This window comes from Carcharhinus amblyrhynchos, chromosome 9, assembly GCF_965287045.1.
Source record: "Carcharhinus amblyrhynchos chromosome 9, sCarAmb.v2.hapA, whole genome shotgun sequence".
Classification (NCBI taxonomy): Eukaryota; Metazoa; Chordata; class Chondrichthyes; order Carcharhiniformes; family Carcharhinidae; genus Carcharhinus; species Carcharhinus amblyrhynchos.
The window spans coordinates 93,205,055-93,349,233 of record NC_137332.1 but is presented as its reverse complement, the minus strand read 5'-3'; the positions used below and the strand labels follow the sequence as shown (position 1 = coordinate 93,349,233).

The 144,179-nt window shown below is 43.9% G+C and overlaps 3 protein-coding genes across 3 annotated transcripts; 1 reads left to right on the top strand and 2 right to left on the bottom strand.

Annotated features, from left to right (window-relative positions):
- Positions 1–35,478: 35,478 nt before the first annotated feature.
- Positions 35,479–100,447, bottom strand: LOC145348080 (uncharacterized). The gene is made up of 6 exons (XM_080196221.1): positions 100,353–100,447; positions 93,616–93,658; positions 87,549–87,600; positions 71,240–71,282; positions 63,535–65,358; positions 35,479–37,107 (listed from the first exon to the last, which is right to left on the bottom strand). Exons 5-6 carry the CDS (start codon positions 64,869–64,871, stop codon positions 36,207–36,209), a joined length of 2,238 nt encoding a protein of 745 aa, XP_080052347.1. The 5' UTR covers positions 64,872–65,358; positions 71,240–71,282; positions 87,549–87,600; positions 93,616–93,658; positions 100,353–100,447; the 3' UTR covers positions 35,479–36,206.
- On the bottom strand, positions 84,625–100,447 carry LOC145348017 (uncharacterized). Its single transcript, XM_080196124.1, is given in 4 exon segments — positions 84,625–85,299; positions 85,301–87,279; positions 93,616–93,658; positions 100,353–100,447. Coding segments are annotated over 2 exon segments (1,452 nt in total). The 5' UTR covers positions 86,672–87,279; positions 93,616–93,658; positions 100,353–100,447; the 3' UTR covers positions 84,625–85,218.
- A 16,947-nt stretch (positions 100,448–117,394) lies between these two features.
- LOC145348061 (uncharacterized) lies at positions 117,395–121,743 on the top strand. The gene has a single exon (XM_080196198.1). It carries the CDS (start codon positions 117,570–117,572, stop codon positions 118,371–118,373), a length of 804 nt encoding a protein of 267 aa, XP_080052324.1. The 5' UTR covers positions 117,395–117,569; the 3' UTR covers positions 118,374–121,743.
- The last annotated feature ends 22,436 nt before the right edge of the window (positions 121,744–144,179 follow it).

Below are 144,179 nucleotides of genomic sequence, written 5' to 3'. Positions count from 1 at the left end.
TAGGGAAGGGTGTTTTCCTGGGATGAAGACAGGTCCATGGATCCATGTGACCACTTCTTCTCTGAAACTACTGGTGGGTTTATATGATGGAAACCAACTCTAAAATGAGGTTCATTGTCTTTTCTGAATTTAGGGATTTGGGCCACACTAAAGCACAGGGAATTTAAAGAAACTCCTGCCTGTCATATTCTGAGTTTCCCCTGATGTGAGTGCGTTTGTTAGTGAAGTGAGCCAACTTGTGAGTATATGGTCAGAATCAGACCCTGTTTTATTTGGTGATGTGAATTATAGACAGATCCTCTCCTGAACTCTCCAGTCTAGGAGGATGACTAACCTTTATATGGTGAGGGAGTGGAAGTGAGTCTCTACAAACCTGAGTTCCCTCAGCCCATCATAATTTGATGTAATAGCAGTGTGATATGTTCATCCTAACACTCTTCCAGGATTAATTACATTTTCTGAGAAAGATTGTGAGTCATTTTCAAAATTCATTGTTGTTTTGGTTGATTCATATTTGGAGTAAGTTGCATATTGTGTTGTTTGTCTTCTGTTTTATCAATCTTCAGTCTAGATTTATAACTCATATATTCATATTTTTAAACTTAACCCAAACTACCTAATTCATCAGCATGGTGTGTTTCTATTCACTGAAACACTCAGGAGCCTACAGTAAGAGTCCTGTACACAATATATTGTTCAATATCACTATATAATGGATTTATAATTTCCAGTTTACAGGACGCATAACATTTCCCTCAGAAAGAAAGCTTCGCACTTGCATGTTAACTTTCACAAACTCAGGGCATCTCAGAACACTTCTTAGTCAATGACATGCGTTTTGAAGTGTAGACACAGTACTAATATCAGAAATATAGCTGTCAATTTGTTCACAGCAAGCCTTCTCAAACCTTAAGGTAATAATGACCAGATAATCTTTTTCTGTGACATTGATTGTCATATGGACTCCTCTTCGACAATGTAATGTCATGGGATCTTTGACATTCACCTGAGATGACAGACAGGGCCTTAGTTTAACTCATCTGAAAGATGGTACCTTAAGACTGCACTGGAGTGTCATCCTTGGTTCTCAAATCTTTGGAGTGAGACTTCAACCTCCAACTATCTGTTCCATGCCGGGTGAAAAGAAGAAAGACAGCCTACAATCAAGACCCAAGACCTGACTGTCAAGCCTTGAGATTCAGGATCAAGATTGATATGGGAGCGTGGAATTGTAAATGAACTTCAATCTTTTTGATACTGACCAGTCATTGGGAGATACAAAATAAGAATATTAAATCATCAGTTAAGAGTTATCAGAATTTTTGTAAACTTTCCTGCTTTCTTATTGTTGAGTTTACAATGTTTGATACAGACAGTCATCGAGAACTGCATACTAATACTTATCTATACATGGCATAAATGTATGCAAAAACTGCTGATATACCTAAATGTTGGGTATGTTCATATATTCCGATTCATGTTGAGGGAGGGATACCCTACACCCAGTGCCTTTGTCATGGGCAGATTTAATTGTATAGGATCAGCTTAGTCAGTCTTTTAGAGATCATGAGGCAATAGTGTTAGGTTTTCCTAGAACTTGTGATAGAGTAGACTTTTATAGAAATATATCTAATACAGGTGAGCCAGGCCACATGAACAAGTATTACCTGTCTTTAACACATCCAGTCCAGTACCCAGCCTTATTTTAATTGAAGCAGAATCAAAGCAGAACAAAAAACAAAGAACAAAATCAGCCTGGGAAACAGGCCCTTCGGCCCAACGAGCCCACGCCTCCATCTCAACACCACCAGTCCACGACCCCTGTCTAATGTTTAATGGCCATCCAGATTGAGGGAAACTGATTTAAGGACAATTTATTCCTGCCAATCAGCCTAACAGCACATCTTTGGGGTGTGGGAGGAAACCGGAGCACCCGGAGAAAACCCACGCAAGCATGGGGAGAATGCGCAAACTCCCACAGACACCGGCCCAAATCCATGTGTCTGCACAGCAATCAGCGATAGTCACTGAGCTGTCGTCTTGCCCAGTATCTTGTCCAGTTTAGGCACACACTAACGACATGAAGCACTAGGCCAATCTCGAACAACCAAGAGCAGCCCCAGTACGACCCATCGCGTGTATGCCCCTCGTTGGACACGAGGTGGACTGACTTAAAACCTGTGAATGAAAAGAGAAAAAACATTATCATACTATACCCATTTACATTACCAGGGATGCCCCAATGCTAATGACCCTTATTTAAAAGGATCTCCTATATCCACCCATCTCCAACTCAGTCATGTGCCTGTCTAAGTTACTCTTAAGGGACTCTAGCGTGTTTGCCTCCACCACCTTACTTGGCAGAGCATTCCATACCCCCACTACCCTCTGTGTGAAAAACCTCCCTCTAATATCTGTGTTGTACCTCTCCCCCCTCACCTTAAGTCCATGGCCCCTTGTCCTACGTGTCTCTATTATAGGAAATAGCTTACCTCTGTTTACTCTATCTATACCCTTCATAATCTTATATATCTCTATTAGATCCCCCCTCAGTCGGCGTCTTTCAAGGGAAAAGAGCCCCAATTTCTTCAATCTTTCCTCATACCCCAGTCCTTCCACACCAGGCAACATCCTGGTAAACCTCCTCTGCACTCTCTCTCCAGAGTCTCCACGTCCTTCGGGTAGTAAGGCGACCAGAACTGGACGCAGTACTCCAAATGCGGCCTAACCAATGTTCTGTACAACTGCAAGGCGTATTGTGTGTTGAGAATGAAAGAGGCCCCAGAACGAATTTAGACGCAAGTGTGAACACTCAGTAGATGTAACCAAACAAATTTGTCTGAACCCACCTAGCAATGGTTGATCTTGCAATATTCCATATTGCTTCAGTGGGGAACACACGTGTCCAACCTTCAATAGTATGTATGGGATTTGTGGAAATAAGGCATATTGTGGTTTCCTTTGAATGGAAGGGGTCATGTTACCTTGGATATGTAGTCCCATATATTTATCATTCTTATCAGCTTCCGACTGGGAGAAAGCAACATGCCCTTGTGGGATCAGACAATTTCCTTGGTAGAATGATGCCTCTGTATGCATAAGACTACCAATCAAGATTGAAGCCATTACTTCAATTTTAGAACAAGTTGCTAAAGGTACTGATACAGCCCTTATGGAGATCAGTGGTGAGATGGTTGCAATGTGCAGTGTTGTGTTACAGAATCAGATGGCATTGGACTTCATTTTGGCAGCTAGGGGTGGAGCATGTGTTTAATTTGATCAAGGTATAGTACATACATTCCAGACACTTTGGAGAATATAACTAATTTGGTTACACACATTCAGAAGGCAGTCGAGAAATTTAAGCACTGGCTGAATGGGTTCACTGCGGACAAATAAAGGGAAAGTGATTTTTATGGTAGTCATCTTGATTTTTTTTCTGGTTGTATGTGCAATCAGATGTTGCTGTTCATTAGCAACCAAGTACGTGGGAGGCTCGTAACAGTTGCATTTCTTCTAGTGGAGGCAGAGTTAACCAGAATCACAAGTGCCCCTCCAGCATATGAAAATATGTACTGGCAATCATCCATTTGAGGGATAACATGGCATGAGATACAGTAGTGTCAATGACCATCAAGAATAGAATAGTTCTTCAGTATGGGCGTGTATGGGGTGTCAGGGAGGGGTAATACCTTTGGTGGGGGAACATGTTGCGTCCTTTCAGGGTGGTTTGTCCATCTTTTGTCCACACCTGGCACTCAGCTGTCACCTGTGGCTCCCCGTAGCTGTTTGCATGTGACAGTGGTCACACCCTGGACGATGGCCTCAACAAGCCAGTTAAACCTGGTGAGGGTAGCCGACGGGTCTCAACCCTCGGTGAGATAGGGAGCTGTCTACCCCAGCATGTGAAGACAGAGTCCAGCTGATTGAGCAGACGAGACCAATGGAAGGTCCAACGGTCAAGAAGGCGGTCTCTGCAAGCGTCGCGGAACACAAAGAGCAGGACAAGACACAGAAGACGTCCTGGTCATCCACTGCGCCTAGTCCCACCTCCAGCCCTCTTGACTCTTGTCTTGCCACTGGATCTAGATGGGAATTGGGAAGAGAGAGTGAGGCTGATGCTGCGCAACTCTCCCTCACTTCAATCCAAATCGAGCGCTAGTTTCGACATCAACATCGTCATCATCAGTGTCCTGCTCAACTGTTGAAGTTCTGTGGCGATGGATGGGTGACGAAGTAGCAGGTGTCGATACACTGAGAGCTGTAGTCACGGACCTGCACGCAGGTGGCTCAGGTCTAATGGTCGTTTTTTTGCTGACTGAAACGGCAGTGGAACTCAGCGTCTACCTGGGTGACTGAGCAGTCCTCTTCAGGAACGCACTGCTCACCTCCATAGAATGAGGAAGGGGCTAGAAAAGGTGCCCTAAACATTGCCTGCTTCACTACACCCTGGCCAGTTTACTGCGGCTGGCGGGAATCCCATCTTGTGGTCGAACAAACAAAATAAAACACAAGGTGACACAACTCATCATTGGCACTTGGAATGTGTGCACGCTTTTGGACAACCCTACAGCAGACAGACCAGAGAGAAGAACAGCCTTAGTTGCCAGAGAGCTTGCAAGATACAACATTGACATTACAGCCCTGAGCAAAACTCATCTTGCCAATGTAGGTCAGTTGACTGAAACTGGAGGTGGATACACTTTTTCTGGAGTGGTCGTGGTAGCGATGAGCGTCGTGATGCTGGAGTTGGATTCGCCATCAGGAGTCACCTTGTTCAGAAACTTGATAGTCTGTCCAAGGGTGTGAACAACCGGCTTATGACATTACAGTTTCCACTACAGAAGTCAAGCCACTCTGATCAGCGCCTATGCCCCCACAATGAACAACCCAGACGAAATGAAAGACAAGTTCTACGAAGAACTAGACGCCCTACTATCAGCAGCGAGCAGTACCGACAAGCTGATCTTGCTTGGTGATTTCAATGCAAGAGTAAGGTGTGACGCTGTAATCTGGCAGGGAGTCATTGGGGGGCATGGAGTGGGCAAGTGTAACAGTAACAGCCTACTCTTACTGAAGACCGGTGCAGCACACAACCTCCTCACCACCAACACAACCTTCCGTTTGCCTACCTGTAACAAGACCTCCTAGATGCACCCCTGCTCTATGCATTCGCATCTTATCGACTATGTCATTGTCAGGAGAAAAAACAGGCAGGATGTCAGAGTAACCAAGACCATGTGTGGTGCTGACTGCTGGACAGATCACAGGCCCACTGTCTCCAAAATGAGGTTCCGCATCAGACCCAAGAGGTGACCACAAGGAAGCAAGGTTATGAAACAATCAAAACGGCCAAGCTAAAAAACCCCAGTATAGCTTCAGCACTGGCTGAAGACTTAGAAATCAAGCTTGCTGACCTACACCTTGCAAGCACTGCTCAGGACGACTGGAAACGCATCAGGGATGCTGTCCATATATCTGCGCTGAAGATGCTCGGGCCCTCTACCTGCAAGCAGAATGATTGGTTCAATGAGAATGATGAGGAGATACAGGCTCTACTTCTTGAAAAGCACCATCTTCATCGGGCCTGTCAGAACGACCCACCTTCAGCTGCCAAGAAAAATGCTTCTACCATTGCTCACAGGACAGTCCAGAATAAACTGCATAAAATGCAGGATGCCTGGCTGAGCACCAAGGCAGATGAAATACAGGGATACGCTGACAGAAACGACTTGAAACAGTTCTATGAAGCCCTCAAACTCTCTATGGACCTCAATCTCTCAGGAGTTCCCCCCTCCTGAGTACAGATGGTACAACTCTCATTACAGAGAAGGCTCAGATCCTGCAGAGATGGGCTGAATGCTTTGAAGGCGTCCTCAACCTACTGTCATCTATTAACTATGAGGCAATAGACAGGATTCCCCAGGTTGATATTAACAGCTCCATGGATGATCCACCGGTAGTAGCCAAAGTCACGAAGGCTGTGAGCCAGCTATCCAGTGGCAAAGCCCTAGGGGCAGATGCCATACCCACAGAGATCTATAAAGCTGCTGGTCCTGCACTTATCGAGAAGCTCACCAAGTTGTTCCAGTCCTTTTGAAAGCAAGGATCCATTCCTCAGGAACTTAAAGATGCTTCCATCGTACACCTCTACAAGAGGAAGGGCAATAGGCAAGTATGCAACAACCACCGAGGAATCTCGCTGCTCTCCATCACAGGAAAAATCCTTGCAAAGTCCTGCTAAATCGTCTCGTCACTCATCTGGAGCTGGGCCAGCTTCCAGAGTCACAGTGTGGCTTCCGCAAAGGTCGTGGAACTACTGACATGATTTTTGCTGTGCGCCAACTTCAGGAGAAGTGTCAGGAGCAGAATCGTGAGATCTACACAACCTTTGTTGACCTCGCGAAATCCTTCGACACTGTAAGCCGACAAGGCCTGTGGAGGATCATATCAAAGTTTGGCTGCCCTCCCAAATTCATTCAGATGGTATGCCAGTTCCATGATGGCATGATGGCCAGAGTACTGGATGGCAGAGAAGCCTCTGAGGCATTCCCAGTCACCAATGGCATTAAACAGGGCTGTGTGGTCACACCCACACTGTTCAGCATGATGTTTACTGCCATGCTGAATGATGCCTTCCAGGACAGTGTTGCTGGAATCAGCCTCAAGTACAGAGTGGTTGGGAAGCTCTTCAACCTGAGGAGACTTCAAGCTATTACCAAAGTGAAAGAGACTGTTCTGAGAGATTTCCTCTTTGCTGAACCCTGTATGCTGGCTCAGAGCCAGGGACGCAAGTCAGTATGGACAAATTTTCCACAGCTTGTAACAACTTTGGACTCACCATCAACATTAAAAAGACCAAAGTCACGCACCAACCTGCTCCTCATGCACCATACACAGAACCCATAATCACAATCAGAGGGCAGAAACTATAGGCAGTGGACTAGTTCAGCACCCTCTCCCCAGCAGTGACTATTGATACAGAAGTTAACTGCAGAATAGCAAACGCAAGTTCTGCTTTCGGTAGACTGCACTCCACTGTATGGGAACGTCGGGGAATCAGCCCAGCAACATAACTGAAGGTCTACAGCGCCGTGGTACTCACTACCCTCCTGTATGCCTGTGAAACGTGGACTGTGTACCAAAGGAATGCAAAACGGCTCAATCATTTCCACATGACTTGTCTTCGCAGGATATTACGCATCCGTTGGCAAGACAAAGTACCAGACACTGAAGTTCTCTCTACAGCAAATCTATCATCAGTCCACACACTGCTGATGAGAGCGCAGACCCGGTGGGCAGGTCATGTCATCCGTATGTCAGATAAGCGCATACCCAATCAGCTCTTTTTTTGGGAACTCTCTGCTGGAAGATGCTCGCATGGAGGGCAGAAGAAATGTTTCAAAGACACTCTCAAGGCCTCTCTGAAGTCGCTTGACATTTTCATAACCACCTGGGAAACGCTGCCACAAAACCGTCCTATCTGGCGCTGCCTCATCCACAAAGGCTGTCAAGCTCACAAAGAAAGGTGTATTGCTGAAGCACAAATTAAGTGCAAGCTGTGCACGTCCAGATCCACCAGCACAACAACTACAGTGTCTACACAAGTCTGTCCAATATGTGCCAGGACATTCCGTGCCCGAATTGGCCTGATCAGTCATCTTCGGACACACCGCAACCAGCCTCAAAATGACTAATGGTGTCGAGATCCTCATCAATGACGATGGACGAACAACAACAAGTTCTTCAGAAGCATTTATAGCTGGCTTTGTATTGGGCTAGCCAAATGGCCAGAAGGGAGGATATGAAAGTGATTATTTTACATTTCTCTTAGGTTTTAGGCATATAGGCACTGGCAGGGCTAACAGGGATCATATTTTGCAACAGTAATGAATAGGTTCAGTCACAGAATAGATACGCCCTGGATGCAGGAAGACATGCCTATTCATCTTGGCAGTAAGCCAATAGGAACATCCACTTTGAACCTTATGGCAGCGTCCACGGTAACCAGGCAACAGGAAGGTAGCTTTAGCCAAGAAGGGAGTTAACATCCAGGTTTTATGGGTGAATGTAATACCATCATGCTGGCAGGTACAATACAGTTGGCTGAGCTACGTGACAGAGATTTGTACTGATGTGTATATATTAAATGAAATTAATTTTAAACTAAAGAAGGGTGGGGAATCTGATGAAGAAAATGTATAACTGTTCTGTTTTTACTGATAACTTCAAAACTTGTCCGAGAAGCCCAGGTATTCTGTATCTGGCATCATTGAGATAGCTTCTTCCATTGATCGCTGGTTTTTAATAAAAGTTTTACCTTTTGTACTGTGACACTGGTTTCTTGAGTCTAATTGCCACCTTGCTGAAAACATTGCTAACAGTTAGAATGGACATCTGAAGGGATTATCTTTAATCAGTGCTGCTAATAAACCATTCTGATTTCATTCACTAATGAAAGTTTGATTGTTTAGGCACAGTTCTAACAGTCATGTCAGGAATAAAACTCGAGGAATAACCCATTCTTCCCAGGAAAGGTCATATTAGTTTCAGTGAGATTTTTGAGTTTGTTTTCAAATCCTTCCATGGCCTGCCCCTACCTACCTCTGTAATCTCTTCCGCCCATTGGTACACACTGGAGAGTCAACCAGGACTTTTTTGTGTTCAAGTCCTGGAGTGGGACTTGAACTCACAACCCACATTTAGAGAGCAAGGCTGCGGGTTCAAGTCCAACTCCTGATAGATTATTCCATGACTGCCTAGTTATTCAAACCTAGTCAACATGGTATTATGAAAGGTAGTCTTATTTTATAAATTTCTTCAAATTCTTTGAGAATGTAACAAACAGAATAGATAGAGGAGAACCTGTAGATGTACTACATTTAGATTTCCAAAAGGCATTTGACAAGGTGCTACAAATGGTGAGTGACAATAAGGGAATAAAATGTGTTACAGCTAGAGAAGAAGAGCACAAATTGACATATTCTGATGACATCCTGCTAAACTTGTCAAATCCTACAATATCCATATTCTTTCTGAAAAGAGAATATTAAAATGTTTGGCTATTACTCAGGTTACAAAGTTAATGTTGATAAAACTGAAGTAATGGAAATAAGTGGACAGATTCCCAACCATATTTAGACACAAAGTGCCTTTTAATGTCCCAGTAGGGACCTGAAGTAAAAGTGAATTGGAGTAAGTGTGTTAACATGGATTGAAGACTGGCTGTCAGACAGAAAGTAGAGAGTTGGAATAAATGGGTCTTGTTCAGAGTGGAAATATGTAACTAGTGGAGTACTGCAAGGATCAGTTCTTGGCCAGCAATTGAACACTACTTAGATTAATGACCTGGAGGATGGAACAGAATGAAACAGAATTTGCCAGTGAAGGTAAGTGAAAGGACATGTTGAGATTCTGCAATGAAATAGATAGATTGGGTGACTGGCTGAAAACCTGACAAATGAAATTTAACATAGAGAAGGATACACTTTGGTACAAGGAATCAAAAGACAGATTATTATCCAAATGGAGAGAGACTGCAGGTGAGTGAAGTACAGAGGGATCTAGGTGTTTTAGTCCATGAATCACAAAAAGCTAGCAAGCAGGGCCAACAAGTAGTTAAGAAGGCAAATAGCATTTTGACCTTTATTGTAAAGAGATTGGGGTTTAAATAGGGCGTTAGAGAAACCTCACCTGAAATACTGTGTGACTTCAGTTGTAATTGTTACCGATGCAGACTCAACGGGTTGGAGGACCTTTCAATGCTGTGTGACTCTATGACTACTTGTGGAGGAGAAGCCAATTTTTACTCTAATATGTGGCATTTTGAAATGCCTAGGAATGAGCTTCCATTTATATTCTCTCCAGATAGTTGAACAGGTGACAAAATAGGACTCAGAACAAATGACATTCCAGTCTTCCTCCAATATTTCCCGTTGTAGTTCAACCTCCCATTTCCTTTTTAATATGTAAGGAATTGCTCGGAACCATAGAGAGCAATGTCTGATATATACAGGATATTACTTTTCCCACAGTGACACCTTATTGAATGTTTACAAAATATGACTCTCGTAGAGATGGACATCTTACTTACTTTGTTAATGTCTTCATGTTTTGGAAAAAATAGCTTATCTGTAAGTATCTAAAATAGTTAGTCTTCGGAAGGCCAAATTTCCCTCCAGTCTGCTCAAATGATTTTAGAGTATCCTGCTGAAATAACTGGAGGAGGAAGGTGAGACCAAATTCAGACCATTTCTCCAATCTTTATCAGGCATCGAGGATATGAAATTATTTATAGATCAGAGCTGAGATTTAACTGGGAAAATCAAATAATTTCTGAATTTCTTTCCAAATATTGATAGTCAATCTTGTCCATTCACTCATTCTGCAGTCCTTATTTTTCATAAATGGCAATGTTGGCTTACAAGTTTCTCCAGGTTCAGCCACCATGTTTCCATTATCTCTGTTAACCAAGCTGTCATAACTTTTAACTGAGCTGCCCAAAACAGAATTAAAAATTAGGAATTGCTGAATCTCCTTCCAATTTAGTAAGCTGTAATGTTTTAAATCACATTTGGCTCATGTCCTTACCATATAAAATAATCAGACGTTTCAGCATTTGATTTTGAAATCTGAATAGCTTCTGGAACAGGTACAACGTGTGAAGGACATTCATGCTAATAACTTCAGTCCTACCTAATAGAGAGAGGGGCAGGGTCTGCTACCGATCCAGATCACTCTTGACATGATTAACGATACTGGTGTAATTTGCTCCATTTCTTGTATCAGTTGATGGTGGGATAAAAATACTGAAATATTCATTGCCCCCTACTGGGACATTTAAAGGCTTCGTCTCTCACCATTTCTGCTAAGGCATCTACTCATATAGCAAACAGAAGTGTTTGGGGGGGGGGGGGGGGGGGGGGGGGGGGGGGGGGGTGGGCGGGGGTGGCGGTGTGCGGGGTAGGGGGACAGAGGACAATCCTGTGAGTTCTTGATAGTGTTGAAATTGAATAGTCCAGTGGCTGGGACCAGACACAAACCCCTCCGTCCATTCAAACTGGCCATTTTAGCTGCTTTGTGTCATCATTGCAGGCCGCTGTGTGATTGGCTGCTGGCTGCTTTGTGATGTCACCTGGAGACAGGTTTTCATCCCTGGTTACGGCCCATCAGTTTGGGGTCACTCTGGGAGGTTGGGTTTCAGTGCTGGTGAGATACCAGGCACAGAGGATGCTGCCATGTAAGGAATGGCACACAGCATTGAAAATATGGATCTTATTCAGGACGGACAATGGTCAGAGAAACTGTTAAAATATTAGGTTAGAAAGAAGGTCACTGCATTCACAAAATTGCCTCAGATCATCAGGTGACACTGCTGTGTGGATTCCAGAACCCAGTCAGGGAACTGACTCACTGCCTCACAAAGAGAAAGGATTGTGACTGTCGGTGACAGCGGCCTGAGTGAAGCAGCAGATTCTAGAGAAATCTGAGCACAACCACTGTTAGTTTGAGGTCAGTTATTGGTTTCAGTAAAAATAATTAAACTGTCATTCTGACTACAGCCAGGGAAGAGATCCAGACACGACAAGAAGGAGCCGCACATCCTGCCGACCACACCAGGAAAGACATTAAACTGCTTTTCTGACCAAAGCCTCTGGAGCGTCAGGACACGGCAAGAAGAAACCGTCCATTCTGGTGACAAACCAAGGAGCAGACAAATCTCTACCTGAACATCAACCACACATGAACTGACTGTTCATTGATTGAAGAAATGACCAGAAATCAACTTCATCCCTTCAAGAGGATCCCAACAAACATCTTCTACCCTGGCTGTCAAAATCCCTTCACTGATCCTTCACTAATGAAGATCTCTCATCAGGACTGCAACTTCAATCATCAGATTACATCAGGCAAGTGTTTTATGAACATTTCCTGTTTTATTCCTGCAACTTTTCTACAGTGAGTTAATGAGTGAATGGAAGACTGTGAATTAGCATCAGTTTTTTGGTTATTTATCTTTTTGTTAAATTTTTATTGTTTTTAATGCAACAATGGAAATAAATAAATATGATCTGAACCATTCGATGCTGCAGGATGACATAGATTGGGACCGAAATATTGAAGGGTACATGACGTTTGGGAAGGACAGGAAGTGAGGAGAAGGTGGAGGAGAACTGGCTCTATTAATTAATTATGACATTAACACTTAGGAGAGCTAGGAGAGGCAGCTCCCAATTTGCACAACACCACAGATTTTACTAAGTTGATGTCGCAGGGTTGACAGGGCTGTGTTTGCTGTCTCATTTCCAGTGCCTAGTTTGATACTAGGTGGTGGGGTCAATCCAGTTATTGTCTTCTTTGGGGGTTTGATACAAATTGCTTGGTTTTTTAAGAATCCACGACATTACTGTGGATTTGGAGTGACAGACAGGCCTGACCAGGTAAGGATGGCAGATGTGCAGATGTCATCAAAACATAGAAATTAGGAACAGGAGTAGGCCATTTGGCCCTTGGAACCTATTCCACCATTAATTGTGATTATGGCTGATCATCCAGCTCCTGTTCCTACTTTCTCTCCATAATCCTTTGATTCCTTTAGTTCCAAGAGCTGTATCCTTCCTATTTTTGTTATCAAAATGGATAACTTCACATTTATCCAAACTGGTGTGCATCTGCCATTCAATTGCCCACTCACTCAATTTGTGCAAATTGCACTGAAGCGTCTCTGCATCGTCTTCATAGCTCACCCTCAAACCCAGCTTTGTATCATCTGCAAATTTAGACATGTTAATTTAGTTCCCTCATCTAAATCATTAATATATACAATGTGAATTGGTGTCCTAGCACTGATTTCTGATGTACCTCACTTCTCATTGCCTGCTGTTCGGAAAATGTTTATTCCTGTTCTTTGTTTCATGTCTGCCAACCAGTTTTCTATCCTTCTCAGTACACTACCCCCAAGTTTTTTGAAAAGGTGACCAAAGAGGTGGATAAGGGTAAGGCAGTTGACCTGGTGTATATGGATTTTAGCAAAGCGTTTGATAAGGTTCCCCATGGTAGGCTACTGCAGAAAATGCAGTTGCATGGGATTGAGGGTGATTTAGCAGTTTGGATCAGGAATTGGCTAGCTGATAGAAGACAGAGGGTGGTGGGAAATATTCAACCTGGAGTTCAGTTACAAGTGGTGTACCTCAAGGATCTGTTTTGGGGCCACTGCTGTTTGTCATTTTTATAAATGACCTAGATGAGGGTGTAGAAGGATGGATTAGTAAATTTGCTGACGACACCAAAGTCAGAGGAGTTGTAGACAGTGAGGATGGATGTTACAGTTTGCAGAGGGACATAGATAAGCTGCAGAGCTGGGCTGAGAGGTGGCAAATGGAGTTTAATACGGAAAAGTGTGAGGTGATTCACTTTGATAAGAGTAACAGGAGTACAGAATATAGGGCTAATGGAAGGACTCTTTGTAGTGTTGACGAGCAGAGAGATCTCGGTGTACACGTACATAGCTTCCTGAAAGTTGGCACCCAGGTTGATAAGGTTGTTAAGAAGGCTTACGGTGTGTTAGCTTTTATTGGTAGAGGGATTGAATTTCGGAGCCGTGAGGTCATGTTGCAACTGTACAAAACTCTGGTGCAGCTGCACTTGGAGTATTGCGTACAGTTCTGATCGCCGCATTATAAGAAAGATGTGGAGGCATTGGAAAGGGTGCAGAGGAGGTTTACCAGGATGTTGCCTGGTATGGTGGGAAGGTCTTATGAGGAAAGGCTGAGGGACTTGAGGTTATTTTCATTAGAAGGTTACGCAGTGACCTAATTGAGGCATACAAGATGATCAGAGGGTTAGATAGGGTGGATAGTGAGAGCCTTTTTCCTCAGATGGTGATGGCTAACATGAGGAGACATAGCTTTAAATTAAGGGGTGGTAGTTATAGGACAGATATCAGAAGTAGGTTCTTTACTTAGAGGGTAGTAAGGGCGTGGAATGCCCTGCCTGCAGCAGTTGTGGACTCGCCAACTTTAAGGGCGTTCAAATGGTCAGTGGATAGGCATATGGATAACTTTGGAATAGTTTAGGTCAGAGGGTCATTCGATTGGTTCCACTGGTCGGTGCAACATCGAGGGCCGAAGGGCCTGTACTGCGCTGCAATGTTCTATATTCTATGTTCTAATCCCATGTGCTTTAATTTTACACTTGTGGGACTTTGTTAAAAGCCTTCTGAAAGTTCAAATAAATCACATCCCTGGCCCACCTCACCAACTATATGAGTGACATCCTCCAGCGGTGGCACGGTGGCACAGTAGTTAGCACTGCTGCCTCACAGCACCAGGGAACCGGGTTTGATTCCCAGCTTGGGTAACTGCCTATGCAGAGTCTGCACGTTCTCCCTGTGTCTGCGTGAGTTTCCTTCCACAACCTGAAAGATGTTCTGGTTAGGTGCATTCCCCATTCAAAATTTTTCTTCGTGTACACGTACAGGCGCTGGAGTTTGGGGACTAGGGAATTTTCATAGTAACTTCATTGCAGTGTTAATGTAAGCTTACTAGTGACGTTAATGTGTGTGAGATAGAGTAGAGCTGGTATCTTTATGTGTACTTGTGTGTGAGAGAGAGAAGAGAGAGATTGGAATCAGTGTTTCTCTCCCTCACGTGTGCTCATACAATCTGTGAGTGTATGTGTGTGTGGGTGATAGAGAGGTGAGTGTATTTATACATGTCAGAATGAGGGATGTGATTGAGAGAGATTCAGCATGTATGGGTGTGTGTGTGTGAAATAAAGAAAGAGGTGTATGTGTCTGTGTGAGAGAGAGAGATGACAGAATTTGGGTGGGCGAGGCGGGGGGTGAGGGGATGTCTGTGCTGCACGGTGGCACTGGGGATCAGCACGTTTGTGTGTCTGTTTGTGTGTGAGCAATGAGAAGAGTGAGTGAGGGAACATTCTGTGTGTGTGTGAAAGAGAGAAAGAGGAGTGTGTGATGTGTGAGAGAAAGAGTGGAGCGGTATGTTTGTGTGTGTGAGAAAGAAAGGAGTATAAGCATGTATGTGTGAGCAAAACAGAGGTGTGTATGTTTGTGTGAAAGAGAAAAAGAGGAATGTGTGTCTGTGAGATTGTGCGTCAATGTTTGTTGTATCTGTGTAAACGTAAGAGAGAAATAACTAAGTCTGTGTGTAAGAAAGATGTCTGTGTGAGAGAGATAAACAGGTTTGTGCGTATCTGTGTGTGTGTGTGTGAGAGAGAAAGAGAGAGAAGTGGGTAAATGAGAGAAGGAGAAGTGCGTTTGTGTGTTTGTGTAGATCGAAAGTGCATCTATGTGAGAGAGACAGGAATGAGTGTGTGTCTATACTGGAGAGATTTCAGAGTGTGTGTGTGAGAGAGAGAAAGAGGGAGAGAAAAAGGAGAGTGTATCTGTGTGAGATAGAACAAAGCTGGTATGTTTGTGTGTGTATGTTTGTGTGAGAGAGGAGAGAGATTGGAATCAGTCTGTGAGAGTGTGTGAGAGAGAAACAATGTTAGTGTAAGAGAAGAAGAGGCAAAGAGTGTGTGTGTGTGTGTGTGTGTGAAAGAAAGCGGCAGAATGTGTAGTGAGATAGAGGAGAACGTGTGTATTGTGTCTCTCAGTGAGAGTGGAGTCAGTGTGAATGTGCATGTGTGAGAGAGAAATAACAGGTGAATGAGTGTAAGTGTATGTGATAGAGAGGTGAGTGCATGTATGTGAAAGTCAGGGAAAGGGGATGTGAGTGAGGAGGGGAGAGATTCTGTGTATGTGTGTGTGAGAAATAGAGAAAGAGGTGTGTGTGAAAGACGGAGGGAAGACAGAGGGAGAGAGAAGCAGGTTAGGAGTGTGTGTGTGTGTGTGTGTGTGAGAGAGAGAGAGACAGAGTATTGTGTCAATGTTTGGTGTGTGTGTGTAAATGTAAGATAGAGAAGCAATCTCTCTCCTCTCTCACACAAACAAACACACACAAACATATCAGCTTTGTTCTATCTCACACAGATACACGCTCCTTTTTCTCTATCTTACAAACTCTCATGTTTATGAGAGAAAGGAGAGGGTATGTGTATGTGTCAGAGAGGAGAGGGACTGAAGTCAGTGTGAGTGCGTGTGTGAAAGAGAAATTGGTAGAGTGGCAGATTGTGTGTGTCCTTGAAATAGAGTGGAGTCAGTGTGAATGTGTGTTGTGAGAGAAATAAGAGTTGCAATGTGTGGGAGTGAGAGTGTGAATGTGTGAGATAGAATAGAGCTGGTATCTTTGTGTTTGTGTGTGTGTGGGAGAGAGGAGAGAGGTTGGAATCAGTGTGTGAGCATCCATGTGTGAGAGAAACAATGTGTATGTGTTAGAGAGAGAGATAGAGAGGTGAGTGCATGAATGTGAGAGTCAGAATGAGGGATGCGAGTGAGAGAGATGATGCTGTGTGTATGGGGGTGTGTGTAAAAGGAGGTGCGTCTGTGTGAGAAAGAGATGACAGAGTTTGGGTGGGTGGGGGGCAGTCCACGCTGTGCGCTGGGCTGGGTAGAGATACTGGGTATTAGCATGTTTGTGTGTGTCTGTTTGTGTGTGAGCAAGGAGCAATCTTTCTTTCTTTCACACACACATCCATGCACACAGAATCTCTCCCCCTCTCTCACTCGCATCCCTCATTCTGAGATATACATGCATTCAACTCTCTGTCACAACAAACATTGACAGATTATCTCAGACATATATATTCCTTTCTCTCTTTCTCAACACACACTTTGTTTCTCTCACACATGTATGCTCACGCAGATTCCAATCTCTCTTCTCTCACACAAACACGCAAAGAGATACCAGCTCTACTCTGTCTCACATACACACTTCTTTCACATTCTCGCTCAGACACATTACAACTCGTTTCTAACTCACACACACATTCATAGTTTGTGTGTGTGAAAAAGAGAGAAAAAGGAGGGTGTAGTGTGAGAGATAGAGTGGAGCAGTGTGTTTGTGTGCATGTGAGAGAGAGAGGAGTCTATGTGTAAGCATGTATGCGTGTGCGAAACAAAAGATGTCTGTGTGTGTGTATGTTGACAAAGAGGAATATATATGTCTGTGAGATAGTCTGTCAATATTTGTTGTATGTGTGGAAATCTAAGACAGAGATGAGTTAGTGTGTGTGCAAGAAAAATGTACATGTCTGCGTGAGAGAGATAATAAAACAGGAGTTTGTATATCAATGTGTGTGTGCATGAGAAAGAGGAGTAAGTGGGAGAAGGAGGAGTGTGTTTGTTTATGTCTATGAAATAGAGATTGCGTCTGTGTGCAAGAGAAACAGGATAGGGATGTGTGTGTCTATGTTGGAGGGATACAGACTGTGTGTGCGCGCACGCTTGTATGTAGAGGGAGAGAGTAGTGTGTCAATGTTTGGTGTGTGTGTGTGTGTGTGTGTGTGTGTGTGTGTGTGTGTGTGTGTGTGTGTGTAAGATAGGGAGGCAAGAGTGTGCGTGCATGTTTGTGTGATAGAGAAAGAGGAGGGTTTGTGTGTATGACAGAAGCTGGTATGTTGGCATGTGTGCGAGAGAGGAGAGACACTGGAGTCAGTGTGTGAGTGTGTGAAAGAGAGAAAGAGGCAAAGTGTGTGTGTCTGTGAGATAGAATGGCATCAGTGTGAATGTGTGTGTGTGTATGTGTGAGTGAAACAAGAGTTGCCATGTGTGTGAGTGAGAGTGTGAATGTGAGATAGAGTAGAGCTGGTATTTTTGTGTGTTTGTATGTGAGAGAGAGGAGAGAGAAACAATGTGTGTGTGTGTGTGTGTGAGAGATAGAGAGGTGAGTGCATGAATGTTTGATTCAGAATGAGGGATGTATGTGTGAAAGGTTCTGCGTGTATGGGTGCATGTGTGAAATAAAGGAAGAGGTGTGTCTGTGTGTAAGAGAGATGGCAGAACTTGGGTTTGGGGGTGGGGGAGGAGAATGTCGACGCTGCATGCAGGGCTGTGTGGGGGCACTGGGGATTAGCATGTTTGTGTGCATCTGTTCGTGTGTGAGGGAGGAGAAGAGCGAGTGAAGGAACAGTGTGTATCTGCGAAAGAGGAGTGTGTGGTGTGAGATAGAGTGGAGCTGTGTGTTTGTGTGTCAGAGTATGTGTGTGTGTTAAGCATGTATGTGTAAGTGAAACAAGAGTGTGTGTGCATGTGTGTGAACGATAGAGAGAGAGAAAGAGGAATGTGTATCTGTGAGATTGTGCGTCAATGTTGTATGTGTATAAATGTAAGACAGTGAGACGAGTTAGTGTGAGTGTGTATAAGAAAGATGTATATGTCTGTGTGAGGGAGATAAACAGGCATGTGTATATCTATGTGTGTGAGAGAGAGGGGAATAAGCGAGTGAGAGAACATGGAGTGTGTTTGAGTGTATGTCTGTGAGATACAGTGTGTGTCTGTGTCAAAGAGAAACAGGATAGGAATGTGTGCGCATCTATGTTAGAGGGATTAGAGTGTGTATGTGTGTGGAATGTCTATGTGTGTGTGTATGTGATAGTGTGGAGTGTGTGTGTGTGAGAGTGTTCTGTATCAATGTTTGTGTGTGTGTGTAAATGTAAGATAGAGAGGCGAGTGTGTCTGTGTGTGTAAGTGTGCGCGCATGTTTGTGTGAGAGAAAAGAAAGGGTGTATGGGTGTGAGAGAGCTGGTATGTTTGCATGTCTGAGAGACAGGAGAGAGACTGGAGTCAGTGTGTGAGTGTGTGAGAGAGAAATTGACAGAGTGTGTATGTCTCTGAGATAGAGTCAATGTTTCTGATAGACAGGGGAATTAAGGGTTATGGGGAGAAAGCGGGAAAGTGGAACTGATCCACTTCAGATCAGCCATGATCTTATTGAATGGTGGGGCAGGCTCGAAGGGCTAGATGGCCTACTCCTGCTCCTATTTCTTATGTTCTTATGAGTGTGTGTGTGTGTGTGTGAGAGAAACAAGTGTTGCAATGTCTGTGAGTGAAAGTGTGAAAAAGGAGTGTGTGTGTGTGTGAGATAAAGTAGAGCTGGTATCTTTATGTATGTTTGTGCATGGGGAAGAGGAGAGAGATTGGAATCAGTATGTGAGCATACGAGCATACATGTGAGAGAAACAATGTATGTGTGCACGTGTGATAAAGAGGTGAGTGTATATATGTGCGAGTCAGAATGAGGAATGTGAGAGAGAAAGGGGAAGAGATTCTGCGTGTATGGGGATGTGTGTGAAATAAAGAAGGAGGTGTGTCTGTGTGTGAGAGAGAGAGGGAGATGACATAGTTTGGGTTGGGTTGGGATGAGTGAGTGATAACATTTTGGATAACTCTCAATCTAAGCGTTCTCATCCACCCTCATCGCCACACACCAACATACACTCACAACCGCTGATACTGGGAGTGGTCATCATTACCTATTACTCGTGTTTAACATGATCAATTTATTGCTCCAAGATTGTTTGTTTATTGCTCAGCAAGATGTTTCTTTTCATATCTGAGCTTTATTTTTGAACTCATGTTTCATGTTGTGCCACTCTTTTTGTTTCCAATATCTGCTTATCGGCCCCTTGAGTGAGAAAATAACTGAACCTGGCTCTACACAAGAAGGTTGGATAAGCCGTTGTGGCCAAATGAGCCATCTAAAATGGCGATTTGTAAAGCACTCTGGGACAACTGGACAAGAAACTAAACCGACAGGCTGCAGTTTAAAGACAGAGACAAATAGGCTGCAACCCTGACGAGTGAATAAACAGGATATGGATCATCTCCAGGATGAAAGGGACTTTATAGTCACACTGGCTTGTTTTATCTCCAGGATGAAAGAAACTTTCCGGTCACACTGGGTTGTGTACCAGACATAAGGGCACCTTGACCCTTATTTAGGAGGGTAATATATGACCTATGTGCCTCCAGCACCCACAGACATTGCTGTTGGGGACACACCCAGCGATCAGTGTGGTAGCACCTGATTGGACTCTTATTGATCAGGGGGAATCAAGTCTTGAGCAATTGATTGGCAATGGCCAAAAGGGGGCGTGAAACCAAACAGGGTATAAAGGGTGCTGCGCAACCAGGAATCTCTCTCTCTCTCTGACCCTATGAACAAGCTACAATAATGGTGACCATCGCCAACACGAGGCGAGCCACCACATCCGGGAAGGAAGGGAGGAGGACCAGAGCCAGAGTGCCACACCGGACCAAAGGGCCAGATTATGCAGGCGACTACTGAGACCAGCGCACAGATAAAGGCCAATATCTGCTTGGGTACTTGCCAGTCATGCAAAGTTAAGTCAAGGTCTCGTATTGGGCTTGAACTTTAGTATTTTCCTGTAAGATAACTTATTGTTGGTTGGGTGGGTGATTATTGATTGTGTGGGTTTAAATAAATATTGGTTGTACTAATAAGACATCTACTCGTAATTATTTGTCCACCATGTAAGGGTCAAAACAGACTGTGCAGCAGGCAACACCGGTAACCACTGGACCAGAGGAGGAGAATGCAGATCTCTCGTTTCTTTTCTCAGATGAGTTGGAACACACAGTTAATGAAGGCCCAAAAACATACCATCCGCCAGAGGAGCTTCTAGACCTGGGCTGGCTCTTTGCTGAAGAAGTTGTTGACAAAGAAGTTGTTGCAGAAACAAGTGATCCATTAGAAGAGGAGCTCCTGGTTCTTTGTCTCCACTGTCAATGCAGACGAAATCTCTCTGGTTCTGAGGAGTTTGCTCTAATTGCTGAAGAAGTTACTGAAGAGATGAATTTGTTGACCACGGTGAGATATCCAGGGAGAAGGAGATGTTTGGATTTTGGTTAAACTACTGGATAAAATGCATAGCTTGTTAATTTGTACAAAAGTAAGCTGCAGTCCAACTGGAATCCCATCAGCAAGTCCTGCTTACATTCAAGTCATCCTTCAGTTCAGAGCAGAGACCAAAACTATCGAGTTTCTCCAGCTGGAGAGTCCCAAATGAGGAATTTCATCTGGATCCAGCTCTGGAGGTTTTATCCATTGTTGAAGATGGTGTAGTGCTACCTTCTTATGCTGATGCCGTCATCCCATTGCCTACAGTGGAGCTGCCTCACATTGAAACAAGCATGGAAATGACACCACTGCCTACAGAAGATGGAAGTAGCACCCAAAGAATCATAGAGAATTTCTCTTTTCTTCATATTCTGTAATGTCTCTAGTTCGTCATTCATCTTCAGATTGATGCCAATCTGAGGTATTGAGTACTTCTTTCATCGCCCATGCAGCAATGAATAATTCTTCATCAAATCAGAAAATATTTAATCTTCTCAGGTCTTTTCTCCAGTCTGCAAACAGGAAGTAGAACATCCCAGGCTGAATCAATCTTTCCTTAATCTCTTCTTGTTCCTGTTCGAGAGAGAGTGCAATTGTCCATGTCTGGAAGGTTTCTCTCCTGAATCAGTTTTTCAATTAATGAATTTCACTATCTTTGCAGTCAAGTCATGGTAAAGATCACATGCCAGATCGCAGCAGTGGTCAGAAGCTGCTGTCCCATTCCACCAACGTGTTTGTGTCCCAGGAAAAAAACAAGTGAAGGCAAATGTCCACAACGGGCGGCAAGAGAGCGAGAGCACTGTTGGGGATTGAAGAGTTGGGGGCCAGTGACCCAGGGGTGGTGATGGGGGTGAAGGGAAGGAGCTGGACAGAAACTGTACAAAATACTTGGGGGGGGGGGAGGAATGTAATGTCAATAGTTTAATAAAAGAATATAACAATTGAGATGATAATCAATAGAATCACAGAATCCCTACAATGCAGAAGAAGGCCTCTCGGCCCATCGAGCCTGCACCAACAACGATCCTTCCCACGCCCCATCCCTGTAACTCCACACATTTATCCTGCTAATCACCCAGCACTAATGGACAATTTAGCATGACCAATCCATATAACCCACACATCTTTGGACTGTGGGAGGAAACCTGAGCACCTGGGGGAAACCCTCGCTGACACAGGGAGAACATGCAAACTCTACACAGGCAGTGACCCGAGGCTGGAATTGAACCCAGGTCCCTGGAGATATGAAGAACCACTGTGCCATCGTGCTGCCCATAAATTCTGGAGAGATTAATGAATTAATGGGGATGTTAATGAGACCATGATGATATTAATGATGTAACTGTGACATTAATAGTCAGATGACCAAAAAACTCCAGGAGAGCTCGCTGCAGAGTAGTCTGTGTCCTAAACACACCAGGTGTTTACCTGTGAGGTCTATGTCACTAATACTTAATAAAAACTATACCGTTTCTCTGTCTGTCACAGGGAAGCAAATGCTCATCATGGCACAGTAAGACCAGAAAGTATGGTAATAATAAAACCTCACTAAAGTTCAGCAATTAAATCAAACCAACTCCCTTTCCTCCTTTGCTGAAGGGACTGATTCTTCAGTTACAGACTGTGAGCAACAGGTAAAGATGCTGTTAACACATATATCTGTACACCATAGAAAAATAGCCTAAAGTTAGGTAGACTGGATATAGTCAGGCACATTGATAACCCACATTATGGAAACAACTGTGATTTTAGTCACAAACATAGGGCATAAAATTCGCTGCTGCTAACAGAGCAATAGTCAGAGACAATAAAAGGGCTGCCTGTGGTGTAGGAATAACACCAGATGTGTGGTGTGCAGTGAAGCATACACCACATCCTGAAGGAATGTACGAGGTCCAAGTTATAAAAAGGTAAAAAGGTATACAAGATGTGTTGTTTCTACAACTAAGCATAAAAGGGGGAAAAAGGTCACTGAGATAGTCGGGACAGCAGTGATTAAGTTGGCAAAGGATTGATTACCGCCAATCTGAACTGGACATGTAACAGTGTTGGATAAGATGGATGAGTTTACTAATGCACTCTTGTGATAACAGGAGACATTGTTAGATGGGGAGTAGAGGGGATGGAAACTTGGGGCACCTCGAGCCAATAGGGGAATGACAACACATAGATGGGACAGGGACCACCAATTAGGGGAGAACAACACATTGCAAAGCCATTACAATGCTTGTAAAAAAAGTATAAAAATGTGCTGCAAATCTACGTAAGGTGTGCCTATGTTTTTGGACACCCGGTCTTGCAAGAACGTTAAATAAAATATCTTGCTCCTTCAGAACTTGACTTGACTAAATTGTTTGACTGTGAGCTGTGTTTCTCACACAGACTGTTCCACAATGAGTGCCAGTCTGCTATTCCCCTGTGTGCAGTTCAGATACAAGTTCTTTCTTTTTCCTCACTTGACTGTCACACACCCTCTGGTTCCAGCAGGGACACTGGATAGTGACCATGGCAGACAACATGGCTATTTTCTTTTCTCCGCCCAGACCCTATCTTCCCAAACACTGTGAGGGAAATGGAAAAGATAGTTGGGTGGAGTTAAAACCAGCTATCAATTCACTATGATCTTGTGTTATAAAGACCAGTTTATTCTAAAGAAAGCATGAAGAGATTTTTCCAAAAACGTGCTTCCAGGTATTACAGCTGAATTGCTATGGTGATGATCAGAGATCGAAAGTTCAAATTCAACCAAGAAAAGTTACATACATAGCATTACAAGGCAGAAAGAGGCTATGTGGCCCTATTGGTTCATGCTTCACACAAGTCTCCCCTCATCCCTCTTTTTCTCACTCTATTAGGATATCCTTTTGTTCCTTTTCCCCCTCATGGGCAGATCTCATTCCCCTGAAAAGCATTAATGTTTTTTGCCTCAATCATTCCATACTGTGAAACTGAATTTACTACACTTTGAACACTGCAATAGAATCAAAATAAAAACATGAACATTTTCAGATCATCCTCAAAACCCAAATAGCAAAAGGAACATGCTGCAACTTGTCCGGTCTATACGTGACTCCAATCCCACACAATATGGTTGACACTGAGCTGCTCGCTGAAGTGGTCCAGCAAACAATGAGAAACAATCACTACAAAGTCCAATAAGAGGAAAATCAAGAAGATCTGAACAATCCTGACATTGTGTCAGAGTAAGATTATGATCTCAGCCCAGTGAAATCTGTATATTCTCTCTTCCCAAGGTCTGGGGATAAATTCCCAAGTGAGGAGAGCTGCCCACAGACAGGTCAAGAGCAGTGATACTGAATTGTATCAATCTGGACATATTTCAGACTCCTCCCTCACCATCCCTGGGAATGTTGCATCCCATTCACACGTGAAGTCCTCAATACTGACTCCATGGAGTCTCGTGGCTTGAGGTCTAACAAATTCAAGGAAAACTACCATTCCCCTCCCAGCTGATGAGTGAGTACTTTAGACTAAGGACAGATCCCAAAACTGGGTATCCATGAGGTGCAGTGAGCCATCAGCAGCAGCAGGATTGTATTCACCACAATTTCACAGCCTGGCACAGCCCTAATTCCATGATTACCTTCAAAATAATGGATAGAGAGTCAGGAGCAGCATTGGGTATACCTAAGAGTCCTGATTTGAATCTGGTAAAGGTTATTGTTGAATCTGTCTCCACTGCCCTATCAGAGAGTGCATTCCAAATCCTAACCATGCATTGTGTAAAAATGTTATTCATCAAGTCAACTCTGATTCTTTTTTCAATCATCTTTTTTCTGTAACTTCTAGTTATTGATGTTGTGTCAATGGCAACAGTTTGCCTTTATTTACTCTGTCCAAACACTTCATGATTCTAAACATCTCTAACAAATCTCCTCTGAGCCTTCTCTCTCGGAAACAATTCCAGCTTCTCTGGTCTATCCACGTAACTGTAATCCCTCAATCCTGGAACTGTTCTAGTAAATCTCTTCTATACCTTTTCCAAAATTTAGAGATAGAGCAGAAGGACCTTGTTGAAAAGACGGAAAACATCACACAGCGAGAACTGACCATTCCCAGTCCACAGGATAATAACCAGCTCCCAACATACACACACACGCAAACACACAAAACTTAACAATTGCAAATCTATAAGAATCCTCACTCTGCACTTCCCAGATAATTACACCTCACCTTCTCATATTCAGCAATTGCCCATCAACAAAACTCAGCCTGTAAATCAGAAGGGAAACATGAAACACACTCAATATCCAACACACAGCTCCAATTAAACAGTTCAGCACAAAGCACCGAGTAAACAGGTCTCTCAGCTGGATCTTCTCACACAACATAAGGAGCATTTCCACTCCTGATTCCCCACAGGATAGTCAGACTGCCTGAACATTAGTGTGGATATGATGCAATGTAATTATTATAAATTCTGCTCCTTCACTCACCATCTCCTCACTTGGAGGGACATTGTTCCAAGAGAGACAGGGGTACGTACGGAGATTGGAACACTGCAGGGGGGGGGGTAAAAGTAAGAGGGATAGATACAAAGGGACACTTGGGAGGGAGAACTCAGACTGTCAAGAGTTTGGGGAGTCTAAATTGTCCCTGAAGAGTGTGATTTTCATGAGCCACTCACCGGGTTCAGGATCAAGACTCACCCTGCTTCAGTCATTCAGACACTTCTTTATTATTGAACTTAATATCATTGGATGCCATGTTTGGGAGCAAAGCCTGGTGAAATAGAAAGTGCTCCAGATACAGAAGATCTAATGGTTGGAGGAGAATGCATTGCTGCCAGTATCACTGAGGAATACCAGGGATTTTCAGACAATCGATGGTTGTTCTGGAGTGTGGCTCTGTTTGAGTCAGTGAAATTTAGGAAGTTTAGGCTTTTGCTCGATGAGGGGGATCCTCATCAACATCGAATCTGTAGGTTGCTCCTCACCCCTGGAGTCTATCCACTTTTCTCCATCAGTTTCATTTGTCCTGACCCCAGGGTCTTTACCACTTTCACAACTTCAGGAACCCAGGCACAAAGACAACACTGGCACCTGCAGCTCCAACTAATTGCCACTTTAAATAAAATCAAACTTCCAAGCTGCCAATTTACAACGGAAAGCATTCTGTACACAGCCTAGGGACTTAACCCGTTGGAAAATGAATCTAATAAACAGAAATATTATACATTATTGCCAGCCGTCATCTCCGGGTCAGAACGTTGTAGGTTCAAGTCTTGCTCCAGAGACTTGAGCAGTGAGGCTGACACCCCAGTGCAGTACTGAGGGAACGCTGCACTGACAGAGGCATCATCTTTCAGAAGAATTAAATCAACCCCTGTCTACCCTCGCGGGTTAATGTTAAAGATCCCATGACACTACATTGTAAAAGAACAGGGGCGTTATCACTGATGTCCCAATCAGTATGGATCTTGCAATCAACATCGCCAAAACAGATTATTTGGACATTATCAAACTGTTGTTTGTTGGAGCTTGCTGTGTACTAATTGGCTGCCATTTTTGCTAAATTAGAACAGTGACTACTCATCAATAAGCACTTCATTAGCTGTCATGCTTGCAGATGCTGAGTTTGTGAAAGGTGATAGATAAATGCAAGTGCTTCTTTCTTCAGGAAATATTATGCTTTCCATGAACTGGAAATTATAAACCCATTGATAGAGAAAACGTACCAGCCCTCAGTGACATTCACTAATATATATTGTGTAGATGGCTCCTGGTTGTTTCAGTGAATAGGAATATACCATGCTGACAAATTAGGTTAAGTGTCAAAATGAATTTATTGAGAGTTATAAATCTATACAGAAGAGTGATAAAACAACAGACAAATGACTGGAAATTCAGTTTTCACTAAACTTTCAATCAACCAAAGTAAGGATTTGATATTCATCTTCAAAAGCATGGCATGATTCTACCCCAACTGCTGCCAGCAGGCTCATTTTCATAGAATCCCTACAATGCAGAAGGAGGCCATTCAGCCCATCGAGTCTGCACTGACCACAATCCCACCCAGGCCCGATTCCCACAACCCCACATATTTATCCTGCTAACCCCCTTGACATTATGGTCAACTTAGCATGGCCAATCAACCTAACCCGTACATCTTTGGACTGTGGGAAGAAACTGGAACACCTGGAGGAAACCCATGCAGACATGCAAACATGTGCAAACTCCACACAGACAGTGACTCGAGGTTAGAATTGAAGCTGGGTCCCTGACGCTGTGAGACAGCAGTGCTAACCACTGTGCCACTATCTCACTATCTCTTTTAATACCCAATGATGTAGTCCATCGGGTCCTGGGAGCTGTCGGATCTGTTCCATATCTCTGCCATCACCTCATTTTCCATAAGTTTATCCTGTGTCTATCTATAGGGAACTAATGTTTACTTCAGCTACTCTCCTCCTTTCTGTATAGTAGTAAAAGCTCTCATCTGGATCATTTAGTCAGTTTATCTTTTCCCTTTTCATGAACAATTTGATGGCTCTTTTCTGGTTTCCAAAATGTTCTGATATTGTCCTTGACTTCCTTAGAAAGCCCTGTATAGATATTTCTGGCCTAATTCTTGTTTTCTAATAGAATGTATTATTGCTGAACAGATTAAATTGTTTCCTTAAACATTTTCCCATGGTTTAATTTATCACCATATCATTTAGTCTATTTAACTTGTCAACTACAGCCAGCTTTCCCTCAAACCTATATAATTGGCTTATTAAATTTAAGATTCTTATTTTGGAATAAAAAGTCACTTTCAAACTTATAGTTGAATTCCATTGTATTATAATCACTTTATCCCAATGGATCTTTTACTATGAGATTACCAATTAACCGTGCCCCATTGCACAATCCAAAATAACATCCATGACATACCACTTGTCCTGCCATGTCCATCTAACCTATTTATTTATTACTTAACTAAATTAGTAATGATAAATTCAAATATTAACACATCACACAGTTTAGAATACAGAATCCTACAATGCAGAAACAGGCCCTTCGGCCCATCAAGTCTGCACCGACCACAATCCCACCCAGGCCCTATCCCCATATCCCTACGCATTTACCCGCTAATTCCTCTAACCTGCACATCCCAGTTTCTTTGCTCGGAGACAAGAACACTTGCCAGCGACTGGAAGGAAAAAAAAAGCAAAACCTCTTACCGTCTGCACCAAATTCCCAATTTAGCACTCAGTTACCAGATCACTATGTGCTGATCGCTCTGTGCAGTAGGAAACACTACTTATATACAGCTTATGAAAACATCAAAATCAACACAAAAATGTTTACATTTGTATTTAAAAGCAAGTGATCAGAAATAATCTAGCCTTTTTGAAAATGTATAATGGTATTCTAAATGAAAATTTTTCACTCAGAGGGTGGTGGGTGAGTGGAATTGGCGGCCGTCGGTGATGTGAAGGCAAATTCATTAGGGTCTTTTAATAGACCTCTGGATGAGTAGATGGGACTTAATAGGATTGAGGGTTATAGGTAAGCCTAGTAGGTAGTGATATGATCGGCGCAACTTGTGGGCCGAAGAGCCTGTTTGTGCTGTAATTTTCCTATGATTCTATGAAAAGATAGATAATGGGCAGACATTTTAAATTGTTATTTTGCAACAAGAAAGCGGCACAGTGGTTATTGTTGCTTCACAGCACCAAGGACCCAAATTCAATTCCAGCCCTGGGTGACTGTATAGAGTTTGCATGTTCCCCCGTGTCTGCATGGGTTTCCTCCAGTACTCCAGTTTCCTCCCACAGACTAAAAATGTGCAGGTTAGGTGGATTGGTCACGCTAAATTGTTCCTTAATGTCCCAACATGTGTAGGTTAGAGGGATTACTGGGGTAAATATATGGGTTAAGGAGATAGGGCACGGGGTAGGCCAGGGTAAGATGTTCTGTCAGTGCATCCTCCTTCTGTGCTGTCGGGATTCTATGAACAATGGTCAGTACAGGTGACAGATTCTCCAAGGACGCTGATTTTGAATCAGAGATGGGGAATCAACAAATCAAGCTGAGTTTTTGGGGATTATGTCTGAAGTGACAGAAAGGCAGGTAGAGCAGGGGTCCCTGAGTATATCCCTCGCCCCAACCAGTATTCAGTTCTGAATACTGATTGAAGTGATAGTTGACTTGGGGAGTGCAGCCACAGTCAAATCCATGATAACAACTGCACAGAGGATACAAAGCAGGAATAGTGAAAGGAGATTCAATAGTTAGAGGTACAAATAGATCTTTCTGAGGCCGCAGACATGAATCTAGGATGGTATTTTAACTTTCTTTTAAAAAAGATTTCTTTTAAAAAAGATCTTTTAAAAAAGATTGAGTATGTGGAAAAGATTGAGTATGTGGATGTTAAGAAAGAGGATGTGTTGGAACTTTTAAATTCTATCAAGATAGATAAGTCGCCGGGACCGGATGGGATGTACCCCAGGTTACTGTGGGAGGTGAGGGAAGAGATTGCAGAGCCCCTGGCGATGATCTTTGCATCATCGATGGAGACGGGAGAGATTCCGGACGATTGCGGATGTGGTTCCTATTTTCAAGAAAGGAACAGGGATAGCCTGGGAAATTACTGACCGGTGAGTCTGACCTCAGTGGTTGGTAAGTTGATGGAGAGGATTCTGAGGGACAAGATTTATCAGCATTTAGAGAAGTTTAGAATGATCAGAAATAGTCAGCACGGCTTTGACAAGGGCAGGTCGTGCCTTACGAACCTAGTTGAGTTCTTTGAAAATGTGACTGAACACGTTGATGAAGGAAGACCAGTGGACGTGGTTTACATGGACTTCAGCAAGGCTTTTGATAAGGGCTCCCATGCAAGACTTCTTGAGAAGGTGAGAGGGCATGGGATCCAAGGGGCTTTGGCCTTGTGGATCCCGAACTGGCTTCTCTGCAGAAGGCAGAGAGTGGTTGTGGATGGGTCTTTTTCTGCATGGAGGTCGGTCACCAGTGGAGTGCCCCAGGGATTTGTTCTAAGACCCGTGCTGTTTGTCATTTTCATAAATGACCTGGATGAGGAAGTGGAGGGATGGGTTAGTAAGTTCGCCGATGATATGAAGGTTGGTGGTGTTGTGGATAGTCTGGAGGGATGTCAGAAATTGCAGCGTGACATAGATAGGATGCAAGACTGGACGGAGAAGTGGCAGATGGACTTCAACATGGATAAATGTGTAGTGGTCCATTTTGGCAGGACGAATGGGATGCAGGAGTACAATATCAAGGTCTTAGCTGTGTTGAAGAGCAGAAGGATCTTGGGGTCCGGGTCCATAGGACTCTTAAATCGGCCTCGCAGGTGGAGGATGTGGTCAAGAAGGTGTATGGTGTACTGGCCTTCATTAATCGAGGGATTGAGTTTAGGAGTCGGGAGGTAATGCTGCAACTTTATAAGACCCTTGTCAGACCCCACTTAGAGTACTGTGCGCAGTTCTAGTCGCCTCATTACAGGAAGCATGTGGAAGCTATTGAAAGGGTGCAGAGATCTACATAAGGATTGGGAGGCATGCCTTATGAAGATAGGTTAAGGGAGCTAGGTCTCTTCTCCCTGGAGAGACGAAGGTTGAGAGGCGACCTGATAGAGGTTTATAAAATGTTGAGAGGAATAGATAGGGTGGATTCTCGGAGGCTATTTCCCAGGGCTGAAATGATCGCTACGAGAGGACACAGGTTTAAGGTGCTGGGAAGCAAGTACAGAGGAGATGTTAGGGGAAAGTTTTTCACTCAGAGGGTGGTGAGTGAGTGGAATCGGCTGCGGTCAGTGGTCGTAGAGGCGAACTCGCTGGGGTCTTTTAAAAGACTTCTGGATGAGTATATGGGATCTAATGGGATTGGGAGTTACAGGTAGTTCTATGGCTTGGTAGGTATAGATGTGATCGGCACAACTTGTGGGCCGACAGGCCTGTTTGTGCTGTCGTGTTCTTTGTTCTATGTGTTCTGATGCCAGGGTCAACTATGTCACTGAAGAGCTGCAAAGCAGTCTGAGAGGGTGGAGGTGAACAGCCAGGGCCATGGTCCACATCAGTACCGATGGCACAGATAGACAGAAGGGTGTGCTCCTACTACCAGAATTTAGTGCGCTGGGTAGGAACTCAGCAGCAGGACCTCACAAATAGTAATCTCCAGATATCCCTGGTACCAAGCACGAGAGAAAATAGAAATAGGAGGGTTAAATGGATGAACGTGTGACTGGAGAAATAGAGAAGGATGCAGGGCTTTACATTCCTGGGACACTGGGTTCAGTTCTGGGAAAGACCTGTACAGGCCGGTGGATTACACCTAAAACAGAACCGGGATCAATTTTCTCGCAAGACAACTTGCTGATACTACTGGGGGGGTTTAAACTAACTTGGCAAGAGTTGGGAACCAGGAAGTCAGACTAGAGAAACAACAAGGAGAACAGAATTTTGGGAGAGACTGATAGTACTAGACTAGGAAATAGATTGTTGCGGGCTTTGATGTCAGCTGTTTAATTCATCACAACTTTACCTTTTGAGTAACCAGACAAGTAGCACTTTTCTAAAACAGCTGTTTTAATATAAGCTGTAGCAAGCATACCTTTCATGGAGCTACAGTTCACATCCCTGTAGCTACCCAGAGTGGCATATTCCCAGACACAAAAGCAGATAAAGTTTTCAAAATCGATTACAAGTAATTAGTATAGTGTCCCTGCCTCTTGCATTAGCAGCTCCGAGTTCAAATCTCACTCTGAGACTTGGTGGCCAAGGAAGGTGCATTCATAACTCGGTCACACATGTTGAGCGTTAACGTGAAAATTCTTGCAACACTGTTAGAATGTGACAAATGACAAATTTGTATTGGATGTAATGACCAATGGGAACAAAATCACTCTGTGATTGGTTTCATGTTTTACTATGTCAGCTGACTATTACCATAAATAAGGAACTATGTAGAATTGGCCCAGGGTGAGGCCCTAAATTTGGAGTAATGATATTTCTTTATTAAACTCTTTCTTTGATTTATAAGTTGGAGTAAGTTTTGATGTTGTTTCATTAGCTGCATTTTGAAGAGTTTCCTTTGAATAGTAGGAGGGATTACTATTTAAAGGGTGAAAAGCTGCAGCATGCTACGGTGCAAAGGGACCTGGATGTCCTTGTGCACGAGTCGCAAAAACCCAGTCTGCAGGTGCAGCAGGTGATCAAGAAGGCAAATGGGATGCTGGCCTTTATGGCGAGGGGGATAGAATATAAAAGCAGGGAAATCTTGCTGCAACTGTACAGGGCACTGGTGAGGCCGCAGCTGGAGTACTGTGTGCAGTTTTGGTCGCCACACTTGCGCAAGGATATTTTGGCCTTGGGGGGAGTGCAGAGGAGGTTCACTAGGCTGATAACGGAGATGAGGGGGTTGGACTATGAAGAGAGACTAAATAGACTGGGTCTGTACTCATTGGAGTTTAGAAGGATGAGGGGGGATCTTATAGAGACGTATAAGATAATGAAGGGGATGGATAGGGTAGAGGTAGAGAGATTCTTCCCGCTCAGAAAGGACAGTAGGATGAGATGGCACAGCCTCAAGATAAGGGGGGGGCGCAGTTTAGAACGGAGTTGAGGAGGAGCTTCTTCACTCAAAGGGTGGTGAATCTCTGGAATTCTCTGCCCGTTGATGTAGTGGAGGCTACCTCGCTAAATATACTTAACTCACAGGTAGATAGGTTTTTGGTAGGCAAAGGAATTAAGGGTTATGGGGAGAAAGCAGGAAAGTGGAACTGAGCCACTTCAGATCAGCCATGATCTTATTGAATGGCGGGGCAGGCTCGAAGGGCTAGATGGCTGACTCCTGCTCCTATTTCTTATGTTCTTATGTAGAAGGCATTGGTGAGACCATACCTGGAGTACTGCGCATAGTTTTGATCTCCTCTATTTGTGAAGGATACAGTGGCATTAGAGGGAGTTCAGAGGAGATTCACAAGATTGATTCCAGAGATGAGAGATTGAGCAGTTGAGGCATGGACTCTCTCGAGTTCAGAAGAATGAGAGGAGATTGAGGTACATAAGATGATAAAAGGCATTGACAAAGTAAACGTAGTCTGCATGCTTCTTCTTGTGGGGCAACTCAGAACAAGATGTCATAATTTTATGATTAAGGGGCAGAAGATTTAAAACAGAGGAGGAGAAATCACTTCTCTCAAAGGGTCATGAATTTGTGGAATTCACTATCCCAGACAGCGGTGGATGCTGCGCCATTGAGTAAGTGGCAGAGTAGGGTCAAAGAGCTGAATTGCCTATTCCTGCTCCTAGTTCTTCTCTTGTAGGTTCAGAGAGGAACTGGAAAACCAAATAAGAGAAGGAACGAGAGTACGAAAAGATTGTGGAAAGTAACATATAAAGGGAATCCATTTTACTACTCAAAAGAGAAATTGGGCTGGTTCGAGACCAAAAAAGGGATTTTTGTATGTGGTATGGCTGATGTGTTCTATTAGGGGAGGTGACGGCCTAGCGGTATTATCACTAGACCATTAATCCAGAAACTCAGCTAATGTTCTGGAGACCCGGATTCAAATCCCACTTCAGCAGATTTGAATTCAATAAAAAAATCTGTAATTAAGAATCTATTGATAACCCTGAAACCATTGCTGATTGTTGGAAAAACCCATCTGGTTATTCATGTTGTTTAGAGAAGGAAATCTGCAGTTCATATCGGGTCTGGCCAGTGTCTGTGGGAGTTTGCGCATTCTCCCTGTGGTTGCATGGGTTTCCTCTTGGTGCTCCGGTTTCCTCCCACACCCCAAAGATGTGCTCTTAGGCTGATTGGTGTAACAAATTGTCCCTAAATTATTCTCCCCTTAATCTGGTTTCCAATAGGGGTACCATAAGCATAGACATGGGTCAAGGGTGGAGGAGGAAAAGCACATTGTTAAGATGGCGGTGCGGGCTCATTGGGCCAAAGGGCCTGTTGCCCGTGCTGTGTTGTTCTTTGTACAGGTGACTCCAGAGTTAGAGCACTGTGGTTGACTCTCAACTGCTCTCTGAAATGGACTCTCAGCTACTCAGTTCAAGGGCAACTAGAGATGGGCAGTAAATGCTGGCCAGCCAACAATACCGTATCCCACGAATGAATTAAAAAAAAGGTGGCCATATTTCTGGTCATCCCTTCTTAAATATAAGCTTCTTTGTCTCGGTATTAATTTTTCTCTGATTACGTCTCTATGAAACACTTTGGGATTTTTGACTATATTAAAACACTCTATAAATACAAGCTGTTGTCCTCTCACATTCCCTCAATCCTCAAGGTACAGACCTGGTGTACAGATTGCGGACATCGATTGGCCCCTAGTGTTCTGTTCAAGCGGCCATGTGTAGACCCAGACAGTGTATGTTATGAGACAATGGAGACTGTCACAACCGAGACACATCCTGCCCTCCCCCTGACTTCCCAGCTGGACTCACTGATGAGGAACTGGATTCCAGGCTGATCTCCCCTCCAAAGACCAGGGATGCTGAGGCTAATTGAAGTCCCTCCATTACTACCCCAGGAATGGCCCCTCCCCCAAGTGTTTGTGCTGGTAGATTATAAACTGAAGCCTTTCTAACCACAGTGTATCTGATTGCCTTCTTGGTCAGAGAGACTTAGAGAGTGACTTGTACCTGACACTACACTGAAAGGATGCTGAGTTTATACAGCAGCATCTATACATAAGAACTTAAGAAATAGGAGCAGGAGTTGGCCATCTAGCCCTTCGAGCCTGCCCCGCCATTCAATAAAATCATGGCTGATCTGTCGTGGCTCAGTTCCACTTTCCCGCCCTCTCCCCATAACCCCGAATCCCCTCTCTTATCAAAAACCCATCAACCCGCGTCTTAAAAATATTTAGCGAGGCAGCCTCCACCACTTCAACGGGCAGAGAATTCCAGAGATTCACCACCCTTTGAGTGAAGAAGTTCCACCTCAACTCCGTTCTAAACCGTCCCCCCTTTATCTTGAGGCTGTGCCCTCTAGCCCTACTGTCTTTTTTGAGCGGGAAGAGTCTCTCCACCTCTATCCTATCCATCCCATTCATCATCTTATATGTCTCAATGAGATCTCCCCTCATTCTTCTAAACTCTAACGAGTACAAGCCTAGTTTATTCAGCCTCTCCTCATAGCTCAACCCCCTCAACTCTGGTATCAGCCTAGTAAACCTCCTCTGCACTCCCTCCAAGGCCAAAATATCTTTGCGCAGGTGCAGCGCCCAAAACTGCACACAGTACTCCAGCTGCGGCCTCACCAATGCCCTATACAGCTGCAGCAAGACCTCCCTACTTTTATATTCAATCCCCCTCGCTATGAAGGCCAGCATCCCATTCGCCTTCCTGACCACCTGCTGCACCTGCAAGCTGGGTTTTTGCGACTCATGCACAAGGACCCCGAGGTCCCTCTGCACCGTCGCCTGCTGCAGTTTTTCGCCACGTAAGTAATAGTCCTTCCTACCATTCTTCCTACCAAAGTGGACCACCTCACACTTGCCAACATTAAATTCCATTTGCCATTTCCTGGCCCATTCGCCCAGCCTATCTAGATCCTTCTGCAGACTCTCCACACCCTCCGCACAATTTGCCGTCCCCCCAATCTTGGTATCATCAGCAAATTTCGACACCCTACACTCAGTTCCCTCCTCCAGATCATCTATATAAATGGTAAAAAGCTGAGGCCCCAGCACCGACCCCTGGGGCACTCCACTAGTCACCATCCGCCAATCCGAATAGCACCCGTTGACCCCCACTCTCTGCCTCCTATTTGACAACCAATCCTCTATCCACGCTAACACCCTACCCCCAACTCCATACATATTGATGTCTATACAACTCTGTACATATTGATGTCTTCTTTTGGTGACTGAAGACGTGGTCTAACACTAAATTAGCCTTCTTGAAATGATTGGCCTGATGGTGGGAGAGGTTGGAGACAGACGCTGCTGAGACAGACAGTGCTTTGGAAGGACAGCTCCCCTATGTGAGCACTGGAGGGTAAATGACGCAGACAACTCTCAATGTAGGGGAAGCAGGTGATTCGGCTCCAAGTCCGTGTGGTGTTTGGTGAGAGTGAGGGAGTAGGTGAAACAATCCTGATACATGTCACACTGGAAGGGCTCATCTCTCGTGTGGGTTCACTGATGTTCCAGGAGGTCCAACAACTGTGTTAAAGGGTTTATTACAGAATTCACACTGATAGGACTTCTCCCCTGTCTTAGTGTGTTGAGATATGTGAATGTGTGTGACCAGGCTTTGCACATCACACCTGAACGGTTTCTCTCCTGTGTGAATCTGCTGGTACCTTACGAGCACTGGGTGAAAGCTCGCTCACCAACATTGTACTTGAATAGTTTTACCTCCTGTGTGAATCCTCTCGTGACCCAGAGGATCAATTACTTGAGAAAAACTTCTCCCTCTTACTCCCTTGTGTGGATCCTCTGATAGAACAGCAGATTTTATGAGTTAATGAAGCCTTTGTCAGACACTTCATATTTGAAAGGTTTCTCTCCTGTGTGAGTGCGTTGATGTATTCGGAGGTACCATGATTCTGAGAATGATTTGCTGCACACTTCACATGTGAATGGTTTCTCTCCGGTGTGGATCCTCTGGTGCTTCACAAGATCTGAGGAGCGGGTGAAAGCTTTGTCACAAATCTCACACTGGAATGGTTTCTCTCCTGTGTGAAAACGTTGGTGAGCACGCAAGTTTGATGAGTCTGAGAATGATTTGTCACACATGTTGCACTTGAATGGTTTCTCCCCTGTGTGAATGCGGTGATGTACACGCAGAGTTGATGAGTGTGAGAATGATTTACCACACACTTTGCACACAAACGGTTTCTCCCCAGTGTGAATGCGTCGGTGCTGCACCAGTGTTGATGACAGAGTGAAGGATTTTTTGCACACCTCACACTTGAATGGTTTGTCTCCTGTGTGAACCATCTGGTGTTTAAGGAGGTTCCAAGACGTCACAAAGGTTTTATTGCAAACCTCACACCTGAAAGATTTGTCCCCTGTGTGGACTGTCTGATGGCGGAGGAGGTTTGATGACACTGTGAAGGCTTTAGCACACACCTCACACTTGAACAGTTTCTTGCCTGTGTGAATGTGTTGATGTGAACGGAGGATCGAAGCCCGCGAGAATGATTTGTCACACACCTCGCACGTAAATGGTTTCTCCCCTGTGTGAATGCGTTGGTGTCTGCGGATTGTTGATAAGTCTGAGAATGATTTGTCACACACATTGCAAATGAATGGTTTCTCCCCAGTATGAATACGTTGGTGTACCTGAAAGTGAGATGAGCGCAAGAATGATTTCTTGCATACCTCACACCTGAATGGTTTCTCTTCCATGTGGCTGCTCTCCGGAAACGTGTTATGAGATCTTATAAGCCTGTGGAGACCGCCTCACATTTGAACAGTCTCTCACCAGTAGGAATGAGTCATGAGACTCCATGAATGATTGAAGCTCTCACCACACTTGGAGCCACTCACAGTTCTTCTCAGCCTCACCCTGACTGATCGCCTACAGCCGAACATTCAGAAACATTGGTTCTGTCGAAGGTTCCACACCACTGACCAGTTTCAGATCTGATTATATGTCAAAGATCCCCTGACCTGACCGATTTCCAGATGATAGTTTCACTGCCCAACCTTCTCTGTGTTGAGCAATGCTGAGAAGGCACTGTACGTCTTCCCACAGTTGTACAGTTGCTCCTTGGGTGCTGGTCAGGATCTACCTGCGGTGTCTATCCTCTGTGTTCTCTGGTGTAGTTAGGTGCAATCCTTCTGCAAAACAGGAAAAGAAAACATGATTTCCTCCAATTCCCTCTTCTTCTTTGCTGAAAGGGCTGACTCCTGAGTTAGAGATTGTTTCACAGTGAGTGCCAGTCTGCTATAAAGACCGGTTTATCCAAATGAAAGCATGAATAGACATTTCAATAGACGTGCTTCCAGGTATTACAGCTGAATTGTAATGGTGATGATCAGAGATTGAGAGTTCAAATCTAACCACGGAAAGTTACATACATAGTATTACAGTGCAGAAAGAGGCTATTGGGTAGCTAATATCATTCCAATATTCAAAAGGGAGGTAAAGAGAAACAAGGAATTATAGAACAGTAAGCTTAACATCAGTAATGGGGAAAACTCTTGAATCCATTATCAAGGTCTTTATCGCAGAACATTTAGAAAACAGTGGCAGGGTCAAACAGAGTCAGCATGAATTTATGAAGGGGAAATCATGCTTGACAAATCTGTTGGAATTCTTTGAAGATGTCGCTGGTAGAGTTGACAAGGGGGTTGCCAGTCAATGTGATATATTTGGACTTTCAGAAAGCGTTTGACAAAAGATTATTGTGCAAGATTAAAGTACATGGTATTGGGGGAAGTGCACTGAGATGGATAGAAAACTGGTTGGCAGAGAGGAAACAAAGAGTAGGAATTAATGGGTGCTTTACAAATTGACAGGCAGTAACTAGTGGGGTGACATAGGGATTGGTGCTGGGACCCCAGCTATTCACAGTATATATTAATGATTTGGATGAGGGAACATAACGTATCATCTCGAAGTTTGCAGATGATACCAAGTTGGGTGGGAGGGTGAATTGTGACAAAGATGCAGAGATCCTTCAGAATGATCTGGACAGGTTACTGAGCAGCAAATCAATGGCAGATGCAGTAAAACTTGGATAAATGTGAAGTTATTCACTTTGGAAGCAAAATTAAGAAGGCAGATTTCTACCTGAATGGTTGTAAATTGGGAGAGGGGAGTGCACAGCAGGACCTGGGTGTCCTTGTGCACCAGTCACTGAAGATAAGCATGAAAGTGCAGCAGGTGGTAAAGAAGGCAAATGGTATGTTGGCCTTCACTGCGAGAGGTTTCAAGTACAGGAGCAGGACTTGTGTCCTTGCAATTATACACAGCCTTTGTGAAGCACAATTAGAGTATTATTTCTGAGGAAGGCTGTTCTTGCTCTCAAGGGAATGCAGTGAAGGTTTACCAGGCTGATTTGAGGATGGCGGGACTGGTGTATGAGGAGAGATTGACCAAGTTAAGATTGTTTTCGCTGGAGTTCAGATGAATGAGGGGGTATGTCATAGAGACTTATAAAATTCTAATGGGATGAGACAACATAGATGCAGGGAAGATATTCCCAATGGTGGGGGAGTCCAGGATCAGGGATTACAATCTGAGGATTCAGAGTAGACCATTTAGGACAGAGGTGAGGAGACACTTCTCACCCAAACAGTGGTGAGACTATGGAATTCATTACCACAGGAAGCAGTTGATGCCAAAACACTGAATGTATTCAAGAGGCAGATGGATAGAGCACTTGGGGTGAAAGAGATCAAAGGATATGGGGAAAAAGCAGAATTAGGCTATTGAATTGGATGATCAGCCATGATCATAAAGAATGGCAGAGCAGGCTTGAAGGGCCAAATGGTCTCATCCTGCTTCCACTTTCTATGTTTCTATTCAGCCCAATTAATCCATGCTGGTGCTCAAGCTTCAACAAGCCTCCCCTCATCCCTGTTCAACTCACTCTATCAGCATATCCTTCTGTTCCTTTTCTTCCTCATGGTCAGATCTCATTTCCCTGAAAAGCGTCAATGCTTTTTGCCTCACTCTGAAACTGAATTTACTACACTTTGCACATTGCATTAGAATCAAAATAAAAACATGACATTTTCAGATTGTCCTAAAAACCTAAATATTGTTCTTCGGGAAAGTGAACCTGCTACAACAGATCTGGTCCATACGTGACATCAGTCCCACACAATATGGTTGACACTGATCTGCCCTCTGAAGTGGCCTGGCAAACAATGAGAAACGATCACTAGAAAATCCAATAAAAGGAAAATCAGGCAGATCTGGACAAGCCTGGCATTGTGTCAGAATAAGACTAAGATGATCTCAGCCCCGTGAAATCTGTAAAGTCTCTCTTACCAAAGTCTGAGGATAAATTTTGATTTATTATTGTCACATGTATTAACATACAGTAAAAAGTATTGTTTCTTGCACACTATACAGACAAAGTATACCATTCACAGAGAAGGAAACGAGAGAATGCAGAATGTAGTGTTACAGTCATAGCTAGGATGTAGAGAAAGGTCAACTTAATGCAAGATAAGTCCATTCAAAAGTCTGACAGCTGCAGGGAAGAAGTTGTTCATGAGTCGGTTGGTACATGACCTCAGACTTTTGTATCTTTTTCCCAATGGAAGAAGGTGCAAGACAGAATGTCCAGGGTGTTTCGGGTCCTTAATCATGCTTGCTGCCTTGCCGAGGCAGTGGGAAGTGGAGACAATTAATGGATGGGAGGCTGATTTGCGTGATGGTTTGGGCTACATTCATGATCTTTTGTCATTCCTTTTGATCTTGGACAGAGCAGGAGCCATACCAAGCTGTGATACATCGTAGAAAGCATTCTTTCTGTTTGTATCTGTAAAAGTTGGTGAGAGTCGTAACTCACATGCCAAATTTCCCAAGTCTCCAAGTGAGGAGGGCTGCCCCACAGGCTGTTCAAGTAGCAGTAATGCTCACTGAATCATATCAATCTGGAAACATTTCAGACTCCTCCCTCACCATCCCTGGGAATGTCTCATCCCACTTGCATGGGAAGTCCTGAATACTGACTCAATGGAGTCTCATGGCGTCGGGTCAAACAATTTCAAGGAAAACTACATCTCAGCTCCCAACTGATTAGTGAGTACTTCGCCATGTTAATCATCACTGGGGAAGGAGATTAAGGACAGATCCCAAAACTGGGTATCTGTGAGGTGTAGTGAGCCATCATCAGCAGCAGCAGTATTGTATTCACCACAATCTCACAGCCCAGTACAGCCCTCATTCCAATAATCATCAAACCAGTGGATAGAGATGTCAGGAGCAGCAACGGGTAGATCTTGGAGTCCAGGTTTGAATCTGGTGAAGGTTATTATTGAATATGCCTCCACCGCCCTATCATACAGGGCATTCCAAATCCTAACCACACATTGTGTTAAAAACGTTATTCATCGAGTCAACTCTGATTCTTTTTTCAATAAACTCTAGTTATTGATGCTCTGCCAATGGGAACAGTTTGTTTTTATTTACTTTGACCAAACACTTCATGATTTTAAATATCTCAAAACAAATCTCCTCTGAGCCTTCTCTGCTCTCAGGGAAACAATCCCAGCTTCTCCGGTCTATCCACATAACTATAATCCCTCAATCCTGGAACCAATCTAGTAAATATCTTCTGTGCCCTCTCCAAAATTCAGAGATAGACTGGTAGGAACTCTTTGAAAAGACGGAAAACATCACACAGCGAGAACTGACCATTCCCAGTCCACAAGATAATAACCAGCTCCCAACACACATACACACACAAAACTCAATAGGAAATCAGTAAAAATCCTCAGACACTCTGCCCCTCCCACATAATTACACCTCACCTTCTCATATTCAGCAATGACCCATCAACAAAACTCAGCCTGTAAATCAGAAGGGAAATGCTTCCAATAAACACACTCAATATCCAACACACAGCTCCAATCAAACAGCTCAGCACAAAGCACCGAGTAAACAGGTCTCTCAGCTGGATCTTCTCACACAGCATAAGGGGCATTTCCACACCTGATTCCCCACAGGATAGTCAGACTGCCTGAACATTAGTGTGGATATGATGCAATGTAATTATTATAAATTCTGCTCCTTCACTCACCATCTCCTGACTTGGTTTTCAGTCCCTACAGGAAGTGAAGCAGCTGTGAAAGAGGAAGAGGAGAGAATGGGCAGAGTGGGTGGGCTCTCTGATTGACGTCTCTCACAGCCAATCACAATATTTCTGGAGTAACAGGAGTTTCCTGAAGCTTGGGAAACTGACCAGGGAAACGGAGGCGACTTTGAGCAGCAGGTCAGGTGGGAATTTAAACTTGTCATTGTCCCATCGGAATAAAACCTCACTTATTTCAGCTGCTGTCTCAGTTCCCTGGTAAATGGTTGACAGAGATTTCTAGTGTGGGAATAACATTCTTCATCCTCAGAGGCTTTCAAACTGACAACATCAGTGTGGGATGTGTAACCTGGGATCTGTTTGACAGCGGATCAGAAAAGGAAGATTCACAGGTCCAAGGAAGTGATAATGTGCAGTGATGAGATCATCACCTAGACAGGAGAGAGTGACTGGAGAGTTTAAAGTTTATTAGTGTCAGAAGTAGGCTTATATTAACACTGATTTGAAGTTACAGTAAAAATCTTTTTTCATCCCATTCATCCATATTTATCATCCTTCTTTCCCTCTTCCATTTTCCCATTCCTCCATTCCCGCTTTCCTTCTTGCCCCCCAGTCCCACCTCCCCCCCCGCCCCCCCCCCCCCCCCCACCTCTTTTCAGGCTAACTGCCTTAACCATCTGGTCTGCCATTCACACATTCCGACCTCTTAATGGACACTTTTAGCACCCCTGTCAGCCGACTTTATCCTCATTTATGTTACCTTTGTCCTTTTACAGCCCAATACCCTTTGCCCAATCTTTTGCCATTTTCTTTGCCCTCAGCTCTGAGGGCATCCAGACTGAAAATGTTGGCTCTATTCTCTCTCCACAGATGCTGTCAGACCTGCTGACATTTTCCAGCATTTTCTGTTTCTGTTTCAGATTCTAGCATCCGCAGTATTTCGCTTTTATCTTAATGTGAAAATTCCCTAGTTGCCACACTCCGGCAATTGTTCGGGTATGCTGAGAGAGAATTTAGCATGGCCAGTATACCTCACCAGCATGTCTTCTGGCCTGTGGGAGGAAACCGGAGTACCCTGAGGAAACCCACGCACACACAAGGAGAACGTGCAAACTTCACACAGACAGTGATGCAAGCTGGGAATCAAACCCAGGTCCCTGGTGCTGTGAGGTAGCAGTGCCACCGTGCCTGGAAGGGAGAATGACAAGAGATAGGCATGGGGGGGACAGAACGGATTTTGGTAGGGATGATTGAACCAATGCTTGAGGTGTGAATCTGTCATTCAATAATGAATTCTGACCTTGGAAGTGACTCTCACTCAGGAACTGACAATCAGACTCAGGGTGTAACTTTGGAAGTGACTTTGTGCTCAGGACATAAGCTAGGTTTCTGTAGTCGCCCTGTGCTTAAAGAATGACTGTTCTTCAGAGATTTACTGGAGGGAGATAAGTTCTGAGGAAATGAAATATAGGGACACATTGGCCACGGGACTTGGTGTGAATGGTGCTTTATTACACCTTGTGGGTGAAGCAAAAATGTAATAAAGTCCTGCACTTGCTGCCTAAGGAATGGAATTTATACTTACAGCTGCAAGGAGAGAGAATGAAGGGAATGTCCAAATTGGAGGAGGAGTAAATAAATTGGACTGATTCCCAATTTATAGGACAGACCTGTGATATACCAGCCTGAGATCGAATTGATAATGTGGAATTGGATAGATAATGTGGAATTAGATAATGATAATATTAGACTTGGAACTGTACCCCAGCAAGCACATGGAGAAGTCAATCATTTGAGTTTAATTAAGCTCTAGCATGGAGGAGATTAGCTACAGATAACACAGCAGGCAGTGCAGGGCTGGTGGCGGGAGAGAACATAAGAACATAAGAAATAGGAGCAGGAGTAGGCCATCTGGCCCTTCGAGCCTGCCCCGCCATTCAATAAGATCATGGCTGATCTGTCGTGGCTCAGTTCCACTTCCCCGCCCTCTCCCCATAACCCTTAATCCCCTCTCTTATCAAAAACCCATCAACCCGCTTCTTAAAAATATTTAGCGAGGCAGCCTCCACCACTTCAACGGGCAGAGAATTCCAGATATTCACCACCCTTTGAGTGAAGAAGTTCCTCCTCAACTCCGTTCTAAACCGCCCCCCCTTTATCTTGAGGCTGTGCCCCCTAGTCCTACTGTCTTTTTTGAGCGGGAAGAGTCTCTCCACCTCTATCCTATCCATCCCATTCATCATCTTATACGTCTCAATGAGATCTCCCCTCATTCTTCTAAACTCTAACGAGTACAAGCCTAGTTTATTCAGCCTCTCCTCATAGCTCAACCCCCTCAACTCCGGTATCAGCCTAGTAAACCTCCTCTGCACTCCCTCCAAGGCCAAAATATCCTTGCGCAGGTGCGGTGCCCAAAACTGCACACAGTACTCCAGCTGCGGCCTCACCAATGCCCTATACAGCTGCAGCAAGACCTCCCTACTTTTATATTCAATCCCCCTCGCTATGAAGGCCAGCATCCCATTCGCCTTCCTGACCACCTGCTGCACCTGCAGGGGTGCGGTTTCAGCATGAGGCAAGGAAGAAGTGTGAGTGGGTTGCAAGTGTGGTGAGAGCTTCAATCATTCATCGAGCCTGGTGAAGCTCATTCCTGTAGATGAGAGGCTGTTCAGGTGTGAGGAAGACTCCACGGCTCATAACATCTCCTAACGCACGCAGAGTGACTTGCACTTCCTGTAACACAAGCAGCTTCATGGAAGCTGTCAGAAAATAATGTGGGCTCATGCAACACCAACACATTCACACATAGGAGAAACCATTTACATGCAGGAGAATGACAATTCTTGACTTGGTTATTGAACGCAAATGTATTCAGAAAAGTAAGAATATATTCACATGCAAGGTGTGCAGCAAATCACACAGTCGTGTTCTTTCATGTGCACCTGTGCATTCGCAGAGGGAGAAACCTTTCAGATGTGAGATGTGCAAGATATCAAACAGATAGTCATCGGACCTCCGTGATCACATTCATTCAGGGGAGAACCATTCACAAGCGAGGTGTGCTGCAAATCATTCTCGCTGTTAAGGAATGTTCATGTCCGTCAGTGCAATTACGTAGGAAACAAGTGTGAGCTGTGTGCCAAAACCTTTATAAAGTTAGGGAGCCTGCTGAGACATCAGGCAATCCACACCGGAGAGAAACATTTCAGTTGAGTTTTGTGATAAAGCTGTTGCAACATCTTCAATCCTCCTTATACACCAGAGGATTCACAAAAGGGGGGAAGCCATTTTAAACGTGAGAACTGCAGTTGAGTATTCACACAATCATTGACGCTTGTGAAACACTGTCGCAGTTACACAGGATAGAAGCTGGTTGTGTGTGAAAAAGCATTCTCAGAATCATCAGGTCACCACAGACATCAACATTTTCCCACTGGAGAGAAGCTGTTGATATGTGCAATGTGCAATAAATCATTCTCACTGTTCAGGAACCTCCATGCACACCAGCTCATTCACACTGGGGAGAAACAAAGTTTGTCAAGCAACAAAGTGTTCACAAACTTTCGAGTTATATCAAACAATGTTAAAGATTATTTCTTAGTGTCAAAGTAAGTTTACATTAACATTGCAATGACATTACTGTGAAAATCCCCTAGTCGCCACATTCCAGCATTTGTTTAGGGGCAGTGAGGAAGAATTTATCATGGCCAATGCTCCTAACCCTTTCTCTAACTCTTTCAGACTTTGGAACCTAAGTACCCGAAGGAAACCTATGCAGACACGGGGAGAACATGCAGACTCCATACAGACAGTAACCCAAGCTGGGAATCGAACCTGGGTCCCTGGTGCTGTGAGGTAGCAGTGCTAATCACTGTGCTACCATGCTGCCCACAATCCAATCCACAAGACAATACAACCAGGAGAGAAACAACTCAAGTCTGAGTTTTGTGATAAAGAATTTGTAATATTTTCGGCCCTCCTGATACACTGGAGGATTCACACGAAGGAGATATACATCAAGTTTGCTCCTTGTGAGGAGACTTTCTCCCAAACCTCAGACTGCCCAGGCACCAGAAGATTCATGGGGTGAGGTTGTCGGGGGTAGGGGGTGTGTGTGTCTGTGTGTGTGTGTGTGTGTGTGTGTGTGTGAGAGAGTTGGCCTTTAAATGTGGTGTTTGTGATGTGACTTACTCTCAACCTCAGATCTGCTCAGGCATTGGGGGGGTGGTGGGCTTCAAGTGTGATGTTTACGATAAAACTTTTGCAAGATCTTTGATCCTTCTGACCACAGCATTCACATGAAGGGGAAACTCTTCAAGTGTAAATTTTTTGGGATGACTTTTTTCCAAGCCCCTAATCTCTAGCATGGCCAATGCTATAAGGGAGCACCCGGAGGAAACCCAAGCAGACACGGGGAGAATGTGCAGACTTTGCACAGACAGTAACCCAAGCCTGGAATTGAACCTGGGACCTGGAGCTGTGAGGCAGCAGTGCTAACACTGTGCCACCGTGCTACCCATTTAATGTAATGAATGTAATGTCATGAAGTAAATGGGTTTTACAACCTTTCAGGCTTCACAGAATAGTTCCAAACTACAACCTAAATGTTATATTCTTGAAACTAAAAATTCTATTACAAAGCACATGAGCTAAGTGTTCACAACATCTCCCACCAGGAGTAAATGAAAGTATGTCACCAAGTGATGTGTTTTCATTTATACTGTGTAGGGGTGACACAGTGGTTAGTACTGCTGCCTCACAGCGCCAGGGACCCAGGTTCAATGCTATCCTTGGTTATCTATCTGTGTGGAATTTGCACATTCCACCCATGCCCAGGTTTCCTCTGGGTGCTCCAATTTCCTCCCACAGTCTAAAAATGTGCAGGTTAGGTGGATTAGCGATGATAAATGCACAGGGTTTACAGAGGTAGGTGAGAGGGGGTGGGCCTGGGTAGGATGCGATTTCTGAGAGTCGAGGAAGACTCAGTGGGTCTCCTTCTGCATTGCTGGGATACTAAATAAATCATGCTCTGGAAACTATTGAGGTCTTTCCTTCTTGTCCAGAGCAGGAAAAATCCTCACACACGTTCTCCTGAACTCAGTGTGTGTTGCAGCTAAGAAGCAACACATACTCACACACAGGCCTCTGTCCTTTGTAGAGAAAAACAAGATGTTCATGCAGTGAGCCTTTTTCAACTAAACAAAAGCTCAGAGGGCAGACATTTCCTGGTTCATTCTCCAGGGCCTTAATCAATCCAAATAATATTAAACTAAACTTGGCAATTAACTGTCCAATGTCAGTTAGTGGTGCATTCTCCATGGCACCATTTCTACCAATAAGAGTCCACTTACAACCAATGAGCACACTCTTCTCATGCAGTATGAATTGTTGTTTGCTTCACCATTTGGTATTCTTACGAATTGCCCTGATTGAGTGCAAGACAAAAGGTTTCAACAGTAAATCTAATATTTTCAGCAACACAATGAACGTGGTGAGACACTGGAGACTGTCACAACCGAGCCACATCCTGCCCTCCCCAAGTTCCCAGCCTGGCTCACTGATGTGGAACGGGATTCCTTACTGATTCTCCCCCTCAATGGATCAGAGCTGCTGAGGCTAATTGAACTTCAATTACCCTAGGAATGGCTCCCTCCCGGGAGCTTGTGCTGGTAGATCAGAAGCTGAAGCTTTTCTAATCAGAGTATCTGATTGTCTTCTTGGTCAGAGTGAGAGTCAGTGAGTGACTTGTATCTGACTGAAAGGATGCTGAGTTTACACAGCAGCTTCTAAACATATTGATGTCTTATTTTGGTGACATTTGACAGTCTAGCCAAAGGTTAAATTGGCCTTTGTGAAACAATTGGACTGATGGTGAGACAGGTTGCGGTAGAGTTTAGTGATAGGATGTAGAGGAAGATCAACATAGTGCAAGGTATGTCCTTTCAAAAGTCTGATGGCAGCAGGGAAAAAGCTGTTCTTGAGTTAGTTGGTATGTGACCTCAGACTTTTGTATCTTTTTCCCGACGGAAGACGGTAGAAGAGAGAATGTCCGGGGTGCATGGGGTCCAGAGTGCTATGGATGCTGGGACATTGAATAAATTTAAGGAAAAGGTGGACAAATTTTTAATTAGTAAGGGTTTGAAGGGCTTTGGTGAACGAGCAGGAGAGTGAAGTTGAAGCCAAGATGAGATCAGCTATGATGGTATTGAATGACAGAGCAGGCTCAAAGGGCTGAATTGCCTATTTTTGCTACAGACTCTTCTCTTGTGAATGACATGTACCTGATGCTGTACTGAAAGGCTGCTGAGTTTATACAGGAGCTTCTATACATATTGATGTCTTCTTTTGGTGATGTTTGGCAATCTGGTCAATGGCTAAATTATCCTTTTTGAAATGATGGAACTGATGGTGGGAAACAGACTGTGCTGAGACTGACAATGTTTTGGAAGTACAGTTCTCCTGTGTGAGCACTGGAGGGTAAACAACACGGACAACTCTCAGAGTAAGGGAAACCTGTCCCTCATCTTGAAACTACATCCCCTCATGAGTCATCCTTTATCTAAGGAGAACAGCTTCTCCTTATCCACTCTGTCCATGCCACTCATACATAATCTTGTATGCCTCGAACAGTCGTCCCTCTGTTTTCTCTGCTCCAGTGAAAAGAACCCAAGCCTATTCTCAACCTCTTTTCGTAACTTAAATGTTCCATCCCAGGCAGCATCCTGGTGAATCTCCTCTGCACTCCCTACAGTGCAATCACATTCTTCCCATAATGTGGTGACTGAACTACTCAGTACTCCAGCTGTGGTCTCAGCAAGTTCTATATAATTCCAACAAGACTTCTCTGCTTTTGTAATTCTTGGCTCGATTAATAAAGGCAAGTAACCCACATGCCTTTTTCACAACTCAACTAACATGCCTTTCTGCTTTCAGAGATCAGTGGAAAAAGAAACACTTCCTAGTGTCATGCCATTCCTTGTCAAATTATTCCTTCCAAAGTGTATCACTTCACACTTTTCAAGGTTAAATTCCATCTGCCAATTATCCCATCTGTATGTCCTTGTAGCCCAAGACACTCAACCTGACTATTAACCACCTGGTCAAACTTTGTGTCATCCACCACCTTACTAATCCTATCACCCATATCATCATCTCTGTTGTTTATATAAATGACAAATAGGGGACCCAGCACAGATCTCTGTATGTCATTGGACACTGGCTTCCAGTCACTAAAGCAGACCTCTGTCATCACCCTCTATATCCCACAACTGAGCCAATTTTGAATCCACTTCATCAAATTACCCTGGATGCCATGTGTATGTGCCTTCTTTACAAGTTTGCCATGTGGGACCTTGTTAAAGGCTTTGCTGAAATCTTGATGAACTTCATCAACTGCACTAAATTATATATTAATGATGTGGAAGAGGGAACTGAATGTATTATGTCCAATTTTGCAAATGATACAAACTTAGATAGGAGAGTGAGCTGTGAGGAGGATGCAGAGATGCTTCAGCATGATTTGGACAGGCTGAGTGTGTGGGCATCTGGGGGAGTCTAGAACTAGGAGTCATAGTTTGAGGATATGGGGTAAACTCGTTATCCTCAGGAGGAGAAATTTCTTCACTCAGAGGGTAGTAAATGTATGGAATTCACTGCCACAGAATGTAGTTGAGGCGAAAATGTTGTCTAATTTCAAGAAAAAATTAGATACAGCTCCTGGGGCTAAAAGGATCAAGGGATATGGGAGGAAGACAGGATCAGGGCATTGAATTCAATGATCAGCCATGATCAAAATGAATGACGGAGCAGGTGCAAAGGGCTGAATGGCCTACTCCTGATTCCAGTTTCTATGTTTCTAGATTTTCTGCTGGAGAAGGTGCAAAAGGCATTGATAAGGATGATATTGAGGATGGATTGATTACAACTATCAGGAAAGACTGAACAGGCTAGCACTGTTTTCCCTCAAAAAGAGGAGGTGGGCATCAGTGAACTCTTTAAAATGATGAATTGTAAAACAAAGGATTTGGGGGTCAATCCTCTTTTGTGAGGGAGACCAAAACTAAGAACCAGAAATATAAGATGGTCAATAATATATCCAATGACGAATTCTGGAGAAGCTTCTTTCCCAAGAGAATGATTAGAATATGGAACTTGTTCCCATGAGGAAGGCTTGAGGCAAATAGTTTTGATGTATTTGATGGGAATCAACATAAGTTGATGAGGGAGAAAGGAATATAAGGATCTGCTGCAGATAGGGTAAGATAAAATAGGTAGGGAGAAAGCTCATGTGCAGCATGAGCACCAGCAGAACGCAGATGGGCCAAATGGTCTATTTCTGTACTTTCAAAACTAGAAGAAACTAAAAGATGCTGAAAATACACAGCAGGTTTGGCAGCATCTGGGGAGGGAAACAGACATTTCAACTTGAGATGACATTCATCAGAAACAAGGTTGGATGTTGGGAATCTGTTCATTTTGTCATACTCAGCTCACACTCTCACCAGTACTGTTCTCCACTGGCTCTCATTCATCTCCCCCTCCTCCCATTCATACTGCTGCACACTCACACCAACATGTGCAGGCCTTGTTCTGGTTCCTCAGAGTTGGTTCCCTTAGAATCAATTTCCAAGTCAGTCATTTCCTAAGTCACAATGTCACTCTCTGAGCACACAATCAATCTCAGAACATGGAATCACACTCAAAGACACTCTGCAATATACAGAGTTACTCCCCAAGCGCTAACTCAATCTCTGCCCCAATCTCATCTCTTTTCCTTCTGCCTCTCGCCATGTGCTGATCTCAGCACTGCGCATTATCTTTGCCTTGAAGGCTGTGGGTCTTCCTCTTCTGATCTGCTGTCAAACACATCCGAGGCTACACATCCCACATTGATGTTGTCAGTTTGAAAGCCTCCAAGGATGAAGAATGCTATTCCCACACTAGAAATCTCTGTCAAACATTTACCAGGGGAACTGAGACAGGAACATAGGAATTAGGTGCAGAAGTAAGCAAATTCAGCTCTTCGAACATGCTCCATCATTCAATCAGACCATGGCTGATCTCTCCCTGGTCTCAAATCCTCCACCCCGCCTTTTCCCAATATCCCTTTATTATTGGAAATATACCTACATCCTTCTTGAAACTATTCAATAATTCAGACTTCACCGCACTATGGGGCAGCAAGTTCCAGAAAATCAGCACCCTTTGCGAAAAATATTTCCTCCTCATCTCAGTACCGCCTCCCAATCTATACCTGCGACCTTTTGTTCTAGATTGCCCTATAAAAGGAAACATTTGGTCTACATTTACTTTATCAATCCCTTTTAATATATAATTCAATCAGATCCCCTCTCATCCTTTTCAACTCCAGCGAGTATAAGCCCAAACTGTTTAATCTCTCTTCATACATCAACCCCTTCATCCCCAGAATCAATCTGGAGAATCTCCTCTGAACTGCCTGCAATGCCATCATATCCCTCATTATTGCAAGCACTAGAAGGGCCCAGATTCAGATGCAAGATATGCTTCTGGACGTGGTTGTGATATCGCTCTGGTTGGCCAATGAATGGGCAGACAGTGTGAAACACACACTGGGGTAGGTTGAGTGCTGTTGGGGAGGGCAGGGCTGAGAAAAGGGAGGGTGTGGGTTGGTGCTTCTAATGGTGGACAGTTCCTGTGGAGTTGTCTCAGGGAGCTGCTGATCTGGAAATCATCAATCTCATTGGCGAAACACTGCAAAAAATGTCAAGGCGGCACATTCAAACACAAACCTCAGTCCCCACACACCCTTTTCAATTTTATTTCAGTGTGAACATTTCATTCCAGATTGAAGCTAAAACATAAAGGCCATCCGGCCAATGGGTCCATTTGCCAACTGTAATATATTGTGCGACGTCAGAGAGATTGCTGTGTGGTTAATTCTTGACTGATTGCGTGTACTTCTGGGTTTGGCGTTTGCCTGATCAATATAAAAATCTGACTGTGAAGTACTTTTGAAGTTAGTCGCTTTTCTAACATAAGAAATATGGCAGTGTACAGAAAGATCCCACGAACAGCATTGATAATGACCAGATAATCTGTTTTTGACGTTGATTGAGGGACCGCAATGATTCCTGTAGTTACGGGTTCCCACAGTAGAGTTTTACATTATTTAGCTAGTGGATTGTAGATGTGGGGGAAACCATAAATTTTCTTGGATGATTTTCCCTCTAGGCCTGACCTCAACCTCTCCGCAATTTTATGCTTGGACAGATGAGGCCTGACTCTTGCCTTAAATGAGGGCTTTAAGCGGCTATTTATTTATTTATTCTTTAATTCATTTGTGGCAGTTCGGGATTGCTGGCTGACCAGCATTTGTGACCCATCCCTACTTGCCCAAACCACATTGCTGTGGCTCCAGAATCATGTGCGCCAGACCCAGTAAGGATAGCAGATTTCCTCCTCTAAAGGACGTTAGCGAACCAGATAGATTTTTCTGACAATCGACAATGGTTTCATGGTCATCAGCAGATTCTTATTTCCAGATTTTTTTTATTGAATTCAAATTTCACCATTTGCTGTGGAGAGATTCAAATCCAGGTCATGGAGTTTCTGGATTAATAGACGAGTGATAATACCAGTAAACCATCTCTATTCACAACTTTAGGGCATATTCCCACACAGCCTCAATTTTCAGTCTGGCAAGAAGAGTTCAGGGATGAGGGGAGCTGTGTGGAAATGAAGAGTGTTCCAGCCTAGGGCAGCAAACTGGGGGTGTCTCCATTACTTGCCCCAGTTAAACATTGGGCACCCTTGCCAGCACCTCCCCCTGCCTTGTCATGCAACATAAGGGTCTAACCTCTGCAGGCCATCCATCCCCAACTGGCCTTTCCACTAATATCCACACCTCCAGGGGCCTCCCCTCCCCACGCTGAGACCTTCAAAACCCATCTGGTCCTGGACTCCTGAGACCTGGATTCTGGGAACCAACATAGTTGGCAATGGAGGTGTTGATGGACCACCTTCTGTTACTGAACTACTTGTCTATAATTCTCAACAAGATGTGCTCTGTTGACCGGTGATCCCAGCATCTCCATCGACTGGTTTGATGATAATCATGGAATAAGGGCTGTGAGATTGTGATGAATACAATCCTGCTGCTGCTGATTGCTCACTGCACCTCATTTATACCCAGTTTTGGGATCTGTCCTTAGTCTACTTCTCCAGTGATGACTGACATGGTGAAGTACTCACTCATCAGCTGGGAGGGGAATGGTAGTTTTCCTTGATCTTGTTTGCCTGAAACAATGAGACCATGGAGTCAATATTGAGGACTTACCCATGTGTGAACGGGATGGGACATTCCCAGGGATGGTGAGGGAGGAGTCTGGAATGTTTCCAGATTGATACGATTCAGTGAGTATCAGTGCAACTTGACCAGCCTGGGGATCAGCTCTCCTCACTTGGGAACTTGTCCTCAGAGAGAATTTACAGATTTCGTTGGGCTGAGATTGTCCAGATCACTCTGATTTTCCTCTTATTATTGGATTTTGTAATGATTGTTTATCATTGTTTGCAACTTGAGAGGAGAGTTCAGCATCAACCATGTTGTGTGGGACTGGAATCACTTATAGACCCAACCAGGTTCCCTTCCCTGAATGACAATATTTGGGTTTTTAGGGCAACCTAAAAAAAATTATTATCTTGATTCTACTCAGCAAATTTCTAAATGCATTACATTCAATTTCACAACATGGAACGGTTGAGGTGAATTAAAATAGACGTCTTTGAAGGGAGACTAGATAAGCACACGAGAGAGAAAGGAACAGAAGGAATCTGCTGATAGGGTGAGATGAAGAGGGGTGGGAGGAGGCTCATTTGTAGCATGGACCAATTGGGCCAAATGGCCTGTTTCTCCACTGTAATTCCATGTATACAACATTCTGAGGTTGGATTTGAATTCTCAATGTTTGAATTGTTAATCTAGATTCTCCTTAAAGACATCTGTGTTTTTCACTTAATCAGTCCATGTTGTGAAACTGAATTTAATACATTCTGGAATTTGTGGAGTAGAATCAAAATCCACAACACAGCAATTCAGCTGCCATGCCGGGAAACACATTTATTGAAGAGCTTTCCATGGACACTTTAAAGCTTTTACCTCAAGGTCTTGGCCTTTCCCAAAAGGGCTTGGATTTTACCATTTTGCCCAGTGCTGTGTCTGACAGCTGAATTTGGGATGTGCAGTCTGAGTGAGTGCAGTCTATCTAATTTCCCAGGTAATTTCTCCTCTGTGTTTTTAGATTAAACATATGTTCTAAGGACGAAAGTCATCTTCAACTCAAGCTCATAGTGAACGGATAGCCCATTTTACACTCTGCCCAACTGTCTTTTCCATTGCCCTCACAATCCCTGGGAAGATGAGGTCTGGGCAGTGGAAAGCAAGTACCAAGTTGTCCGCTCCTGGTTGGGTAGTGAAACTATCATCTGAAATTTGGTCGGGTCAGGGGAGCTTTGACATATCATCAGATCAGAAACAGGTTAGTGGTGTGGAACCTTCCATCAGAACCAATCTTTCCAAAGATTCAGCTGTGGGTCAGGGTGAGGCTGGGAAGGAGTGTGAGTGACTCTAAATGTTGTGAAAAGCTTCATTCATTGAGCCTCATGAACCAATGGCTCATTCCTACAGGTGAGAGGCTGTTCCACTGTGAGGAGGGCTTCTAGAACATAGAACGTTACAGCACAGTACAGGCCCTTCGGCCCTCGATGTTGCGCCAACCAGTGGACCCTCTAACCTAATCTAATGACCCTCTAACCTAAACTATTCCAATGCTATCCATATGCCTATCCACTGACCATTTGAACGCCCTTAAAGTTGGCGAGTCCACAACTGCTGCAGGCAGGGCATTCCACGACCTTACTACCCTCTGAGTAAAGAACCTACCTCTGACATCCGTCCTATAATTATCACCCCTTAATTTAAAGCTATGTGCCCTCGTGTTAGCCATCACCATCCGAGGTAAAAGGCTCTCACTGTCCACCCTATCCAATCATTTGATCATCTTGTATGCCTCAATCAGGTTACCTCGTAACCCTCTTCTCTTCAATGAAAATAACCTCAAGTCCCTCAGCCTTTCCTCATAAGACCTTCCCACCATACCAGGCAACATCCTGGTAAACCTCCTCTGAACCCTGTCCAATGCCTCCACATCTTTCTTATAATGCGGCGACCAGAACTGTATGCAATACTCCAAGTGCGGCCGCACCAGAGTTTTGTACAGTTGTAACATGACCTCACGGCTCCGAAATTCAATCCCTCTACCAATAAAAACTAACACACCGTACGCCTTCTTAACAACCTTATCGACCTGGGTGCCAATTTTCAGGGAGCTATGCACATGTACCCCGAGATCTCTCTGCTCGTCAACACTACTAAGAGTCTTTCCATTAGCCCTATATTCTGTACTCCTGTTATTCTTACCAAAGTGAATCACCTCACACTTTTCCATATTAAACTCCATCTGCCACCTCTCGGCCTAGCTCTGCAGCTTATCTATGTCCCTCTGCAAACTGTAACATCCATCCTCACTGTCTACAACTCCTCCAACTTTGGTGTCGTCAGCAAATTTACTACTCCATCCTTCTACACCCTCATCTAGGTCATTTATAAAAATGACAAACAGCAGTGGCCCCAAAACAGATCCTTGAGGTACACCACTTGTAACTGAACTCCAGGTTGAATATTTCCCATCAACCACCACCCTCTGTCTTCTATCAGCTAGCCAATTCCTGATCCAAACTGCTAAATCACCCTCAATCCCATGCATCTGCATTTTCTGCAATAGCCTACCATAGGGAACCTTATCAAACGCTTTGCTAAAATCCAGATACACCACGTCAACTGCCTTACCCTTATCCACCCCTTTGGTCACTTTTTCAAAAAACTCGATAAGGTTTGTGAGGCACGACCTACCCTTCACAAAACCGTGTTGACTATCTCTAATCAATTTATTTCCCTCTAGATGATTATAAATCCTATCCCTTATAATTCTTTCCAAAACTTTGCCCACAACAGAAGTAAGGCTCACTGGTCTATAATTCCCAGGATGGTTTCTACACCTCTTCTTGAACAAGGGGACAACATTTGCTATCCTCCAGTCTTCCGGCACTATACCTGAAGCCAATGACGACATGAAGATCAAAGCCAAAGGCTCTGCAATCTCCTCCCTAGCCTCCCAGAGAATCCTAGGGTAAATCCCATCCAGCCCTGGGGAGTTATCTATTTTCACACTCTTAAGAACATCTCCTCCTTATGTACGTCAATCCCGTCTGGTCGACTACCTGGTATCACAGTATTCTCCTCGACTACACTGACTTTTTCCTGCGTGAATACTGACGAAAAATACTCATTCAGTGCCTCTCCTATCTCTTCAGGCTCCACGCACAACTTCCCACTGCTGTCTCTGACTGGCCCTAATCTTGCCCTAACCAATCTTTTATTCTTGACATACCTGTAGAAAGCCTTAGGATTTTCCTTGATCCTATCCGCCAAAGTCTTCTCATGTCCTCTTCTGGCTCTTCTTAACTCTCTCTTTAGCTCCTTCCTGGCTAATTTGTAACTCTCCAGTGCCCTAACTGAGCCTTCACGCCTCATCTTTACATAAGCCTCCTTCTTCCTCTTCACCAGAGATTCAACTTCCTTTGTACACCACAGTTCCCTCGCTTGACCACTTCCTCTCTGCCTGACAGGTACGCATTTATCAAGGACTCGCAGTAGCTGCTCCTTGAATAAGCTCCACATTTCAGATGTAAAGGCTCATAAGATGTAACACACAAGGTACACCTTGGACAACCACATGGAAGAGCAATGACTGAAGTGTGAGGTGTGTGATAAAGCTTTTTTCAGCACTACAAACTCCTGAGACAGCAGAGGATTCACACAGAAGAGAAGCAATCTACATGTGAGGTGTGTGACAAATCATTGTCTCAGTCATTGCACCTCCTAAAGCACCAGAGGATTCACACTGATGAGAAACTATTCACATGCAAGGTAGGCAAGAAATCCTGCTCAAGGTCATCAAACCACATTCACCAAGGGGAAAGACAGTAAAAGGTGTGCCACAAGTCATTCTCGTGGTTCTCGATCCTCCATGTAGACTAACATCTAAACACAGGGGAGAGATAATTTATTTATGCAATCATTACACCTCCTGAACCACCAACACATTCACACCAATGAAAAATGATTTTCTGGTGGAGAGTGAACAATTTTTTTGCAGTCTTCAGACATTGTGCTCACCAGTGCATTAACACCAAGGTGAAACCATTCACATGAGAAGAATGCAACACATTGTTCTTGGAATCATCAACTCTTCAAATACACCAACACATTCACACTGGGGAGAAACCATTCAAGCGTGAGGTGTTTGACAAATCATTCTCATGGTCTTGGAAGCTCTCAGTACACTCACGTACTTACACTGGAGAAACACCATTCAAATGTATAAGAACATAAGAAATAGGAGCAGGAGTAGGCCATCTAGCCCTTCGAGCCTGCCCCGCCATTTAATAAGATCATGGCTGATCTGAAGTGGATCAGTTCCACTTGCCCGCTTTCTCCCCATAACCCTTAATTCCCCTGTCTATCAGAAACCTATCTACCCGTGACTTAAATATATTCAGCAAGGTAGCCTCCACCACTTCAACAGGCAGAGAATTCCAGAGATTGACCACCCTTTGAGTGAAGATGTTCCTCCTCAACTCTGATCTAAACCCCCCCGCCATTATCTTGAGGCTGTGTCCTCTGGTCCTGCTATCCTTTCTAAGCAGGAAGAATCTCTCTACCTCTACCCTATTTATCCCCTTCATTATCTTATACGTCTCTACAAGATCCTCCCTCATCCTTCTGAACTCCAATAAGTACAGACCTAGTCTATTTAGTCTCTCTTCATAGGCTAACCCCCTCATCTCCGGTATCAGCCTGGTGAACCTTCTCTGCACTCCCTCCAAGGCCAATATATCTTTCCGCAAGTGCAGCGACCAAAACTGCACACGGTACTCCAGCTGCCGCCTGTTACAGTTGCAGCAAGACCTTCCTGCTTTTATATTCTATCCCCTTTGCTATAAAGGCCAACATCCCATTCGCCTTCTTGATCACCTGCTGCACCTGCAGACTGGGTTTTTGCGATTCGTGCACAAGGACCCCCAGGTCCCTCTGCACCGTAGCATGCTGCAGCTTTTCGCCTTTTAAATAATAATCCCTCCTACTATTATTTCTACCAAAGTGGATAACCTCGCAGTTGCTAACAGTATACTCCATCTGCCAGGTCCTCGCCCACTCGCTCAGCCTATCCAGATCTCTCTGCAGACTTTCCACACCCTCCACGCAATTTGCTTTTCTACTCATCTTCGTGTCATCAGCAAATTTCGTCACCCTACACTCAGCCCCCTCCTCCAGATCATCTACGTAAATGGTAAACAGTTGAGGCCCCAGCACCGATTCCTGCGGCACTCCATTGGTCACCAACTGCCAACCAGAATAGCACCCATTGATTCCAACCCTCTGCTTCCTATTAGACAGCCAATTTTCTATCCACGCTAACATCTTACCCCCAACTCCGTGCACCCTAACCTTCTGCAGCAACCTTTTGTGAGGCAGCTTATCAAACGCCTTTTGAAAATCTAAAAACACCACTTCCACCGGTTCCCCTCTGTCTACCGCACTAGTCGCATCCTCATAGAAATCCAATAAATTTATTAAACACGACCTCCCCTTAATGAATCCGTGCTGCGTCTGCTCGATCAAACCATTCTTTTCTAGGTGCCTCACTATTTCTTCTTTGATGATGGATTAGCATTTTTCCAACTACAGATGTTAAACTAACCAGCCTATAATTCCCTGCCTTTTGTCTGCTACCTTTTTTAAACCGGTGTAACATTAGCCGTTTTCCATTCTTCCGGCACTTCCCCGGAGTCCAGCGAATTTTGATATATAATTACTAAGGCATCCGCTATTACCTCTGCCATTTCTTTTGGATGTAAGATGTGTTGTAAAGCATTCAAGCAGTCATTCAGCCTCCACAAACACCAATGCATTCACATGGGAGAAACTAGTCACATGAGGTGTGTGACAAATCATTCACGTAGTCAAGAGTTCCATGTCCCCCAATGCATTCACACTAGGAGAGACCTGTTCAAGTGTGGGATGTGTGACAAAACCTTCACACAGTTACCGAAACTCCAGGTCCATCAGAGGGTCCACACAGGGGAGAAACCATTCACGCGTTTGACAAATCATTATCGCAGTCATCAAGCCTCTGCAGCCACCAATGCACTCACACAGGGGAGAAACCGTTCATAAACGAGGTGTGTGATAAAACTTTTGTGATGTCTTCAGCCTTGCTGATACACCAGAAGATGCTCAGAAGGGGAGAAACACTTCTGCTGTGAGGTTTGTAACAAGGCAAACGCTTGTTCCTCTCGAGACATCAGATGGTTCACACAGAGGGGAATCAGTGAAATGCAGGTGTATGACATACCATTCTTACCAACATCCAAATTTCTGTTCCATCAGAGGATCCACACACAGTCGTAACCATAGTGCGAGGTTTGTGATTAAGTTTTTTGATGTTAGGGATGTGAGATATCGTCATGAAATCTGTCAGAAAAAGTAAGAAGTTTATTTATTAGTCACAAGTAAGGTTTACATTCACATTGCAATGAAGTAACTGTGAAATTTCACTAGTTGCTACACTCTGGTTCCTGCACCTAACCAGCACATCTTTCAGACAGTGGAAGAAAACCGGAACACCCGGAAGAAATCCATGCAGACATGGGGAGAACGTGCAAACCCCACAACTTGAGATAGAGATCCAAGCCGGGAAACAAATCCAGGTCCCTGGAATTATGAGGCAGCAGTGCTCACCACTGTACCACCATGCTGCCCCACATAAGTCCTTTACACTATTGTTCAACCTCCTGGAACATCAGTGAACCCACACAGGAACTAACAAACATGTTCTTGCCCCATTTGTCTTCAGGGTGTGAATCTCTATTCAAGTTCACAGGAAAGGATGTTCAATGTTATTGAGACACAGAATAAGAAGCAGCTTTCACTCACATAAAACAACTAATGACGACAATGCCAGTGCTGAGGTACTATGATGTCAATGATGAAGTCACCCTGCAATGAGATGCCAGGAAAACAGGACTTGGAGCAATCCTCACGCAGCAAGGATAACCAGCTGTGTTTGTATCCAGAGTATTAACAGAAACTAAACAATTCTGGAAAGAGTAACTGGTGAATGTCTTCCAAGCATTTCAACCAGTTCCTGGTTGGGACAGAGAAAATAATAGTAGAGTCTGACCACAAAACACTTCAAAGCATTTTTTTCAAATCACTTCTAATTGCTGCAAAGGGATTGCAAACACTTCATTTGCAGAGATATAATTTGGAAGTGAAGTACAAGTAAGGGAGCCAACAAGCAATTGAGAGCTGCACGCTCTTTGAAGGAAGTGATGATGTTGGAACAGGCTGTGAAATCTTCCAGATTCAACAAGAATGAACAGCACAACATGCTGTGGAATCATCAACCTAGCAGGGATACTGAATCTGACAGACAAGCGTCTTGATCAGATCAAGCAAACAACACAATCAGATACAGCTTTTCAAATGTTACAGGGAGTTGTGATGAAAGGATGAAACCACCAATACTATAACTTGCTGAAAGAGAGTATTGGACAGAGATGAAGTGATTTCTCAAGATGGCATCTTGTACAAAGGGACAGGCGTCACTTATCCCGAAAGAGATGAGAAATGACATGCTGAAGCACATCCACACAAATCATCAAGGAATGGAGTCCAGTCTGATGAACGAAAGAGCTCTGCTGGCCAAAAATCAGCAACGAGATTAAGGACCTCATCAGCCAGTGCAGTGCTTGTAACGAAGATCAAGCTAATCAAGATGAGGAGCTGCTCATGACTCATTACATCCCAGAGAGACCATGGATGAAACGTGGAGTAGAAATTTTTTCTAATGGAACTGATTATTGCATCACAGTCGACTACTTTTTAAACTACTGTGAGTTTGACCAGGTGACATCAGTTACTACCAGTGAGTTTGTAGAATGCTAAAAGCATGCTCCTGCTGTCGTGGCATTTCTGATGTGGTAATGAGTGACAATGGTCCTCAATTCACAAGTGAAGAATTCAGTCACTTGTTCAGTGATTGGAAAATTCACATCAGTGACATATCATCTCCATGCTATTCATAGACAAATGAAAAGGCTAAGGCAGTAGTGAAAATTGCCAAAGGGATCATCAAAAAAATCAATTAGATCCAGGAAATGTGTTCAAGTTAAATGTTAAGAGTGGAGAAACACAGCTACTGAAGGAATGGAAAGTTGTCCAGTCCAACATCAAATGTTATACTGCACCCAGACCACTTCCTCAAAGGCTAAAAAACTGATGCCAGAAATAGCAACAGAAGTGAGTGACAAGATCAAAGTGAAGTTTCAGAAAGACAAACTTCTCTGCCAAAATTGCCACATCATTGCCTGAGCTGAGAGTTGGAGACTTGGCCAGAGTACAAATATTCAACAAACTCAACAAAAGTCAGCTCACTTTGCAACTTTGGACCTGTGTAGAGAAGTTGTCACCTCGAACATACATTCTGAAAGTAAACGACCAGATCTACCATCACAACTGCAGACATCCACGTGTAACCGGTAAAGCTCTTCCTTCACAGCAGACTGCTGATGATGAAGATCTGATTTCACCAAATGAGCAAGGAGCTGAATGACCACCAGTCCCAGAGGTCAACCTGTCTCCAATAAATGCAATGGATCAACAGCAACAATTATCTCAACAATAACACTCATCATAGCAACAACATTCCCCAGAGAGACAACACCACTGCAGTAAGCAGCAGACACTGGTTGAACAGCCAACAACAATTACACATGTACCATAAGAAGACCTGAACACTTTAATGGTTATGCCTGCAGTATGTGTGTCGGGAAAGGAAATTGGAACAGACTAGGAAGAACAAATAGTTTATTGTTCATGTGTCATAATTTTCTTTATGGACTATGAATGTAGACTAATTTGTAAATAGTGCATGGATTTTTTTCTGTAGAAAGTTAAGTATTTTCCAGTGGCTTTCTTCCTCTTTATTTATTCAATAAGTTACTATGAATGACATTTAGAGATGTTAGGGTAGAAAGAGAAGAAACGTTGTGGAATAATTCCAGTTTTTACTATTCCGCTCAGATTTGTCTGTGACTGTTTTTGTTACAGAAGTGTCTGATTGCAGACAAACTCTATTGACTCTCGTTGTGCGTGAGTTTTCTTTTTTGAATGAAAGTTTTGATGTGTGGAAAACTTTGGGTGTCCAAGTCCAGTCAATCCAGGCCTTGAGTTTCACTTTCGGCCACTAGATGAAGATGATGTGGTGGGTGGTTGCAAATGACGGAAAATTCTTTAATTATTGTTTAATTGCCACTGCTTTAGCTGCTGCAGTCCCTGTGGTGTAGCTATGCCCACAGTGCTGTTAGGGAGGTCGTTCCAGGATTTTGACCCAGTGACGGTGAAAGAATGGCAGTATATTTTTAAGTCAGTATGGTGATTGGCATGGAGGGGAACCTCCAGGTGTTAGCGTTCCCATGTATCTACTGCCCTTGTCCTTCTAGATGGTAGCGATCACAGGTTTGGAAGGTGCTATCGAAGGAGCCTTGGTGAGTTGCTGCAGTGCACCTTATCAATGGTGCACACTGCTACAGCTGTGTAATGGTGCAAGAAATAAATGTTTAAGATGGTGGAGGAAGTGTTGATCAAGCAGGCTGCTTCATGCAGTGATTACTCTCATATTAATTGACAATCTGTCAGATACAGTAAATACCAGTGCTCTGCTCTAGTTACAAATTGAGAAATACTTGACAACCTAACACAGATTGAGCTAACATCCACTGAGTTTATCCAAGCCAATGGGACTATGTCAGTGAAGCAATTCTTGCAGTAATCATGCTTCAAGCGTGGGCGGGAATGGTAAATTGGTTTGCTCCATCTAACTTTGGAATGAGCTCTATCTTGTACCGAGAAATTGGGGACACTCTGAAAAGAATAAGTATATTAAATAATCCTGGTGCATGTCACACTAGAAGAGTTTTGTTATCTGACTGTGTTATGGAATGGCAGATGTTAAATGCCAGGCTGCCGAAAACCCAAAAGGATACTTGGAATATGTTACCACAATGGTTTGCAATTTGTATATTATGAGGAGTTATCTGAAGTGAAAATGAGTAAATTCCAGACCATGTGATGATTTTAAATATTGAATTCAAACATTTATTAATATTAAAAAATAAAATGACATTTAAAGACACAAGAACACCTTCAGAAAGTTAACAGAAATTTACAAACATTTCTTAAAAGAAACTGGACAAAATAAACTCAAAGCCTATCTCCCATTTCAACCAGCCCCCTAGTGTTCACAGGTCTGGCTTCAAGCCACACACACTGTCTTCTTCAAGATTTCACAATCACCCCATTACAATGTTCAACCTCATTTTCAGTATGATTTTTGCCCTCTCATTTTACACTATATTGTTTCTACAATATTTTATAAGTTGCTCAGAATCAATCAACATCATATTACTTTATAGCTACTATATTTAGAAATAAACTCACAATTTTCTCTCATAGATTTACAGTCTCCAAATTGTATGTGTTTCTGCCTAACGTAAATTGCTTCCCTGGCCCTCGTTCATTACCACTTGCCTTCATTCCTCCGATATTGATGTTTAGATCCTTGCAGTCCATCTGCCTCCTATTTAATTAAACCAATCACACCCATACTCACACAGTACATAACAATATGACAATAAGATTAAAACTTAAAAGCTCGCAATTTCCTCACGCATGGCTACATTGATGTTCCAGGAAGTCAGAGTACTATTTGAAAGCTTTGATGCAGAACCCACAGCTGAACGCTCTCCTGTGTGGGTTCACTGATGTTCCATCAAGTCTGATGACTGTGTGAAAGCTTTGTTACAAAATTCCCAGTGGGAGGTTTTCTCCTCCCGTGTGCGTCCTCTGGTGATCCAGGAGGTTTGAGGAGCGTGTGAAAGCTTTATCACACAGCTCACATTGGAAGGGCTTTTCTCCTGTGTGGATCCTTTGATGTTCCAGGAGGCGGGTTGGGTGGGTGAAGGCTCTGTCACACACATCACATTGGAAGGGTTTCTCTCCTGTGTGGATTCTCTGGTGTTGCAGCAAGCTCGAGGGGTGTGTGAAAGCTTTTTGACAGACCTCACAGCTGAAGGGTTTCTCCCCTGTGTGGATCCTGTGATGGTGAAGGAGGCTTGATGACTGGGTGAAAGCCTTGCCACAAACCTTGCACCTGAATGGTCTCTCTCCTGTGTGGGTCCGCTGGTGGATCAGGAGGGTGGATGAGAGTGTGAAACCTTTAGCACACACCTCACAGCGGAAAGGTTTCTCCCCTCTGTGCGCTCGCTGGTGGACAAGGAGTGTGGATGACTTCACGAAAGCTTTGTCACACACATCACACTTGAAAGGTTTCTCTCCCGTGTGTGCCCGCTGATGCAGCAGGAGGGTCGAGGAATGTGCAAAGGCTTTGTCACAAATCTGACAGTTGAACTTCCTGTCCTTTCGGTGAATGTGTTGATGCTGCAGGAGCGTCCATGACTGAGCAAAAGATTTGTCACACACCTCGCATCTAAAGGGCCTCTCCCCTGTGTGTGTGCGCTGGTGGATCTGCAAGCTCGAGGGGGTCACAAACACTTTGTTGCAAAACTCACACTGCAGCAGCTTCTCCCCTGTGTGAATGCGCCGGTGTTGGAGGAGAGTCGATAGGTGTTTGAAAGCTTTGTCACATACCTCGCACCTGAAGAGCTTGTCCCCAGTGTGAATACGCCGATGTTGGAGGAAAGTCGATAGGTGTTTGAAAGCTTTGTCACATACCTCACACCTGAAGTGCTTCTCCCCTGTGTGAATGCGCTGGTGTTGGAGGAGAGTCGATGGGTATGTGAAGGCTTTGTCACATATCTCACATCTCAAGGGTTGCTCTCCTGTGTGAGTACGCCGATGTTGTAAAAGATTGGATAACTTTAAGAAAGTTTTATTGCAAACATCACACGTGAAGGGCTTCTCTCCCGTGTGAGTTCTCTGATGTTCCACGAGGGATGATGACTGAGAGAAACTTTTATCACACACCTTACATTTGAACAATTTCTCTCCTGTGTGGATGAGCTGGTGTTTCAGGAGGTACGATGATCGGACAAAGGTCTTCTCACACACTTCACACCGGAATGGCCTCTCTGTGTGGGTGGATTGTGGCTTCACAGGGACTGGTGACTGTACAGAGACTCCCTCAAATTGTCCACATTCAAATGATTTCTCTTCCATGTGGCTGCACAATATCCCCACTTAGATTTTCTACCCAGTTGTCTATCTGTAAGTGAAGGGCTCCAGAAAAGATCCACGTCACATGTCACTACTTGTCAAGAGTTCACAATCGCAATGAATCGTTAAAGCTCTCATCATATTCAGAGCTGTCCTCGCTCTCTCTCCGCATCCTGAATGACCTTTAGTGGATGTTTCAGTGTTTCAGGTCTGTCACTGAGTTTCAATCTCTCCCGTAGAGCTCCAGCCACTCCATTACATTCGCTCCATCCTCTGCACTGACTGATATCGCATAACCTGAACTACGGAAGTGTTGTTAATGATTGGACACTGGTCAGTTTCATTGATTGTTGATTAAATTCCTGATGAGTGATTGGATCACTGGAGCTGGTTTTTCTGGGGAGCTATCCCTTGGCTGACATTAGGATCTCCTTTGGTGATGAATAGGATCCGTGATCATTGTCCTCTTTTTTAATTCAGGATGATTCTTCTGTAAAACAATAAAAGAAAATCCACAAGTTCTTTCAACTCCTTTGAATGTTTTTTCCCCTCACTGGGAGACAGTTTCACAGCGACGAGCAGTAGGATAGAGAACCATGAGATGAATCACGTAGCTTCTACTGAACACCTGCTCACTTTCTAACTTTTTATATAATAAACAACAACAACTTGCATTTATATGGCACCTTGCCCCAAGGTAATATTAGTACAGATGACCCAAAGTTTGCTCAAAGAGACAGAAATTAAGGAAAGTCTTACTGGAGTAATTGAAGAGAACATAAGAACATAAGAAATAGGAGCAGGAGTAGGCCATCCAGCACACAGTACTCCAGTTGCGGCCTCACCAATGCCCTATACAGCTGCAGCAAGACCTCCCTACTTTTATATTCAATCCCCCTCGCTATGAAGGCCAGCATCCCATTCGCCTTCCTGACCACCTGCTGCACCTGCAAGCTGGGTTTTTGCGACTCATGCACAAGGACCCCGAGGTCCCTCTGCACCGTCGCCTGCTGCAGTTTTTCGCCCCGTAAGTAATAGTCCTTCCTACCATTCTTCCTACCAAAGTGGACCACCTCACACTTGCCAACATTAAATTCCATTTGCCATTTCCTGGCCCATTCGCCCAGCCTATCTAGATCCTTCTGCAGACTCTCCACACCCTCCGCACAATTTGCCGTTCCCCCAATCTTGGTGTCATCAGCAAATTTCGACACTCTACACTCGGTTCCCTCCTCCAGATCATCTATATAAATGGTAAAAAGCTGAGGCCCCAGCACCGACCCCTGGGGCACTCCACTAGTCACCATCCGCCAATCCGAATAGCACCCGTTGACCCCCACTCTCTGCCTCCTATTTGACAACCAATCCTCTATCCACGCTAACACCCTACCCCCAACTCCATGTCCCTCGACCTTCTGCAATAACCTCTTGTGAGGCACTTTGTCAAACGCCTTCTGAAAATCTAGAAAGACCACATCCACCGGCTCTCCTCTATCCACCGCCCTAGACACATCCTCATAGAACTCCAGTAAATTTGTCAGACACGACTTCCCTTTAATGAAACCGTGCTGCGTCTGCTCTATCAAGCAATTCCCTTCAAGATGCCTCGCAATTTCCTCCTTAATGACAGATTCTAACATTTTACCTACCACAGACGTTAAACTAACCGGCCTATAATTCCCCGCCTTTTGCCTGGCACCCTTCTTAAACAACGGCGTAACATTAGCCGTTTTCCAATCATCTGGCACTTCCCCGGAATCCAGCGACGTTTGGAAAATAACCAAGGCATCCACTATCACCTCCGCCATTTCTTTCAGAACCCTCGGATGCATTCCATCCGGTCCTGGGGACTTGTCCACAATCAGCCCCTCCAGTCTGTCAAGCACCGCCTCTCTAGTAACAGTAATGTCATTAAGACCCTCCAGTCCTACCACCTTTCCATTGCTAACACCCGGCAAATTATTCACGTCCTCCTCCGTGAAGACAGAAACAAAAAAGTTATTCAATACCTTAGCCATATCCCCATCCCCTACCACAAGGTCCCCTTTCTCATCCTCTAAAGGACCAACATTCACCCTAGCCAGCCTCTTCCTTTTTATATATTTATAAAAACTCTTGCTATCCTTTTTTATATTAAGCGCTAGCCCAGCTTCATAGTTTCTCCTACCCTTCTTTATCAACTTCTTTGTCAATCTTTGTTGACATTTAAACCTCTCCCAATCCTCTTCTCGCCCACTACTCTTAGCTACTCTAAATTCCTCCGCTTTTAGTTTAACACTTTCCTTCACCTCCTTCGTTATCCACGGCTTATTACCTCTCCTCCTACTATCCTTTTTGACCATCGGAATAAATTTCCGCTGAGCACCAAGAAAGATCTCCTTAAAGATCCTCCACTGCTCCTCAACAGTCCCTCCCTCCAACGCGCTCTCCCAGTCCACATTCGCCAATTCTACTCTCATCTTACCGTACTCCCCTCTATTCAAACAAAGGACGCGTGTCCGGGAACCCACTTTCTCCTCCTCCATCTGCACCATAAACTCCATAAACCATAAACCAGACACTCCACCATACAATGATCACTCTCCCCAAGAGTCCTAATTATACCCTAATTAATCACAAGGTCCCTAATTATACCCGCTTCATTACATAGCACCAGATCCAAGATAGCTCGCTCCCTCGTCGGCTCCAACACACACTGTTCGAGGAAACTATCCCGGCAGCATTCCAAGAACTTTTCCTCGAGCCCCCCACGTCCAACATGGGTCGACCAATCAATATGCAGATTGAAATCCCCCATAACTACGGCCATCCCATTCCTGCACGCCGCACTTATTTGCGCGTTAACAGCCCGCCCCACCTCCAGATCATTATTCGGAGGCCTATAGACGACACCCACCAGCGTCTTCCTCCCTTTGCTGTTCCTAATCTCCACCCACAACGATTCCACCCTCTGCTCCTTGGCTCCAATATCATCCCTTGCTACCACCGTGATGCTATCCTTAATCAGCAGAGCTAATTAATAAGAGAGCAGGAGGGCACGTCAGCAGCAGCACCAGGCATTCCTTAAAAAAATTAAATGTCAAAAAGGTAAAGCTACAGGACCACTTGCATGAAAAATATTGGGAGCAGCACATGATAGACTGAGCTGAGCAATCCCACGATCAACGATGGATCAGACCTAAGCACTGCAATCCTGCCACATTGAGTCATGGATAGTGATCAACAATTCAACAACTAACTGGAAGGGAAAACGCCACAAGTATCCCCATCCTCAATTATCAGGAAGCCAAGCATATTAATGCAAAAGTTAAGGCTGAAATACTTTTAACAATCTTCAGTCTCCTCTCCATTTCAGTCTCCCCCTGGGGTGCCAGTCTTCAGCTAATCTGATTCACTCTATGTGATATCATGCTGTGGGTCCTGACAATGTTCCAGCAATAGTACTAAAGACTTGTGTTCCAGAACTAGCTGTTCTCTTACTAAGCTGTTCTAGTACTGCTACAAATACTGACATCTATCCAGCTATGTGGAAAACCCAGATGTGTCCTGTATACAAAAAGCAGGAAAACTCCATCCCAGTTAATTACTGCCCCGATCTTATTCTCAGCAATCAGTAAAGTGATGGAAGTGGTAATCGATAATGCCGTCAAGCAGCACTTACTGAGCAATAACCTGCTCACTGATACTCAGTTTGGGTTACACCGGTACCTCTCATCTCCTGACTTCATTACAGCCTTGGTTCAAACAGAGGCAAAAGAAAATCAACATGAATTCAAGGTGAGGTGAGAAAACGTCACAGCTGCATTTGACTGAGTGTGGCAGCAAAGAGCCTGAGGAAAACTGGAGTCAATAGAAATCAAATGGAAACCTCTCCACTGGTTGGAGTCAGACCTGGCACAAAGAAAGATGGTTGTGTTTGTTGGAGGTAATCATCTCAGACCCAGGAAATCACTGCAGGACTTTCTCAGGGTAATGGCCTAGGCCTAACCCTCTTCAACTAAGTCATCAATGACCGTCCTTCCATAATAAGGTCAGAAATTGGGATGTTCTTTGATAACTACAATGTTCAGCATCTTTTGCAACTCCTCAGATACTGAAGCAGTCCATGTCCAACTGCAACAAGACCTGGCCAATGTAATTTACCAGAATCTGAACTGGACTAGTCATAGAAATACTGTGGCTACAACAGCAGGTCAGAGGCTGGGAATCCTGCAGTGTGTAACTCACTTACTGACTCCGCAAAGCCTGTCCACCTTCTACAAGGCACTAGTCAGGAGCGTGATAGAATACTCATCACGAGTCTGAATGAGTGTAACTCCACAACACTTAAGAAGCTCGACACCATCCAGGATAAGCACCTGCTTGATTGGTACCTCATCCAAGAATATTCCACTCACATGGTCTGTACCTTTAGACATGATTATCTGTAAAGACTCGAATTCCAACCATTATTTTGTAAATTGAGTTTGTGTCTTTATATGCCCTGTTTATGAACAGAACTCCATTCACCTGATGAAGGGGCAGTGCTCCAAAAGCTTGTGGCTTGTGCTACCAAATAACTCTGTTGGACTTTAACCTGGTGTTGTGAGACTTCTTACTGTGTTTACCCCAGACCAATGCTGGCATCTCCACAGTAAGGAAGACATGTCAGAAGCATCATTTTGGAAAGTAGCATCTTCGGACTGATGCGATGGAGGCAAACGAACTGAGAGGATGGGATAGAGTTCTTACAGGACATAGGATATGAAGAGCTGTAGTCGAGGTAGCTGTGGGAGTTGGTCAATTTTAAATGGATACCAATGGATGGTTTATCACAAAAATGGAGGCAGAGAAGTCAAGGAAGGGAAGGGAAATTATGAAGATGGACTATGTGAAAGTGACAAAGGGGTGGAAATCGGAAGTGAAATTGATCATTTTTTCCAGGTCCAGATGAGAGCATGAAGTGGCACCAAAATAATCAGCGATGTACAGATAAAGGAATTGTGGGAGGAGGGCCACAGTCAAACTCCCAAATATCCTATAAAGAAACAGGCCTAACCAGGATCCTTGTGGGTACCTCTGGCAGTGCAGCATTCCCTTATGACTACATTGTGTATCGGCCTCAGTGCTCAAGTCCTGGAATGGGACTTGAATCCCCAACTGTCTGAACCAGGTGAAAACGCTACCTCCTGATCCACCTTTTATTTGGAGGAAGTGAGACAAATTGAAAGAGAAATTGTTCAGGGAGATTCAAAGAGCTCCAGAAGGGGAGAGTGATAGAGAGACACAGACGGTTGAAGATGAAGTTCAGAGAGTTGTGCCCAGGCAGCTGAAGGCACAGTCACCAACATGGGACAACTAAAATCCGGGAAGCGTAGGAGGCACAGTTTGGGGGAATGCAGAGATCTGAGAGATTTTGGGTGGGGATGTCTTGACTGTCAAACTTGGATCAGGAGGTAGCACTTTCACCTGGTTCAGATGGTTGGGGATTCAAGTCCCATTCCAGGACTTGAGCACTGAGGCTGATACACAATGTAGTCATAAGGGAGTGCTGCACTGTCAGAGGTACCATCTTTCAATGGGATGTTAAACTGAGACCCCTTCTGCGCTAAGGTGTGTATGAAAGATTTCATTTTGAAGAAGAACAGGGAAGGTACTCTTGATGTCCTGCCCAATATTAATCCCTTCATCAACCCCACGAAAAACAGGTTATTGAATCCTTATCATATCACTGTTTGTGGGATTGATCTGTGTGTACACTCACTGCCACATTTCTGACATTACAACAGTGACCATACTTCAAAACTACTTTATTGGTTGTAAAGGCTTTGGGATATCAGGTGTTCATGAAAGGTTCAGTATAAATGCAAGAATTTCTTTTTTCTCTTATCTGAAAGGGTTATACTCATGGAGGGGGGTTGTGGGGGGAGGGGGATTGTGTGTGGAAGGGGTAGTGGAGGATGTTGTGGAGGGATTTGAATAGACAGGAAACATCCAGATCACAACACATCGAACTGACCATTCACAGTCCATTGGATAATCACCAGCTCCCAACACAACTCAACAATAGGGAATAGTAAGAATCCTCAGACACTCTGCACCTCCCAGATAATTACACCTCGCCTTCTCATATTCAGTAATGACCCATCAACAAAACTCAGGCTGTAAATCAGAAGGGAAATGCTTCCAATAAACACACTCAATATCCAACACACAGCTCCAATCAAACAGCTCAGCACAAAGCACCGAGTAAACAGGTCTCTCAGCTGGATCTTCTCACACAGCATAAGGGGCATTTCCACACCTGATTCCCCACAGGATAGTCAGACTGCCTGAACATTAGTGTGGATATGATGCAATGTAATTATTATAAATTCTGCTCCTTCACTCACCATCTCCTGACTTGGTTTTCAGTCCCTACAGGAAGTGAAGCAGCTGTGAAAGAGGAAGAGGAGAGAATGGGCAGAGTGGGTGGGCTCTCTGATTGACGTCTCTCACAGCCAATCACAATATTTCTGGAGTAACAGGAGTTTCCTGAAGTTTGGGAAACTGACCAGGGAAACGGAGGCGACTTTGAGCAGCAGATCAGGAGGGGATTTAAACTTGTCACTGTCCCATCTGAATAAAATCTTATTTATTGCAACTTCTCCATTCCTGTTCTCCTTGCCCCCAAATCCTCCCCCCCACCATCTCCCTTTCAGGATACCTGTCTTAACCATCTGTATCTCTGGTCTGCCATTCACACATTCTGACCTCTTAATGGACACTCTTAGCGCCCATCTCAGCCGACTTTATCCTCATTTACATTATCTTTGTTGTCCCCCGCCCCCACCATCATTGTATAAATCTTTTCTGATTTTCTTTGCCCTGAGCTCTGACGAAGGATCATCCAGACGTGAAATGTTGGCTCAATTCTCTCTCCACAGATGCTGTCAGACCTGCTGGCATTTTCCAGCATTTTCTGTATTTTCGTTTCAAAATGCAGCATCAGCAGCATTTTGCTTTTATCTTACTGTGAAAATCCCCTAGTCGCCACACTCCAGCAATTGTTCAGGTACAATGAGGGAGAATTTAGCATGGCCTATGCACTCACCAGCATGTCTTTCGGACTGTGGGAGGAAACCGGAGCATCCTGATGAAACCCATGTAGACACATGAACATGCAAACTCCACTCAGACAGTGACCCATGCTGGGAATCGAAAACAGGTCCCTGGCACTGTAAGGCAGCAGTGCCAACCACTGTGCCATCTTGCCAGTGAGGGAGAATGACAGGAGATGGGCATGAGGAGAAGGAACAGATTTAAGGTGGAACGATTGAACCAGTGCCTGAGGAGTGAGTCTGTCATTCAATGATGAATTCTCACCTTGGGAGTGACCCTCACTCAGGGACTGATACTCAGACTCAGGGTGTAACATTGGGAGTGACTCTGTGCTCAGGACATAAGCTAACTAGTCCTGTAGTTACTCTGTGCTTAAAGAATGCTGTCTCTTCAATGATTGACTGGAGGGTAATCAGTTCTGAGGAAATGAAATAAAGGGACATTTAGACCATGGGACCTAGTGCAAACAGTGCTTTATCACTCCTTGTAGGTGGAGCAAGAATGTAATAAAGCCCTGTAATTTGCTGCCTAAGGAATGGAATCTGTGTTTACAGCTATAAAGAGACAGGTTACTGAAAGGAAAGTCCAAACTGGAGGAGAAAATAAATTTGACTCTTTCCAGTTTAACGGATAGAGCTGTGATATACCTGCCTGAGATTGAATTGATAATGTGGAATTAGATAGTGATGATAGCAGACGCAGCACGGTTTCATTAAAGGGAAGTCGTGTCTGACAAATTTACTGGAGTTCTATGAGGATGTGTCTAGGGCGGTGGATAGAGGAGAGCCAGTGGATGTGGTCTTTCTAGATTTTCAGAAGGCGTTTGACAAAGTGCCTCACAAGAGGTTATTGCAGAAGGTCGAGGGACATGGAGTTGGGGGTAGGGTGTTAGCATGGATAGAGGATTGGTTGTCAAATAGGAGGCAGAGAGTGGGGGTCAACGGGTGCTATTCGGATTGGCGGATGGTGACTAGTGGAGTGCCCCAGGGGTCGGTGCTGGGGCCTCAGCTTTTTACCATTTATATAGATGATCTGGAGGAGGGAACCGAGTGTAGAGTGTCGAAATTTGCTGATGACACCAAGATTGGGGGAACGGCAAATTGTGCGGAGGGTGTGGAGAGTCTGCAGAAGGATCTAGATAGGCTGGGTGAATGGGCCAGGAAATGGCAAATGGAATTTAATATTGGCAAGTGTGAGGTGGTCCACTTTGGTAGGAAGAATGGTAGGAAGGACTATTACTTACGGGGCGAAAAACTGCAGCAGGCGACGGTGCAGAGGGACCTCGAACTGCAGCAGGTGGTCAGGAAGGCGAATGGGATGCTGGCCTTCATAGCGAAGGGGATTGAATATAAAAGTAGGGAGGTCTTGCTGCAGCTGTATAGGGCATTGGTGAGGCCGCAACTGGAGTACTGTGTGCATTTTTGGGCGCCGCACCTGCGCAAAGATATTTTGGCCTTGGAGGGAGTGCAGAGGAGGTTTACTAGGCTGATACCGGAGTTGAGGGGGTTGAGCTATGAGGAGAGGCTGAATAAACTGGGCTTGTACTCGTTAGAGTTTAGAAGAATGAGAGGAGATCTCATTGAGACGTATAAGATGATGAATGGGATGGATAGGATAGAGGTGGAAAGACTCTTCCCGCTCAAAAAAGACAGTAGGACTAGGGGGCACAGCCTCAAGATAAAAGGGGGGCGGTTTAGAACGGAGTTGAGGAGGAACTTCTTCACTCAAAGGGTGGTGAATCTCTGGAATTCTCTGCCCGTTGAAGTGGTGAAGGCTGCCTTGCTAAATATTTTTAAGACGCGGGTTGATGGGTTTTTGATAGGAGAGGGGATTAAGGGTTATGGGGAGAGGGCAGGAAAGTGGAACTGAGCAGCGACAGATCAGCCATGATCTTATTGAATGGTGGGGCAGGCTCGAAGGGCTGGATGGCCTACTCCTCCTATTTCTTATATTCTTATGTTCTTATGATATTAGACTTGGAACTGTACCCCAGCAAGCACATGGGGAAATCAATCATTTGAGTTTAATTAAGCTCCAGCAAGAATGAGATTAGCTACAGATAACACAGCTAGCCGTGCAGGAAAGCAAGGGTGTGCCTGTCAGCATAAGACAAGGAAAAAGTGTGAGTGGGCTGCAAATATGGTGAGAGCTTCAATCATTCATCGAGCCTGGTGGAGCTCATTCCTGTAGATGAGAGGCCGTTCAAGTGTGAGGAAGGCTCCATAGGGTCATAAAATCTCCTAACATACACATAAGAACATAAGAAATAGGAGCAGGAGTAGGCCATCTAGCCCTTCGAGTCTGCCCCGCCATTCAATAAGATCATGGCTGATCTGAAGTGGATCAGTTCCACTTTCCTGCTTTCTCCCCATAACCCTTAATTCCCCTGTCTATCAAAAACCTATCTACCCGTGACTTAAATATATTTAGCGAGGTAGCCTCCACGACTTCAATGGGCAGAGAATTCCAGAGATTCACCACCCTTTGAGTGAAGAAGTTCCTCCTCAACTCTGATCTAAACTGCACCCCGCCCCCCCCCCCCCCCCCCCCCCATTATCCTGAGGCTGTGTCCTCTAGTCCTGCTATCCTTTCTAAGCGGGACGAATCTCTCTACCTCTACCCTATCCATCCCCTTCATTATCTTATACGTCTCTATAAGATCCCCCCTCATCCTTCTAAACTCCAACGAGTACAGACCCAGTCTATTTAGTCTCTCTTCATTGTCCAACCCCCTCATCTCCGCTATCAGCCCAGTGAACCTCCTCTGTACTCCCTCCAAGGCCAATACATCCTTCCGCAAGTGCGGCGACCAAAACTGCACACAGTACTCCAGCTGCGGCCTCACCAGTACCCTGTACAGTTGCAGCAAGACCTCCCTACTTTTATATTCTATCCCCCTCGTTATAAAGGCCAACATTCCATTCGCTTTCTTGATCACCTGCTGCACCTGCAGACTGGGTTTTTTGCGACTCGTGCACAAGGACCCCCAGGTCCCTCTGCACCGTAGCATGCTGCAGCTTTTCGCCTTTTAAATAATAATCCCTCCTACTATTATTTCTGCCAAAGTGGATAACCTCACACTTGCTAACATTATACTCCATCTGCCAGGTCCTCGCCCACTCGCTCAGCCTATCCTGATCTCTCTGCAGACTTTCCACACCCTCCACACAATTTGCTTTTCCACTCATCTTCGTGTCATCAGCAAATTTCATCACCCTACACTCAGCCCCCTCCTCCAGATTATCTATGTAAATGGTAAACAGTTGAGGCCTCAGCACCAATCCCTACGGCACTCCACTAGTCACCAACCACCAACCAGAATAGCAGCCATTGATGCCAACTCTCTGCTTCCTATTAGACAGCCAATCCTCTATCCACGCTAACACCTTACCCCAACTCCTTGCACCCTCACCTTCTGCAGCAACCTTTTATGAGGCACCTTATCAAACGCCTTTTGGAAATCTAGAAACACCACATCCACCAGTTCCCCTCTGTCTACCGCACTAGTCACATCCTCATAGAAATCCAATAAATTCGTCAAACATGACTTCCCCTTAATGAATCTGTGCTGTGTCTGCTCCATCAAACTATTCTTTTCTAGGTGCCTTGTTATTTCTTCTTTGATGACAGATTCTAGCATTTTTCCAACTGCAGACATTAAACTAACCGGCCTATAATTCCCTACCTTTTGTCTGCTACCGTTTTTAAACAGCGGCGTAATATTAGCCGTTTTCCAATCTTCCGGCAGTTCCCCAGAGTCCAGCGTATTTTGATAAATAATTACTAAGGTATCCATTATTACCTCTGCCATTTCTTACAGAACCCTGGGATGCATTCCATCCGGTCCTGGGGACTTGTCCACGCAGAGTGACTGTTGCACTTCCTGTAACACAAGAGCAGCTTCATGGAAAAGAAATTGTTCCAGTGTGAAGTGTGCAGCCCAGTAACGGGGGCTCATGGAACATCAACACATTCACACGTGGGAGAAACCATTCATGTGCACAAGAAGACAAATCTTCACTTGGTTATTGAACACAAATGTATTTAGAAAAGTGAGAATGTATTCACGTGCAAAGTGTGCAGCAAACCATTCACACAGTTGTGCTTTCATGTGCACCTCTGCATTCACAAAGGAGGGAAACCTTTCAGATGCGAGATGTGCAAGATATCAAGCAGATAGTCATCGGACCTCCGTGATCACATATTCATTCAGGGGAGAACCATTCACAAGCGAGATGTGCCGCAAACCATTCTCGTTGTTAAGGAATGTTCATGTACATCAGTGCAATTACACAGGAAACAAAGCGGTCAAGTGTGAGCTGTGTGCCAAAACCTTCACATAGTTTTGGAGCCTGCTGAGACATGAGACAATCACACTGGAGAGAAACATTTCAGTTGAGTTTTGTGACAAAGCTGTTGCAACATCTTCAATCCTCCTGATATGCCAGACGATTCACAAAAGGGGCGGGGGGGGAAACCCATTTAAGTGTGAGAAGTGCAGTCGAGTATTCACACAGTCATTGAGCCTTGTGAAATATTGCCGCAGTTACACAAATGGCTTCTATCCTGTGTATGAGAAATCATTCTCAGAATCATCACATCTCCATAGGCACCAACATTTTCCCACTGGAGAGAAGCTGTTTATACATGCAGTGTGCAATAAATCATTCTCACTGTTCAGGAACCTCCATGAACATCAGCTCATCACACTGGGGAGAAGTGATCAAATGTGAAGATTGTAACAAAGTCTTCACAAACCTAAGGACTCTCCAGTTACATCAGACAAAGTTACAAATAGGCTTACATTAACAGTGCAATAAAGTTACTGTGAAAATCCCCCATTGCCGCACTCCGGTGCCTGTTCAGATACACTGAGGAAGAATGTATCATGGCCAATGCACCTAACCAGCACGTCAGACTGTGTGAGGAAACAGGAGCACCTGGAGGAAACCCACACAAACACGGAGAGATTGTGCAGAGTCCGCACAGACAGTGACCAAACAGGGAATCAAACCTGGATCCCGGCCACTGTGAGACAGCAGTGCTAACCACTGTGCCACCCTGCTGCCCACAATCCAATCCACAAGACAATACAAACAGAAGAGAAACAATTCAAGTCTGAGTTTTGTGATAAAGCTTTTGCAACATCTTTGGCCTCCTGATACACCAGAGAAAACATATCATGTGATATTTATGAGGTGACTTTCTCCCAACCTCGGACTGCCCAGGCACTTGAGGATTCACACTGCGGGGAGGGGAGGGGAGAAGGGATGCTTCTAGTGTGGTTCTGCAAGTTCTTCGGCTCTCCAGATGAACCACAGCATTCACATGAGGGAGAAGCTCTTCAAGTATAAGATTTTTGGGATGACTTTCTCCCAAGCCTCTAATCTCCTGAGGCACCAGAGGACCCACAATGGAGATAAACCCTTCAAGTATGAGTTATGCAATCGAGTCTTCACCCAGTCATCATCACTGGTAACATATTCACACTGGGGGGAGAAGCCATTCATGTGTGACGTGTGAAAAATCATTCTTAAATCATGACAGCCCTGCAGACACTGATGTTTGATTCAACTTATTATTGTTACATATATTAACAGACGGTGAAAAGTATTGTTTCTTGCGCGTTACACAGACAAAGCAGACCATTCATACAGAAGGAAACAAGAGAGTGCAGAATGCAGTGTTACAGTCATAGCTAGGATGTAGAGAAAGATCAACTTAATGCAAGGTAAGTCCATTCAAATGTCTGACAGCAGAAGGAAAGAAGGGAAGAAGCTATTCTTGAGTTGTTTGGTACATGACCTCAGACTTTTATATCTTTTTCCTAACGGAAGAAGGTGCAAGAGAGAATGTCCAGGGTGCGTGGGAGTCCTTAATTATGCTGGTTGCTTTGCCGAGGCAGCAGGAAATGTAGATAGAGTCAGTGGATGGGAGGCTGGTTTGCATGATGGCTTGGGCTGCAGTCACGACCTTTTGTAGTTCCTTGCAGACTTAGACAGAGCAGGAGCCATATCAAGCTGTGGTAAAACCAGAAAGAATGCTTTCTATGGTGCATCCTTAAAAGTTGTATACTGATGTATCAACACCAGGGAGAAACCGTGCAAGCATGAGGCATGTGAGACATCATTCTGGGACTCATCATCCCTCTGTGCACACCAACACATTCACACAGGCCAGAAAGCTTTTCCAAGTGAACTCTGTGACAGATTCTTCTCAAGGTCCTTAGACTTCCTGTTCCATCAGAGAATCCACACAGGGGAATGAGTCTTCAGTTGTGAGCTTAGTGTGGGGAATGCAGCGCTCTGACTACAAGAAGCTGAACCACTTTGCACACATACACTTCATTTGATCAAAGAAGAAATTGTAAATTACATTCTTGGAACAACCAGAAAGGCTCTTGATCAAAGAAGGTATGAGTTATTGGCAGAAAAAGTCATTATCTCAGAAAGAAAATTTAAAATGTGTCTTGAAAATGAACTGTCGGCTAAAAGGAGATGATTTAATTGTGGATTTAACTGAGATTTTCTTTGAATAATTTGAAGATGAGAAAGCTACTGACGTGAGCCACAAGTTTTTGGCCACATCTCACCCAGTGCAGGTCGCATTGGGGCGATGAAGAATCGTGGGTGAAAGGTGTTTAGTGCCAGTGTGAAACTCCATTGGAATCCTCCCGACCACGCACCAGAATATATTCTGGTTCCCACCCACACAGATTTAAATAAGCACTTAAATATCCCTGATCTGTTTCAAGCCTGATTCTCTCTGCTCCCGGATACTTTGATCATCGGGCACAGTGGGAACCGGATTAGAATTTCTCCTGGCATTCACAATTAGAACAGGCCAGGGGAGCCTGGAGACCACTGAAACCCTAGGGTGGTCGGGTTCAAGGGGGAAGGGGAGGGGGGGCGGGGGAAGGTGAGATAGTGTGGTTACACTGCTGCCGATGATGGAGTGAGGGGGGGGCAATGTCTGTGGAGGGATGGGGGGATGGTGTAGGGACTACCCATAAACATGTGCAGCCCCTTGGAGAATTTTCCTCAGATATGTCTACTCCCAGAGCCGACACTTTTCATTTCCTTTCTCTTGACCTTGGAAGCCTCAATCCCTTTTTTTTGGTTACTTTTCCAATACTTTCAGAATGACCTACTGGTTATTTTATTTTGCCAAAACATACTATGAGGCCCACTGTAAACTAGGCCATCATTCAGTTTCTGTTCTTCATAAAATTCAAACGGAGAGTATTCCTCACCCACCTTCCATGTGCTCAATGATAAAATAGGGTCCTCCTCCGCTAACTGTGCACATCTGTCTGTCATTTACTTCGGCTAACTTCTCTAAGCTGCAAACCACCTGAGGTCCAAACTACACTTCTCCTTGCAAACACCCAAATACATCGAAAACCAGAGCTCTACCCAGCAGACACAGGGAGTACATGCACACTCTGCGCAGACAACAAACCAAGCCTGGAATTGAACTTGGGTGCCTGGCGCTGTGAGGCAGCAGTGAGGCAGCACTGTGCCACCGTACCTTCCATTTAGTGTAATGAATGCAATGTAATGAAATAAATGGGATTCACAGCCTTTCAGGCTTCACAGAATAGTTCTAAACTACAACCTAAAAGTTATATTGTTAAAACTAAAAATTATATTACAAAACATAAGCTAAGTATTCACAACATCTCCTGCCAGAGGGAAATGAAAATACGTCACCAAGTGATGTATTTTCATTTATACTGTGTAGAGGTGGCACAGTGGTTAGCACTGCTGCCTCACAGCACCAGGGACCCAGATTCAATGCTGGCCTTGGTTAACTACTTGTGTGGAGTTTGCACATTCTTCCCATGTCTTTGGTTTCTTCTGGGTGCTCCAGTTTCCTCCCACAGTCCAAAGATGTGCAGGTTAGTTGGATTAGCGATGATAAATGCACAGGGCTACAGAGGTAGGTCAGAGGGGGTGGGCCTGGGTAGGATGCGCTTTCTGAGAGTCGAGGAAGACTCAATGGGTCTCCTTCTGTACTGCTAGGATTCTAAGGGAAATAAATCATGCTTTGGAAACTATTGAGATCTTTCCTTCTTGTCCAGAGCAGGAAAAATCCTCACACACGTTCTCCTGAACTCAGTGTGAATTGCAGCTAAGCAACAGACACTCACATACAGGCCTCTGTCCTTTGTAGAGAAAAGTATCATGTTCACGCAGTGAGCCTTTTTCAACTAAACAAAAGCTCAGAGGACAGACATTCCCTGGTTCATTCTCCAGGGCCTTAATAAGTCCAGGTGATATTAAACTAAGCTTGGCAATTAACTGTCCGTTATCAGTTACTGGTGCATTCTCCATGGCAACATTTCTACCAATAAGAGTCTACTTACAACCAACGAACACACTCTTCTCATGCAGTATGAATTGTTGTTTGCTTCACCATTTGGTATTCTTACAAATTGTCCTGATTGAGTGCAAGACAAAAGGTTTGTAGAGTAAACCTAATTTTTTCAGCAACACAGTGAATGTGGTGAGACACTGGAGACTGTCACAGCCGAGCCACGTCCTGCCCTCCCCAAATTCCCAGCCTGGCTCACTGATGTGGAACAGGATTCCTTACTGATTCCCTCCCTCAACAACTCCAGGAATGGCTCCTTCCCCAGGAGCTTGCGCTGGTAGATCAGAAGCTGAAGCCTTTCTAACCACAGAGTGTCTGATTGTCTTCTTGGTTAGAGAATCAGTGACTTGTACCTGATGCTGTACTGAAAGGATGCTGAGTTTATACAGCACCTTCTATATATATTGATGTCTTCTTTTGGTGCTGTTTGGAATGTGGTCTATGGTTAAATTGACCTTGTTGAAACGATTCGACCGATGGCAGAAGAGGTTGGAGTCAGACATTGCTGAGACATACTGTACTTTGGAGAGATAACTCCCCTGTGTGAGTATTGGAGGATAAACGACACATGACAAATCTCAGTGAAAGGGAAGCCAGCCCCTCATCTTGAATCTATGTCCCTCATGACTCACTCTTCAACTAAGGAGAACAGCTGCTCCTTATCCAGTCTATCCATGCCCCTCATAATCTTGAATGCCTTGATCAGGTTATCCCCCATTCTTCTCTGCTCCAGTGAAAACAACCCAAGCCAACTACTCTTAGTAACTTAAATATTCCATCCCAGGCAACATGCTGGTGAATATCCTCTGCATTCCCTTCAGTGCAATTACATTCTTCCTATAATGTAGTGACCAGAACTGCACAAGTACCCTAGCTGTGACCTCACCAAAGTTCATTCCGACAAGACTTCCCTGCCTTTGTAATCCTTGACTCAATTAATAAAGGCAAGTGTCTCAAAGCCCTTTTCACAACCCAACTAACATGCCCTTCTGCCTTCAGAGATCTGTGGACAAATATGCCAAGGTCCTTGTTGTTCCACTTTCTCGTGTCATCCCATTCGTTGAATACTTCTTTGTCAAATTACTCCTTCCAAAGTCCATCACTTCACGCTTTTCAGGGTTAAATTCTATTGGCCAATTGTCTACCCATTTGACCCATCCCATCTATATGTTCTTGTAGCCCAAGACACTCAACCTCACTATTAACCATCTGGCCAATCTTTGTGTCATCCATCATCTTATTAAGCCTATCCCCCATATAGTCATCTCTGTTGTTTATTTTAATAACAAATAATAGGGGAACCAGCACAGATTCCTGTGATATGCCATTGGACACTGGCTTCCAGTTATTAACGATGTGGAGATGCCAGTATTGGACTGTTGTAAACACAGTAATCACCCCTATCTCCTACAACTGAGCCACTTAATCAAATTACCCTGTATCCAATGTGCATTTACCTTCGTTATAAGTCTCCCATGTGGGAATTTGTCAAACACTTCGCTGAACTCTTTAAAAACTACATCAAATACATTACATTATACGTTAATGAGTTGGAAGAGGGAACTGAATGTATTATGTCCAATTTTGCAAATTATACAAAGTTGGGTGGGAGGGTGAGCTGTGAGAAGGATGCAATGATGCTTCAGCGTGATTTGGACAGGCTGAGTGTGTGGGCATTTGAATGGATATCCACTTCGGTAGCAATAATAGGAATAGATTATTACTTGAATGGGTGTAAATTGAAAGAGGTTCGTGCATCAGTCACTGAAAGTAAGCATGCAGGTGCAGCAGGCAATAAAAAAGCCAAATGGTATGTTGGTCTTCATAGCAAGAGGATTTGAATATAGGGATAGGGATGTTTTGCTCCAATTGTATAGGGTGTATAGGACGAGCCCACATCTGGAATATTGTGTGCAGTTTTGGTGTCCTTATCTGAGGGAGGATGTCCTTGCTATAAAGGGTTTCCAGGCTGATTCCTGGGATGTCATATAAGGAGAGACTAAGTTGGTTAGAATTACATTTACTGGAGTTGAGAAGGGTGAGAATCACATGGAAACTTATAAAATTCGAACAGGGTTAGACAGGGTAGATTCAGAAAGAATGTTCCCAATGTTGGGGGAGTCCAGAACTAGAGGTCATAGTTTAAGGATAAGGGGTAAACCTTTGAGGAGAAATTTCTTCACCCAGAGGGTGGTAAATGTGTGGAATTCACTACCACAGAATGTAGTTGAGGCCAAAACGTTGTTTGATTTCAAGAAGAACTTAGATATGGCTCTTGGGGCTAAAGGGATCAAGGGATATTGGGAGAGGGGGGATCAAGATGCTGAATTCAATGATCAGCTCAAAGGGCCAAATGGCCTACTCCTGCTTCTAGTTTTTACATTTCTAGATTTTCTTCTGTAGAAGGTACAAAAAACATAGATAAGGATATTATTGAGGATGGATTGATTCTAACTATCAGGAAAGACTGGACAGGCCAGCACTGTTTTTCCTCAAAAAGAGGATGTGGGGTGAGAGGAGGCTCATGTGTAGCATGATGAAAGTAAACGACCAGATCTATCATCACAATTGCAGACATCTACGTGTAACCAGAAAAGCTCTTCCTTCACAGCAGACTGCTGTTGAAGAAGATCTGATTTCACCAAATGAGCAAGGAACTGAATGACCACCAGTCCCAGAGGTCAACCTGTCTCCAATAAATGCAATGGATCAGCAGCAATAGTAATCTCAACAACAACATTCCCCAGGAGAGACGACATCACCTCAGGAACCAGACACTAAATGAACAGCCAACAACAATTCACACATAACCTTTAAAGTGTTCAGAAATTCTTAAGGTATATGTCTGCAATGTGTGTGTAGGGAGAGGAAATTGGAACAGACTAGGTAGAACAAACAGTTTATTGTTCATGTGTCATAATTTTCTTTATGGACTATGTATGTGGAGTAATTTGAAAGTAGTGCATGGATTTTTTTTCTTCTTTGAAAGTTAAACCCTTTCCAGCGGCTTTCTTCCTCTTTAATATTTGTTCAATAAGCTATTGTGAATGACATTTAGAGATGTCTGGAGGAGAGAGAAGGAATGTTGTGGGATAATTCCAGCTTTTTACTGTTCCCCTCAGATTTCTCTGTAATTGTTTCTGTTTTAGAAGTGTTTGACTGTAGACAAGGTTTTATTGACTGTTGTTGTGAGTTTTGTTTGAATAAAAAGTTTTGATGTCAAGAAAACTTTGGGAATGCGAGTCCAATTGATCCAGGCCTCAAGTTTGCTTCACTTTCAGCCATTACAGGAAGACGATGGGGTAGGTGGATGTGAATGAATGAATGTTCTTCATATTGTTGTTTCATTGCCACTGCTTTAAATAATTTAGGCAAGACAACAATGCTGTTAGGGACATCGTTCCAGGATTTTGATCCAGTGACGGTAAAGAACGGCAATCTAATTCCAAGTCCGTATGGTGATTGGCTTGGAGAGGAACCTCCAGGCGGTGGCGTTCCCATGTATCTGCTGCCCTTGTCCTTCTCAATGATAGTGGTCACAGGTTTGGAAGGTGCTATCAAAGGAGCCTTGGTGAGTTGCTGCAGTGCACCTTATCAGTAGTGCACACTGCTACAGCTGTGTAATGGCGGTGGAAGAAGTAAATGTTGAAGGTGGTGGAGGGACTGCTAATCAAGCAGCTGCTTCATGCAGTGATTACTCTCATATTAATTGACATTTTGACAGATACAGTAAATCCCAGTGTTCTGCTCTAGTTCTCTAATTGAGAAATATTTGACAACAACAATCTAACATCCACTGAGTTTATCCAAGCCGATGGGACTATGTCAGTGAAGCAATTCTTGTAGTAATCATGCTTGAAGCGTGGGTGGGAATAGTAAATTAGTTTGCTCCATCTAACTCTGGAGTGATTTCTATCTTGTACGGAGAAATTGGGGACGCTCTGAAAAGAATAAGTATATTAAATAATCCTGGTGCACGTCACACTGGAAAAGTTTGTTATCCGATTGTATCATGGAATGCCAGATGTTAAATGCCAGGTTGCTGAAATCCTAAAAGGATACTTGGAATATGCTATCACAATGGTTTGCAATTTGTTTATTACAAGGAGTTATCTGAAGTCAAGCTTAGTAAATTGCAGACCATGTGATGATTTAAATATTGAATTCAAACATTTATTAAGATTAAAAAATAAAATAACATTTAAAGACACAAGAACACCTATCGAGAGTTAACAGCAATTTACAAACATTTCTTAAAAGATACTGGACAAAAGAAACTCAAAGCCTACCTCCCATTTCAACCAACCCCTCCCCCCCCAACCCAAACACTTTCCATGGCAACATTCATTACAAATTTTCTAAATTATAAAATTCCAGTAACATTACCACACAATGTCCGACTGCTCTAAAGGAAATCTCACATAAACTCTCTTCTCTGAAGGCGGTGGCAAAACTGGTATTCACAGGTCTGGTTTTGACTGGTCAAAATCAATTATCATATTACTTTACAGCTACTACATTTAGAAATAAACTTACTATTTTCTCTCACGCATTTACAATCTCCCAGATGCATATGTTTCCTTTGAAATCTAACAGCTTTAATATCACTTATCTGCCTATGTGAATTGCTGGTCAAGCTGTTTCCGTAGCTTTTGTTCATTACCATGTCAACCACTTGCCCTCATTCCTCCTACATTGATGTTTAGACCTTTGCAGTCCATCTGTCTCCTATTTAATTAAACCAGTCACATCCATATTCACCCACAAGCTGTTTCCCAGTAATATGACAATATGACAATGATGTTGCAAACAAATGAAAAACTCCCAATTTCCTCAAATGTGGCTATGTTAATGTCCCAGGTCAGACAACTATTTGAAAGCTTTGATGCAGAAGTCACAGCTGAACGCTCTCCCCACCTGTGTGGGTACACTGATGTTCCACCAAATCTGATGACTGTGTGAAAGCTTTGTTACAAAACCCCCAGTGGGAGGCTTTCTTCTCTCGTGTGGGTCCGCTGGTGATCCAGGAAGTTTGAGGAGCGTGTGAAAGCTTTATCACACAGCTCACATTGGAAGGGTTTCTCTCCTGTGTGGATCCTTTGGTGTTCCAGGAGACGGGATGGGTGGGTGAAGGCTCTGTCACACATTTTACATTGGAAGGGTTTCTCTCCTGTGTGGATCTTCTGGTGTTGCAGCAAGCTTGAGGGGTGTGTGAAAGTTTTCTGACAGACCTCACAGCTGAAGAGTTTCTCCCCTGTGTGGATCCTGTGATGGTGAAGGAGGCTCGATGATTGGGTGAAAGCCTTGCCACAAACCTTGCATCTGAATGGTCTCTCTCCTGTGTGGGTCCGCTGGTGGATCAGGAGGGTGGATGAGAGTGTGAAACCTTTAGCACACACCTCACAGCGGAAAGGTTTCTCCCCTGTGTGAGCTCGCTGGTGGACGAGGAGTGTGGATGACTTTACGAAAGCTTTGTCACACACATCACACTTGAAAGGTTTCTCTCCCGTGTGTGCCCGCTGATGTAGCAGGAGGGTCGAGGAATGTGCAAAGGCTTTGTCACAAATCTGACAGTTGAACTTCTTGTCCTTCCGGTGAATGCGCTGATGCTGCAGGAGTGTCGATGACTGAGCAAAAGATTTGTCACACACCTCACATCTGAAGGGCCTCTCCCCTGTGTGTGTGCGCTGGTGGATCTGCAAGCTCGAGGAGGTCACAAACACTTTGTTGCAAAACTCACACTGCAGCAGCTTCTCCCCTGTGTGAATGCGCCGGTGTTGGAGGAGAGTCGATGGGTGTTTGAAAGCTTTGTCACATATCTCACAACTGAAGAGTTTCTCTCCTGTGTGAATGCGCCGGTGTTGGAGGAGAGTCGATGGGTGTGTGAAGGCTTTGTCACATATCTCACAACTGAAGAGTTTCTCTCCTGTGTGAATGCGCCGGTGTTGGAGGAGCGTTGACGGGTGTGTGAAGGCTTTGTCACATATCTCACACCTAAAAGGTTTCTCTCCTGTGTGAATACGTCGATGTTGTAAGAGATTGGACAACTTTAAGAAAGTTTTATTGCAAATGTCACACGTGAAGGGCCTCTCTCCCGTATGAGTTCTTTGATGGTCCACAAGGGATGATGACTGAGAGAAACTTTTATCACACACCTTACATTTGAACAATTTCTCCCCTGTGTGGGTGAGTTGATGTTTCAGGAGGTACGATGATCGGACAAAGGTCTTCTCACACACTTCACATCTGAATGGCCTCTCTGTGTGGGTGGATTGTGGCTTCACAGGGACTGGTGACTGTGCAGAGACACCCTCAAATTGTCCACATTCAAATGATTTCTCTTCCATGTGGCTGCACTTGAGCTGCAGGATGCACAATATCCTCACTTAAGACTGTCGACACTTTCGTCTATTTGTGAGTGAAAAGCTCCAGGAAAATCCCTCATCACATGTCAGCTACTTGTCAGGATTGGTGAATGTTTCACAATTGTAATGAATCCTTAAAGATCTCTTCACATTCAGAGTTGCCCTCTCTTCCTCTCTTCATACTCAGAGCCGCCCTCGCTCTCTCTCTTCACACTCAGTGATGCCCTCATTTCCTCTCTTCACATTCAAAGCTGCTCTCGTTCTCTCCAGAACCTGAATGACCTTGAGTGGATGTTTCAGTGTTTCAGGTCTGTCACTGGTTTTCAGTCTCTCCCGTAAAGCTGCAGCCACACCATTACATTCGCTCCATCCTCTGCACTGACTGATATCGCATAACCTGAACTATGGAAGTGTTGTAAATGATTGGACACTGGTCAGTTTCATTGATTGTTGATTAAATTCCTGATGAGTGATTGGATCACTGGAGCTGGTTTTTCTGGGGAGCTATCCCTTGGCTGACATTAGGATCTCCTTTGGTGATGAATAGGATCCGTGATCCCTGTCCTCTTTTTTAATTCAGGATGATTCCTCTGTAAAACAATAAAAGAAAATCCACAAGTTCTTTCAACTCCTTTGAATGTTTTTTCCCCTCACTGGGAGACAGTTTCACAGCGACGAGCAGTAGGATAGAGAACCATGAGATGAATCACGCAGCTTCTACTGAACACCTGCTCACTTTCTAACTTTTTATATAATAAACAACAACAACTTGCATTTATATGGCACCTTGCCCCAAGGTAATATTAGTACAGATGACCCAAAGTTTGCTCAAAGAGACAGAAATTAAGGAAAGTCTTACTGGAGTAATTGAAGAGAGCAGGAGGGCATGTCAGCAGCAGCACCAGGCATTCCTAAAAAAAATGAGATGTCAAAAAGGTAAAGCTACAGGACTACCTGCATGAAAAATTTTGGGAGCAGCACATGATAGACTGAGCTAAGCAATCCCACAATCAACGATGGATCAGATCTAAGCTCTGCAATCCTGCCACATTGAGTCATGGATAGTGGTCAACAATTCAACAACTAACTGGAAGGGAAAACGCCACAAATATCCCCATCCTCAATTATCAGGAAGCCAAGCATATTAATGCAAAAGTTAAGGCTGAAATACTTTCAACAATCTTCAGTCTCCTCTCTATTTCAGTCTCCCCCGGGGGTGCCAGTCTTCAGCTAATTTGATTCACTCTGTGATATCATGCTGTGGGTCCTGACAATGTTCTGGCAATAGTACTGAAGACTTGGTTTTCCAGAACTAGCTGTTCCCTTACTAAGCTGTTCTAGTACTGCTGCAATACTAACATTTACTCAGTTATGTGGAAAACCCAGATGTGTCCTGTATACAAAAAGCAGGAAAACTCCATCTTATTCTCAGTAATCAGTAAAGTGATGGAAGTGGTAATCGATAATGCCATCAAGCAGCACTTACTGAGTAATAACCTGCTCACTGATGCTCAGTTTGGGTTACACCGGTACCTCTCACCTTCTGACCTCATTACAGCCTTGGTTCAAACAGAGGCAAAAGAAAATGAACATGAACTTCAAGGTGAGGTGAGGAAACATCACAGCTGCATTTGACTGAGTGTGGAAGCAAGGAGCCTGAGGAAAACTGTCGTCAGTAGAAATCAAATGGAAACCTCTCCACTGGTTGGAGTCATACCTGGCACAAAGAAAGATGGTTGTGTTTGTTGGAGGTAATCATCTCAGTCCCAGGAAATCAGTGCAGGAGTTTCTTAGGGTAGTGTCCTAGGCCTAACCCTCTTCAGCTGCTTCATCAATGACCTTCCTTCCAATAATAAGGTCAGGAGTTGGGATGTTCTCTGATAACTACAATGTTCACAACTCCTCAGATACTGAAGCAGTCCATGTCTAACTGCAACAAGACCTGGCCAATATAATTTACCAGAATTTGAATTGGACTAGTCATAGAAAGACTGTGGCTACAACAGCAGTGATGTGGAGATGCCAGCTTTGGACTGGGGTAAACACAGTAAGATGTCTGACAACACCAGGTTTAAGTCCAACCGATTTATTTGATAGTAAACTCGCAAGCTTTTGGGGTTTGCCCCTTCGTCACGTGAATGGAGAGTTCTGGCCTCAGACAGAGTATATAATAGCACAGACAGTTTACAGATTACTGATTAGAATGCAAATCTTTACAACTAACCTACTATTCAAGTCTTAAAGTGGCTGACAATGTGAGTGGAAAGAGCATTAAGCACAGGTTAAAGAGATGTGTATTGTCTCCAGACAGAACATAAATTAAGGAAAGTCTCACTGAAGTAATTGAAGAGAGCAGGAGGGCATGTCAGCAGCAGCACCAGGCATTCCTAAAAAAATGAAATGTCAACCAGGTGAAGCTACAGGACTACTTGCATGAAAAATATTGGGAGCAGCACATGATAGACTGAGCTAAGCAATCCCACAATCAACGATGGATCAGATCTAAGCTCTGCAATCCTGCCACATTGAGTCATGGATAGTGGTCAACAATTCAACAACTAACTGGAAGGGAAAACGCCACAAATATCCCCATCCTTAATTATCAGAAAGCCAAGCATATTAGTGCAAAAGTTAAGGCTAAAATACTTTTAACAATCTTCAGTCTCCTCTCCATTTCAGTCTCTCTTGGGTTCATGTCGCACTATCTGTAACCCCCATGACTTGCCTGGGTTTGCAAAACCTCACTTACTGTACTGTCTGGAGACAATACACATCTCTTTAACCTGTGCTTAATGCTCTTTCCACTCACATTGTCTACAAGATGCACTTCAACAAGTCACCATGGCTCTCAATCGAACCTTCCAAACCACCATCTGCAAGTTCCCCTTCTCTGTTGATGGGTCAGACTCCTGGAATTTCCTCCCAGCCACATTGTGGATGCACTTATACCTCAGGGACTGTGCAGTTTAAGAAGGCATCTCAGCACCACCATCTCAAGGGCAATTAGAGATGGGTAAGAACTACTATTCTAGCCAGAGATGATGCCTACGTTGTATGAACAAGCAATTGAAGCAAATCCTGGTCAAAGGTTTGAAAACATTTCAAGCTGAATTATCAGATAAAATGTCACATATAGCATATTCGGAGAGACGACCAAACACACTATCATGGCAAATGCAGGAATCTGAAAGAACATAAGAACATAAGAAATAGGAGCAGGAGTAGGCCATCCAGCCCTTCGAGCCTGCCCCGCCATTCAATAAGATCATGGCTGATCTGTCGTGTCTCAGTTCCACATTCCCGCCCTCTCCCCATAACTCTTAATCCCCTCGCTTATCAAAAACCCATCAACCCGCGTCTTAAAAATATTTAGCGAGGCAGCCTCCACCACCTCAGCGGGCAGAGAATTCCATAGATTCACCACCCTTTGAGTGAAGAAGTTCCTCCTCAACTCCGTTCTAAACCGCCCCCCCTTTATCTTGAGGCTGTGCCCCCTAGTCCTACTGTCCTTTCTGAGCGGGAAGAGCCTCTCCACCTCTATCCTATCCATCCCATTCATCATTTTATACGTCTCAATGAGATCTCCCCTCATTCTTCTAAACTCCAACGAGTACAAGTCTAGTTTATTCAGCCTCTCCTCATAGCTCAACCCCCTCAACTCCGGTATCAGCCAAGTAAACCTCCTCTGCACTCCCTCCAAGGCCAAAATATCCTTGCGTAAGTGCGGCAATGAAAACTGCACACAGTACTCCAGCTGCGGCCTCACCAATGCCCTATATAGCCGCAGCAAGACCTCCCTACTTTTATATTCAATCCCCCTCGCTATGAAGGCCAGCATCCCATTAGCCTTCCTGACCACCTGCTGCACCTGCAGGCTGGGTTTTTGCGACTCATGCACAAGGGCCCCGAGGTCCCTCTGCACCATCGCCAGCTGCAGTTTTTCGCCCTGTAAGTAATAGTCCTTCCTACCATTATTCCTGCCAAAGTGGACCACCTCGCACTTACCAACATTAAATTCCATTTGCCATTTCCTGGCCCATTCGCCCAGCCTATCTAGATCCTTCTGCAGACTCTCCACACCCTCCGCGCAATTTGCCGTTCCACCAATCTTGGTGTCATCAGCAAATTTCGACACCATACACTCGGTTCCCTCCTCCAGATCATCTATATAAAGAAAAACAGAATATGCTGGAAAATCTCAGCGGTCTGGCAGCATCTGTGGAGAGAGAACAGAGTTAACAATTTGAGTCTGGATGACTCTGTCAGGGCTGAAGGCAATTGGAAATAGGATGATTTATACTGCTTTGGTGGAGGACTGTATGGGGGGAATGCTTGGGCCAGTGGTTGGTGGAGATGGGGGAAATTGACAAAGATGTCAGGGACAAAAGACAAAGGGGATGGAAATGGTGGTGATCATGGCTAAGAAGGGTGCTGATAACTGCCCATTAAGAGATCAGAATGTGTTAATAGCAGAATGCCAAAATGAACAAATAACAAATGACCCCAGTGGGAGCAGCAAATGTATAGACCAGATTAAAGGATATGCACGTTAAGTACTGCTTCACCTGAAAAGAGTGTTTCAGCCCTTGGATGGTGAGCAGAGAGGAGGTAAAGGGACATGTCACCTTCTACAATTGCATGGAAAGGTGTCATGGATAGTAGGTAAGATGTTGGGTGTGATGGAGGAGCGGACCACATTATCCTTGAGGGGACAGTCTCTGTAGACTGCTGACAGTCAGAGTCAGGGGAAGATGTGTTTGGTAGTGGCATCATGTGGAAATGCTGAAGGATGGTCTTTAGAAGGTGGAGATTGGCAGGCTGAAAAGTGTGCTTAACCCTCTCTCCACTCACATTGTCTCTACCTTTAAGACTTGATTACCTGTAACGACTCGCATTCTGACCATTATTTCGTAAACTGAATTTGTGTCTTTATGTGCCCTGTTTGTGAACAGAACTCCCATTCACCTGATGAAGGGGCAGTGCTCTGAAAGCTTGTGGCTTGTGCTACCAAATAAACCTGTTGGACTTCAACCTGGTGTTGTGAGACTTCTTACAACGTTTACCCCAGTCCAACATCGGCATCTCCACATTAAAGAAGACATGTCAGAAGCACCGTTTTGGAAAGTAGCATCTTCGGAAGTGACGCGATGAAGGCAAAGGAACTGAGAGGATGGGATGTAGTTCTTATAGGATGTGGGATATAAAGAGCTTTAGTTGAGGTAGCTGTGGGAGTTGGTCAATTTTAAATGGATACCAATGGATGATTTATCACAAAAATGAAGGCAGAGAAGTCTAGGAAGGGAAGGGAAATGATACAGATGGACTATGTGAAAGTGACAAAGGGGTGGAAATTGGAAGTGAAATTGATCACTTTTTTCCAGGTCCACATAAAAGCATGAAGAGGCAGCAAAATAATTATCGATGTACAGATAAAGGAGCTGTGGTAGGAGGGCCACAGTGGGACTCCCAAATATCCTATAAAGAAACAGGCGTAGCTCGGATCCCTGTGGATACCTGTAGCCACCATTCATTTGGAGGAAGTGAGACAAGTTGTGAGAGAAATTGTTCAGACAGATTCAAAGAGTTCCATAAGTGGAGAAAGCTAGAGAGGTGCAGAGGGTTAAAGAGGAAGTTCAGAGAGTGATGCCCAAGCACCTGAAGGCACAGCCACCAATGTGGGCCAATTAAAATCCAGGAAGCGTAGGAGACACAATTTGGTGAGTGCAGAAACCTGAGAAGGTTTTGGGTGGGGATGTCTTGACTGTCAACCTTGAATCAGGAGGTAGCACTCTCACCTGGATCAGACGGTTCTGGGTTCAAGTCCCATTCCAGGACTTGAGCACTGAGGCTGATACACAATGTAGTCATAAGGGACTGCTGCACTGTCAGAGTTACCATCTTTCAGATGGGATGTTAAGCTGAGACCCCTTCTGTGCTAAGATGGGTATGAAAGATTTCATGACACTATTTTGAGGAAGAACAGGGAAGTTACCCAAGGTGTCCTGACCAATATTAATCTCTTCATCAACTCCACTAAAAACAGATTATTGGATCATTATTTATCATGTTGTTATTTGTGGGATTGATCTGTGTGTACACTCACTGTCACATTTCCAACATTACAACAGTGACCATACTTCAGAACTACTTAATTAGTTGTAATGGCTTTGGGATATCTGGTGGTCATGAAAGGCTCAGTATAAATGCAAGTTTTTTTTCTCTTATCTGAGGAGGTTACAGTAATGGCGTGGGAGGGGGGGGAGTGGGGGGAGTGTGCTGTGGAGGGATTTGAAAAGTAGTCATGATGTGGGTATGCCGGCGTTGGACTGGCGTAAACACAGTAAAAAGTCTGACAACACCAGGTTTTAGTCCAAACGATTTATTTGAATCAGGTGAATGAACATTCACGTGACGAAGAGGGAAACCTCGAAAGCTTGTGAGTCTATTATCAAATAAATCGTTTGGACTAAAACCTGGTGTTGTCAGACTTTTTACGGGATTTGAAAAGACAGGAAACGTCCAGATCACAACGCGTCAAACTGACCATTCACAGTCTATTAGATAATCACCAGCTCCCAACACACTCTCACAATTCAACAACACGAAATCAGTAAGAATCCTCAGACATTCTGCACCTCTCAGATAATTACACCTCACCTTCTCATATTCAATAATGACCCGTCAACAAAACTCAGCCTGTAAATCAGAAGGGAAATGCTTCCAATAAACACACTCAATATCCAACACACAGCTCCAATCAAACAGCTCAGCACAAAGCACCGAGTAAACAGGTCTCTCAGCTGGATCTTCTCACACAGCATAAGGGGCATTTCCACACCTGATTCCCCACAGGATAGTCAGACTGGCTGAACATTAGTGTGGATATGATGCAATGTAATTATTATAAATTCTGCTCCTTCACTCACCATCTCCTGACTTGGTTTTCAGTCCCTACAGGAAGTGAAGCAGCTGTGAAAGAGGAAGAGGAGAGAATGGGCAGAGTGGGTGGGCTCTCTGATTGACGTCTCTCACAGCCAATCACAATATTTCTGGAGTAACAGGAGTTTCCTGAAGTTTGGGAAACTGACCAGGGAAACGGAGGAGACTTTGAGCAGCAGATCAGGTGGGATTTAAACTTGTTATTGTCCCATCTGAATAAAACCTCATTTATTACAGCTGCTGTCTCAGTTCCCCTGGTAAATGTTTGACAGAGATTTCTGGTGTGGGAATAACATTCTTCATCCTCAGAGGCTTTTAAACTGACCGTGACATCTTTGAACCTCCTGGGACACCAGGGGATTCACACATGAGAAGAACTCTTCAGCCATGATGTTTGTGATTTACTGCTCAGCCAGTCTTTCAATCTCCTAAAGCAGCAGTGGATTAACACAGGTGAGAAAGCAATCTAAGTAATAGGTATCTGACAAGGCTTTCACACAGTCAGTCCTGGTCCATCCACACAATCACAGGGGGAGAAACTCCATTGGTGTGAATTCTGTAATAAAGCCTTCACACAGTTGCTGCACCTTCTGGAAAATCAGTAAACCAACATGGGAATTACGTACACAAGTTCTTGTCAATTGGGCATAAGAGTGTGAATCTCTACACAAGCTCACAGCAAAAAATGTTCAGTGGTATTGGGGCACAGAACAAGCAGCAGTTTTCACTCGCGTCAAACAACACCAGTGCTGCGGATGTCAACAACAAAGTCACCTTGCAGTGGGATGCCAGTGAAACAGGACTTGGAGCAACCCTCATGCTGCAAGGACAACCAGTTATGTTTGTATCCAAAGCATCAACACAAACTGAACAATTCTGTGCACAGATCAAAAGAGGGAGTGCCTGGATATTGCCTTTGATTGTGGGCATTTCAACTAGTAACTATTTGAGAGAGAGAAAGTGATGGTAGAATCTAACCAAAAGCCACTTCAAAACATCTTTCTCAAACCAAGGCCCCTGTGCAGATAACCTCCATCACTGGAGCCTCAGTATAAACCCCTTACACATTTGTGGAGAGACACAAACAATGCTGCTCATTACCAAGGAGCAACCCTCTACAGACTTACAATACTTAAATTTGCAGCTAGAATTTGTCACCACTTTAAATCAAATCAGACTTTCACACTGCTAGTTTACAGGGGAGAAGGTATCCTGTACACAACCTTGAGACTTAACCCCTTAGAATCTGAATCTAATACAACAGAAATATTATACATTATTGTCAGCTATAACTTAGTTAGCACTCTCGCTTCTGAAGGTATGAGTCAGAAAGTTGTGAGTTTAAATCTCACTGGTATACATAATGTAACTCTTTCTCTTTTGGGAAACATAATGCTTCCTGTAAACTAGGAATTATACACCCATTGACAGAGAAAGTATACCAGAGACTTGAGCTCTGAGGCTGACACTCCAGTGCAGTACTGAGGGAGTGCTGCACTGTCAGAGGTACAATCTTTCAGATGAGTTGAACCAAGTCCCTGAATACACTCTCGGGTGAATGTAAGAGATCCCATGATACTGCATTGTAGTAGAAAGGGGAGTTTTCCCTGACATCCTGGTTAAAATTATTCCCATAATCAATGTCACAAAAAACAGATGATCTGGTGATGACCACTTTGCTCCTTGTGGGATCTTGCTGTACTCAAATTGGATGTCACTTTTTAAAATTACAAATCACTACCTGTCAATAAGCACTTCATTGATTGTAATGTTTTCAGATGCTTAGTTTGTGAAAGTTGATACAAAAATGCAAGTCTTTCTTTTTTGGGAAACAATGCATCCTGTAAACTAGAAATTATACACCCACTGACGGAGAAAGTATATCAGGCCACAGTGATACTGACCAATACACTGTGTACAGGACCCTTACTGTGTCTCAATGAATAGAAACACACTATGCTGACAAATCAGATAGTTTGGGTTAAGTTAAAAAAGTGAGTTTATTGTTAATTATAAATCTGTATAGATTAATAAAACAGTAGACAATATTCAGCTTACACAAAACTTTAAACCAATTAAAGTAAAAGAGCATTTGAAATTCACCAACCAACGCAGGGTCTGAGAAGTTGTTGCCTTTCTTAGACAGGGTGAAGAGGTTGCTGAACAGCTGCAAAGCATTCTGAGGGGACAGAGGGAGGGTGAACAGCCAGGGGTCATGGTCCAGTGTTCTATACCAATGACAAATAGAAAGAGGGATGTAGTCCTGCTGTCAGAATTTCGAGCTGTGTAGGAGAGCCGGACTTCCAAAGTAATTATCTCCTGAATTATTCTTGCACCAGGAGCAAGTGAGAAATAGAAGGATAAAGTAGATTAATGTGTGGCTGGAGAGATGGAGCAGAACAGAGGGATTTAGATTCCTGGGACACTGGGATTAGTTCTGGGGGTGATGGGACCTGTACAAGTCATGCAGGACACACCTAAACAGAGCCAATGTGATTTGCTTGTGCAATCAGGGAGGATTTAAACAAACGTGGTAGGAGTGTGGGAACCGGGAGGTCATACAAGAAAAACATTGAAGGTTATAGAGTGTTGGGAGAGACAGATACAACGAGAGTGGGAAATCATAAGGTAATAGGTAGATTCAGAATATGTGAAAAAGGAAGAAAGTGTAAATCAGGGTTTTGGTGCATGTTTGTGAATGTGCAGGGTGTGACAAATAAGATTGGTGAGTTGCTGGTGCAGACTGCCGTGGGGAAGTATGATGTTGTGGCTAAAAGGTAGGTAGGACTGGGTATTAAACATTCCTGAATACAACGTGTCCAGGAACGATAGGGAGGAAGGAAAGAAAGACGGGTGGCAGTATTGATGAATTATGGAGCTGGAGTGAGAGGGTGTCCTAGAGTGGTCAAGGGCAGAACCTAATTGGCTCGAAGTCAGGAAGAAGAAATGTGCAATTCTATTGCTGGGTGTACTCTAAAGGCAACTGCCCAGTGATTTTGATTTGATTTATTATTGTTACATGTATTAATATACAGTGAAAAGTATTGTTTCTTGTGTGCTATACAGACAAAATATACTGTTCATAGAGAAGTAAACAAGAGAGTGTAGAATGTAGTGTTACAGTCATAGCTAGTGTTAGAGTAAAATCACAGGTAAGTCCATTCAAAAGTTTGATAGCAGTAGAGAAGAAGCTGTTCTCAAGTCGATTGATACATGACCTCAGATTTTTGTATCTTTTTCCTGAAGGAAGGCGATGGAAGAGAGAATGTCCAAGTGCGTGGAGTCATTAACTATACTGGCTGCTTTGGCAGCGGGTCGTGTAGATAGAATCAATGGATGGAAGGCTAGTTTGCATGATGGATTGGGCTACATTCATGATATTTTGTAGTTCCTTGCGGTCTTAGCAGAGCAGGAGCCTATGAAGTTGTGATACAACCAGAAAGAATGCTTTCTATAGTGCATCTGTAAAAATTGGTAAGAGTCATAGCTGACGTGAAATTTAGAAGACTAAATTTCCTTAGTCTTCTGAGAAAGTAGAGGCGTTGGTGGGCTTTCTTAACTATAATGTTGGCACGGGGGACCAGGACAGGTTGTTGGTGATCTGGACACCTAAAAACTTCAAACTGTTGACCCTTTCTACTTCTTCCCTTTGATGTAGACAGGGGCATGTTCTCCTTTACACTTCCTGAAGTCGATGACAATCTCCTTCATTTTGTTGACATTGAGGGAGAGATTCTCTATCTCATTTCTGTACTTGTCTCATCTTTGTTTGAGATCTAACCCGCTATGGTGGTGTCATCAGCAAACTTGAAAATTGAATTGGAGGGGAATTTGACTGCACAGTCATTGGTGTATAAGTAGTAGGGGGCAGAGAACACAGCTTTGTGGGGCACTGGTGTTGAGGATGATCATGGAAGTGGTGTAGTTGCCTATCCTTACTGATTATGAGTTAGGAAGTTCAAGCTCCAGGCGCAGAGGGAGGTGCCAAGGCCCAGGCCATGGAGTTTGGAGATGAGTTTCGTGGGAATAATACTGTTGAACGTTGAGCTGTAGTCAATAAATAGAAGTCTGACATAGGTCTCCTTGTTATCTAGGTGTTCCAGGGCCGGGGAAATGGCATCTACTGTGGACCTATTGCAGCGGTAGGCAAAATGTAGTGGATCCAGGTAGTCCGGGAGGCTGGAATTAATTTGTGTCAAGACTAACATTTTGAAGCACTTTATAATGATGTGCTTCATGATGAGTGAGAAAAAGGTAGAGGAACAATATTGCAAGAAAATTACAGATATATGCAAGAACAGTAGAGCGGTTATAATGGGAGACATCATTTATCTGACTATAGACTAGAATAGTAATGGTGTAAAGAACAGAGAGAAGTTCAAGAGTTCCTAAAGGGCGGCATGGTAGCACAATGGCTAGCACTGTTCCTTCACAGTTCCAGGGACCTGGGTTCAATTCCTGGCTTGGGTCACTGTCTGTGTGGAATTTGCACATTCTCCTCGTGTCTGCGTGGGTTTCCTCCTTTTGCTCTGGTTTCCTCTCACAGTCCAAAGACATGCGGGTTAGGTTGATAGGCCATGCTAAAATTACCCTTTAGTGTCCTGAGATACGTAGGTTAGACGGATTAACAGGTAAATATGTAAGGATATGGGGATAGAGTCTGGGTGGGATTGTGGTCAGTACAGACTCGATGGGCCGGGTGGCCTGTTTCTGCACTGTAGGGTTTCTATGATAATTGAGGAGAATTTTCCATCGCAGTATGATTCCAATCCAATGAGAAAGGAAGCATTGCTGAACCTGTTTCTTTCAGAATGAGGGGTCCAAGTGGATCAAGTATCAGCAGAACATTTAGGGACAGTGATCATTGTATCGTAAACTTTAGGACGGCTATGGAAAAGGACAAGGAACAATCCAGAGTAAGAATAATGAACTGTGGGAAAGCCAAAATTCAATGGAGTAAGGATGGGTCTGAGCCAGATAAATTGGAGTCAAAGGTTGACAGGAGAAACAGTAACTGAACAAGGGTTTAAAGGGGAGAAAGATCAGGCTCAGTGAAGGTATATTACACAAAGGGGAAAAGCAAAAAAATCCAAAACTTCCTGGATGACAAAAGAGACAGAGAATTACATAAAGTAAAAAAATGTGTTTCTAATCTTTGTCAGGTGGCGAATACAACAGAGAACCAAGCTGAATACTGAAGTTCAAAGTGGAATTGGTAAAGCAAATGGCAGAAGGAAAGAAAGTGTCTAAGAGGATTTGAGAATATAACATAAAAGAGAATCCAAAAGTCTTCTATAGGTATATAAGTAGGAAAAGAGTTAAAGGGAAAAGTTGAGCCAATTAGGGATCAAACAGTGATTTCTGCATGGAGTCAGGGGGCTTAGGTATTAAATAAATACTTTACATCTGTCTTTATCAAGGAAGAAGATACTGTCTAGATCATGGTGAAAGTGGAGTTTGTTTAGCACTTATAATTTACACACCTTGGGTGTTAAAAGATCTTTAGGATTCCCCTCTTAAAGCTCTCTGCATATTTATCTCTCCCTTCCTTTAGGGTCCTCCTGAAATCTTACTTCTTTGATCATATTTTTGGTCGTCCCCACGTATTATCTCCTTCTTTGCCTTGATGTAAATTTTTCTCTGATTGCATCTATGTGAAACACTTTGGAATGTTTGACTGTATTAAAACACTATAAATATCAGTTGCAGTCCTCTCACATTCCCTCCAATCCTCAAAGTACTGACCTGGAATACAGACTGTGGACATTGATTGGCCACTAGTCCTCTGTTTGAGTGGCCATTCAGCATGTGTACACCCAGGTAGCGAATGTTGTGAGATAATGGAGACTGTCACCTCCTACCCTCCCCCTGACTTTCCAGCTGGCCTTACTGATGAGGAACGGGATTCCTGGCTCATTTTCCCCCTCCATAGACCAGAGATGCTGAGGCTAATTGAAGTCCCTCCATTATTACCCCAGGAATGGCTCCTCCCTGGGTGCTTGTGCTGGTACATCAGAAGCCTTTCTAACCACTGAGTATCTGATTGCCTTCTTGATCAAAGTGAGTCAATGAGTGACTTGTATCTGATGCTGCATAGAAAAGGATGATAAGATTATGCAGGAGCTTCTAAACATATTGATTTCTTCTTTTGGTGATCTGGTCAAATATTAAATTGATCTTAAAATGATTGGACTGATAGTGTGGAAGGGGTTTTTTAGGTCAGCTAGCAGATCCACAGGCAAATCTTTAATATTTAGTGACAGTGTAGCAGGAAAGGAATTAAATGATTCCACCTAATAAGATCATGTTAATAGTTTGTTCATACATGAATGCAATAACGGTATTAAAATGAATGAAATATGATTTGAAAGAATATATTGGAACAATAAATGTTTCTTAAATGTATTGTAATATATTAAATGTATATATACTATATAAATGTATATACACTATATATAAAGGCTTTATCATAAATCTCGCACTTGAATGGCTTCTCCCCGTGAGAGTGTGTTAGTGCCCCAGAGAGATGTTAATTGTGAAAATGATTTGTCTCACACTTTGCAGGTAAATGGTTTCTTCCTACTGAATGCATTGGTGTGCATGGAGATTCTGTGAGAGTGACCGTGAGAATGTTTTCTTGCACAGATCACATACAAATGGTTTCACCTGTGTGAATGTATTCGTGTGTGCAGACCGATGACTGTAAAAATTATTTATCACACACCTCATATTTGAGTGGTTTCTCCCATGTGTGAAGGTGTTGATGAACACACAGATCTGGTAACTGCAGGAATGATTTGTCACACATTTCAAATTTGAATGATTTATCCAGTGTGCATCCTCTGGTGTGTTAGGAGTTTGGTTGATTTGGTGAAACACATTTCACAAACCTGACACCTTGAAGTTTTCTCCTTGGTGTAAATCTTCTAGTGTAGCAGAACCTACAGAGACAAAATGAGATTTTTGAGAAAACTTTCACATTTAAAGGGTTTCTCACCTATGTAAATGCAGTCATGGACCAGAAGACTCAATGACTGTGTGAAGGCTTTGAGACAAAGCTTGCATATGAATGATTTATCTGGTGAGTATAGTAGGGTCTTTGGAGATTTGAGAACCATGAAAATAACCTGTTGTACATCATGTGTGTGAATGATTTCTCAGGTGTGAAGACGTTGACGATTCATCAGACCCAATGTCTTTAGGAATGTATGTTTGCACACCACACACTTGATTGAGTTTTCTGTTCTATTCTTCCAAAATGGACCCAGTCTTATTGTTTGATTTTTTTTAAACAAAATATCCTTTTTACTTTTAATGATTTGTGAATCTGTAGTTTTGTCCTTGCACAACTGGTAAATATGATCTTTGGTTCTCCTTAACCTTTCCAATTGAAATAATTTGTCCACATGAAGTAATGGGCAGCAGGGTGGTTAGCAGTGCTGCCTCACAGTACCAGGGACCCAGGTTCAAATTTGGCCCTGTGTGACTGTGTGGAGTTTGCACATGTATGCGTGGGTTTCCTTCAGGTGCTCCAATATCCACCCATAGACAAAAAATGTGTTGGTTAGTGGGGTGGAGGTGGGGAAACGAGTGAGTTATGGGGATAGAGCAAGAAGGTGGGCCAGGGGGAAGCAGGTAAAGGAGAAAAGAATAGAAAGATCTGCTGCTATGGGTAAAATGGATCAGATGTATGTGGAGGTGAGGGTGCAGACTCGATGGGCTGAATGGTGCCCTTCTGCACTATAGGGATTCTAATGAAAACAAAACTGTTATTTTCAAAGTTCTATCAAATCAACCCATGGTCTACAATTCTCTAAAGTGCACAGGCAACTCCCGGAATCCAATGGGGCAAAATCCTACGAATGCTGGAAATCTGATACAGAGATTCAGAAAATGCTGGAGATCCTCAGGTCAGGAAATATCTGTGGCAATAGAAGCAACCTCTCTGCAGCCTTTGAGATGACCCACCACCTCCTGCAATTCTTCTGTGTTGTCCAGTCTGGAGGAATGCTGTGACTTGTGTGACTTTCTCCTCTTCAGTTGTACACAGAGAATCTCCTGCAATGGTGAATCTTCCCACCGCCATCGCTCTGGTTCCTACCAAGGGTCAGTCTCTGCTCTTCAATTCGGTTCAGCCGCTCGAGACTCGCGCTTCCTCACATTCCAACTCCCGAACGCTGGGAGCTAACCGTCGCTGCGCGCGGCAGAACTACAACTCCCATCAAGCATCGCGGGCTGGTTCACATTTCCCCCGTTCCATTAAGCAATTCGTCACTGCGCAGGCCCGGGACACATGCAGCATGGGTAATGTAGTTCCGAATGATGAGAGGCTGTCCGGAACTCGGCTGCGCAGAACTGGGCGGAGCCCCGGCAGTGAAGTCCCGCCCCCTCTAATGTTGAATTGAGAGTGATTGAGGTCGATGAGACTGTTGGTCCCTCTGTGTCTGAATGGTTTTGGAATCCGTCAATCAGAGCGCTGAGCTGTTTGATTGGAGCTGTGTGTTGGATATTGAGTGTGTTTATTGGAAGCATTTCCATTCTGATTAACAGGCTGAGTTTTGTTGATGGGTTATTACTGAATATGGGAAGGTGAGGTGTAATTATCTGGGAGGGACAGGGATACGTTGATTAAAATGTCTTTTAATGTTTTCTTTAAAGAATTTGCCAAAAGCCTGGGCTTGGATTTGATAGTTTTGCCTGGTGCTGTGCCTGGTAGCTGAATTTGGAATGTACAGTCTGAGTGAATGCAGAATATCTAATTTCCCAGGATAAACCAGAACTTTTCAATCAGCTACACTGAAACAATATTTTCCTTGACTGCCAGCACTTCTTGCCAATTTTGTTTGCTTCCAATATTTTGGAAGAGGACAAATTTCAAAATCTCCATTCAATTAATATTTCTCCTGAGTGTTTTTACATCAAACGTTAAAGCTATACCTGGTCTTCACCAGCAAGGCTCAAGCTTGAATTGAATTGAGAGCCCAACTATATTTTTCATTGCCGTCTCTATTCCTGGGAAGTTGGAGGTCTGGGTGGAAGATAGGAAGTAGCCATGTCTCCAGGTCACCCTGCTGGAAACAGAGGGTATAAAATAATAAAGTGAGGAAAAAGAAAGAATTTGGATCTAATCCTCCATGCAGGGGAACAGCGGACTGGTGCTCATGGTGGCACAGTAGTTAGCACTGTAATCTCACAGTGCCAGGGACCTGGGTTCAATTCCCAATTTGGGTCACTCTCTGTTTGGAGTCTGCATGTTCTCCCTCTGTCTGAGTGGGTTTCCTCCAGCTGCTCCCGTTTACTCTCTCAATCCAAAAGACATGCTAGGTAGGTACATTGGCTATGCTGAATTCTGCCTTAGTGTACCTGAACAGGTGCTGGAGTGTGGCAACTAGAGGATTTTCACAATAATTTCATTGCAGTGTTAACATAAGCCTCTTGTGACAATAATAAATAAGCTTAAAACTTAAACTTTAAAACTTAAATTCACTGTAGAACAGTCGTTAGCTGAGGAGTCAGACCCTTCTGCAAAGGAGGAGAGGCAGTTGGAGGAAATCTTATTTCCTTTTCCTGTTTTATAGAAGGATTGCATTGTGCTACACCAGAGAATACAGAAAGGATAGACATCACAGATAGACCCTGACCATCACTCAAGAACAACTGCACAACTGTGGGAAGACATCCAGTCCCTTCACAACATTGCTTATCACAGAGAAGGTTGGATAGTGAAATCATCATCTGGAAATTGGTCGGGTCAGGAGAGCTTTGACATATCATCAGATCTGAATCGGGTCAGTGGTGTGGGACCAAACTTTCTGAAGGTTCAGATGTGGGCAATCAGTCAGGGTGAGGCTGGGAAGAAATGTGAGTGGGCTCCAAGTATGGAGAGAACATCAGTCATGCATTGAGCCTCATGAAGTATCGACTCATTCCTACAGGTGAGAGGCTGCTCAAGTGTGAGCTGGGCTTCACAGGCTCGTAGCGTCTCCTAACACACAAGGCACACCTGTTGAACACATGGAGGAGAAACCATTCAAATGTGAGGTGTGTGATCGAGGCTACAGAGAGTCATCGACACTCATAAGACATCAGCAGATTTACACTGGCGAGAAACCATTCATATGTGAGGTATGTGGGAAATCATTCCCGTGGTCATGGGCCCTCAGACACCAGCACTTTCACATAGGGGAGAAACCATTCATATGAGGTCTGTAACAAATCCTTCTCTAGACTATCAAATCTCTGCTCACACTATTGTATTAATACAGGAGAGAAGTCATACATGTGTAAGGTGTGTCAGAAATCATTCTCAGAATCAGCAAACCTTCATGTACATCTCCGCATTCACGCAGGGGAGAAACGGTTCACATACAAGGATTGTGACAAATCCTTCACAATTATACCTTCTGGCCCATCAGAGAATCCATACAGGGGAGAAACCCTTCAAATATGAGGTTTGTGATAAAGCTTTCATGATGTTGACAAAACTTCTGATACAGCAGAGGATTCACACCTTCAGATATGAAATTTGTGAGATGTCTTTCTTGCAATGCTCAGAAATCCAGACGCACCAAAGGATTCACATAGGGGAAAAACCCTTCGCACACGAAGTGTGCAACAAATCATCCTCATACATGATCAGTAACTGTGTACACCAATGTATTCACACAGAGGAGAAACCATACATATACAAGCTTTGTCATAAAGCCTGCACACAGTTACTAAGCCTCACAAGACATCAGACAATCCACACAGAGGAGAAACCCATCAAGTGTGAAGTTTGTGATAAAGCTTTTGCGACATCTACAACACTTCTGATGCACCAGAGATTTTATACAGGAGAGAAACCATTCAGATGTAAGGCGTGTAATAAGGGCTTTGCACAGTCATCAGAGCTGGTGAGACACCAATACATTTACCCAGGGGAAAAGCTGTTCAAGTGTGAAGCCTGTGAAAAAAACCTTCGAACAATTATTGAGCCTCCTGCAACATCAGACAATCCACACAGAAGTAACACTTCAAATCTAAGGTTTCTCGTAACATTTTAGTGTATCATTGATCCTCTGAACCTGCCTTGGCTCCGTAACCTTTAATCCCCTTGTCTAACAATAAACCTATCAACCTCAGTTTTAAAATTTTCAATTAACCCCCAGCCTCAGCAGATTTTTGTGGGGAGCGAGTTCCAGACTTCCAGTCCCCTTTTTGTGAAGAAATGTTTGCTGACATCACCCTTGAACAGTCTAGCTCTAATTTTAATGCTCTGTCCCCGTTTTCTGGACTCTCCCACCAGAGGAATAGTTTCTCTCCAACTACTGTATCAACTTGTTTAATCATCTTAAACAGTTCAATTAAATCACCCTTTAATTTTCTATCTTCAAGGGAATGCAAGCTCAGTCTGTACAACCGATCTGCGTAATTTAACCCTTTTAGCCACAGGAACATTCTGATGAATCTATGCTGCACTCCCTCCAAGGTCAATATATTCTCCCTGAGGTGCGGTGCCCAGAACGGAACACAGTTCTCTAGATTGGTTCTAAATAGAGTTCTATACAGCTGGAACATAACTTCCCAAGGACACAGTTAGTTTTGGGTTGGAGAAGTTGTGGGTTATCTTTTCTCTTCAGGATGGTTCTGGAGTAATGAGCAGCTTGACAGAAGAAAGCAGGACCGTTAGTGTTTGATGTGGTCCAGTCAGATCTGGCGATGAAAGGCTGATGATGTGGAATCGGTATGCACGATCTTCTTGGAGATCCTCTCCACTTGGAGCCGGCAGTTTGCAGTGTCGCTGGTAGTCATACTGTGGAGGAATGGTTGAACCAGTTGTGTACAAGACACACTCAAACCTTCACCTCTTGGAGTAGAGAAGCAGAGAGATTGACCAGGAAGGAAGAAACTAAAGGTAATTTTGGGAACAAGGGTGTAGAAGGTGCATATGAGGGAGCGGTTAAACCAGATTGATGGCTATAGAGGCATTATGCTGAATGGAAGGTCAAAGGGCAGAGAGCTGGGAATTAGAAAGTGCTGTCCAACTCACGCAGTGGAAGGGTGTCTTCCAGGAATGGAAACTAGTCTATGAACCCATGTGATCATGGATCTCTGGTGAGTTTGTATGATGGAAATGAGCTCTATCCGGTGTCAGTAAAGTTCGGTGTCATTTCTGACCATTGGAATTCAGAGCCAGATTAAAGCACTGGGATTTTAAAGAAACTTCTGTCTGTAGTATTCTGAGAGATTTTTCCCTGATGGAAATGTGTGTGTATATATTACTAAATTGAGCCAGGAGTGGGCATTGAATAGAATCAGACCCTGCTTTAGTTGGTGATATGAATTATAGATTCTCTTCAGATGATGGGTGTTTGACTAATATTGTGGGTAATGTTTGTACTGTCCTGTTTGGGAGGATTACTGTACTGAGTATGGTGAGGGAGTGGGGATGAGTCTCTGAAGACCTGAGTTCCCTCAGCCCATCATAGCTCGATGTAATAATGGTGTGATATGTTCACCTTACACTCTTCTAAGATTTATTTCATATTCTGAGTAAGATTTTGAGCTATTTTCAAATGTTTTGTTATTTTGGTTGATCCTAAGATTGATTTAAGCTGGATATTTTATTGTGTGTCTGTTGTTTTATCAAATCTTCTGTATAGATTTGTAACTCACAATAAATTTATTTCAGATTAACCCAAGCAACCTGATTTGTCAGCATGGTGTGTTCCTGTTCACTGAAGCACTCAGGAGCTGACAGAAAAAGTCCCGTACACAATATATTGGTCAATGTCACTGTGGGTTGGTATACTTTCTTCGTCAATGGGTTTATAATTTCCAATTCACAGGAAGTAGGATGTTTTCTTAGAGAAGAAATGCTTGAATTTATAATTTTGATTAATGCAAGGAGTCAAATATCAACTTATCGAATGTAATGCATTTTGAAATGTAGTTTGAGTTGCAATATAAAAACCATAGCAGCCAAATTATGCAGTAGATGATCTGTTTGAGACAGTTAACTTTTGAAAAGAAAATGTGAACACTATTAATCAACAGATTTCATGTTTTTAATCAAAATTTAACTTTATTGTACAAAAAAAGACTTAAGCAAAGAAAACACTCTGACCATAACATTTTAGCTCATCATTATTTATACTAACAACTTAGTTCTGCTTTTTACTCACCCCCAACAGTCCCTTTTATACACTATAAGAATCTTGAAGGTTCATTCACCTCTTCTGGGACATAGCCAAAAACATGCCACAGTACTCAATTCTCTTTAATTCTCAACGTTTCAACTGATCGCCTTCTATTAGCTTGTTGACTGAGCAACCCTACAACTTTTGATACCTCACAACTGTGAATGCCTTAGTTTTGTGTTTAGGTTTCCAGCAGAAACTTAAATGCCTGCGCACAGTTTCCAAGCTAAATCTGCTGGCTGATTTCTGCCAAAGAATCTGTGAGGAACACTATAGATTTTTTTCTACCAACTTAGCCTATAAAATAATGAGGGGCACAAATCAGCTAGATAGTCAATATCTTTTCCCAAAGGTAGGGGAGTCTAAAACAGAGGGCATAGGTTTAAGGTGAGAGGGGAGAGATACAAAAGTGTCCTGAGGGGCAATTTTTTCACACAGAGAATGGTGACTGTCTGGAACAAGTTGTTGGAGGTAGTAGTCGAGGTGGGTACAATATTTTCTTTTAAAAAGCATTTAGATAGTTACATGGGTAAGATGGGTATAGAAGGATATAGGCCAAATGCGGGCAATTGGGATTAGCTTAGGGGTTTAAAAAAAAGGGCGGCATTTTCATGATTCCAGTCTACATGCTGTCACCAGCAATTATTTCAGCAAAATACAGGCCCACAGATAATAGTCTATTTCAATTGTGTCACAGAAATAGAAGAAATAGTTAAAATAGCTTAATATGGTCATAATTACATTATTACTTCAACAATGTTATATGGAGTTTCTGCTTTGTTTTTCATTTATGACAGTGTTTAAAATGCTGAATTTTCTCTCTAGTTCACTCATCTTTATAATGCTGGACTGGAGAGAGAGAGGAGTAGGAACAGAAATAAGAGATGCAAGAAGAGAAGAATCAAGAGGAGAGGAGGAAAGAATTGACAGAAAGATAGCAGAAAGAAACCAAAGAAGTCCCGGGGGGGGGGGGGGGGGGGGGGGGGGGGCATGCAGGCGCGGGGAGTGTGTGCGGGCTCCGCATGGACGGTGGCCTGGGCCAGGGATTGGGCCTGGGTCCCTGGCACTGTAGGGTAGTAGCGCTAACCATTTTGCCATCCTTCTTGACAGTGATGGCTCAGATTGTAATAGTGCAGCACATAGATTGAAATAGAAGTGTCCATATAGGAGTTGGGCCGTCTTGTTGAAGTTGTACAAGACATTGGTAAGGCCACGCTTGGAATACTGTGTACAGTTCTGATCACCCTATGATAGAAAGGATATTATTAAACTAGAAAGAGTGCAGTAGAGATTTGCTAGGATGCTACCAGGACTTGGTGGTTTGAGTTATAAGGAGAGGCTGGATAGACTGGGACTTTTTTCTCTGGAGCATAGAAGGCTGAGGGATGATCTTATAGAGTCTATAAAATAATGAGGGGCATAGATCAGCTGCATAGTCAATATCTTTTCCATAAGATAAGGGAGTCTAAAACTAGAGGGCATAGATTTAAGGTGAGAGAGGAGAGATGCAAAAGTGTCCAGAGGAGCAATTTTTTCACACAAAGGGTGGTGAGTGGAACAAGCTGCCAGAGGTAGTAGTAGAGGCGGGTAATTTTGTCTTTTAACAAGCATTTAGATAGTTACATGGGACGATAGGTATAGAGGGATTTGGGCCAATTGCAGGCAATTGGGATTAGCTTAGGGGCTTTTAAAAAAAAAGGGCAGCATGGACAAGTTGGGCCAAAGGGCCTGTTTACATGCTGTAAACTTCTATGACCTCCTACATTCACCTGAGAGGGCCTTTATTTAACTCATCTGAAAGATGTTATCTCAGACAATGCAGCAGTCCCTCAGTGGGGGTTGATATATCAGTTGCCTAATGGCTGGTTTGTGATGCAGAAAGATGGCAACAGTGCAGGTTCAATTCCCATATCAGCCAACGTTATTCATGAAGGCCTGCCTTCTCAACCTTACCTCTTGCCTGAGGTGTGGTAACCTTCAAATCACCACCAGCCTATGGTCATCTGGGACTTCAGCAAATTGTCCATTACCTTACTCCCTCAGTTCTGCACTGGAATGTCAGCCTCTGCTCAAGTCTCTGGAGTAAAATTTGAACCCACAACACACTTAGACACGGGAGTGCTAACTAAACCACAGCTGACAATAGCTTAGAATATTTCTGTTGTATTAGATTCAGTTTTTAAGGATTTAAGTTCCAAGGTTGTGTACGGGATGCTACTCCACCTGTAAACTGGCAGCCTGAAAGTTTGATTTGATTTAAAGGGGTAACTAGTTTGAGCTGCAAGTATCAGTGTTATCTTTGTGTTTGGTTCCAGAAGCTGTGAAAATTGGTAAAGTTTTTGGTGTCAGCTGGAATGCATATTTTAAGGGATTGTCTTCAATCAGTACTGCTGATAAACCATTCTGCTTTCATTCACTCAAAGTCCTATTGTTTAGGCAGAGTTCTAACAGTCTGTCTTGAATAAAACAGAAGAAATAAACCAGTTTCCCCAGAAAAGCTCATTGTTAGTGTTAGTGAGGTTTTAGAACTTGTTTCCAAATCCCTCCATGGCTTCTTCCCTCCCTATCCCTGTAATCTCTTCCACTCCTTAGTGCCGCAGTGGAGAGTCGACCAAGATTTTTTGTGCTGAAGTCCTGGAGTGGGACTTGAACCCACAACCCTCTGACTCAGAGAACAAGGTTGTGGGTTTAAATCCAAATCCAGATGGATTATTCCATGAACATGGATTAAAGTTGCCAGGACCACACGAATAATTCCGCAGACTCTGGGCTCCCTGTACAAACCTCACCAAGCATTTATTGAAATACAAATGTTGTAAAATGAGTGAAGAAATTATCCTGTAAATGTTTACACACTGCACTGATCACAAAGTCAATCACATCACAATGTACCACCCTTAAATAAAACTGCTTCAGAGTATGAAACTATTTGACAAATATGCAACAACCAAACACGCACAGATTGTGATTGAGAGTTTACATTAGTTTGTGCCATTTTTGTCTCCATAATTCGGCTGAAACTGACCATATCAGAAAATTTAAATGCAAGTTAAATTTGAAGTGTACCAAGAACAGTACAACAGATAACAGGCACTTCGGCCCACCAAGCCTGTGCCAACACATGATGCCTTTCTAATCTAAAGACCTTTTTCCTCTACACGGTCCATATCCCTTTATTCCCTTCCCATTCATGTATCTGTCAAGATGATTCTTGAGGAACGAGGAACACAACAGACAGTTACCCGCAGATCCGACCAAAGAACACACCTGTCAACTCAACAGACTGATCAAGACATTTGATCTGGACCTTCAGAGCACCCTCTGTGTTCTCATCCCACATACTCCCCACATTGGAGATCCCTTCTGCCTCCTGAGGATACACGGGGCAAACACACCCAGCCATCCCATTGTATTGGGCAACGGGACCCTGTGCAAGAACCTCTCCAGCTATGTCGAGGGCATCCTGAAATTTTGTACAAAGAACCCCCAGCTTCTGTTGTGATACTATGGACTTCCTACAGAAACTCAGCACACGGAGCAGTTGAACCATGAGTACTCCTCGTCACAATGGATGTCTCGGCGCTCTACACGAACATCCCCCACAACGATGGCATTGCTGCAACTGCCTCAGTACTCAACACCGACAACTGCCAATCTCCAGATGCAATTTTACAACTCATCCGCTTCATCCTGGACCACAATACCTTCATCTTCAACAACCACTTCTTCATCCAGATACACTGAACAGCCATGGGGACGAAATTTGCACTTCATTATGCCAACATCTTCGTGCACATGTTCGAACAAGACCTCTTCACTGCACAGGACCTTCAACCGATGCTATACACTAGATACATCGATGACATTTTCTCCCTTTGGACTTAGGGTGAACAATCACTGAAACAACTATATGATGACATCAACAAGTTCCATCCCACCATCAGACACACCATGGACTACTCACTGAAATCAGTTGCATTCTTGGACACACGCATCTCCATCAAGGACTCTCACCTCAGCACTTCACTGTACTGCAAGCCCACGCATAACCTCACGATGCTCCACTTCTCCAGCTTCCACCCTAAACACACTAAAGAAGCCATTCCCTACAGACAAGCTCTCCATATACACAGGATCTGCTCAGATGAGGAGGATTGCAACAGATACCTCCAGATGCTGAAAGATGCCCTCATAAGAATAGGATATGGCGCTCAACTCATCAATTGACAGTTCTAGTGTGCCACAGTGAAAAACTGCACCGACCTCCTCAGAAGACAAACACGGGACATGGCAGACAGAATACCCTTCGTTGTCCAGTACTTCCCCGGAGCTGAGAAGCTACGACATCTTCTCCGGAGCCTTCAACATGTCATTGATGAGGATGAACATTTCGCCAAGGCCATCACCACACCCCCACTTCTTGCCTTCAAACAACCACACAACCTCAAACAGACCACTGTCCACAGCAAACTACCCAGCATTCAGGTGAACATTGACCACAACACCACACAACCATGCCACAGCAACCTCTGCAGGAACAGCCTGATCATCAACATGGATGCCATCATCTCATGTGAGAACGCCATCCATCAGGTACACTTGCAACTTGGCCAACATTGTCTACCTGAAACGCTGCAGGAAAGGATGTCCCGAAGCATGTCACATTGGGGAGATCATGCAGACGCTACAACAACGCATGAATGAACACCGCTCGACAATCAGCAGGCAAGAGTTTTCTCTTCCTGTTGGGGAATACTTCAGCGGTCATAGGCATTTGACCTCTGATCTTTGGGTAAGCATTCTCCAAGGAGGCCTTCACATCACACAACAGCGCAGAGTCGCTGAGCAGAGACTGATAGCCAAGTTCCGCACATATGAGGATGGCCTCAACAGGGATCTTGGGTTCATGTCACACTATTTGTAACCCCCATGACTTGCCTGTGCTTGCTCAATCTCACTAACTGTCCTGTCTGGAAACAATACACATCTCTTTAACCTGTGCTTAACCCTCTCTCCACTTACATTGTCTGTACCTTTAAGACTTGATTACCTGTAAAGACTTGCATTCCAACCAATATTTTGTAAATTGAGTTTGTGTCTTTATATACCCTGTTTGTGAACTGAAATCCCACTCACCTGATGAAGGAACAGTGCTCCAAAACCTGTTGGACTTTGACCTGGTGTTGTGAGACTTCTTATTGTTCTCCCCAATCCAACACAGGCATCTCTACAAGATGCTTCTTAAACATTGCTATTCCACTTGCTTCTACCACCTCATCTGGCATTGCATTTCAGGCACTTACCAATCTCTGTATAAAAACAACTTGGCTCTCACAACTCCCTCAAACTTTTCCCTTTTTACCTCAAACCTATGTCCCCCAGTAAGAAGTCTCAGAACACCAGGTTAAAGTCCAACATGTTTATTTGGAATCATGAGCTTTCAGAACACTGTTCCAAGAATATTAACATAGCGCTCTCTAGACTCATCAACCATGTCCTTTTCCTTCGTGAATACCGATGCAAAGTATTTAAGGACCTCACCCACTTCCTCCCGCTCCATGTATAAATTCCTTCTTTTGTCCTTGAGTGGAACTATCCTTTTCCCTAGTTACCCTCTTGCTCCTTATATAAGTGTAAAATACCTTGGGATTTTCCTTAATCCTGTTTGTCAAAGGCATTTCATGGGCCCCTTTTAGCCTCCTAACTCCTTGTTTAACTTCTTTCTATATATTCTTCGGTGTCAGTCTTCAGTTTCCAAAGCCTTACTTATGCATTCTTTTTCTTACTAAGGTCAAAATTTCTCTTCACCCAAGGTTCCCAAATCTTGCCATCCTTATCCTTCATTTTCACATGAACATATCAACTGGCCTTTAAAAGATTCCCACGACAGATGTAGAATTATCCTCAGCAGTTGCTTGCAACCTACATTCCCCAGTTCCTGCCTAATATTGTCATAGTTAATCTTCCTCCAGTTTAGTACTTTCACCTGAGGTCTACTCTTATCCTGATCCATAAATAACTTAAAATTTATGGTCACTGTTTCCAAACTGCTTCCCACCAGCCCTTTGATAACCTGGCCAGGCTTATTTCCCAATACCAGGCGTAATATGGCTCCTTCTGTAATTGGACTATTTACATATTGTTTTAAGAAACCTGCCTGGACACACCTAAAAAAAAACCCTGCCAATTAAGCCCCTGGTATGAAGGGAGTCCCAGTAAATAAGGAAAGTTACAATCACCCACCATAACAACCCTGCTGTTTTAAATTTTTCCACAATCTGTCCACATATCTCTGTCTCTGGTTGCCGTTGGGAAAGTTCTACTCCAATCCCATCAAAGTGATTTCACCATTCCTAAAATCATATATGGAACTTTTGTGATCTTTAACACTGATTTGTTAAACATCACCCAGGAAGCTGATACCAAACACAGAAATGACCACGGCCCCAAATGGGAATAATGAGAGTGGTGAGTTTCTGCCAATTGCACCTGCTTGAGGCGGCTCTTCAAATTACACTCAGATTTTTGGGTGCTCAGGCACCAATAGTCTGGGGCAGGACATTCCTGGGAAAGGAAAATGAACTGGGACATCCCAGGAGAGGTAAAGGGATCAGGACAGCTCAGGAGAATAACCTGAAGAACTGAATAAGTCTCAGAATTTGGAGCTGAGGAAGGCTGAACCTCTACAGCATTTGAGCCCTGGGCAGGGTAGGACTGTAATATATCAAACCATGGGGCATCTACTCACACAAGGAGCCTCAGCACAATCCCTGAATCAACAAGGAATCCCAGGAATAGAAGAACTCCTCAGTTACTGGGTCAATTTCCCCTCCCTGGATCTCCGTCTCTCTCCTATCCATGTGCTGATCCCACCACTGCACATCATCACTACCTTGGATGCTGTGGGCCGTCCTCTTCTGATCTGCTGTCAAACACATCTGAGGTTATGCATCCCACACTGATGATGTCAGTTTAAAAGTCTCTGAGGATGAAGAATGTTATTCCCACACTAGAAATCTCTGTCAAACATTTACCAGGGGAACTGAAACAGCAGCTGCAATAAGTGAGGTTTTATTCAGATGGGACAATGACAAATTTAAATCTCCACCTGATCTGCTGCTCAAAGTCGCCTCCGTTTCCCTGGTCAGTTTCCCAAACTTCAGGAAACTCCTGTTACTCCAGAAATATTGTGATTGGCTGTGAGAGACGTCAATCAGAGAGCCCACCCACTCTGCCCATTCTCTCCTCTTCCTCTTTCACAGCTGCTTCACTTCCTGTAGGGACTGAAAACCCAGTCAGGAGATGGTGAGTGAAGGAGCAGAATTTATAATAATTATATTGCATCATATCCACACTAATGTTCAGGCAGTCTGACTATCCTGTGGGGAATCAGGTGTGGAAATCAGGTGTCTCTGTCAGGTGACAGGGACTGGGAGCTGAATGTCCGGGGTATCAGGTGTTTAGGAAGGATAGGCGGGAGGAAAAAGGGGGGAGCGTAGCTCTGCTGATTAAGGATAGCATCAGGGTGGTAGTAAGGGATGATATAGGAGCCAAAGAGCAGAAAGTGGAATCATTGTGGGTGGAGATTAGGAACAGCAAAGGGAGGAAGACGCTGGTGGGTGTCGTCTATAGGCCCCCAAATAATGATCTGGAGGTGGGGCGGGCTGTTAACGCGCAAATAAATGCGGCGTGCAGGAATGGAACGGCGATAATTATGGGGGATTTCAATCTGCATATTGATTGGTCGACCCATGTTGGACACGGTGGGCTTGAGGAAGAGTTCTTGGAATGCTGCCGGGATAGTTTCCTTGAACAGTGAGTGTTGGAGCCGACGAGGGAGCGAGCTATCTTAGATCTGGTGTTATGTAATGAGGCAGGTAGAATTAGGGACCTTGTGGTGAAGGATCCTCTTGGGAAGAGTGATCATTGTATGGTGGAATGTCTGATGCAGATGGAGGAGGAGAAAGTGGGTTACCGGACCTGTGTCCTTTGTTTGAACATAGGGGAGTACGATAGGATGAGAGAGGAATTGGCGAATGTTGATTGGGGGAGCACATTGGAAGGTAGGTCTGCTGAGGAACAGTGGAGGATCTTTAAGGAGATCTTTCTTGGTGCTCAGCAGAAATTTATTCCGATGGTTAAAAAGGATCGTAGGAGAGATAATCAGCCGAGGATAACGAAGGAGGTAAAGGAGAGTATTAAATTAAAAGCGGATGCGTTTAGAGTAGCTAAGAGTAGTGGGCGAGAAGAGGATTGGGAGAGGTTTAAATATCAACAAAGAATGACGAAGAAGTTGATGAAGAAGGGGAGGATAAACTATGAAGCTGGGCTAGTGCTAAATATAAAAAAGGACAGTAAGAGTTTTTATAAATATATAAAAAGGAAAAGGCTGACTAGGGTGAACGTTGGACCCTTAGAGGATGAGAGGGGGGACTTAGTGGTAGGGGATGGGGAAATGGCTGAGGCCTTGAATAACTTTTTTGTTTCGGTCTTCACGGAGGAGGATGTGAATAATTTGCCGGGTGTTAGCGGTGGACAGATGGTAGGAGTGGAGGGCCTGAATGACATTATTGTTACTAGAGAGGCAGTGCTCGACAGACTGGAGGGACTGATTGTGGACAAGTCCCCAGGACCGGATAGAAATGGCGGAGGTGATAGTGGATGCATTGATGATTATTTTCCAAACCTCGCTGGATTCCGAGGAAGTGCCGGAAGATTGGAAAACGGCTAATGTTACGCCGTTGTTTAAGAAGGGGGGCAGGCAAAAGGCAGGGAATTATAGGCCGGTTAGTTTAACGTCTGTTGTAGGTAAAATGCTCGAATCCGTGATCAAGGAGAAAATAGCGAGGCATCTTGAGGAGAATTGTTTGACAGAGCAGACACAGCACGGTTTCGTTAAGGGGAAGTCGTGTCTGACGAATTTATTGGAGCTCTATGAGGATGTGTCTAGGGCGGTGGATAGAGGAGAGCCAGTAGATGTGATGTTTCTTGATTTTCAGAAGGCGTTTGATAAGGTGCTGCACAAGAGGTTATTACAGAAGGTTAGGGGCCATGGAGTTGGGGGTAGGGTGTTAGTGTGGATAGAGGATTGGCTGTCAAATAGGAGGCAGAGAGTGGGGGTCAATGGGTGCTATTCGGATTGGTGGTTGGTGACGAGCGGAGTGCCCCAGGGATTGGTGCTGGGGCCTCAGCTATTTACCATTTATATAGATGATCTGGAGGAGGGAACTGAGTGTATGGTGTTGAAATTTGCTGATGACACCAAGATTGGTGGAACGGCAAATTGTGCGGAGGGTGTGGAAAGTCTGCAGAAGGATCTAGATAGGCTGGGTGAATGGGCCAGGAACTGGCAAATGGAATTTAATGTTAGCAAGTGTGCAGTTGTCCACTTTGGTAGGAAGGACTATTACTTACATGGCGAAAAACTGCAGCAGGCGACGGTGCAGAGGGACCTCGGGGTCCTTGTGCATGAGTCGCAAAAACCCAGCCTGGAGGTGCAGCAGGTGGTCAGGAAGGCGAATGGGATGCTGGCCTTCATAGCGAGGGGGATTGAATGTAAAAGTAGGGAGGTCTTGCTGCAACTGTACAGGGCACTGGTGAGGCCACAGCTGGGGTACTGTGTGCAGTTTTGGTCGCCGCACTTACGCAAGGATATTTTGGCCTTGGAGGGAGTGCAGAGGAGGTTTACTAGGCTGATACCGGAGTTGAGGGGGTTGAACTATGAGGAGAGGCTGAATAAACTAGACTTGTACTGGTTAGAGTTTAGAAGAATGAGGGGAGATCTCATTGAGACATATAAGATGATGAATGGGATGGATAGGATAGAGGTGGAGAGGCTCTTCCTGCTCAGAAAGGACATTAGGACTAGAGGGCACAGCCTCAAGATAAGGGGGGGACAGTTTAGAATGGAGTTAAGGAGGAACTTCTTCACTCAAAGGGTGGTGAATCTCTGGAATTCTCTGCCCGTTGAAGTGGTGGAGGCTGCCTCGCTAAATATATTTAAGACACGGGTAGATAGGTTTTTGATAGGCAGGGGGATTAAGGGTTATGGGGAGAGGGCGGGAAAGTGGAACTGAGCCAAGACAGATCAGCCATGATCTTATTGAATGGCGGGGCAGGCTCGAAGGGCTAGATGGCCTACTCCTGCTCCTATTTCTTATGTTCTGAAATGCCCCTTATGCTGTGTGAAAAGACCCAGCTGAGAGACCTGTTTACTTGGTGTTTTGTGCTGAGCTGTTTGATTGGAGCTGTGTTGGATATTTTGTGTGTTTACTGGAAGCATTTTCTTTCTGATCTACAAGCTGAGTTTTGTTGATGGATCATTATTGAATATGAGAAGTTGAGGTGTAATTATCTGGGAGTGGCTAGCACTTCCTACCCAGTATGTTTTCTTCAAATAATTTGGGAAAGTAAGGGGGGAATTGGTATTTCTGCTGATTGAAAAAGGACTTGTATCCAATCCCCACACAGGGCAATAGCAGACTGGTACTGTGAAACAGTCTCTAACTGAGGAGTCAGCCCCTTCAGCAAAGGAGGAGAGGGAGTTGGAGGAAATCATGTTTCCTTTTCCTGTTTTACAGAAGGATTGCACTGTACTACACTAGAGAATACAGAGAGGATAAACACCGCAGATAGATCCTGACCATCACTGAAGGAACAACTGTACAACTGTGAGAAGGCATCCAGCCCCTTCCCAGCATTGCTCAACACACAGAAGGTTGGAAGTGAAACCATCATCTGGAAATCGATGGGGTCGGCGTATGGATCTGTTGAGCAACTTAACACAAGACAGCTCCATGGAAGTGAAACCATTTAAGTGTGATACGTGCGGTAAAGCCTTTGTGACATCTACTGTACTCTTAAGACATCAGAGGAAGCACACAGGAGAGAAACCCTTTAAGTGTGAAGTTTGTGAGGTGGCTTTCACCCAATCTTCCCAGCTGCTGAGGCACAGGAAGATTCACACTGGGGAGAAACCATTCACATGTGAGGTGTGCAACATGTCATTCTCACAGTCTGGTAGCCTCCGCAGACATCAACGTACTCACACAGGGGAGAAACCATTTATCTGTGAGGTGTGCGATAAATCATTTTCCCAATCATCAACCCTCTGCATCCACCAACGCATTCACACTGGGGAAAAACCATTCAAGTGTCATATGTGTGATAAAGCCTTTACACAATCATCAAAACTCCTGCTCCATCAGAGAGCCCATGCAGGGGTAAAACCATTCAAATGTGAGGTTTGTAACCAATCATTCTTGTTATCATCAACTCTCCGCTCACATCAACGCATTCACACTGGGGAAAAACCATTTGCCTGTGAGACATGTGACAAAACATTCTCTCAGCTATCGACACTCTGTGTACACCAACGCATTCACACAGGAGAGAAACCTTTCAAATGCGAGGTGTGTGGCAAATCATTCTCAGGATCATCACACCTCCGTGTGCATGAACGCATTCACAAAATGGAGAAACCATTCAAGTGTGAGGTGTGTAACAAATCATTCTCGGAGTCATCAAAACTGCTGCTCCATCAGAGGATTCACACAGGGGAGTAAGTCAACAGGAATAACAATTACAATGAAACCTTCTTGATGTCTTTGACTCTCTTGGGACACCAGAAGATTCACAGAGAAGAGGAACTCCTCAAGTGTGAGGTGTGTGACGAAGCTCTCAGACAGCACATATGCTACTCTATCAACACTCTCACATGGAGAAACTGGGTGCTGGGTGGTGGGATTGAAGGCAGTTAAATCCCCCAGGGCCTGATAATCTACATCCCCGAGTACTTAAGGAAGTGGCTTTAGAAATAGTGGGTGCGTTGCTGGTCATCTTCCCAGATTCTATAGACTAGAACAATCTCTGCAGATTGGAGGGTAGCTAATATTACTCCAATATTCAAAAAGGGAGGTAGAGAGAAAACAGGGAATCATAGACCAGTAAGCCTAACATTGATACTGGGGAAAATTCTTGAATCCATTATCAAGGACTTCATAACAGAGCATTTAGAAAGCAGTGCCAGGATTAGGAGAGTCAGGATTATGAAGGGGAAATCATGCTTGACAAATCTGTTGGAATTCTTTGAAGCTGTAATGCGTAGAGCTGACAAGAGGGAGCCAGTTGATGTGGTATATTTGGACTTTCAAAAATCGTTTGAAAAAATCCTGCATAAGCGATTATCATGCAAGATTAAAGTGCGTGGGATTGGAAGAAGTGTATTGAGATGGATAGAAAACTGGTTGGCAGAGAGAAAACAAAGAGTATGAATGAATGGGTGGTCCTTTTCAAATTGTCAGGCAGTAACTAGTCGGGTGCCATAGGGATTGGTGCTGGGACCCCGGCTATTCACAGTATATATTAATGATTTGGATGAAGGAACGTAATGTAACATCTCAAAGTTTGCAGATAATACAAAGTTGGGTGGGAGGGTAAACTGTGACGAGGATGCAAAGATCCTTCAGCATGATCCGGACAGGTTGGCTGAATGGGCAAATCAATGACAGATGTAGTATAATTTGGATAAATGTGAGATTATTCACTTTGGAAGCAAAAACAAGAAGGCGGATCAAGAATGGCTGTAAATTGGGAAAGGAGAGTGTTCAGCGGGATTTGGATATCCTTGTGCACCAGTCGCTGAAGGCAAGCATGCAGGTGCAGGAGGTGGTAAAGAAGGCAAATGGTATATTGGCCTTCATTACAAGAGGGTTTGAATACAGGAGCAGGGATGTGCTGTTGGAATTATATAGGGCCTTGATGAGGCCACACCTAGAGTATTATATGCAGTTTTGGTCTCTTTTTCTGAAGAAGGATGTTCTTGCTTTCGAGGAAGTGCAGTGAAGGTTTACCAGGTTGATTCTAGGGAGGACGGGACTGATGTATGAGGAGAGATTGACTCGGTTATGATTGTTTCTGCTGGAGTTCAGACAAATGAGGGGCAAATCTCTTATACGAGATTTATGAAATTCTAACAGAGATGCAGGAAGGATATTCCCGATGATAAGGGAGTGCAGAACCAGGGGGTCACAATCTGAGGATTCGGGGAAGACCATTTGGGATGGAGATGAGACATTTCTTCACCCAGAGAATGGTGAGCCTGTGGAATTCATTACCACAGGAAGTAGTTGATGCCGAAACATTAAATGTGTTCAAGAGGTGGTGACATTTAGCACTTGAGGCAAATGGGATGAAACGTTATGGGGACAAAGCAGCTATGATCATAATGAATGGTGGAGTAGGTTTGAAGGGGAAAATGGCCTCCTCCTGCTCCTATCTTCTCCGTAAACCCTATTGCTGTGAGTTCTGAAATAAAGAACACAGTTGTTGGATCTCCTGGAACAATCGGTGAATCCTGTGGGAAACAGTGTGAGAAAATTCTTGTTGATCTGTCATTAGAATGTGAATCTCTTACACAAGCTCACTGCAAAGGATGTTCAGTGGTATTGAGTCACAGAACAAGAAGCAGCTTTCACTCACATCAAACAACTAGTGACAACAACGCCAGTGCTGAAGGTACTATGATGTCAGTGATGAAGTTACCCTGCAATGAGGTGCCAGTGAAACAGGACTCGGAGCAACCGTCATGCAGCAAGGACAGCCAGTTGTATTTGTATCCAGACTATTAACACAAACTGATCAATGGCATCTTGTACAAGGGACTGTGGCCATTATTCCTCAAGAGATGAAAAAAGAAATGCTGAAGCATAAAACAATGGAGTCTAGTCTGAGGAAGAAAAGAGAAATGCTCTATTGGTTAAACATGAGCAATAAAATTAAGAACAACATCAGCCAGTGAAGTTCTTATTAAACATTAATATTCTTAGTAAACATCAAGCTAAGACAAAGCTGTTTACTGACTCATTACATCCTAAGCAGACCATGGATGGAGCTTGGAGTAGATCTTTTCACTCTCACCGAAACTGATTATCTCATCAAAATCAACTAATGTTCACACTACTGGGAGTTAGAACAGCTGATGTCAACAACTATCAGTGAAGATTGTAGAATACCTGAAAACACACTTCAACCATCCTGGCATCCCTGATATTGTGATGAGTGACAATGGCCCTCAATTCACAAAGTCAGACAATTGATGAGTGATTCAAAAATTCAACATTACTCATCATCTCCACCCTATCCACAATCAAATGGAATGGCTGGACCAGTGGTGAACATTACTAAAGACATCAAAGAATCAACTCGATCCAGCATAGTAGAAGGGAATCTTAGAGTGGGGAAACAGGCATACTCCAGGCATGACAAGTTGTCCAGTCCAGTGACTAATAACATGCTGCACCCAGACCACTCTTCCAACAGATAAAAATGACTGAGGCCAGATACAATAACCAGAGTGAGTGTCAAGAGCAAAGTGAAAAGTCGGAAAGACAAATTTTGCTTTGATAAAGCTGCAGCATCATTGCCTGAGTTGAGAGTTGGAGAGTAGGTCAGAGAACAAACATTCAATAAACTCAACAAAAATCAATTCATGGGACAATTCAGGTCCTGTGTAGAAAAGTTGTCAGCTTGATTGTATACAGTGAAAATGAACAACGAGATCTATCATTGCAACCGCAGACATCTATGTGTAACAAGAGAAGCTGTTCCTTCACAGCAGACAGCTGATAAGGCAGATTTAATTTCACCAACTGATCAAGGAACCGAGGTCAGCCACTCCCAGTATCATGCCTCATTGTAATAGTGGTGTGATTTGTTCACCTCACACTCTTCCAGGATTCATTTCATATTCAAAGAAAGATCTTGAGTCTTTTTCAAATGCTTTGTTATTTTGGTTGATTCAGAGTTCGGTGTAAGCTGAATATTATGTTGTTGTTTGTCTGATGTTTTATCAATCTTCTGAATAGATTTATAACACAATAAATGTATTTTTTAAACTTAAAGCAAACCATCTAATTTGTCAGTATGGTGTGGTCCTAGACACTGAAATGATCAGGAGCAGCTTGGTGGCACTGTGGTTAGCCTCACAGTGCTAGGGATTTGTATCCAATTCGTGCCTTGGATGTCTATCTGTGTGGGGGTTGCACATTCTCCCCGTGTGTGCACATTTTCCTCGGGGTGCTCCAGTTTCCTTCCACAATTCAAAGATTTGCAACTTGGGTGGAATGTTAAACTTCCCCTTTATGTCCAAATATGTGTAAATTAGGGGGATTATCAGAATAAATGCATGGGGTTATGGGGTTACAGGGATGGGTCTGGTTAAGATGTCAGAGATTTGGTGCCGACCGAATGACCTTTTTCTATACTGTAAAGCTTCTCTGAGCTTACAGTAAGAGTCCTGTACACAATATATTGATCAATGTCACTGGGGGCTGGTATATGTTCTCCATCAATGGGTTTAGAATTTCCAGTTCATAGGAAACATAACGTTTCCCCAAGAAAGACTTGCATTTATATGTGAACTTTGATTAACTTGGTTTCTGAAAGCATTTTACAGCCAATTAAGTGTTTCTAAAGTGTAGTCACTGTTTGTAATGTAGGAAATGTGGCAGCCAATGAGTGCACAGCAAGCTCCCACAAACAGCAGTATGACAATGACCAGACAATCTATTTTTGTGACACTGATCGCAGGATCCATTTTGACCAGGACATCTGGATAACTTCCCTGCTCTTCTACAACATAGTGTCATGGGATCTTTTATATTATAGGTGGCAGACAGAGCCTTGGTTTAACTCCTTTAAAAGAATGAGGGGGGATCTTATTGAAACTTACAGGATACTGCGAGGCCTGGTTAGAATGAATGTGGAAAGGATGTTTCCACTTGTAGGAAAAAATAGAAATGGGGGGGGTGCAACCTCAGACTAAGAGGGACGATCCTTTAGAACAGAGATGAGGAGGAATTTCTTCAACCAGAGAATGATGAATCTGTGGAACCCTTTGCCATAGAAGGCTGTGGAAGCCAGGTCATTGGGTGTCTTTAAGAAAGAGCTAAATAGGTTCTTGATTAATAAGGGGATCAGGGGTTATGGGGAAAAGGCAGGAGAATGGGGATGAGAAAAATATCAGCCACGATTGAATGGCGGAGCAGACTCGATGGGCCGAGTGGCCTAATTCTCCTCCAATGTCTTATGGTCTTATAACTAATCTGAATGATGATATCTCTGATAGTGCAGCATTCCATCATTGCTGCATTGGAGTATCAGCTTTAGTGCTCAAGTCTTTGGAGTGAGACTTGAACCCACAACTTTCTGACTCAGAGACATGAGAGCTAACTAAGCCACGGCTGACAGTAACATATAATATATAACATATAAGCCACGACAGATCAGCCATGATCTTATTGAACGGCGGGGCAGGCTCGAAGGGCTAGTTGGCCTACTCCTGCTCCTATTTCTTATGTTCTTATAATGTTTCTGTTGTATTAGATTCTGCTTTTAAATTGTTAAGTCCCAAGGCTGTGTGCAGAATGCTCTGCCCTGCAAACTGGCAGCCTGAAACTTTGATTTGATTTAAAGTGGTAATTAGTCCCTGATGTCGGCTGGAATGGCCATCTTAAGGGATTGGCTTCAATCATTACTGTTGATTAAACAATGTTGTCCCGTTATTTAAGAAGGGTAGCAAGGATAACTAAGGGTAATTATAGGTCGGTGAGCTTGACATCAGTGATAGTAAAATTGTTGGAGAAGATGTTTAGGAATAGCATCTATTCATACTTGGAACAGAATGGTCTGGTTAGCAACAGACAGCATGGTTTTGTACGAGAGAGGTCATGTCTTACTAATTGAGTTTTTTGAGGAGGTGACAAAAATGATTGACAAGGGCCATGGATGTTTTCTAAGTGAACTTTAGTAAAACATGTGACAAGATCCCTCATGGCAGGTTGGTGCAAAAGATTAAATCTCACAGGATCAGCAGTGAACCAGCTAGATGGGTTCAGAACTGGCTTGGACACAAAACAGAGGGTAGCGATGGAAGGGTGTTTTCCTGAATGGAAGTCTGTAACTAGTGATGTTCAGTAGGGATCAGTGCTGAGACCTCTGCTGTTTGTAGTATATATAAATGACTTGGAAGAAAACATAGCTGGTCTGATCAGCAAATTTGCGGGTAGTACTAAGATGCTGGCATTGGACTGGGGTGGGCATAGTCAGAAGTCTCACAACACCAGGTTAAAGTCCAACAGGTTTATTTGGTAGTATGAGCTTTCATCAGGTAATTGCAGAGTTGGGTTCACAAACAAGATATGTATAGACACAGACTCAATTGCAAGATGATGGTTGGAATGCGCGTCTTTACAGCTAATGAAGTCTTTACAAGTGCAGACAACGCGAGTGGAGAGAGGGTTAAGCACAGGTTAAAAAAGTGCGAATTGTCTCAAGCCTGGACAGTTAATAAGATTTTGCAAGCCCAGGCAAGTCATGGGGGTTACAGATAGTGTGACATGAACCCAAGATCGCTGCGTCCTCGTGTGTGTGGAACTTGGTTATCAGTTTCTGTTTGGCGATTCTGCATTGTCATGTGTCTTGAAGGCCACCTTCTAAAACGCTTACCCAAAGATTGGGGCTGAATGCCCTTGACTGCTGAAGTGTTCCCCAACAGGAAAGGAAACACTCCTGCCTGGTAATTGTCGAGCACTGTCCATTTATCCGCTGTCGTAGCGTCTGCACGGTCTCGCTAATGTACTACACCTCAGGACATCCTTTCCTGCAACGTATCAGGTAGACAATGTTGGCCAAGTTGCATGAGTGTGTACCGTGTACCTGGTGGATGGTGTTCTCATGTGAGATGATGGCATCCGTGTCGATAATCCAGCACATCTTGCAGAGGTTGCTGTGGCAGGGTTGTGTGGTGTTGTGGTTGCTGTTCCCCTGAAGGCTGGGTAGTTTGCTGCGAACAATGGTCTGTTTGAGGTTGTGTGGTTGTTTGAAAGCAAGTAGTGAGGGTGTGAGGATGGCCTTGGCAAGATGTTCATCTTCACTGATGACATATTGAAGGCTCTGAAGATGATGTCATAGCTTCTCCGCTCCGGGGAAGTACTGGATGACGAAGGGTATTCTGGCCGTGTTTCATGTTTTTCACTGCGGAGTGTCAGAACTGTCAAGCGATAAGTCGTGTGCCATATCCTGTTCTTACAAGGGCATCTTTCAGCAACTGTGGGTGTCTGTTGCATTCCTCCTCATCTGAGCAGATCCTGTGTATACGGAGGGCTTGTCCATAGGGGATGGCTTCTTTAACAGGTTTAGGTTGGAAGCTGGAGAAGTGGAGCATAGTGAGGTTATCCATGGGCTTGCAGTACAGTGAAGTGCTGAGGTGACCATCCTTGATGGAAATGCGTGTGTCCAAGAATGCAACTGATTCTGGGGAGTAGTCCATGGTAAGTCTGACGGTAGGATAGGACTTGTTGATGTCATCATATAGTTGTTTCAGTGATTCTTCGTCATGAGTTCAAAGGAAGAAAATGTCATCGATGTATGTAGTGCATAGTGTTGGTTGAAGATCCTGTGTGGTGAAGAGGTCTTGTTTGAAACTTTGCATGATGATCGGTTAAAGATTTGAAGATGCACAGGTTCAAATAAGACCTCTTTCGGTGCAGTTGGTGTGAATCCCACAATGGGATAGACTGATTGCTGCTAGGGAGGACAGGACTGAGAAAAGGGATGCTTCTAATGGGTTCCCTCAGGGGTACAGTTCCTGCAGAGCTGTCTCAGGAAGCTGCTGACCTGGAAAACAACAACCTCAATGGAGAAATGCTGCAAAGAGTGTTGAGACAGCACATTCAAAGACAAACTTCAGTCCCCAGGCACCCTTTTCAATTTATTTCAGCCCTGACATTTCATCCCGTCCTGGATCGAGATTGAAGCTGAAATATAAAGACTACCTAGCCATTTGGTCCATCTGCCAACTGTGGTGTGCAATGACAACGGGACATGCACACGACGACTTCTGGAGTGATAGCCTGCGCTTCCAGGTTGGACACTCACCTGAGCAAAGTAAAAATCTGCCATGAAGTAGTTTTGAACTTGGTCACTGTTGTAATATAGGGAATGTGGCAGCCTATATGTGCACAGCAAGATCCCAATGGTAATGTGATAATGACCAGATAATATCTTTTTTAGTGGTGTTTGTTGAGGGATCGTTATTCCTGTGGAGAGTGAAAACTATTAAAAGATATTTGAATTCTCACAGCAGAGGTTTATGTTCCTTTGCCAACGGATTTATAGGTATGGGGGATTATTGTAAAATTTCTCGGATGGTCTTCCCTTTGGAGTTCTGCCCACCACAATATCTCCACAATTTTATACTTGGACATGCAAGATCTTGTCTGGGCCCTTGCTCCAAATGAAGCCTTTAAGTGGCTAATTATTGACCATGTTAGAGGGCATCTTCCAACTCAGCCTCAAATTTCAGGCCGGCGAGTGAAGTTCAGAGGTTGGGGGTTGTGGGGGGGTGGGGGTTTGACTGCAAATGACCAGTTTCTCCATCACCTGCTACATTTTAACTTTGGGCACCTGTGCCACCCTCACTCAACAGAAGGTCCAATCTCTGCAGTTTCTCCATCCTCCACTGGCCTTTCCAATCCACACCCTACTAGGCCTCCCCACCCTGACATTCCAAAATGCACCTGGTCCTGGATTTCTGACACTTGGATTCTTGGGACCAACATGATTGAGAATGGAGGTGTTAATGGAGCTGCCTTGTCCTGTTACTGAACTGCTTATTCACAATTCTCAACAACTTGTGGGATGTTGTCCGCTGATCCCAGGTTTGATGATAATCGTGGAACGAGGGCTGTGCCGGGCTGTGAGACTGTGGTGAATACAATCCTGCTGCTGCTGATGGCCCACTGCATCTCTTGGATACCCAGTTTTGGGATCTGTCCTTCGTCTACTTCCTCTGATGATTGACGGTGAAGTACTCATTAAGCTAGGAGGGGAATGGTAGTTTCCCTTGAACTTGACCTGAAGCCAGGAGACTCCATTCAGTCAATATTGAGGGCTTCACGTACGAATGGAATGCGACACTTCCAGGGATGACGAGGGACGAGTCTGGATTCTTTCTAGATTGATACGATTCAGTGAGTACCACTGCTACTTGACCAGTCTATGGGGCAGTTCTCCTCACTCACGGATTTGTCCTCACACCTTGCTAAGAGACACTTTACAGATTTCACTGGCTGAAATTGTCCAGATTTCTCTGATTTTCCTCATTATTGGAATTTGTCATGATTGTTTATCATCATTTGCTGGGCCACTTCGAAGGGCATTCAGAATCAACCATTTGTGGAACTGGAGTTACATGTGGCCCAGACCTGTCAGTTGTAGCAGGTTCTCTTCTCTGAAGGACAAAGGGCAAGATTCTAAGGGCTCCCAGTTGCGTGTTTTCCGCCAGCAAGAGGTGGTATGTTGCTTGCTAGCAGCGGGATTCTCTGGTTCCATCGCTGTAAACAGGAATTCTATTGACATCACCCCATGCCGAGGGAAAACCCACTGCCAGCAAACCAGAGCATCCCGCTGGCGTGAAGGGCAAGAGAATTCTGGCCAATATTTCGATTTTAGGACAACTTAAAAGTTTTCATGTTCTTATTTTGATTCTATTTCATATATTACAAAATTTATTAAATTCAGTTTCACAACATGGTGTAGACATAAATAACACAGATGCCTTTAAGAGTAAACTAGATAAGCATGTGAGGGAGAAAGGAACAGAAGGATATTCTGATAGGGTGAGAGGAGGCTTATGTGTAGCATTAACATCAGAATGTACCAATTGGTCCAAATGCCCTGTTTCTGCACTGTAATTCGATGTATGTAACTTTCAGTGATTGGATTTGAACACAATCTCTGGTTTGTTAATCCAATACCATAGCAATTCAGCTGCAATACCTGGCAGAACATCAACTTGAAATGTCTTTTAATGTCTCCTTTCAAGATTTGAATTTTAGTTCTCGAACCTTCCCAAAACCCTGGGCTTGGAGTGATAGTTTTGCCCAGTGTCTTAAATCTGAATTTGGGCTGTGCAGTCAAAGTGAGTGCAGTGTATCTAATTTCCCAGGATAAACCAAAACCCTTCAATCAGCTCCACTGGAGCAGTATTTTCCTTAGCTTTTAGCACGTCCTGCCCACCGTGTTTTCCCAAATAACTTTGGAGAAAATTGAATGAACATTTTTCCTGAATAAACACTTACTCGAAGGATACAATTCAAGCTTATAGTGAATTGACTGCCCAATGTTTTGCACTTCACCCAACTGTCTTTTCCTTTGCCCTCACATTGCCTGGGAACTGGGGATCTGGCTGCAGGAAAGAAAGGAGCCCATTGTCTGCTACTGATCACTATCCAGTGACTCTGCTGGAAACAATCAAGTGTGTGACAATGAAGTGAGGAAAAAGAAAGAACTTGCATCTGATTAGCCACACAGTGGAATAGCAGTCTGGCACTCAATGTGGAATTCTCTGACTGAGGAGTCAGCCCCTTCAGCAAAGGAGGAGAACTTGTTGGGGGAAGTAACATTTCCTTTTCATTGCAACTTACTAAACCAGAGAATACAGAGACGATAAACACCACTGGTAGATCCTGATCATCACCCAAGGAACAACTACAGAACTGTGGGGAGACACCCAGTCCCTTCACAGCATTGCTCAACACAGAGAAGGTTGGGTGGTGAAACTATCATCTAGAAATTGGTCAGATCAGGGGAGCTTTGACATATCAGATCTGAAACTGGTCAGTGGTGTGGAACCTTCATTCAGAAGCAACCTTTCTGAGGAATTGGCAATGAATGATCGGCCAGGATAAGGCTGGGAAGAAGTGTAAGTGGTGAGAGCTTCAATCATTCATCAATTCTCATGAACCTGTGACTCATTCCTATAGGTGAGAGGTTAATCAAGTGTGAAGTGGGTTCGTCTACATTTTAGGGTCTCCTAATACACAAAGTGCATCCGTTACAATCACTATTAACACAAGGGCAGGTACATAGAAGAAATACCATTCAAGTGTGAGGGTTGTGATAAAGATTTTATGACAGATTCACATGTGGGAGAAAGCTTCAGGTGTGATGTTTATGAGAAAGCTTCCACTTAACCCTCCCATCTCTATCGCACTTGACGAGTCACACAGGTGAGGAAACCTTCAAATATAAGATGTATGACAAATCATTCTCAGATTCATCGACTCTGTGTAAACACCAACGCATTCACACAGGAGAAATCTTTCACATGTGGATGTGACAAATCTTTCTCATGGTTATTGATCCCCCATAGACATCAGCGCATTCACACAGGGTAGAAGCCTTTTGTTTGCGAGGAACATGTAAAACATTCTCGGTCTCATCGGCCCCACTCCCTACACGCACCAGCGCACTCACACAGGAGAGAAACCCTTCATGTGTAAGGTGTGTGACAAAGCATTCTCAAAGTCATCAAATCTTGGCACACACCAACGTATTCACACAGGAAAAACCATGTTTTGTGACAAATCAAATTCTGAATCATTTGCTCTTTGTGCCCACCAACACGTTCAGACAGGAGAGAAGCTATTCACATACAAGATTTGTGACAAATCATTCTTGCAATTATCGCACCTCCGCAGGCACCAACACACTCACAAGAGAGAAACCATTCAACTGTGAGGTGTGTGACCATCATACTCAAAGTCATCCACCTTCTTTATACACCAACACATTCACACCGGGGAGAAACACTTCACATGCAAGGCATGTGACAAATCATTCTTAGACTCATCAAGATTACTGCTCCATCAACAGATCCATACTGGGGAGAAACTATTCATGTATGAAGCATGCAATGAATCATTTTCATGGTCATCCGACCTGCGCAGGCATCAACACATTCACGCTGGAGAGAAACCATTCGTGTGCAAAATCTGCGATGAATCATTCTCAAGTTCATGGGACCTCCTGCTTCATCAGAGAATCCACAGAGGGGAGTAAGTCTTCAAGTGTAAGTTTTCTGATGAAGCACCAAAGGATTTATACAGAGGAGAAACTCTTCATTTGTGGCATTTGTGAAAAGGTTTTCATGCATACCTCTGTTGTCCTGAGGCACTGGTGGATTAATGCTAGTGAGAAACCATTTAGCTGTGAGTAGGTGTGTGATAAGGTTTTCACATAGTTGATGTATCTCCTAGTCCAACAACACACTCACAAGGGGAGAAATCTGATCAATGTGAGTTCCAGAACATAGCTTTTACACACAGAAGAATTCAGTTACTGCAACACTTATGAACCAACAAGGAAACTGCCTTGTAGGAGCTTTTTAAGGTATTATGCTGGTTTTTGTTCAGGAGGTTTCTCTTTATTGATTACTGCTCAGCAAATATAAAAAACTCATGGAGATGGTAAATTCTGGTTGAAGACGTACTTTATTTTGCCCAGGCCTGGTCCACACGTGGGAGAAGTGAACTGTCGTAGCACAAGTCATTCTAAATTGCATTGTTATCAGCGGTACATTATAATTTTCCAAAAATCATCTGTCCGCCTCTTTTACTCATCCTAGCTGGATGAGCCAATAATTTTAGTAAAAGATGCTATTGGCCAACCTTGGTCGATAACATCCCATTCTCTGACAGCATGAGAATTCATTGGTCTGTAGAATCCGGAATCTCCCGCCCACTGTCTCTGAGTAACCCCAATTACATTGGTCAGAGTTCAAAGATTCCTTTCGCACTTTCCCTTTGCAACTTCAAAGATGTAGGTCATAGAGTTCAAGAGTTCTTTTCCCTCTGTAAGAAATCCCTTATTGGAAGAAATTTAGTTATTCTATTAATTCTACTGTCTAGGAAACTTGTACTTTCTATAAGCCATACTGATAAAAACTGTGCTCTTGGTTGTATTGTTCTTAGAGAATGTGATCAGTCTTACTCAACTTTTATCCCATTATGCCTTGGGGAAGTCTGTGGTTGGCCAAAGGGTACATATATAAAAATACATTTTTAAATTATCTAACAATGATTATATGTGTTTCTGTGCAAAACAGTACCTTTTTAACTCCTGGCACTTTGTGCTTTTTCTATACTATATTCACTTCTAACTGAGTCTACCCTGATTTATTAGTCATTTCAGTACCAAATTATCCGAAATCCCTCGAACATACCTAAACAAATTCTTGCCGAATCTGTCAAAGTGTGAATCTCAGCACATGCTCACTACAAAGGATGTTACCAGGGCACAGAACAAGAAGCAGCTTTCACTCACATCAAACAACTAATGATGACAACACCAGTGCTGAGGTACTAAAGGTACCATAGTACCAGATGATCCTTTAAGGGGGAGAGCTGACTGTGGTAATTTAACCTTAGGATCACAACACCTCATGTGAGGGGCAACGGTAAGAAGGTGGGGCCTTTATAAATAACCTCCACTGGTACGGGAATTGATGTCACTCTGTATCACAAGTCAACCATCCAGCCAACTGAACTAACCAACACCACTATGGTGTCAATGATAAAGTCACCCTGCAATGAGACGCCAGTGAAACTGAGCTTGAAGCAACCCTCATGCAACAATGACAACCAGTTGTGTTTATATCCAGCACATTAACACAAACTGAATGACAATATGCACAGATTTGGGAGAAAAAATGATGGTAGAGTCTGACCACAAACCATTTCAAAGCATCTTTCTCAAAGGATAGAAGCAACAGAATTTTAGCTGACGTGAGGTGGGAGGGTGGGAGATGGGATGCTGGATTGCACAAGATTGGAATGATCCAGTCTAGTCTTAAAGCAACAACAGCATGGATGTGGATTTCAATAGCAGATGGACTAGTGTGGATGTGGCTGGGGTGTTGGAAATGAGCGATGTTACAGAGGTGAAAGTAGATGATGTTTGTGATGAGGAGGGTATGGGGTCAGAAGCTCAGCTGGAGGTTGAAGAGGATTGCACTGACCAATTGTTGAAGGTGAGGGCAATTGAGAAAAATTTAGTGAAGGTAGAAACTGGAGTCATCCCTTGATCCTCAGCACCATAAAATCATAGAATCCTACAATGCAGAAGAAGCCATTCGGCCATTTGAGTCTAAACTGACCAAAATCCATCCAAGCCCCACAACCCAAGCTAGTCCCCCCTGACACTAAGGGGCAACTAAGCCTGGCCAATCCACCTAATCCAAAATGACCACACTTGTATTTTGTTGCAACCTCTTCTGGCTAAGGTGATCGAATTCCAATAGCTGTAAGCTCATCTTTGCTAAAGCACACTTTTAAATGTTGATCTGGAAATAGATCATATGGCGAGCAAGTGTTTTTCAAGCTGAATGCCACATCGTTTAGAACGCAGAAAAAAAAACACACAACAAAAAAAAACAAAGCTGGCTAGATAAACAAGCTAATTGAAACAGTGCTGAATGCTTTTCCATTCAATTAGATCACGGCTGATCCATATCAACTCTATCTACCTGTCTTGGATATGTAACCCTGAATCCTCCTGTCTACCCAGAAACGTTTCAACAAAGAACAAAGAAAATTACAGCACAGGAACAGGTCCTTTGGCCCCCCAAGCCTGCACCGACCATGCTGCCTGACTTAACTAAAACCCCCTACCCTCCCGGGGACCATATCCCTCCATTTCGTGTATCTGTCAAGATACCCCTTAAAAGTCACTACTGTATCCGATTCCACTATCTCCACTGGCAACGAGTTACATAAGAACATAAGAAATAGGAGCAGGAGTGGGCCACCTAGCCCTTCGAGCCTGCTCCGCCATTCAGTAAGATCATGGCTGATCTGAAGTGGATCAGTTCCACTTTCCTGCTTTCTCCCCATAACCCTTAATTCCCTTGTCTGTCAAAAACCTATCTACCCGTGACTTAAATATATTTAGCGAGGTAGCCACCACCACTTCAACGGGCAGAGAATTCCAGAGATTCACCACCCTTTGATTGAAAACGTTCCTCCTCAACTCCGATCTAAACTGCACCCCCCCTTATCTTGAGGCTGTGCCCTCTAGTCCTACTACCCTTTCTAAGCGGAAAAATCTCTCTACCTCTACCCTATCCATCCCTTTCATTATCTTATACGTCTCTATAAGATCCCCCCTCAGCCTTCTAAACTCCAACGAGTACAGACCCAGTCTATTAAGTCTCTCTTCATAAGCCAACCCCCTCATCTCCGGTATCAGCCTAGTGAACCTCCTCTGCACTCCCTCCAAGGCCAAAATATCCTTGCGCAAGTGCGGCGACCAAAACTGCACACAGTACTCCAGTTGCGGCCTCACCAGTAGCCTGTACAGTTGCAGCAAGACCTCCCTACTTTTATATTCTATCCCCCTCACTATAAAGGCTAGCATTCCATTCGCCTTCTTGATCACCTGCTGTACCTGCAGACTGGGTTTTTGCGACTCATGCACAAGGACCCCCAGGTCCCTCTGCACCGTAGCATGCTGCAGCTTTTCGCCCTTTAAATAGTAATCCCTCCTACTATTATTTCTGCCAAAGTGGATAACCTCACACTTGCTAACATTATACCCCATCTGCCAGGTCCTCGCCCACTTGCTCAGCCTATCCAGATCCCTCTGCAGACTTTCCACACCGTCCACGCAATTTGCTTTTCCACTCATCTTCGTGTCATCAGCAAATTTTGTCACCCTACACTCAGCCCCCTCCTCCAGATCATCTGTATAAATGGTAAATAGCTGAGGCCCCAGCACCAATCCCTGCGGCACTCCACTAGTCACCAACCGCCAATCAGAATACACCCATTGATACCAACTCTCTGCTTCCTATTAGACAACCAATCCTCTATCCACGCTAACACCTTACCCCCAACTCCGTGCACCCTAACCTTCTGTAGCAACCTTTTACGAGGCACCTTATCAAACGCCTTTTGAAAATCTAAAAACACTACATCCACCGGTTCCCCTCTGTCTACCGCACTAGTCACGTCCTCATAGAAATCCAATAAATTTGTGAAACACGACTTCCCCTTAACGAATCCGTGCTGCGTCTGCTCTATCAAACCATTCCTTTCTAGGTGCCTTGCTATTTCTTCTTTGATGACGGATTCTAGCATTTTTCCAACTACAGACGTTAAACTAACCGGCCTATAATTCCCTGCCTTTTGTCTGCTACCTTTTTTAAACAGCGGCATAACATTAGCCGTTTTCCAATCTTACGGCACTTCCCCGGAATCCAGCGACTTTTGGTAAATAATTACTAGGGCATCCACTATCACCTCTGCCATTTCCTTCAGAACCCTGGGATGCATTCCATCCGGTCCTGGGGACTTGTCCATCTTCAGTCCCATTAGTCTATCAAGCACTACCTCTCGTGACAGTAATCGCATTCAGGCCCTCAACTCTTACCATCCTTCTATCTTTAATATCCGGCAAACTATTCATGTCCTCCTCCGTGAAAACCGAGGCAAAAAACTTATTTAAGGCCTCAGCCATTTCCTCATCTCCCACCGCTAAATCCCCCCTCTCATCCTCTTAAGGGTCCAACATTCACTCTAGTCAGCTTCCTCTTCTTTATATATTTGTAAAAACTCTTACTGTCCTTTTTTATATTTAGTGCTAGTTTAGCTTCATAGTCTATCTTTCCTTTTTTTATCACCTTCTTAGTCACTCTTTGTTGATTTTTAAATCTTTCCCAATCTTCTAACTACTTTTAGAAGTAGTGTAGTTAGGGGCAGAGACACTGGCACTACTTTTAGCCACTCTGAACGCATCAGCTTTTAATTTAATACTCTCCTTTATTTCCATCGATAACCACGGCTGGTTATCCCTTCTCCTACATTCCTTATTTACCATTGGCATATATTTCTGCTGAGTACCGAAAAAAACTCCTTAAAAATCCTCCACTGTTCCTCAGCCGTCCTACCAACCAATCTGCGCCCCCAATCTATATTTGCCAATTCCTCTCTCATCCTATCGTACTCCCCTCTGTTCAAACAGGTTCGGGACCCTACTTTCTCATCCTCCATCTGCATCAAAAACTCAACCATACAATGATCGCCCATCCCAAGAGGATCCCTCATAATAAGATCCCTTAATCTACCTGCCTCGTTACACAACACCAGATCTAAGATAGCTCACTCCCTCATAGGTTCCGTCACACACTGTTCAAGGAAACTATCCCAACAGCATTCCAAGAACTCTTCCTCAAGCCCACCGTGTCCGACTTGGGTCAACCAATCAATATGCAGATTAAAATCCCCCATAATTATCGCCGTTCCATTTCTGCATGCATCATTTATTTGCTTGTTTATAGCCCACCCCACCTCTAAGTTATTATTTGGGGGCCTATAGAGCACACCCACCAGCGTCTTCCTCCCCTTACTGTTCCTTATCTCCACCCACAACGATTCCACGTTTTGCTCTTTGGATCCTATATCTTCCCTTACTACCGCCCTGGTATTATCCTTAATTAACAGAGCTACCCCACCCCCTTTTTCCTCCTGTCTATCCTTCCTAAACACTTGATACCGCTGGACATTCAGCTCCCAGTCCCTGTCACCCTGCAACCACGTTTACGTAATAGCCACCAGATCATATCCATTTGTGCTGATCTGCACCATCAGCTCATTCACTTTGTTCCAAATGCTTCGTGCATTCAGGTAAAGTGTCTTTATACCAGCTTTATCTGGACCTTATTTGAAGGAACGCTACTAACCTTGCTCATGCCCCCTACTCCCTTTATTGGGACATCCTCAACATTTTCTCACGCCTGTACCCTCTCTTTTACTTTAGATATTGTAATTTCTCCCACCCCTGCACCCTCCCCCCCCCACCAATTAGTTTAAAGCCCTATCTACAGTCCTAGTTATACGATTCGCCAGGACTCTGGTCCCAGCACGGTTCAGACTAAGACCATCCCATCTGAACAGGTCCCATCTGCCCCAATACTGGTGCCAATGCCCCATAAATTCAAACCCATTCCTCCCACACCAATCCCTGAGCCATCCATTCATCTCTTTAATCCTATTTACCCTGCGCCCATCTGCATGTGGTTCAGGTAGTAATCCAGAGATAACCACCTTGTCGGATCAACTTTTTAATTTGATTCCCAGCTTTGCACACTCCCTCTGCAGATCCTTAGTTCCCATTTTGCCTATGTCGTTGGCACCCACATGTACCACAACGAACGGATTCTCACCCTCCCACTCCAGGTTCCTCTGCAGCCCAGATGAGACATCCCGGACCCGAGCACTAGGCAGACAACACACCCTTCGGTATTCTTTATCCTTGTCACAAAGGACAGTGTCTATACCCCTAACCACACTATCCCCAATTACCACTACATTCCTCTTTACTTCTTCCTCTTTGTCCTGTGTCTGCACCACTGTACCGTGGGCAGTTTGCTCGTCAACCTTACAGCCCTCATTCTTGTCCACACTGGGAGCAAGAACCTCAAACCTGTTGTGCAGATTCAGGGGCTGAGGCCTTTGGGTCCCCCACTCCTTCCTTCCCACTCCCCCGTCCTTCCTCCCCACTCCCCCCTCCTTCCTCTCACCATTCCTCCCGACTCCCCCCTCCTTCCTCTCACTATTACTCCCCTCAGCAGCACCCTCTTGTCCCTGACCCTCAGACTTAGCCAGTCTAGGGGGTGTGAATCTCTCTTGTACCCCATTATCCAGTTTGCACTCCCTCCCCCTGATGAGCCTCAGTGTCTGAAGCTCAGAGTTCAGTTCGTCTACTTTGAGTTGGAGTTCTTCAAACAACCAGCACTTACTGCAGACATGGTCACTGGGAAGGACCTTGGGGTCCACCAGCTCCCACATCATACAGAAACAGCACATCACATGCCCCTCCATCCCAGTCTCCTCGTGATTTCTAAACACAGTTAAGAATTTAAACTTACCTTGCCCTTTTCTCCAAAGCCCTTACAGCTCAGTCTGCTTCTCTCTCATTACGCTGCCCCCTCCTGAAGCTGCCTGCTGTCTACAGCAATCCTCCTTTTATACTTTGTGCGGTAAAAAAAATCCCTTCCCATAAAGCCCCGCGGCCCACTTCCTGTCTAACTTTTAAAGCAGAAATACCGTTAAAAAGCCTGCGAAAATCTTTACAAAGGCAATCGCTTACCTTTACTCTGTGCAACCTTTTCTCTGCTCGCTCCAACGAACAATGACAATGAGTTCCAGGCACCCACTACTCTGTGTAAAAAATCTCTCCGGGTTTCAGTTTTGAAATTTTAAGTTGACCCCCAAGCATCAGCAGATTTTTGTGGGGAGAGTTCCAGACTTCCAGTCCCCTTTCTATGAAGAAGTGTTTGCTGACATTACCCCTGAATAGTCTATCTCTAATTTTAATGCTCTGTTCTGGACTCTCCCACCAGTTTCTCTCTAACTAATCTTATCAACTCTTATCTATCTTGAATGTTTCAATTAGCTTACCCCTTAATTTTCTACATTCAAGGGAATGTAAGTTCTGTCTTTAGAACTTAATTTAATCCTTTTAGCCTCAGGAACATTCTGGTGAATCTATGCTGCACTCCCTCCAAGGCCAATATATTTTTCCTGAGGTGCAGGGCCCAGAACGGAACACAGGATCTAAACAGAATGTAACTTCCACAAGGCCACCATTTTTTTTTCCGGGGTTGCGGGGGAAGCTGTGGGTTATCTTTTCTCTTCTGGATATTCCTGAAGTAATGAGCAGTTTAACAGAGGAAAGCAGGACCACTCGTGCTTGATGTGGTCCAGTCAGATCTAGCGGTGGATGGATAAATCATCTGTGTACCAGATATACTCAAATCTTCACTCCTAAGGAGATTTACTAGAATGGAAGAGAATAAAGGGGAATTTGGGAACAAGAATGAATAGGATGAATAGGTGAATAGGAGAGAATGGCTCATCAAATCATAGAAACCCTCAAGTGCAGAAAGAAGCCATTCGGCCCATTGAGTCTACATTGACCACAATCCCACCCAGGCCCTATCCCCATATCCCTACATATTTACCTGCTAAACCCTCTAACCTACGCATCCCAGGACACTAAGGGATAATTTAGCATGGCCAATTAACCTAACCCACACATCTCTGGACTGTGGGAGGAAACCGGAGCACCCTGAGGAAACCCATACAGACAAAGGAAGAATGTGCAACTCCACACAGACAGTGACCCAAGCTGGGAATTGAACCCAGGTCTCTGGAGCTGTGGAGCAGCACTGCTAACCACTGTGCTACCGTGCCGCCCAGTTAAACCAGATTGATGACGACAGAAGCATTATGGTGAATGGAGGGTCAAAGGGCAAACAGTTGGGAATTAGAAAGTGCTGTCCAACTCACCTGTGGGAAGTGTGTCTTTCAGGAGTGGAAACTGATTGGTCCATGGACCCATGTAACCACTGGCTCTCTGTAACCATTGCTGGGTTTGTATGATGGAAACAAACTCCATCCTCTGTCACTGAAGAATGAGAGGAGATCTCATTGAGACGTATAAGATGATGAATGGGATGGATAGGATAGAGGTGGAAAGACTCTTCCCGCTCAAAAAAGACAATAGGACTAGGGGGCACAGCCTCAAGATAAAAGGGGGGCGGTTTAGAACGGAGTTGAGGAGGAACTTCTTCACTCAAAGGGTGGTGAATCTCTGGAATTCTCTGCCCATTGAAGTGGTGGAGGCTGCCTCGCTAAATATTTTTAAGACGCGGGTTGATGGGTTTTTGATAGGAGAGGGGATTAAGGGTTATGGGGAGAGGGCGGGAAAGTGGAACTGAGCAGCGACAGATCAGCCATGATCTTATTGAATGGCGGGGCAGGCTCGAAGGGCTGGATGGCCTACTCCTGCTCCTATTTCTTATGTTCTTAAAGTTCAGGGCCATCTCTGACCATCGGAATTGAGAGTCAGACTAAAGCACAGAGAATTTAAAGAAACTTATGTTTGTCATATTCTGAGAAAGTTTCCCCCGATTTGAGTGTGTGTTAGTAAAGTGAGCCAGCTCTCAGGAGTGGGTATGGAGTAGATTCAGACCCTGCTTTAGTAGTTGATTATAGAATTATAGACAGATCCTCTTCAGGTGATGGGTGTTTGACGGATACTATGGGTAATGTTTGTATTTCCTGTCTGAGAGGACTACTATCCTGAGTATGGTGAGGAGTGGGAGTGAGTCTCTACAGACATGAGTTCCCTCAGTCCATCATACTTCAAAGTAATAACTGTGTGATATGTTCACCTTACACTCTTCTAAGATTCATTTCATGTGCTGGCAAAGATATTGAATCATTTTCACATGGTTTGTTATTTTGGTTGATTCAAATTTTGGAGTAAGCTCAATATTGTGTTGTTGTTTTCATCAATCTTCTATATAGATTTATAACTCACAATAAACTCACATTGTAACTTGAATCCAGCTACCTAAGTCAGCTTGGTGTCTCCCTAATCATCGAAACAATCAGCAGTAATTATTATTAATATTCTATTTGGCCCAGAGATGGGTTTCCAATTGTAAATCCATACCATCACAAACACTGCCATCACTGTTACATTCCAGACTCTTCCTCTGAATCTCTTAATTTGCTGCTGAAATCCTCATCAAAACCTTTATTACTTCTGGTATTGACAATTCAAACCACTCCTCACTGGATCCCTACAATCTACCCTCCATAAACATGGGGCCATCCTCTTACCCCTCTGCTTGCTGTCCACATTATCTTCCAGTCAACCAAGAGCTCCATGTTAAAACTTTTATCTGCATTTTCAAATCCCTCAGTGGCCCTGTCACTCCCCATCTCTGGAATCTTCTCTAGCCCCACAGCACTCTGAGATATCTGTGCTCCTCTTCAGCGTCACCAAGTATCTCCACCAATGATGGCTATGCCTCAGTTGCACAAGTGATATGTTCTGGCATTTTCTCTGCAAACCTGTCCCTCTCTTCCTCACCCTTCAACTACAGAGGTTATGAGATCAGGAATTCTCTCCATTAACCTCCTGCCTCTCTCGCACCCAGTAAAAAGTCTGACAGCACCAGGTTTAAGTCCAACCGATTTATTTGATAGTAAACTCACTAGCTTTCGAGGTTTCTCTCTTCTTCAGGTGAATGGAGAATTCTGGCCTCAGACAGAGCAGATAAAGCACAGACAGTTTACAGATTAGAATGCGAATCTTTACACCTAACCTGCTGTTCAAGTCCTAAAATGGCCGACAATATGAGTGGAAGGAGCACTGATCACAGGTTAAAGAGATGTGTATTGTCTCCAGACAGTACAGTGAGTGAGGTTTTGCAAACCCAGGCAAGTCACAGGGGTTACAGATAGTGCGACATGAACCCAAGATCCCTGTTGAGCCCATTGGGGAGACCATGCAGACGCTACGACAACGGATGAATGAACATCGCTCGACAATCACCAGGCAAGACTGTTCCCTTCCTGTTGGCGAACACTTCAGTGGTCATGGGCATTCAGCCTCTGACCTTCGGGTAAGCATTCTCCAAGGTGGCCTTCACGACACATGACAGCGCAGAGTCGCTGAGCAGAGACTGATAGCCAAGTTCCGCACACATGAGGACGGTCTCAACAGGAATCTTGGGTTCGTGTCGCACTATCTGTAACCCCCGTGATTTGCTGGGTTTGCAAAACCTCACTTACTGTACTCTCTGGAGACAATACACATCTCTTTAACCTGTGATCAGTGCTCCTTCCACTCACATTGTTGGCCACTTTAGGGCTTGAACAGCAAGTTAGGTGTAAAGATTCGCATTCTAATCAGTAATCTGTAAACTGTCTGTGCTTTATATGCTCTGTCTGAGGCCAGAACTCTCCATTCACGTGAAGAAGAGGGAAACCTCGAAAACTTGTGAGTTTACTATCAAATAAATCGGTTGGACTTAAGCCTGGTGTTGTCAGACTTTTTACTGTGTTTACCCCAGTCCAACGCCGGCATATCCACATCATCTCTCGCACCCTTCAGCTGCAGAGGTAATAAGCTCAGGAATTCTCTCCATAAACCTCTCTGCCTTTCCCTCATCTTTCAGCTACAGAGGTAATAAGTTCAGAAATTCTCTGTAATCCTCTCTGTCACCCTCCTCCTTTCAGATAATCCTTAAAACCCACGTCTTTTATTATCTGGCCAAGTACCATCCAAGATTATGGAGTAAATATCCCTGATAAACTTTAGAACATTGGAAGAGGAGGAGGCCATTCAGCCCCTCAAACCTATTCAATTAGATTATGTCTGATTTGTATATTAATCTAATCCACCCCACTTGGTTTCCATTTTCTTCAATCCCCTTCCTAACATAAATCTCTCAATCTAATTTTATATATTATCGGTTGATGTTTCAAATTAATGACAGTGCTGGGGTGTTGGATAAGCTGAAGACAAGAGTTAAAGGGACAATATTTGTCTGGACAGTGGAGGTGATATTGTTCCCTGAATGTTGGGATGTGCATCGCTTGAGAGAAACATTGCATTGTTTTTTGACAATGGAAAGCAATGACAGAGTGAGAAGGGGACTGAACAGGAACTGCCCAGGTTGGTTGAGGAGTTATACAGAAAGTTCCCTGATTGTCACAGAATGTGACAATATCTAGAGAAGGAGATTTCATCATTATCACTGGACCAAACTTTATTCCAGCCCAGATGGGACTTCAACCCATACTCCCTGATTTAGGAAGCCAGTGTCTTATCCATTAGGTCACTGGGGCTGTAAAAGATGGGGATTTGGTGATTGAAACTTTGAACCTCTGTCTTGATGTTAACACTGCCAAATTTGATGCCATTTTGTGGGCCAGCTGTTACTTTTCATCAACAACCAGATTGGATCAATTCTAAATATTCCAGTAATGAACTGATAGGGTCAGGATTTGGTTTATGTCTGTCAGCAATTAATGCCGGATAAATATAAATTGTATGTGAGAAGCGACTGTCTTTCCAGAAGTTTACTTATTTGTCCTGACTCAAAGTTTCCCAGTGATTTCCCAACCCAGATTCCTAGCCACTTCCTTGATCTTGCTGCCTTACCTAGTCTCACTACTCTCATCATATCAAGCACAAGAGACTATCTCTGATCACTTCATGTATTACTGAGCAGCCACACCTCCTCCAACATTCCAGCTGCACCTCCTTCTGTATCTGTCCCTGGAATAAACTATCCACTAACAACTCACTTTCCAAATCCCAACAGTCTTGGCCTTTGGGCCTCTGTTCACCACAACATTTCTGCAGTACTGATTTACTCACCCGCACCCTCACCACCATCTGAGATGTCTGAGTCCCCAATAAAACCATTCCCTGTTCTCATCCTGGCCCTTTCCCCAGGTGCAGACTTCATATCAACTCCCTTAAGACTGAGAGGCAGATTTGAAAGTTTCTGGCGTACAACTGGTTTACCATCCGCTGCCAGTGGATATCCAGCGACAGTTTAGATGAACTTGATTCTGTATCTAACCCATGCCGTACCTTCTCAGAGTATTCGATGGGACAGTGCCAACATGGAGAAGTTATTCCATTCTCATTTTGAATATGGAGAAGTTATTTCTTCACATTCATATCCCAGTGTTTTTTTAAATGTGATGAGGGTTTCTATCACCCTTTCAGACAGTAAGTTTCAAACCTCCACTGTCCTTTGGGTGAAAAATGATTCAACTCCTCTCTAATCCTTCCATCAATGATTTTAAATCTCTGCTACCTGGTTATTGACCTCTCTGCTCAGGGAAATAAGATTAAAACAATCCCACCAGCTGCCTCTGCCATTTCCCTCCCTTCCGCTAGCCCATCTGGACAAACTTCTATTAATGCTCCCACCTGCCCGTGCCGTGTACTAACATCTTTCTCTAGTTTCTCTCCTATCTCCCCATATGCCCTCTCTGAGCTCATCTTGTCCGTGAGACCTACCACCTGTTCTCTTGATCCTATTTTCACCAAACTGCTGATCACCCAACTTCCCCTCCTTGTCCCCACGATAGCTGATACCGTTCATGGTTCTCTGTCTTCAGATGTTGTCTCTTCTTTAAATCTGCTGTTCTCACCCTCTTACAGTTGTAAAGTCTCCATGGATGAAGAATGGTATTCCCAGAAATCTGTCAAACATTTACCAGGGGAACTGAGAGAGCAGCTGGAATAAGTGAGGTTGCATTCAGATGGGACAATGACAAGTTTAAATCCCCACCTGATCTGCTGCTCAGTCACCTCCGTTTTATTAATCAGTTTCCCAAGCTTCAGAAAACATGTGTTGCTCCAGATGCCAGAGAAACAGAACTTGGAGCAACCCTCATGCAACAAGGACAACCAATTGTTTGTATCCAGAGCATTAATACAAATTGAACAATGCTATGCACAGATTGAGAAAAAATGTCTGAATGCTGTCTTTGCTTGTGCTCATTTCAACAAATATTTGAAAGTGATGTGATGTTAGAGTCTGACTACAAGGCACTTCAAAGCATCTTTCTCGAACTGCTTCTATCTGCTCCAATGCGTTTATAATTTACAGAGATATCATTTGGAAGTGAAGAACTGAACATTTTACAGATTATAGTAGGTATTCTCCAGCCTCCCAGCCATGAGTTTCTCGGTGGCGGGAGGAGGTGTGCTGCTCGCTCGCGTGAGGATTCTCTGGTCCTTCCATTGTTAATGGGATTTCACTCCATGATACTGCAAAACCCGCAGGAGAGGGTGCGCTGCTAGCGGAACCTGAGAATCCCGCTGGAGTGAATGGCCAAACATTCCCTCCAGCAAGTGTATGTAGGAAGAGACAAAATAAAAAGTAAAGTCACCATAGTCCCAGATGACCATAGGCAGCTCTCCTGTTTGAGGGAAAGAGTGACTGGTGGTGATTTAACCTGAGGGTCACCACATCTCAGGCGAGGGGCAAGGTTAGACGCTATGGCCTTCATGAATAACATCAGCCAAAATAGGAACACTAAAAACAGTTTTTGTTTATGTGATAATTTTCTTTCTGAACTATTTCATGTGGAATAACTTGTGAACACAAAGAAGTTTGGTTAAATCCCTTTGTACACTGTGGATCCCATATTAACGTGACCTCTGATGTTGGCATATGTAAATAAAGTTTGAGGGCAGCAACCATTTTACACATTACTTGGAACGTTGTTTATAATTCAAATTGCCCCAAATATTTCTGGAGTAACTTGAGTTTCCTGAAGCTTGGGTACTGACCAGTGAAACGGAGGTGACTTTGAGCAGATCAGGTGGGGATTTAAACTTGTCATTGTCCCATCTGAAGAAAACCTCACTTATTGCAGCTGCTGTCTCAGTTCCCCTGGTAAATGTTTGACAGAGATGTCTAGTGTGGGAATAGCATTCTTCATCCTCAGAGGTTTTCAAACAGACAACATCAGTGTGGGATGTGTAGACTGGAATGTGTTTGACAGCAGATCAGAATAGGACGATCCACAGCATCCAAGACAGTGATGATGTATAGTGGTAGGATCAGCATATGCACAGAGAGAGGAGCTGAGGACAGCACGAGTGCAGAGAGGGGGTGCAGGAGAGAGGAGCACAGGAAGGAT

What these genes read in the sequence shown, in the direction of transcription:
- LOC145348080 (XM_080196221.1), bottom strand. Translation starts at nt 64,871, where the DNA reads ATGGAAGAGAAATCATTTGAATGTGGACAATTTGAGGGAGTCTCTGTA. An exon ending in CTCCTGGATCACCAGAGGAC is followed by an intron (nt 37,108 to 63,534) that starts GCACACGGGAGG and finishes TCCGGAGAGCAG; the next exon opens with CCACATGGAAGAGAAACCAT.
- LOC145348061 (XM_080196198.1), top strand. Translation starts at nt 117,570, where the DNA reads ATGGATCTGTTGAGCAACTTAACACAAGACAGCTCCATGGAAGTGAAA.